The sequence below is a fragment of the Passer montanus genome, unplaced genomic scaffold (genome assembly GCF_014805655.1).
Source record: "Passer montanus isolate IOZ18808 unplaced genomic scaffold, ASM1480565v1 scaffold60, whole genome shotgun sequence".
NCBI lineage: Eukaryota > Metazoa > Chordata > Aves > Passeriformes > Passeridae > Passer > Passer montanus.
This window is the reverse complement of record NW_024371038.1, coordinates 1,762,908-1,907,086: the sequence shown is the minus strand read 5'-3', so window position 1 is coordinate 1,907,086 and position 144,179 is coordinate 1,762,908. Positions and strand designations below refer to the sequence as shown.

General features: G+C 39.0%; 2 protein-coding genes and 1 long non-coding RNA gene across 3 annotated transcripts; 1 reads left to right on the top strand and 2 right to left on the bottom strand.

Moving 5' to 3' along the window:
- Positions 1 to 45,619: 45,619 nt before the first annotated feature.
- Positions 45,620 to 117,502, bottom strand: HS2ST1 (heparan sulfate 2-O-sulfotransferase 1). The gene is made up of 7 exons (XM_039727157.1): positions 117,217 to 117,502; positions 62,427 to 62,665; positions 56,255 to 56,340; positions 52,641 to 52,779; positions 49,084 to 49,181; positions 47,869 to 48,026; positions 45,620 to 46,424 (listed from the first exon to the last, which is right to left on the bottom strand). Exons 1-7 carry the CDS (start codon positions 117,338 to 117,340, stop codon positions 46,198 to 46,200), a joined length of 1,071 nt encoding a protein of 356 aa, XP_039583091.1. The 5' UTR covers positions 117,341 to 117,502; the 3' UTR covers positions 45,620 to 46,197.
- Positions 117,503 to 117,801: 299 nt separating this feature from the next.
- SELENOF (selenoprotein F) lies at positions 117,802 to 142,812 on the top strand. The gene is made up of 5 exons (XM_039727042.1): positions 117,802 to 118,089; positions 121,356 to 121,523; positions 132,337 to 132,400; positions 140,076 to 140,125; positions 141,811 to 142,812. Exons 1-5 carry the CDS (start codon positions 118,021 to 118,023, stop codon positions 141,940 to 141,942), a joined length of 483 nt encoding a protein of 160 aa, XP_039582976.1. The 5' UTR covers positions 117,802 to 118,020; the 3' UTR covers positions 141,943 to 142,812.
- Positions 132,567 to 136,794, bottom strand: LOC120510812. The gene is made up of 2 exons (XR_005629596.1): positions 135,072 to 136,794; positions 132,567 to 133,441 (listed from the first exon to the last, which is right to left on the bottom strand). It is a non-coding gene; the product is annotated as an uncharacterized LOC120510812 (long non-coding RNA).
- Positions 142,813 to 144,179: the final 1,367 nt, after the last annotated feature.

The following is a 144,179-nucleotide window of genomic DNA, read 5'->3' as shown; positions in this document are numbered from 1 at the left end:
CACTTTCACAGGGATCTGCAGCAGGGACATAAGAGCAGAGCAGTGTTCCTTTAGGGGGATGCTGATGAAATTCCCTCCAAGACACTCCACATGTTTAGGACATATTGATTTCCAAGGCAAATTTAATAAAAAGGAACGTAAGGATATAAAAGAAGGACACTGTTGAGAAGGTTTGGGTGGGGGAAGTTTGACTGGTTATTTGTAGAGTTTTGTCACAATTCTGAAAATTCATGTTGGCTTGCTGAGAAGCCAAAGAGTCACATTGGGGAAAAAATCCAATTGGTTCTGGGCTGAAGGTATAGGAAAGAGATGGCTGAGGAAGGCCTACAGTTTACCAAATATTAATCCTCCACAAAAGAAAAATGTTAGTTACCATATAATTAAGGTAGAAAGTATCCTTGGGTTGAAAAAATCCTAAACCAATAATGTAGATTAGTCATAAAGTACAAATACTGGAAAAATTGAATATTTCAGTCCACTTCATCAGTTACTCAGAATCCCTGGCAAACTGACTCAGTAAGAGCAATTTAAGGTGGGAAAGTACATAAAGGAGAGGGGTGGAGCATTGGGCTGGGGCAATTTTAGGAAACCTGTTCTACAGAATCACATCTGCCACTTTATTTCCTGTGAAAGTCTGAGACCTGACAACATCACAGTGCAAAATTTCTTGGTTATATCTTTTAAAACCTTGCAGATCAGGAAGATATTAGTAGAACAATGAAAAACTTGGCATCTAAATAACTCTATAAAGTATTTCCAAAACCAAACAGATATTTTCCACTCTTCCACAAAACTCAATATAATGTAACTTATTACACATTTTAATGCAGAAAGTCTGACATAACTTGTCTCCATTTCAATAAAGCTGTAAATTTGGGGGTTGTATATATGACATGCAATTCTGATGAAATAAAGAAGGGGGAATAGCACAGCTGGGCTGGAGTCACACAAATTAGACAAAAGAGAGATTTCTCAGGCCTCTTTAAAAAGCTTCCATCACAAAGTGAACCTAAAACATTGCTTTTATGTTACTGAGCCCACAATCCCAGAACATGACAAGCTTGTTTAGGGTGGGAGATGTTGAAGCAGGGTGCCCACTTGGCCTAGTTTAGTGTTTTACAGATTGTAACCACCATATTTCTGCAAAAACAGAAGCAATATGAGCTCTCTCAGCAGTACGCTAGGGTCTAAACTGACAACAGAAAAGGAAAATGTTTCTTTTAGCTCTAAAAATTAGTGCAAAAAGCATAAGTGAGCTACATGTGAGCTGTGTCACTAATACCTCAGTCTTCAGTGAAATGATCCCAGACTGGTTCACCTCTGATCTTGGAGGGCGTCAGTTTTCAGAAGACCAACAAGTCAGCAGATGCTCATCCTTTCTGCAATGCCTCATTAGAAACCAGATCTTTGTTTCATGGTGCATAAAGGCTGTGAAACTTATGAAGCTCAGAAATCTCAAGGACTACAAAATAAACCCACTCCTGTGCAGTGCTAATACAGGAAATTCCAGTATGAGGGAATGCAGCCTCTGTCCAACATACCACAACTAGCAGAAGAATGTGGCTTCCCAGGAAAAAACCTTTTAACTGGTTCCTACTGGGCTTATGCATAAGTTGACTTTGTGTTACAGTAACAAGTCCATTGGTGCATTCAGCCATGGACGTATTCCAGCTGGCCTTGCTGTGAGAGCAGCAGAGCTATGGACAGCCTGCTACATGTCCCACGTGGGTCTGTGAGACCGGGCCCACGGGACACATCAAAAGGGTGATTTGCTTTCCCTGAGCTCAGGGGAGGCAGGCAGTACTGTGAAAGTCTCTCCCTTTGTGTGAAATTAGAACTACCCTGAGGCTACCACCTTCTCTCCCTCCTTGTGAAGTCAGTAAAAACCATCAACACCTAACATATTAATTTAACTAAGTAGAAAATACAAATTGAAGCATATCCTGTATCATGAGAAATGGTCTTCAGGGTCTTCTGCAGTTGGCAAGACTAGCAGTTAGCACACATGATATTGTCTGTACCTGTGCAATAGCAACCTGACTACTGAGACCTACGACCCAAACCATGGACACCATACATGGCCTTCAGAGATAACTGTTCTGGAAATGTTGAGGGGGAAAAAGAGAAAAGATGAGAATTGGACTCTGAACCTGGCATAGTTCCAATAATGACAGCTTAGAGCCTGCCACTCTCATCTTTCCTCTGATAAACAGGTGCAAGAGAATGCAAAAGATGCAAACATAGATCTGAGAGTCCCTCTGAAGTGGTCCAAGCACAGTGGCACCATGCCCAGGGGCACTGCAGGGTTGCTGGCAGAGTGTGAATTGGGGTGCAGGTCCCAGAGTCTGACTTTTCCTTCCCTTCCCCTCCACTTCTACCTGCCTCTGCGGCACAGGGCAGGGACAGCATGGATGCACCTGGTGCTTTGAATTTGTTACTCACAACAGTTCCTTACAATGATGCACCAACTCAGCTGTAGTAAATCTAGTCTTTTAGGTTTAATCATATTATACATGTTAGCCAGATATCACAAAAGCAAAATCCCCTCCTTTTTTATACAAGGGCTCTCTCCATCACCCAAGTGAAAGCTAACAACCTGAGAGCAACCGTTACCAACACATGAAAGCTTCGTTGTTCCAGCTAGATGAAAGGCACCAAACCTGAGACAAATATTTTGTCAGTCCTCATGGGGAATCTTGTAAAGCCATCTCCCATCCTGTAACCGCTCTGTGGTTAAATAGCAGCTTCAGTTCTCTGATGTTGCAATCCAGCACCTTTCACAGGCATTAAATTCCCTCTAAATTAATTCTAAGGGAAAAAAAAAAGCTTTCTACTCAGAGTTATTTCTATTGCCCAGTGATTTTATATGAATCTGATAACTAGTTTCCTGCTACAGGGGTTACATCTGGAATACTTAATGCCAATTTGGAAATTTTTTAGACAAAACAAAAATACATCTAAAACATAACACACACAGTTTAGCTAAGTGTAGAACATTAATGCAAGGCATGATTGTAAAAACAGCAAATAAATTGGAGGAGGGGAGCAGATTCAATGGATATCTCTCAGGGTTAGCACATGCTGTAACTGGTCATTCAGACATATCTGGTTCTGAAAGTACATTCTTTTTAGCATAAAAATCCCAGAGTTCAACAATTAAAAAAAAAGTTAGAAAGAAGGATAGAGTGCAGCCAAAGGATAGCCTTTAACAACCGTTTCAAAATGAAATCTAAATATGCTTACATAATAGATAAATGTTGGCTTCCAGGGAAGCTTTACAACACTTTAATTCCATCCTGGACTGGGATAGATGGAATTGTTTTGAATTTCCATAAGTGTCCAGAGCTCTCTGCTAAGCACACAAGCTGATATTTTGATTCATATAATAGAAGCTATTTTTGCCTGAAGTAACTCACTGGGCTCTCTCTGGCAACTTTCTGTTTTTCCTTTTGAGCTGCAGTACAATTTTATTAATAGGACTATACAATAATTAGTCTTCTCATATTTTCATCAGCTGCTGATAATTCAGCTGCCCTATTTTTTGCTACATGGATTCCAGGATCTACACTTTAAAAAACAATCAGAAGTTTCTTCCCCCCATTACTTAAAACTCAGCAAACATAGGGGTTTGCATATTGGTCACAAGGTTCCCTTTGATGCTGCTCCTGCATAGCAAGTTCTTTGGAAGGTTTTTTTATCCTTCATAGCCAAACCAGCAGTGGCCAGTCCATGTCTATGGCTCATCACACACACTGCATGCACACGTGCAGAATACCTGTAGAACAGACAAATTAAGGCTCAACTATCCCTAACCTAAGGTATTGCAGTGAGACCTGGAGAGTTGTCTGAATGGTGCAATGACCTAGGAAAGAGCAGGCAATTATATTGCCAGGAACAGATGAGGAAAATGCAACCCTGAATCTGAAATTATCAGACCTAGCTGATAGGTCTGAGGAGGAGGAGTCTGAGGTTTGCAGACTCCTGAGAGGAGTAGGCAGGTACCTGATCCTGAGACACATTAGGCATCCCTCCATCTGTATTTTGTCCTCATTTTTGAGTTAAAAAAATTTCTGTAAATGGCTAAATCAATCAATGGTTGTTAACAAGAAACAATATATCAAGAAATGCCTCTTGGCTCTGTACCTTCAGCCTGGTACAGGCAGCCCGTTTCTCACTGCTGGTCCCACTGTTGGTTCCAGCCCTCATGCAGCAGCTGGCAGCACCCCATCCTCCTGCACAGAGCCTGGAGATCTGGAAACAAAGTGGCACCGGTTCCTCAGCAGGGAGGCCTGCTCAGCCACTGCTTCCATGGGCAGCACCAGCAGCTTAACACACAAATACCTCTGGAGGAAAGTACAGATGCAGAGTCCTCAGGCTGGTGGGTGCAGCCTGCAGTGACCATGGGCACTGGTGATGACAACCTTTTTACGCACACAGACTTGCAGTATTAATTTGCGAGCAATAGACAGAAGCAGGGCTGTCAGCCAAGAAGTAATATTTTGTAGAGCTGATGCCATATGTCATATATTAAAAGTCTTACATCAGCAAAACACATGGTTTAATGCTAAATCCAAGGGTGTCCCAGTGAAGCCAGTTGCACCTCTCATGGTCTTCGAGAGAGCAATCCAAACAGTTGCACAAATAGGGTTTAATTATTCTACTATAACTTTCCTTTTATGTTAGCATTCTTTATCAGGCTTCAAGTTGAAGGAAATTACATGAAAAAGCAAAAGAAAATTAAAGTAGGATTCATAGAAAAGCAAGTAGATACTTTGATTTTAAAGGCACTTAAAACTGGGGAGGAACTTGAAGGCCAAAGAAAATGTCCCATATCGCTAAACAATTTTTGTAAGTTGTCATTGAGTATGATGCTTTTAAGCAAGTCTTTCACTAAAGCTGTCCTCTGTCACTGAACCCAAAACCCTGTACAATATTTTTATCTAGTGTAGCTTTCCATGGCTAGTGTATTTCAAGACAGGGGGAGATCTTATCAAAACAGGAGAGATTAGAAACAGCAAGCAAACATGCTCAGCAAACAGATATGAATCTGGAGAGACACCCTCTCCTGACAAAAGCATGTCCTACAGATATGGGTTAAAATCGGTTAAAATGGCTATTTAAAAAAGTTGAAAAACCAATTGGCTTCTGCAGAGTGAAAGGTGATTCCACACTCTAACTGCTCGTTGGGCAGAGGCATATGCAAACCCTTTAGTACAGCTGCCCAAGCAGTAGCCCAGGAAGAGTAGCTTTCACAACCTGGCAGCTGGATGTGGAGATAATCATGTGGATATGGGCCCTGACTTCTCTGCTAGAACAGATAATAGAACAAAAAAAAAGAGGAAGATGCTAAGGAGATACTTGATTTCTTTGGGTCATAGTGACTTGCAGTTTGTTATCACACTTACGTTGAACATCAACGAAATTTTGGGGGTTTTATGAATTTTTAGGGAAAATTGATAACATCAGCAGTCACATATCTCCCATTACCAGTCTCTTGGTTCCTAACACAGCTAATAATTCAGACCTGATGGGCTCCTTTTGATCACTTTGGGCCAAGGTGTGGGGTAACAGAAAATGATTGCAAAAGATGGCAGCTGAGAAGAGGCTTGCCTGGCCATGGCAGTAACCTTTTGTAGAGCTGCAAACCCGCTCCACAGATAGTGTGTCACCCTCGGAATTCCCACCGGTGACTACTTTGGTCAGATGGCTTGTTCCCTGGATGCAGGAACCTGCTCACATCAGCCCTTGCATTCTCTCCAGTGCCAGGAAGAGGTTCCCCCACCTTTGAAAGACTGAAGTGGATACCTCATTAGGCCTTGATTATCCTCAAGCAATTGCTTAGATTTCTGCCCTATTACTGATCTGCCTTTTTTAGCAGGGGTCGTGGAATGGGCAGTGGCTGTCTTGTCTTCGTTATAATGCATGATTTGAAACTTTTCAATTAAGCTTCAGATCAGGCCACAGTACTGAGACCACTTTAACGAGGGTGAGTAATGACCTTGTGGTGCACGTGATTTCTGGCACACCATCAGTTTTAATTCTTCTTGATCTTACTGTAACCCTTTGATACTTTGGATCAAGGGTTCTCTTGAAATGCTTTAAGCACATCGTAGGACTTTCAGGGACTGTTCTGACATGGTTTCTATCCTACTTGTCTCAACATAGCCAGACTGTCACCTGTAAGTTTTCCATATAAATTCAAATTGTCAAAGATTAAAAGGGAGCTGAAAATCTGGCCTGTGTGCAGAACCGGGGAAATCTGGTGTGGGTCCCTAGAGTGAGCGAATCTGAGGAGGATTCTGCTACGAGAGCAAGGTAACCCCTTTGATGTGCCATGCCCAAGTACAGCAGTGCTATGATTAGAACAGAAAGCTACTTTACACTGGGGTAGTGAATTTAATAAGAACTACTGAGAGAGAGACTTCCAGAAATTTAGACTTCCCAGTTAAAACCTATCTTTATGTTACCTATAGGTCAAACTAAAAATCTGTGGTTTTAAACACAGCACAAACCCTCATCCAGTTACACCAGTGACAGAAATCACATTGGCATCAGTAGGATAAATGTCTCGCCTTTGAATTAAGGACAATTTGGACCCAGATCCAAATCCAAGCCTTGTAGCTGGAATCAAATTCCAAAACCAGTATGTGCGTGGACAAAGCAGATAAACCTTGGTATTTTCTAGGTCCTTTCCCAAGTCTTGAAGTCTCGTGAACCTGGATTTCCTTCTCTTGTGAGAAGGAACAGCATCTAAATATAAAATTAAACCTGGAAAGAGTTTCTAGAAGACCCTTAACTTCTCCTAGGTTTGTAGGCTCCCCACAGCTGACACAAGACTTCCATGAGCATGAGGCAATGAAATAGATACAGGTTGGGTCATAAAAACCCATAAAATACTTCTCATTCAAACTAACATAAAACTCATATATTTCTTTTAGATATGAATATTTCACAATGTCTGGATGCACAAATCCTCAAAACAGTCCTTTTCTCCACAGGAGCAACTGGTTCCTATTAACAGCACAAGACCAAACACCAGATGCCCTGAGGGGCCAGACCCAGCATCTGTGAGGGACTGAAGCAGCTGCAAGCCTCAGCCCCAAACCATGGGCAGTACCAAGCTACTTACCTATTGAGGAGGCAGTGAGAATGGGACTGCAGCCTATGCCTTGCACAGGCATGTGGGAACCTGCACTGCTTGGCCATAGCCCTGCTCTCTCCTATCAAGGTACCCAGCGAGGGACAATGCTTGTTGGACTTGCCAGAGGGGTGAATTTTTAGGTAGCTCTTGTCATCTGAAGTCTTCTCTTCAGACATCCCAAAAGCTCCTTTCCTGCCTGACAGCACATCAGGGCTGTCACCCCTGAGCAGGATGATTTAAGCATGGCTGCTGACAGTCTCACAGGCTGCCTACCAACAGAGCAAGGCAATGAGACATTCCCCTCCTGCTACAGTTTAGACAATTTCACCTTTAAAAGCAATGGACTGAGCTACTTAAAACCAAAATTTCCCTGTACCTTTTTTTTAAAAAACCCTTTAAGCTCTTCTTACATGCAGTATGGAGAGTGTGGGCGTGGGGGTTGGTATCTGTAAGGTGTAAGGGTAGTAGAGAAATCCATGTGTTTTATTGCAGTTGGATGATACTAACAGGGAAGTGGAAAAGCTTTCAAACTTGCTATCAGTTACTTGATATATGCAGGAGTTGATTTTTATTGATATGCCTCTAGTCACCAACAGAAATGGTTTGTCTTTTGTTACACCTTTTATAGGAGGCCTTTTTCACTGCATTTGCCTGGTGGCTTCTGCAAAGCTGGTAACATTGAGCAAAACTTATTTCCCAAACCAAGCCTATTGGATAGAATACATTTTTTTTTCCTAGGATGTAGCAAGCAGAAAACACTCTCATCTGACACTTTCTGAGCTGATCAGCAGTACCATAAGCATCCTACAAGAGCAGGCATTGAAGAGAGGTGAGGGAATCCAATGGATTTCACTCCAGACAAAATTATCATTGCTATGTCAGGATTGACTTCTTTGTTAGCCTAACAGGGTCACACCTATTAGCATGAAAAAAGGCATTGGTCATTTAACACAACCCTCTTTACTGTGCACTGGAAACACACATTCCAGCTCCCGTGACTCTTAACAAAGCTGCAAAGAGCAAATCACAGCAGTGTGCTGTATCCCCATCTCAGGTCCTCTAGGCAGCAATTATAGAAAACGTTTCTGTTATCGCCACATTTCAAAGTCAGAGTATGGCCATGCTGATGTGTGGCTCTAAACCCAGTGGAGCTTGATCTGTTAAATGCATAAAGGACTCTGTGTGTCAAAGGAGTCTGGTCTAATCAGGGGAAGAAACCACAAACTTAAAAATTCGAAACCAAGATTTCTTCGGCTATTTGACCAGCAATTCAGAGCACATCCATACATTTTAAATTTCACACTCTAATAGGAATACATAGCAATACTCCTTTCAGAGGTGTTGCATTGATTAATAAGCTTGTCACCGAGGATGGAAATTGCTACATAAGTGTTAAGCACTGTTAACTAATGAAAGACAATTCCATACATTCTGGTGGAATCTAGAGAACTTCAGCAAAAATTATTAGTTTCATTTGCATTTGTACTCTGTCTGACAACAGTGATCAAGCTGGTGAAAGTTATTTCAAATGTTTATGCTCCATGACTGCGGAAAAAATTAGAGAGAAAATTCTGGCTCATAAGGCAGAATCGTGCCTGCTGAAAAATCTTTAATTTCTGAAATATATAAAGAGCACAAACAACTATTTCTCTCATCAAATATGCACATACCTCAGTGATATTCAGCTTAATAACTGTGCAAAGAAGGAGCAGTATCAATGAATTTAAAGTACAGAACAACATTCGGCAGGGAAACTGCTAATGCCTTCCATTTCAGTCACATGTCCTCATTAAGGGCTCAGGCTTCCTGGCAAACTAGAGAACATCTGTTTTAGCAACTTCTAGCTCTGTTCTCCTGTGATTCACCTCCAATGCCACATGACCAATGTGAAATACTATGGACCACCTGAGACTTTACTGGGCACTGCTTTTGGATTTGCAGAAATCAAACTATGCTTTTCCTCAAATAAACCAATTAGATGAATCTCTGTATCTCTAAACTACATAATCCTTTCTGTGAACATTTCCTGTGATGGAGTTTGGGATTAGAAACTTCATCTTTAACTTTAATTTCTATGCCTTTGTCATAAACCCGTGGTTTCTCTTGATCAGATTTGTAAACAAAAAAACAAAAGCAGCTGAGCAAGACTGGCAGCTTCTGCCTCCAGGACTTCCAGAGAAGAAGCCTGCTGAGTTTGTGAGCTAGCAGATGGTAGGCTACAAGAATCTCAAGAACACAGGATACTTCTCTGACACTGGCTTACTCTGTGGTGAAGCAAATCATTATACCTGCAGATCTTTCCCCTTTTTGTTTTTCTGTGTCTTAACTGATGTTGGTACTGCATCTCCCAGGACAATGGGGTTCAAATGGCCCCATGTGCTGTTAGAGTGTGGTTTTCTCTCTGTTTCCTTCATTCTAGCCAACCATTTAGATATGGAGAGAGATTTATCTCTCTTTTCATTATAGTTCTATGGAAAGAAAAAGGGGAAAAAAACATTCAACAGGCATAACTTCCTGACTTATTTGTACATGCCCATTTTGTCAAGGGATGTGCTGTGCATCTACTGTGAATTGCTGAAAATGTATGGTAGATATGAAACATGATGTTCTTGTGCTTACCAGCCCTTTGCCTTTAAAAGATCTGTAGCCTAAACAGGCTTTAACAACTCTCCCAGCTCAGTTGTAATCAAGATACCATCTACTTAAATAAGCATTTGTACTCCCAGTGATTTTAGGAGATGAAATACTGATCTTATTACCATAGTAAATACCCTTGAGGCAATGTACAGGCCAAGAGAATATTGCTTTCTGCTGGTACAGTACCCATTTTCAGGAGAACTCTAGGACTATTTCTAGTCATGTGGTAATAATAGAAGATTTGCTTAGACTATATTTGCCAGAAAGTCCTATTTGCAGAAGTGGCTTTTAAATCTTTGACACTGTGCATGGGAAACAGCTTGTCAGCTATGAAAATATTCCTACCAGCTCCTGTATATCTGCCTTACCACTGGGAAAAAGAGATTTTTCAGGTGGCATAGCCCAATAGCAAGCAGAGAAACTTTTCAGCTGATAGGGTGAGTGGCAGAGTAGCATTACCTGGATAGGCAAAGGTGGTTTTTGCCTGCCAGCAGCAGTGCAGCCTGCGGTGCCCTTTGAGGACAGTCCCCTTTCCTTGCACAGCTCTGTGTCTGGGCAGGCAGCAGGAGCCAGAGGACAGGGAGTGATGGCGTGTGGGAGGCCTCCAGCTCAAGCACACTCCATTTCTTTATCACTGAACCGTCATCTGGTCAATAGGAAAAGTTGATAAAACTGTTACCTTCGGGGCTCTGTTCTCCTTGGGAATAATGAAAAGGTGAAGCTGGTTAAGGTCAGTGCACAGGAGGCCCTATTGAAGGTGGGAGCAGGTTGGCCATGAATTACTGAGCATCATCTGGCATCACAGATAAGCAGAATGGGTAAGAGACTAGGCAGGCTCTACAATAAGGGATGGATTTAATTAACAATTGCACAGAGGGAGCAGACCGTAGCATTCTGGCACGAGGACATCCTACATCTGACAGTTGCTTAAAGAGACAGGGAGCACCCTATTATAAAAAATATATTACTCCTCCATGTATTTTAAAAATTACATGAGAAACAATAACATATTGTATTACCCCTTCTCTCCAGAGCTGCCTGATTACACCAGCACTGAGCACTGCAGGCTCTCTGCAGATATTCTGCACTGGGGCCTATTTAAAAACATCAGTCCAAACTTGGTTGCAAAAGTACAACACTGCTGAAGTCAGGGGGTTGTGCAGATGTAACTAAAGGCAGATGTTGATCCATATTAACTAAACTATTAAATACATCAATCTTACCCAACCATCTGACACCTTGTCCTACTTTCCAATATTTTGTTTCCCCAAAGTTTATTTAAATTCAGCCAGCTGACAATTTGCAAGCTTCTGGGCAACCCTTTTTTTTATAATTTCTTGCTTTCCACCCCACCTTCCCCTCCCCTTTCTCTCTCTCTCTCCTCCCCCAAGCCCCTTCTCCTTTAAAGTTATTACTTTAATGTTAAGTGAATCTTCTAATTATTTTGAAAGATCAACGTGCTCATCATAGCTGTTCCTCTCTTCAGTCAGTAAAAAACAACAACAGCAAAACACCCAAGGAAAGAAGCTGAAACAAACCAGAGTTCAATTCTTATTTCTATTCACATAAGTGTTAGCAAAAACATTAATTAATACACAAGCTCCTTAACTTATGGGTCTGCATTCAAAAAAAGCAGACAACAGACTTTGATGGTCCCAGCTTCAGTCCTAGTGGGTGTTTAACCACATCCCACAGCTGAGTGCAGCTTCAGTGGATGGACTTTCCCCCCAGGGAGCCAAGCACAGGATACACCATTGCCAAAATGGACATATATGGACAAGAGAAAAGTACATCCCTGAACACATCTGCATGAGTAAATCACCTATTTTCTTTATTCACCTGAATAAAGCACCACCTAGTCACTGGAAACAATAAATTCAGGTGGCAGGGTTGGGCAAGGGGGAGAGTTGTTTACTAACCAAACTATAGGAAAAAAGGTTCAGAGATTTCTGAGCTTCCCTGCTAGTAATGCATCTGATTTCCTATGTTACACCAGCTTTGAGATCATACAATATTACTTTGGACTTTTTCACCAATGACAAGCAAGACCCACCACTGTATCCTTGGCCTTTTGTAAAAATATCTATTTACTAGAGCCCATCCTGTAGAAGTAGACAGATTTTTTTGAATCATACTTAAAAATCAGTGCTACAATTTAAACTCTTAAAAAAAAAAGGCCATAGAAAAGGTGTGACTTGAATGCATAAGAATTTTTTGAATGAATAGAGCCCTTAATATTTAGTTTTGCCTAATGAAGTAAGGCATGAATGTAAAAGGATTAGTATTCCCGTAACATTCAATTCACACACAAAGTGTAATTCATGGAACCTGGCTTTAATTTTTTACATATAAATAATTAATGCTGCATTTAAAGTATGTTAAAATGTTTTATTTCTTAATCAGCTAATTTGACCGAGAAACAAAGATGCCTTTATTTTAATTTTCCTTGACTAGAGTTACTGTAGTAAAAGGTCCCCTCTAGCTTTTGGCTTTTGACTCTCAAGTTTGCTGCTGCCAATTAGTTTTCTAAAGTCACTATTTTGCAAAATGTTTCTCACTTTTTAAAAAATGTAATTGAATGTCTGTACATCACAGAGTTTCTTGTGTGCAGACACAGGGTGTTAAACATTCTTTGGGTTGACTTGGGTCAGCTTTAAAAAAATCTCAGACACTGAAACTTGAGAAGCAGTCGTGTGCTAGTGTTTTCTCCACATCCTGTTAAGTATTAAGTGGTTATTTAAAATAGAGTTGTTATACTCAGCAACTGACTTAAAGTGCTTGATATAGTTTACAAGACGATTAATTAAATGAGAGCATAGCATGTGATGCACATGTATTTCCATAATCATTCACATTGGCCTATAGTTGCCCTTTAATTTTCATACTAATTAAAGTAACACATTGAACTGCAAATTGTAAATGGCTGCATTTCTCAGTAGATGTTAACACTGATGTAAGCTGAATGGCAAATAAAAAACCTCAAGATTTAAGCAGAGTGATTTTTGACTCTGATCTGTTCAAGTTTCCCTACTCATTCTATTATTGGACCAAGTCCACATTTTAACAAGACTGCATTTTTCCTGTGTTTTCAGCACCATATTTTTCTGAGGTACAATGTGTGTATTTTTTTTTTTTTACATTGTAGTATCTAGATAGTTGGTTTCCATCTGATACAATAGAGCAGTTATGCAGGGTTTGCTGTTACAGATTAGTTTTTTTAAGTGATGGTGGGGCTAAGGTTTGTAATCTGATGGGCAGAAAGAAAACAAACTTATTTCACCAGTAGTTTTACTTCTTACTTACATCTGAGCCATTATCCTTCTTGGTTGTTGCTCAAATCTTGACACGGCTGACTTGGAACTTGAAATGCAAACTGGAGGGCTGCACTTTCAGGTTGCATCAAGGAAGGGGGAAGTTACTCCCTAGAACATTTACTGGGACTTGGAAAAGAGAAAAAACAGATAGGAACAATTATCCCATGGCTCACACAGCTGCTGGCACTTTGACTTGACACATGCTCTGATGGGGACCACTGCATCCACCTCAAGCAGTCTCTAGCATGTAATGGACATATGGTAATTGCTATTGAATGAGAAGTAACCTTGGACTATAGGCATCCTTTAAAAGAAATCCTTGACAAAAAAACGCCTCTATCAGGGCCAACAGCTCAAAAATTAACAACTAATCACTGCTTTCAATGTGTCCTCCATCTAATTGCTTCCATGATGAGGGAGGGTTTTTTTTTTTCTTTCAGAAATGAGCATTATAAAAGATTTCTTTTTAATTTAAAATGAAAAATTCCTCCACTCCCAGGTGGCCTATCCAAGAGAAATAATAATAAGCACTCGATTGCTCAGAGAGCATCAGCTCTCACACATATTACAAGGCTGAGCGTTCATGCTCCCTTCCACCCCACCCTGCTCCCTTCCCACAGTGTGTCCTATCTCCAGATCCTAACTTGGCTTGGCCCAAGATGTTATTTGTTAAAATTAATTTTCAATCAGGCTGGAGTCAGTGTACTTGGCAAGGAGGAGAGGAAGCAAGACTGCAAGGGAGGGAACAGCTTCAGGAGGCAAAGAGGGGAGCTGTAGCCCAAGCAGGGTTTTGGGGAGCAGAACAGGCCACAGCAGCACTGCAGCAGGACACAGAACTGAGCCAATTTTGCCCCCAGTTTTGTCACTGCCACCTTGAGCATTATGCTGTCCCCAAGTCCCTTGTTGAAGGCCATACAAAGGTTTCTCTTACACCTGCCCCCTGGGCTGCAGCCAGGCAGGGCTGAGCTCCTGCTCCTGCCTTGCTGGGGGCACCCAACATGACTGTTCCCATGACATGCTTTGTTTCAGCAAAAATTCTTCTGAACTTGAGCTCTGGGCAATGCTGAACAGCCATGCATTGCAAAATGAATGGAGTCACGCAGAGGGAAGACTGATAGACTGTGGTAATAATGCAAGACCTTTTTTTCCCTTCATAAACCAAATTTCCCATACATTTCTGGAAGATTAATTTAGATTTAGGGAGGTTTCAACTGAGATACTGAAAAAAAGACTTTAAATGCAAGGTTGGTTTCTACCTGACCTTAACTACTACATCAGCTACCACTGCTCCAGTACATTTATATATAAAATGGTCTGGCACTTCAGCTTAATTACTTAAGGACTCTACAAAAGAAAGCCTTTAAAATGTTTTAATTGCAAATTTAGTCTTTCTGAGTACACAGCAGTGGTATCATCCATTGAATAATTAACCACATATTTAAAGAAAAAAATAAAATAACTCTCAGCTACATGGATACAGTCCTGCTTGTCTTAAGTAGATGATGCATGTAAATATGTGCATATATAGAATGAAGTAGTAATTTGAGTTTGCTGTATTTTGTTTTTCCTTTGAGACCAGTGTAAATGTAACATTAGATTTATTTTCAAGTTTATCCTCAAACTCTATTGTAACAAGGAAGGGATTGTAGAGTGGGGGGAAAATCCAAAAAGAAAAAGCTTGTGAAGCTTTCTTACTCCTGTGGCACAAAAGGACTGCTGTGTTTCCACGCGGAGGGTCAGTTGACTCTTTCACTTGGACACAAATCTCCTTTTCCCCTCTCTCAATCCATTAACCTTCATTTGCACTCACATACTAAATACAGCATGGACTTCTCCTCTGTTGCAGCCTGCAGATAGCCTCTGATGGGACCCTGCTGGTGAGGTGCAAGTGGGTGGTGCCAGCTGCTGGCAGGGCAGTTTGTTGTGCTGGCCCTGCAGTCCCAGTGGGACCACAGAGCAACACACAATAAAAGCAGAGCTGAGCAGAGCTGCTTCAGCTCAGCAGCACGCTGGCCATCCAGCAAGGGTGCTTACGTAAAAGCCAAGGGCCTGGGAAGTCTTTCATCTTCCCAGAATCAAGCCCTTTTTTACACACACTCATGACAGCTGGTTATGATGAACGAATTAAAACTAATTTAAAAGTTACTCTCGGGCACAATTGTCAGGCTTTCATTCAGGAAACTCTCTAAACAAGCACTTAAGTTTAAGCAGGTGCCTAAATCCCACTGAACACAGTAGGATTTATACACCTGTTTTAGTGCTTTCCTGGGCAGGGACGGCCCTCAGCAAGCAGTTTGTTCATCCCACGAGTCCCAAAGTCCAGGTGTCTTATTCTTATCCAGGTTTAATTGCCAGTGCCCAGGCAGCATTGGGCTAACACCACTCCTAACCGGATTTTTATTTTAGTGCACATCCTGCTGTACTACAAACCTGCCACAGCCCCACAGGCAGCTCTCCTGCTAATGAGCCGCAGCAGAGAAATCTGAGCATGAGAGCCATCTAAGAAGGTTCATAGACACAAACTGCCACTATGGATGGCAACGCTGTTCTTTCAAGCCATGAATAGTGCATTGAACCATTCCTTGAAGTTGCAGCTGGGGCTTTTCTTGCTTTTTTATTCTTCTGAAGACCATCATTGCAATCAGCAGAGATAGCACTGGGAGTGCCAGAAGTCCTCTCTTACCAGAGAAGCAGAGTGGGGTGAGGGTGCACATTCATGGTAATCTCCTTTTTACAATATACAGATGAGCCTGCTCAGTAGCAAAATTAGCATGCTGGGAACAGCTCTTCTCACCCTAGAGTAGCAAACTGCAGAGCTGGTGGGAGGAGAAGGGAAAGGAAAACAGGAGTCTGGCAATATGACAAGTACTGTGAAGTATTTTTTTTTGAGCATTAACACTGACCTAGGCAAGAGACAAAGTTGAAAAGTAGCAAGCATTTTCAGTGAAAACCCCACGTTTCCTAAACTTTGAGTCATTCTTGTTACTTAATTGAGAAAAAACCCCTGAGTTTTCATTTCTCTTTCTCTGTCTCCATGCTGGCAAGAGGAGGATGGGAAAGGAAACAGAGAAAGAAAGGGTCACCACTAAGCTTTCTAAGGTCTTTCCTTTTGATACTGTAACTTGTTTTGGTTATTTTTTCATTACTTATTTTCACTGAAGTAGAAGGTCTCCAGGAAAGCATTTGCTTCGGTTAAAATCAAAATTAAATCTGACCTATCACTGAGGGAAAAACCAACTGAATCTAAAGAAGACAAACTCTGTATCAGTGCTCACATATTAAAGGGGGCATGTGCGAGTCAAATTGCACTGACAGACCAGCATAGGTCAGATCTGTGGGAAAAAAAAAAGAAAGAAAGAAAAAGGATTTTTAACAATCTTTCAGCCCTCTCTTTATTAGACCTTAATTAAATCAATGGGTCAAAGCAACAGAGGGAAAAAATGGTTCAGCTAAGGGACACTAATCAACCCCTTTCAGTGGACTGAAAAATATCTTAAGCAAGAAGTAAGCTTTAAATCAACATCTGCCTCATGTAACACATAGACATTACTGCTTAAGAAAAAAAGTATTTGTAGGACCTCTTCTTGAAAATAAAAAACATATATAAAAGAAAATATTGCTCAAAACCACTAGGTAGATCAGTGAGCATGCCTGAATGAGGACAACCAGGTGAATCCTTTGGGGTTTGGTTGAACAGCATCCTTCCACATGTTGTGAATTTTGGGGAATGCGGAGCTGAACTGAGCAGCAGCTCCTGAGTAGTGGGTTGGTGCTCTTGCAATCAGACAATGAGATGGCTGTGTTGACTGTCAGACCTCTGAGTAGCAACTGGCTCATTTAACTTGATTAATACCAAGTATGGACTTGCCCTTTTTTCATGCCCACAGATTTTGGCTAGAAACCTGAACACTGTCTAAGACCCCTAGACTCACATGCATGACAGAAGGGACAAATTCAGTCACATCAATGCAACCTCAGCAGCATTAGGAAAACAAAAGGGCTTCATCCCGGTTACTGAGAGTGGCACTTGAGCCACCATAGCCAACACGACTGACAGAGTGAATGCTGGCAATGCTCAGCAATAGTCTGGTCCCAAACTAGCATGTAACACACCTGCAAGAGCTGTACTGCAAACAGACAATGCAGAGAACACACCAAAAGAAAATGGCTGAGCATTCTGCCTTGAAGACATAAATGATTACTTTTGAGGATATTCAGCACAAAACCACATTTCCTGATCTTTGCAGAATATGTAGTGTGCTTGCACTGCAGGAGCCAAGCCAAGTGGTGAGACTGAGCCAGCCTGCAGGATGGCTGTATCCCTCTGTCCCAGCACAAGCCCAGGGGAAGGAAATGTGATTCAGAGCGGGAGGTTTTTCCCCTACTCACTCCTGGCTGGGGAAGCTGAATTCCCACGTGCCTGGGTTGTGGCTGGGGATGAGGAACATCTCCCTGATTCTCATCCCTCTGCTAGGTTTTGTGCAGATTGAATCACCTTGAATACATTTCTTGTCTGGATTCAGGAAGATTTTGCCATCTTGATCTATGCTGCATTAAGAGATAATCCTATATGCTAAAGATGAAGTAGTAGTTTTAACTAAAGTATAGCAAACAGTAATGAACAAAATCTGATTTGCAATACTTACCTCTTAAATAGCATATAATACTTGAAATTAGCTTAAAATTGCAGATCTGCTAGTTCAGATTTCATTGGTCATAGCTGAGTAGATAACATTACTAAGGGAATCACTTTTTACCTGAAGAGTGTTTGGAGCCACACTCCCTGTACCATTTAGCCAAGGACAGTGGTGATCTCTCCAAACATGACTGGCTCTGTGCAGTTTTCATGACAGGCTGCATCCAAGAACTACCACCAAATTGCTATATAATACCTTGCTTATTATAGTAATTATTTGTCTCTACTGCTTAAACCACTGTTGCATGAGAAAGTTAGTATTTCCAAGACTCTGGGTGGAATACCTTTCCCAGAAAACATGCTCTCAACAGGAAACCCAAACACAGTGCTAGAGAGTTATCTTAAGCAGATTTAAATAATTAAATCCAAAATTCTCAAACCACTTGCTGTTTCAAATTTATTTCTTTAATAACATGCTTGTTTCAGCAACACACTGGATTAGGGTTTCATTTATTTAAAATTTAAGGTCTGTCCCACTCTGAGTGTTATTTTAAGTATTTAGGGGAATTTTGTGCTTGTGAAAACGAAGAGATTGTTGCATTATAAATTCATTTCCTCTGTTATTGCACAGGCCATGCACAGTGCAGCTGTGAAAGCGCTGTAAGAGCCCCGGCAATGTCCTCAAGCTCAAAGTAGATGGCCGAGCCTTTGTTTTTGCACAAAGAGGAGCTGGTCCTCTCTTATGTCATCAGCTACAGGTACTTCCTAAACAGCACTGCTGACTCTAGGCAGCCGTGCAAACGAAGAGAAGGTGTCCAATGACAGCGATGACTGTCCATGTTCCCCGTGGGCCAGCTGCCAAGAGCCATTTTTGTGCGGGACTTGCAAGAGAGGTTGAGCCCAGTGCCCACAGCCCTGCACCAATCAGTGCAAGCAGCTCCTGTAGCAGGTGTTGCCTCCTAAGGAAGGGCTCGGTGGTGGTTGCTGTCCACACCAGCAATTTTACAAACAAGCAAGTTTCTTATGTGTTCTCCATCACCTCCAGGCATTCATATTCTTTTTAAGTACAGGAACATTAATTAGATTTTGACCACAGACCCCAGATTTGACTTACGCTGACAGGGTTTCCATTAGTGTAATCTGTAGGGGAATTCACTGTTTCAACATCTGTGTGCCTAAGGCCTATCTCACATTTACTGCCGCTGCCTGAAAAGCCTCCCTTGTACGGCTGTGTGCTTCCTCATGCTCCCAATTTCACAGAAGTCATTTCAGCACCAAACGGTAATTAGCAAAGGGATGGGCCTCGGCTGACATGAATGCAATTTATTGTTTTCCACAAGGCCCTGAACAGAGCAAACAAAGAACGCAGTCTTGCTGTCTGGCATTTTATGAACTTGTATTGTGTGATGTACCTTACTGAAGGGAGATCTCCCACTAAAAGCAGCGGCAAGGAACCAGTAACATGCGTGCTTTTGAAGAATATTAATTTTGGTTCAATTAGGCAAGTTTTGCAGGACCTCAGCCTCTAAAATAGGACAGCCACTTTTATAATTATCTTCTGTATTAACTTTATCACCACCCGACTTTTTACATAAATGCAACCTTTCATCTTTAAAATGCCAACACTTCTTCAATTTTGGCAACCGTACAGCATTGCTAATTATTTGCTCATTATGTGTGGTTAACTGATGAATCATTAATAAATGAATGAATGGCTAATATATTTTTATGGTAATTGGAGATATAACTGATTGCAGACTTCCTTTGCTTCTCAGAACTGCCCTGAATGAGCAGTAGCTGCCTAATTGTTTACAGATGATATTTATGCCACTGACAAGCTCTTCCTACAGCCCTGGTGTCTGAGGGGAGCCCTCCCTGTGCCCCACGGTGGGCATGGGGGTGATGCTCTCCCTCCCCCACACATTTCGGACAGGTTTCCCTGCAGCACCCACAATGGCTGGGAGCAGGGCTACTGACAGCATCCCAGTTACTGCTGGCATTCCCCAGTAACACCAGCCCTGACATGGAAATGGCACCTTTCTGCAAGCATTCTCCTGCAGTCTGCGTGTCTGCAGTGAGTGCCACAGATAGGAAAGGGAAATAAGGCTCCAGTGACATTTTGTTTAACTCCATACTGTGCATTACAGTAAATGGCTTACACAACCTCTTGCTGCCAGTGCACAGTTAATGAATTCAGAGATAATTGCAGGGTTGATTTCTTTCTTTCTGCTTTTTTTTTTTTAATAACCTATCTTTCCATAAATCATTCTATAGGGTGCACAGTTCCAAAACACATAATTTAAATCTGCTTGACAATTTAAATCAAAAACAAAAGAAGTAAGATGTCCAAACAAGGCTCCTTTAGCTATGCACACGCATCCTGAAGATCAAGTTAAAAATGCAAAGGAGATTACCAATTCTTAATTATAATTATTTAACCAGGTGGGTAGTTTCTCTAATGAACATTTCTATGAAAACAGAATAACTAATGATGGTCTTAAAGAAGTCTTTGTCTTCCCATGTACTAATGATCACATTTATAAATATGCAGGAAGGCCCCCATGTACATTGCTAATGATAAGTAATTAAGCACCAGGCGTCAAAAGCTATAGAAAAGGGTCAGGGTAATGCAAGAGAAAATTAAAAATGCAATAAAATAAGTTGTGGAGCAAAATTAAATTTCTGGCTTCTGCAGACCTGGCTATAAAGAATTTTTTTCCCTTTTAGTATAAACCATTGCTGCTGTGGGGTATCCAAACAAAATCTTCTAAGCACTTTCATTAGATTTTACTTGCCTCTGTACTCGTACTCACATTAAAACCAAGTGAACCACCAGCCATTTAAAACAGACACTATATTCAGTAAAGCTACGGTTTCTCTCAGTGTTTATGAGAAACCACTGTGGCTGAGATTATGACTATCACCAGCCTCCTCAGAAGCACTTCAGAACTTCTGATGAAAGAAAACAGGGATGTGTTAAACTTGAAACCTGGTTTTGTGATTATATTTTTAATGTGGAGGTCAACTGATGGAAGGCCTGCAATCCATTCCCTGTCAGGATCTTCACCAAGACAACTCAGACCCACGAGCCACAGAGGGCTGGCTCGAGCCCACACCTTCAGTTCAGCTGTGGAACCCACATCATAGACCACTGCAAAGCATTAAAGGCAGTTTCCAAATTAAATGCAATGGGTTGTCTTTGGTAGGAAAGACATGTTTTTCTCTCTAAATGAGAAGTTGTTAAATTAGTTAACATTGACACTCTTTTCTGGAGGCTCAGCACAGGGCTGCAGGAGCCTGGAGGTCCCTATGCTCCTGCTGGTTGCCACAGTGCTCCTCACTGGCCTCCCACACCACGGACCCACGCCATGGCTAATGCCCCTGCACCAAAATCCCATTTTCTGCTGCTGCAGTTCAGAGTTCAGTAAGACAACAGCCTGGGTCTGAAGGGAATAATATACGATTATTATTACTTCTCATGGAAAGCTGAATTAAACTTGTTTGTAAAATCATGGTGAAGAAACAGTAAAAAGTAGAGAGAGGGAGTGACAGAGTAGGGGGACACAAGCAAGTGCCATCCCTCTACCAAGCACCTCACAAAATGGTGTTTCAGCAGCTGATGGAGCCCTGCCATGCTGCAGGGCCATGGCCTGCCTCAGGGCAGCAAATACACAAGATTTCTTGGCCTGATCTCAAGTTGTACCAACAGGTTAGATTAAAGCACACACAGTTGTAGTATTTAGAGATTATGGACATTGTGGCACTAATTGAAAATAATGCTGTGGCATTTTTTTCAGGTGAAACCAGTGACTCTCCCACATTTCTAGCCTTTCAGGACTTTTTGAAAACTATCTTAACATTTACTTCCAAACTGACCTTTCATTGCCTCACGCTGGGTATTTCCACCCCCACCTTTAGCTCGGCCACATCCCTGGCTCTGACACGAAGCCCCAGGAGCACGAGCCCCGCCGGGCCAGGCGACGCCCGCTGACAAGGCAGTGCGGTTTCCACTTTATGGGCCGTGCAGCCAGCCTGCCTGCTCGAGCTGTTTCATTTTGTCTGCAGCCGAAACTCAAATATCCTGGAGTAAAGCTGTGACGGTGAGACACTGCGGTGCTAGCGAGCACACTTGGCCCTGACAGTGGAGTGCGTGCTGCTGAGTGGCTGCGGGCAGCCAAGCCCCGCCTGGGGCCCGAATTCACCCTCCTGGGGTCACTTTTCCTGCAAAATACCTAAGGGGACAACTCTGAAAGAGACAGTCTCAGGGAGTTCATGTCTGCCACCTTTTCCCTGGGGTTGGTGAGCCCATGCCTGGGGCCACACTCACTCTCCAGAAGCTGTGTGGCTCCAGATGGCTCCACATGCCTGGGACAGCCCACGAGGGACAGCACCACCGCAGGGCTGCTGCCATGGCCAGGGTCTGGGGGACAGGGGATGAGTGTCTGTGCTGCTGCTTGCAACCACTAAAATACAAGAGGGGTAGGAAAAGCAGGTATTGGGTTACAGTTATCTTCAATTAAAAAACTGTTTATCTTTGAAAATACGTATCTGTTACTGACAAGCTCTGAAAACCACCACTCCAAGTCTGTCAGTAAAACCAAATGTTAAATGGAAAATATTTGCCAGGATTTAAAATTAGACCTACACATTACTTACAGATGTTTCAATGAAAAACACTTGAAACTCAACCACACAGAGTAATAAACCCCACAATGGTCTATTTTTTTTATGCTCCAAGTTAATTTTTATTATATAAGTAGCCATACGAAGAAGCCATTGCATACTGCTTAAATTAAATGTGGAGGAATGAAATCAGCAGTATCCCTTTACAGCATATGGTCCAGCAAATCAAATTATAAAGCTTTCCACATCTCATTAACTGCAATGAGTAGAGTGAGATTTCTAATAAGTCACTTCTTTTTCATGTGAGAGGTGAGCAGTGACTTATTGTAACTATTCTCACAGGATGACCCTTGTGCTGAAATTAAGAACTAATCTAAAATGGGAAAGGTCATTTGGTCAAGTCTGATCATAACATTTCCTCGTTATTGTTTTAGTTGGCATTGAAGCACATGCTTTCCCAGTGCATCAGCTGAAAAATGCCTTTGATAATTTCACTGACAGCGAGTAACCCACACACTGCCATTTAATGAGTTTGGGCTGGATTAGCTGACAATAAAGAATACAGTATAAATGCTTTTATAGAATGAGTTTTTCAGCAGGAAAATTTCATGCAGGCGTATTTAACTAATTTATTTGCATTTACCACTGAGATGTCAGTCCAAGTACCACTCTGGTGAAAACTTCTGGTCCCCAGTTAGACAGCAGCCTCACCAATCTTTTGGAAGGAACCTGCTCCATGCCCCCTGCTCACGGGCCACCTGTAGCCACAGCTTCAGTTGCAGCGGGCATGCCAAGGAGAGAACTGCATTCAAAGGCTCACTTCCTCCTCTGCACAGAAAATCAAATCAACATACAATTGTTCATCATGTGGCTTTGCTTTATGTGGATTCCTGATTTAGTGGCAGATCTGATTCAGGAACTGAGGCATTCCTGGCTCCCTGTCCCGGGCTCAAATCTCTAACCTGAATCCAATCTCCCTTCCGCCATCAGCCTGAAATTGTTTGCTAGAGGATATATTGACCATAAAAATACAGTACAGTGCACAATGAGAGAAACATCTCAAGACAGTGGAAAAGAGAAAGCTCAGCCAGGCCAGCTGAAACACTTGGGAGGAAAATCAACAGGCTGTTTTTAGCAATTACAAAGTTGTTGGCTGATCTGATCTAGCTGGGCAGGAAATTCCATAGTTTTTGGAAACCATTGACAAAAATGTTCTGGCAGTTCTATTCTCCATTTTGTACTTACAGAAGAGTTAATGCACTGTGCCCAAGAAGTTCAGAATGCAAAGCAAAATGGGAGAAAGCTTTTCAACTGAATATGGAGACACACTGTCTTCCACAGTAGCAGAAAAATCGTGTGATTTACTTGAAATATCCTGATGTACCATTGTAATGACTGGGTAGTAGTAAGAATGTGATCATTCCTGCCAGGACATTTCACTTGGTTATTAACCTCATGGAAAAATCTGGAGGACTGTAAACCAATCCTCAAAGGATGTATTTCTTATTTGCTCTAAAAACACTGCCTTACTTTTGTGCAGCCACTACGGAGAAGTCTGAAACCTAGCTACTGTTTAGATTAATTTAATTTCCCCTTAATGTTCATTAAATACTAAGTTGTTAGTTTAGGGCACCTCAAGATGAGTTGTTAGAGCTAATTTTTGGGAAAAGTAGTGTTTGAGTGCAAAATGCAGCATGCAGGGGATGTTCATGTCATTTCCTTTGGGCTATTTTAAGCATTTTAGCAATTAATCAGTCCAGAAGATCTGATGTCCTCTGGCTCATGAGTGACGACCAGCAGGCACCTGCAGCCATCCCAAGTCCCAGGAAGAGGGGGACAAGGTCTCTGAGCACCTCCAGCAGATGGCAGCCAGCCATGGGCTTGCCTGAGGGTGTGCTAGGCCTGGGATCAGCAGCAGTGAGGAGGAGACCAGGAGAGGGAGGATGGGCACCATGAGGCTGTCTGCCCCACTGCCCCGCAGCCACACTGTGAGGCACCAGCTCCACTGTCAGCTGTGCTTTCCATGTCCCCTCTGCAACAGACAGGCCTGCTGTCACTCTGCTTCCTAAAACATTCTCTGGGTTGGACAGTATTTTTTTTCGATTGCATATGAAAATTCAGAGGGTGGAGAAACTTTAAAACAAGTTGGAACAGTGACACTCAGACTGCAGAATGCTTGAAATAACAATTTTCTTTGGCAAACATGGAGAACACTCACATCTCACTAGAATTAACTTTTGACCTCCAGACCTCAGAGAGCCGGAGTTTCAAAAAATGCAGCTTTGCACAATGTGCACTGAATTACTACAGTTCTCATGTGCATACAATCGGGTAATTATGTATGCAAAAGTTTAAATTAAGGCCAGAACAGATAATGTAGTTTAAAATACTCTGAATTTAAAAAGTGGGTGCTGTTTTGTTGCAGTGAGTTAACCTGAATGCAACAAAGGATTTACCAAAGAAAAGCTCTGGCTCTTCTTTTGTGCAATGATTACAGTGCCCAAAGTACAGTCCTCGATACCCCCAGTAATACACCACTGCCTTTAGTATCCACTAAGGATGAAGATCCACTGCAGAAGGAGGATAGTGCATTTTGGGACAGTTGCAGGGCCTTCAGAGGAAAAAAGATCTCATTTAAGAGGGCATTTGCAACTCTCCACTGGATTAATCTGATGCTCTTGATAGTGCCTAGTTACTACATTTATCTAACCACATATTGACATTCTGGTTATATGGGAAAATACCTGGGAAAAGCCAAAGTGATGATACACTTAAGCACAGCACCCTGCAGCTGTTCTGGAGGGATTAATTTTCAAAATATGGGGCGAGCCCTTAGAAACTTGTAATTCCTCCTTTGAGAACTTGGACAGGCTGGTCTGCATGAAGGTTCAGGGTGTATGGCACAGACATGAGGTCACCCTCCCAGGCTCATTAGACCCACAAATAAGCAAAGCTATCACTTTTCAAACCAAATGGGGGCAATTGCTATCAGCATTTCCATGCATGTTTTACTTTAAATAGTTGCTACTTGCTCATCCTTCTCTTAGCTGAAAATTACCTATATACCTAAATGCATACACTTGTTATGTGCCTGTATATATTTATTTTAAAATAGCTTATGCATATATAACACAGAGACACAAAAGTTCTGTGATGCTTGCTCCTGGAGGGGTAATAACACAGAAATATTTAAGATGATTCCACAGTGGACGGCTCAGCAGATGTCTCCAGCATGGTGCAAGACATTAATGTCTGCTGACTCATCATAGCAGTTAATTCGTGCCTGGCTCATGTTCCCGTCATCTCAGCAGCAATTTAGTACTTGGTGAATTTTCTCTCATCAGGAGTAAATGTTATCACAGACTTGTGATTATGTGCTATTTGAAACTGGTAGAGCTAAAACCATGTGTGATAATAAAAGGTAATTGTTTACCTTTGAAGTTGATACCTATGGCCTTCGCGGCACTCTGCAGGAAATGGGGTCAGTCCACGACTGCTCGGGCAGTCAGGCTGCGTCTGACACCCCTCTCCAGGGCGTGAAAATGAGGTGGGTGCACATGCAGGAGTTAAAACAAGTAGTGGCAATTTTATAGACTTGTTTTCCCCTACTGAGTGAAGCTAAACACACTGAAGAATTCAGTAAGGGAAAAGTTCTCCCTCTATTTAATGTGATGACATTGCTGGCTAGAGTGGAGTACTCGAATTTTCTTCCAGTGGAAGGACAAGCAATGCAACACGAGCTATGTACCCATGAGCACACCTGAGCACAGGCCCAGGTGTCACAGACACAATGGAAGGCAGGGGAGCCTGTCAGCGTGGGGGTGCCCAGTGGCTCGAGGCCAGCAGCACAGCCACCTGCACGGGACTGGCCACACTCTGCAAGCAGCGCCTGAACACCTGATGCCACCACGTCCTGGGACATGGCACAGCCATCACCTCCATGTCTGGGACTTGATGCATGTCAGCTGATGGAGAACCTGCAGAAGACAGCATTTTGGGTGCTTCAGAGGCAATTTTTCCTTCAGCAGCCAGAAGCTGGGTGCAATTTCATGCCATCCTTAGGAAGTAGATCTTTAAGTGCCCAAACCTGGTTCTACAGTTACTGGCCTGGCTGCAGGCAGACACAAACTGCATTTACCATGAACTCCCTGATCTAAGAAAGAGAGCAAGGTGTAAATCAGGAGTACCAGTTGAAGTGATTTAGTCTTTGTAACATATACTATTTACATACTGTTAGCTTTCACAACTCATTTTCAGTGGATTATAACTACTCCTAACAGAAATGGCCAGAGAGATGAAGAGGTCTCAATATTTTTGCCTGCTTTTCCTTTTTCCATCTTATCCTCCCAAACAATCCACATTGGAATTCATAAATAAAGACATATGCACATTTGGAGCATGTTCAGATCAATTATCCCACAATTTTTTTTGGAGCTGGGAAGAAGGTATATTGCCTAAATGGTAATGCCTATGGATCTTTAATATTAATGTGATGCTCAAGAGATAATTACTTCTCATGAACCGGAATGAGTCTGGCCAAAAAGGTTGAGCACATCCAAAATTCAGCTGATTTGAGTGCAGCTAATTCTGGCTGAGGTTTTTTTCCCCCCCTTCTGGACACACTGCCAGATGTAATAGAAATAAACCCCATTGAAACTGGCTGAGGATACGTATCATATTCTGATTGGTAACAGATTTGCAGATTATTGGACAGGGGAGGAGAATTTACTAAAATACAAAAGTCACTTAAAATACCATAATGGTTCAAGTATAGCCCCTCCAAAAAAGTAAGACTCTTTCTCAAGAGGAATCCTCACATGGAAACATAGCTTCTGCCCTGGCACAGGGTCCCAGAAGGAAGAGAAAGGAAACTACTTACTGCAACCCTGCCCATGGAAAATGCACAAAAACTCTGGTGCCAATATGATGGAAATGGACTTCTGGAAAAAGAAAAGATTACGTTTGGATTGAACTACAACCTACGAGTGTCAGACCTGTGGCAGGATGCTTAGTGGGTAACGTGTAGAGAATGGCAAGATTCAAAGCCTGAGTAAATACAAGCTGCCTCCATCACTTTACAGAGGGAAAAGCATCTCTGTCTCTTGTACAGGAAGGGTATGAGAGCCCTTGCTTACCTGCCCTCAAAGCAACACTGAGCCAGCTGACACAAGCACAAGTTAATTCCTGCAGCCTGCAGAACTGCTCCTCTGCATGGGACAGCTTTCCAGAAAGCTGCCCAAAACAGGGCTGGTGAATAAGGAAAGCAGCTCCTGGGCAGCCCAGCTCTGCCCTGGCTCATCCGTCCTGCTGCGGATGAGTCATATACAGAGCCGGAAAGGAAATAAATGCAAACACATGGCAGTCAAAATGGCTTTCACAGAAAAGAAAACACTGGGCTGGAGCTGCTGTGGGTGTGCAGCAGGGAGCTGGCCCTTGTGGGATGGGCACCTCTCGGTGTGCAGCTTCCTGCAGCCGTCTGCCATGGCACAGGCAGCTACCTACATTTCCTGACTTGCTAAAGCTGTTCGCCAAGGTCAGGTTAAATATATAATTTCTTCATAACTGAGTTTTAAATGTTTAATTTACATGGTTCTGTTTGACATAAAAAGCCAGGAAGAGGGAAAAAGAGGCAGCAGAGCAAAGGAAAAAGTCAGCAACCCTGGATACAGCAGGAGTGGAGGGACGTAAGGGGAAAAATCTATCTAGAAAGAATACATCTGTCTACTTCTAGTATTAAATGCAAACATACACTTGAACATATAGGTTACACATTCAAATCTGGAAATACCATGTATTTATCCTGTGCCACATTTCACTTCCTCATACAAGGACTGTTTAATGGATTTTAATTGAACTATCATGTCCTTGCCTCTCCATAGCACCTCCTTGCAAAGGCAGGTGACAGATGAACTGTGGTGCAGCAGATCGCTCCTGCAGGAACCCTCTTTGCTTTGCTTTGGAAGAAGGATTTTAGCTGTGCTTTTTTTTATGGCTGGTACTTCTCCTCAAGAAGTACCCCTGCAGCTGCTCTTGCTGAGCTTTCTGCTCTAACAGGAGTGCAAAAGAATCTATAGAACACCCCCATCATTTTTATTTTGGTGGTCTGACAGCATTTTCTGAATAAATTAAAGGCAAAAGACAACTATATTTTTAAGAAAAGGTCCCAAAATTTGATAATTTTTTAATTACTTAGGCAAGCTTTGTCTACTCGTGTACCCAGAATGATGTGACTTTTTACAAATCATGTGTCAGTACTGCAGCTTCCGAAAAAGTTTAAGCACAGTCAACATAATGATTTTTACTGGTCCCCACTACCAAGACAGTCTGGACCTCACTGTGTGTTCTTGGGCCTTATTCCTTTTACCATCTGGAAGACCTTTCCATAAACAAAGAAGATGCCCTGTTTTAACAACACAATGCATCTCCAAAATCAGAGAAAACACTCATGATTAAAGATGCTCACAGATAAGGGCCATAACTTTTTAAATGCCTGAGTGACAAAATAATTCAACCCATTAATGTTACTACTACAAAACTGAGAGTATTTCAGTAGCTCTCACCAGAACTACTTTTCATGTATATCATGGATCTCGGGATCTCATTTTATGATGAATACCCACATACATGCCAGGTGTAAAGGCGTAAGAGAACAGCCAGGCATGTTTTGTTAGCATGAGGCAAGATGCTCCACTCAGCTTTTGCATAACTATCCAGCCATGATTTTAAGTATTCAATTCTACTTGTATGACTTCTTAAAATTCCCTGCAATATAATTATACTGATGGGAATGCAGAAAGATAATTGCTTTTAGAGAAAAGTTTCTCTTTTGTTTCATATTCATCTGGCTTCCATAAATAGAACAGGAGACCTTGAACAGCAGCAATATGCATTCATGTGTCTCTAGCTATTTATTTACAAAGCTAGACCTTGACAAATCTAATTTGTTCAATAAAATTATAAAGTATGCACAATAATTCATTTAGACAAAAAGGCTTGAAAAGGAATGTCACTGGGAGCATGTCTCATCACTGGAAGTGATCAGCTGATTCCTGAAGAATTGGCAGGTGCTCTCCTTTTGGAAAGCAGCAGCAAGGTAGTACTTAGGAGAGGAAAAAAGTGAACTAGAAATCAGAGTAGTTCTTTATTCGGACAATAATTATACAAATTAGATCCATGAAAGCCAGAGAATGACTGTGCCTTGAACCCCATCTGTGTGCATAGAACAATGTAGAAATTAATAATTAAATCTATTACATATGCTCAAAACTCAGCACAAAAGATACTTCACTAGCTCAAACAATTCTGCATTTTCATTTGAATAAAGCTTTCGCACATTTTTTCTCATTATATATATGTATTATATTTTAAATTTAACAGCTTATTTTGTTGCCTTTATGCCTTAAATTAATAAGGCTACACTTTAATGCACTAATGTTGAATAGCATTAGCATGCTTTACAGTCATTACTTGGGGATGCAAAAAAAATCCCAAGTTTCCCAGTGGTGAAATCAATTTGCCCATAACTTCCTGTCTCTCATAACCTCTGCTAGCATAGCTTGAAACTTTGTGCTGCTTTTCGTACCAGAAGACTTGTTTATATGTTCTGGCTGCGGCTGGGGCAGGATCTGAAGGTAACACTATTCCGTTAAGTTTGCACAAACAGTTCAGGAACAGACTGAAATCTTTTCAGCCAGTTAAAGCAATTAGCAGCCAGATACACCGACCTAATGCTATTTCCTTTGTAAGAAATAATTTAGCCTCAGAAACACAGATGGCTCAGTGAGTTTTGACCCAGAATTATTTTCCTTTGGACGGGCGGGGGGACGCAGACACATGGGGGGCCAGTGGGGGCGCAGAGCAGGCGGCGGCTGGAGGACCAGCCGACTTCACCCCTTCCCAGCTGGAAAGAAGGACTGGCTGCATCTGAATGCTGAGGGTGGAGGGAAGAGGATATGGGGGAGAGAAACCACTGAGAGACTTCAGATGAAAAAATTACTGAGAGTTCCTCCAAAGTCCTCTTCCTAGATGGAGGCTGACTCCAGGCCCTCACAGCCTACAGCCCACGCAGGCCCTCCGACGGCTGCCAAGTCAAATAACACTAATTGCATTACAGATTGCAAGCAGAATTCGCTGTTCTTTTCAACTAAACCCAAGACTTTCCATTTCCACTTTGTTTGGGGAATTTAAGTGGTGTGCATATTCCTACTGCCAGCCAGGATATGGGGTTAGGAAAGGGGTGGCAATCGCTCACTCAGAGACCAAAAGCAGATCTGTAAACTTGAGAAACCAGAGAGTAAATGAAGGAGCAGGCTAGAGACTGACAGCTGTGGGAACAGGAGCCTTGGTGGCGGCTGGCTGCCCTCACACACCCTGGGCAGTGCAGCCCCACGGGGGTGGCTGGACCCTGGTCCAGTGTGGGGAGTGCAGACACTGCTGTGCCTCGCCACAGGGGCCCAAAACCTGCTCTCCAACAAGGGCACCCACACCATGCTCCCTGTGCCACTGCCATGGGAGGCACCAGTGGGGTCATCCTGCAGGGGCACTGAGCCACAGCTTAGCCCTCAATCATGCCCCAGAAACAGCAATGTGGGACAAGCAGTGCTGGGGCTGCTCCCTGAGCCCCAGTGGGGAGACAGCCCATCTCAGGGGGACAACCACAGCTAGTGGTGCTTCCCGTATCAGTACACAGGGGAATGACTTTCAGCATCACAGCATAAAATCCTCCCACTTCTCCATAACTTCTGGAGTAAATTTAAAAATATTTAAAAACTTCTGTAGGAAAACAAGATGCCCATATTTAACTTAAAAACCTTAATCATCCTATTATTTCCTCAGAAATCGTAATACAGAAATGCATGCATGAGTCCTGTCTCTTTTTGCTTAGTTGCACATTGCATTCAAAATCCCTAACACTATTCAGAATTAAAATACCTTGCAATTATTAGGATGGCTCCCATTGTCTGGCAGCCTCCAAGGAGAGATGAACTCCAATTTTTGGCGCGAGCAGAAATTCTGACAAACCCTCCCATCAGTCACTGGACATGGGAAGACTCCAGACGTCTTGAAAACCTCCTCTGAATTGCTCACTCCACTCCATCAGCTGCAATGCAATACACATTTCACACTGCAGCATCCTCCTCAGTGGCATTTCAGCTCAACAGAGATGTTAGACTGTCATGCTTATTTAAGCAGAAGGGTTATCACTGTTCTTTCACACAATACTATATAGCTCAAAGGTGCCATAAGAAGCCCCAGATATATGCCAAAAAGGTTTGTGAAAATAAACAACGTAAATTTGCTCCTTTAAGTATCATCATGACAAATTTACCGGGAGGCCGGAGAGATAAAATGCAGCACTTTAAATACCCAAGCTAATCAATAGAGAGAGCCAAGCACGCAATCCATTTTCTGAGAAGGGCAACCTTTTAAGGTTAATTCTTCATTCATATAAATACAATGCCGGGGTCATTATTTAACTTGAAGCAGCCCTTCATTAAACTATAATATTGGGCTCAATTTAGCACTAAAATGAGCCACCCCAAGCAGCCGCCTTCCTGCAAACGCGGGCCGAGCGCGGGAAGGCCGCCTGAGGGCCGCGCTGCGGCGGCGGGCTGCGGCGGGAGGCATGGCCGCTCCTCGGGCGCCATCTCGCGGCGGACAGCGTTAGGCTTAGGGCCTTAGGGTGAGGGCTAGAGTTAGATCAGGGCTAGGGTTAGGCTTAGGCCCTTAGGTTTAGGGCTAGAGTAAGGATCAGTGTTAGGGTTAACGTTAGGCCCTCAGGGTCTAAACGTTTTTTAACGTCTCCAGGGATGGTGATTCTACCGCTTCAGAGCCTCACCAAGATTGAATTCAGCAGCTACTAGTTTATCTGTCCTCAGATTGACCTCAGAACATCATCTGGTTAAAGACTAGGCTTTTACACGATAAAAGTGATAAAAAGCACAAATGGTCTTTGTGATTACCAGCAATGTCACCTCCTAAGGCGGGCGGGGGCAGCGAGCGGCCTGCACACAGAGCGGCCGCTTTGCACAGCCGTGAGCTGCGCGGCAGCTGAGCACGGACACTGCTCCCGCTGCTGCCCGGCCTCGGCCGGCCGCCCTAAGCCCCTGTTTGCAGAGGGGGTCTGAGCATGGAGGCCAGGGCCACATCCCGCTCAGACACAACCCTCCAGGGCTCTCTGGCAGCACAGGACTTCAGTCATTTGTTGGCTAGATCATTCCATATGTTAGTGCCAACAAAAAAAATTTCCTGTCACAACTTGAGGAAGCTGCTGGATCTTTCCATGCCTCATTCTCCCCCTTTATAAACCAGAGCTAAATACTTCTTTTAATTATATAGTAGTATGGTAAAAATCCAGTGCTGTTTCCACCTCTGAATACCTCCTTTTGTAACACATTATCTAATTTCTGTCCCCTAATTAACTCAACTGCTACTCCATCACCCTTCGAATATTGCTTGAAGAAGGAAACAAAGCCTCTGTGACTAAACAAGTAAGCTTTTCTCTCACTTTTCTCTCAAACATTGTCCACTGTGATCTAAGTGACACCAGGGAGCACTGGTATCATCACCAGCTGCTGAGGTGCAGCACCAAACAGAGACAGATAAAACCATCCTGAATTCCTGGGACAGACGCTGCTTTGGCAGCCACTGGCCTGCCACACAGTCTGTGTTCATGCACAGTCAACTTCACAAGAAGGAAAAGGATTAGCAGCACTTCTGGTCAAAGCAAAGGAGATAGCACGAGTTCAAAATGACTTTCCCGTGACCACACAGGAAATCTGCAGTGAGATGGAGGGTATGACCGGAGACTTGTGACCACGGCTCACGCTGGGCACGGCAAGGGGCCACCCCTTCAGCAGTGGTGGAAAGGCACATGCACATGCTTCTGAGATATGGATACACAGTGAGCTTAATGCCTTTCCTTGGCATAACCCATCTGCAATGTGCTGCAACTGGCCTAAGAGGTGAATTTAAAGTGAACTCTAAGCACTTCAATTGGATTTCTTTGCTTTGGACTTAATTTCTCCTAAGGAGAGCATTACTTAAATCTAGTTAACTGAATTTTAAAAAGAAAATAAATTCTTATGCCCATTAGGAAAAAAAAAAACCAACACAAACATTAAACAGGTCTTCTGCCTTTTGTGAGTGTCATCTGCAACACACAGCTATGGAGGGTGTGTCCCCTGTGTGTACTGAGCACTGGTGGCAGCCAGCAGCAGTTCCAGGCCGGAACTGATTTCACTGGTTTCCCAAAGGTCAGTGCATTAGCACAGATCTCTGCCTAAGACAACAGAGGGCAAGCACAGGAGACACACATCTTCAACAAGAAGGCCAAAGGTGGCACCAGAACCATGGGATTCTGCTGGGTTGGCAGGGTGGGGATTGCTCAGAAGTGAGGGTAATGGCAGCATGTTCCTGGTGACCACCACAGATATCATGTGCCCTGGGCACAAAGATTCTTCCATCCCCATAAAAAATGGAAAAAACTTATTTTGAAGGGCAGGGGGAGGGGAGCAGAGAGATGTAGAAACAAATGGGTTCAAACAAAGTTTTATGAGGAGAACTGGAGTGCACTCAGCCTGTAAAACAGCCCATGGTAGTGTCAGGCCACCACTGGGCAAAGGTACTTCATGATGGTGTATAATCAGGTTTTATGAGAGGGATACCACTGTCAACAGGTGATTGAATAGCTTTTTGCATGATGGACCTTGCCAGGGATCAGCAGGGGGAAGGACAGAGATGGCCATTTACCGTGACATGCTTCTTCCACACAAGCCAAACTAATTGCACACGTCAAAAGGAAAAGGCAATGCATGGCTTTCATCCACTCCTGATAACGATCAGATAGGGCTCTTCCTGTCTTCTCCAGCAGCCCTTCCTCCAGCATAGCATGCAGAGGAGGAACAAAATACAGCTTTGAAGGTCAGGTAATGGCCTAATTAAAGCAGAATTCCAACTCCAACGCTGTGGCCCTGCCCTTTTAAAGCACAGCAGCGGGTCAGGCTGTCAGTTGTGGTTTAGTGCACTGGTGCTGTTAGCACACCCCTAGTAATATGCTCTTTGGCTTAACGTGGGTCATTTGACAAGAAGGTTTCTAAATAATTGCAGCAAGTGCAAAGACACGTGTTAATTTTAAAGCAGTTATTGCCCTGTGAAGGGTGCCTACCCCCAGCTCTGCTGGAGATGGGGAGAGTTCTCAGAGGCTGTGAGAGCACGTCTCCCCTTAAAACCCAAAGTACAGAGTGGGTAGTCAGGGATGGGGAGGTCGCTACAGATGGCCTTTGCAGCAATAGTCGGGCAGAGTTTAAATCTACTACTTGCCTAGAGTTCCAAAAAAGTGTGCAGTGGTCCAGTATGGAAAGCTCTAGGAGCTCTGCTCTCTAAAACAGATATGATGTTCTACCCCCCAATTTGCACAGGCATGTATTTATGGCCCACTGGTATTTCTTTGGAGTGTAGGGGGCAGTAATATTCCTTTTGACAGCATCACTGCATGGCAAGGGCACAGGTGCTCTTGGGCTTGTTTTCAGTTAGACACAGGTGTGAATGTATAGAAAAAAGTGAAAAGGTTTTTTTTGCATGATCTCAATCCAATATCCTCATGCTTTCATTTTGTATGACTAGTCCTTACTAGGGCAGGGAAAGATGCTTGCTTTCTTTTTCAAAATGCAGTAAATTACCCTCTTTTTACCTGTTAAACATTAATGGGGTTTGGGCAAGAGGGATTTCAGTCTGGGAAAACAAGAATGCACAAGTTCTATATAATATGCTGCTTTTTGTGTCTCCCCAATTCCTTCCACCAGCTGCATAATTCACCACAAGGCTAGCTCAAGACAGGGCTCTGAACCACCACTGTTCCCAACAGCTACAGCTGTCCAAAAGGATCCCATCACCTTCTCTGATCTTTTTTCTCCTTGTTTTTTAAAATGGTTAATATAGCAGGCAAACAAAGAAGGTAATTGTGATATTTCTTCAAACCTTCAGAAGCAAGAATCAGGCCTGGGGTGAGAAAAGCAGGTGCAATTGCTGCTCTGTAATCCACTAATGCTACCAGCACAGACAGCTTTTCCTGTTCTGACTCTTTTCCAAATCAGTCAAACAAGTTATTTGCAAATTTCAGAACATAGCTGTATGTTGCTTTATTTCCCACTTCAGGGCCTAGGATTAATTCTGGAGTCCCAAATAACAATATCTTGCTTCCTGATACGGCCAACAACAGCAAGTTCGAGGGATTCATAACTCATGAGCAGTGCTGCAAATACAGAGCTCCCCTGACACCTACACCTGTTTTTTGACCCTTCATGGTGCCTGAAACATGACAGGCAAGTACAAAAATTAAATTCCGTATTAAGACATAAATTATTACTTTATTATATTAAAATGCTAGAGGTTAGTACGCATTAATTAGGAACATTAGTCATGCCAAGGTAGAAAGTTATATGGGAAGGAGATTAAGGAAAAGACATAGGAGCAGCCAGCGCAGGGCTCAGGAGGTCTGAATTCCTGGCTCCTCCACAATGTTCTTGCCTAGCTGTAGGCAATTCACATATATCAGCACCAGTGCTATATTTGCAGACACCACACTCTTGGCTTAGGAGTGCAGTGAAAAACCCAATCTTGCTGTTATCTCAGCACACATCAGTATCAAAACAGCCCAGCAGGCAGTATCAAAACAACCCACCAGGTCTAGGCCTCATTCCTCCAAACTGTTCCAGGCTGCTGTACCTGACAGCTGGCAGCAAGTTCTCACTGCCAGCAGAGAGGGGGATCCAGCGAGCCATTCCCTCCCGGGCACAGGGCAGCCCTGCCGAGGCACCAGCCCCCTGTGCTGCAGCTGGGCAAGGCAGCAGTGGCCATCAGAAGATGCAGCTTCCCAAGACAGGTAAACCCCATCAGAGTTTCAGTGCCTTACTTCTGACACAAGACAACAGTACCAGATTTTCTAACCAAAGCCTTGTAAAGGATAAGGGGGCTTTATTCAATACTATCCAGTAATAAACAGATATTCTGGCAGCCACACGGCAATACCTCTGACCAACACAGGGTTCCTTTGGATCTGCAGCAGTAGTGCCAATAGAAACATTCTGTGCAGTAATACTAACACAGCTTTTTATCTAATTGATCTACAAAGAACAAGCATCTATATTGCCCCAAAATAGGTAAAGAAAGCGCTTACCTGATGGAGAGACTTTCCTCTGCTGGACAGGTGATGATGACAACAGGTGCCCAGAGATGAGTGGGAAGATGAGACGTGCCAGCTGCAGCAATTCACCTCTGGCACCTGTGTTTGTCTACTTGCTTTTGCACATGCAGGAAGAAACATCTGTCTCTGATGAGTAACTGTGGGGAAGTTACTTAAACTTCTCAGTTATGCTCTGTGTCATCTAAAAGACTGGAAAATCATAATTCCTAAAACCTGACACCAATATCCTACAACTAATCTTTCTCCTGCCTTTCAACAGATGAGTCTTCAGCCAGCAGTCAGTTTTCTACCATCTCTTGGATATTCCTCACGGGAATTAGAGACACCAACAAATGCTAATAAATCTCATTATTTGATGCATTTATTGAGAGTTGATGCATCAGTAGATGAAGCCTAGAAACCAATCTGCAGAACACTAAGGAACTAAAACGAAAAACCCTCCTCATCTGAAAGGACATTCAGAGAGTGGAATCCTATAAATTTTGAAGTGATGTGGGTAAGGATTTGTACCAGCTTTAGGCAGGGTGAAAATTTGGCTTTGTTTTTAATTTACATTGCTTAAACTTTGTTTCTCAAAAATACTTTAAAATTCTATTGATGGCCTGTTTTTTGTGATGACAACATCACATGAAAACCAGCTATTTATTCCTTGAGGGTTCCCCCTGCCCCCACCTGATTTGGGAAGAACAGCAGTATGGGGTTTTTTGATTTATAGGAAAGAGGAAACCACCCTGGGCAAAAAGTCCACAGTCAGCAGAAGCAGCACTCTGTCTTCAAAGACTGAGACACAAGGCTCCCAAATGATTAATGTTTCTAACTCACATTTTTCTTGCAGATGTGATTACAGAAGAGAACATGAAGAGGAAATGATTTTTAAAAAAATGTTAGAAATGTATATATGTGTTTTCATAACAAGGCATGAAACAAGAAACCAATTTTCTGGCTGGTTTTAAAAGAATAAAGTTAACAATTACAAACTCAGATGCCAGAGTGTTGCAATGTTATTACCTTGTCAAAAAACTAGTTATTATGCTTTCCTAGAAAGTTACAATACTTGCTGGACCTGAAAGAAAACAAACCATGAACAATTTATTACACAACTACATATTAACATAAATAGCTAAAGTCAGGTTCCACAGTTGAAAAATTGACAAATACTGTCAAATATCACATTTAGTTTTCATTGCTTTTAGTTATGGAGACTTAAGTTATCAAGAAATTTCAGAACATTCAGCGTGGCTGTGGAACCCAGGTCCCCATTTCCTAGTCTTCTGCAGTACCTTTGGAACTAGACAGGAAGACTTCCAGTCTCCAATCATTATTTGAATTTGGATAAACAAAATGAGATTGGCATGGGAGAGAGTCTATTTTGGATTTTAAACACATCTTTTTCAGGCATATGATAAAGGACAAAGAAAGAGTTTAAATTACCACACACAAACCAGACATGAAATGATGCAATTAATTTGAACGATCATCTATGATAAACCATGATGACATCAGGGTTTCTCCCTCCTCTCTCAGTCACAAGGTACACAATTGCCGTGGAAAACACTGTTGTGAGTGCTGAGCAAGCTTTAGCATCAGGACCTTTAATTGCAGAAATCTCTTTTAAACTTGTTTCCTAGGTACTTGAACTGAGTACAGCCCCAACTGTACTCAGATGCTGAGAGACACAAAGAGGCTGGGTTTTGAAAGCACATTCACACATCTGCCTGTGCCTCTGACTACTTACAAGGTTTTCAACCTTGTTTTCAAAAGCTGCCTTTGGCCTTGTAATTCACTCTTAATTTTTCTTGAACATTCTCGGTTGGGTGAGTTGGGGAGGAGGCAGTATAGAACCAAAGATAGACATAAGTTTACTGCAAAGCTTTGCTCAATAAAACCTGTTGATTGCAGCCTGATTTTCATCTTGTCAGTCACTTTTCCTGCACAAAGTTTTAAAAAAAGAAAAAAATACCCCCCCAGGTGAAGTATCCTTGCCAGATACATGGGGTAGATGTATCCAAGCTGTCCTAGCGCTGTCAGCAGCACACACGAGCTAATGCAGCACAACACACAAGGACAGGGACCTCCATTGCCACCAGGGTCTCAAAGGTGACCCTGAGTAAACACCAAGTTTGATAAACTCCATGCTGGAGTGTGATCTCATGTCCCACAACAATACCTGCAAGATAAGACTTGTCCTTTTAAAGGCTTGTGAAGGAACAAAAACTAGCACACTATCTCATAGAGCCAGCTGAGAAAAGGGAGAGACTGAACACAGATGTCATACACTCGTACATATTTTTCCACACGCTTGGGGGACAAAAGAATAAAAGGACACTGACAAAGAATGTTTGCTGGTGTGGGGAAGGCACTGACAGGTTCCTGTTTTGCTCTGTTTTAAGGGGAAAACTCCCTGTTTGCCTTACAAAAAAAACCCCTCAAAAACCTTGCTGAAAACTTTTGTGGAAAACATTTACAGCCATTTTTGCTGACAGTAAAACTCATGTTTCCAAACGTCTCTCTGAAGTAGCCTTTAATATTAACAGATGTCTTGTTGGAATCTGCCTGAGCCAGTGAACTCATTCTGAATGGACACAAAAAAAACGTGCAGCATTTTTTGCTCCACATAATCTGAACGTTAAGTTGCTTTCTCCCAGACTTTATGGATTTTATTTCTATCATGCAATTATTATTTTATCTTCAAGAAGTAAAGACCTCAGATGCAGAGCACATGAGCCTACCAGACAATGTAACTTACTTTTCCAGATCTATAGCTTTGCTGTAAGTAGTACTGGAGCAGTGTGGGAAGGAGGTACACGGTCTGGGCTATAAATAGGAGACATTTCGTTTGGTGGTGTACAGGCCTTGCTTATAATAGCAGCAGCATCGATGGCTGCAGCTCTAAGTTCATTAATTCAGTCAGGAGAAGGCACTGAAGATCCAAAGCAGATAATTAGGCCAGAGACAGCCATCATAGCTGTTAATTTAAGCAATTACTGCAATATATAGTGGTTTATATTTCTGCCTGTACTTTCCTCTGTTCTTTACAGACTGTCTTCACAGATATAAACACACTCCTCCTTCCACATCGACTGCTTTGCACGATGTTTGCCCGTATTTACACCCATTGTTACTCACTGCTGTGAGGCAGTCTTGACAAAGCCAGACTGTAACTGCACAAGTCTCTAGCATTCCTTCTCCTCTTGCCAATTCTCCAAGTCATACAACATTTTTAAAGTTATTAAATTCTAAATAAAGGAGATTAAGGATTCCAAATTCTATTCTGTGCTAAAAACAGCAATCAATAATTGTCAAGACTGTAATAGTGCCTTTAGGCCCTCTAGGCCATTATTCTCTAAACTAGCTTTTCTCTTTTTTTGGTAAAGAGACAGATTATAATATTTTCCAGTAACTGCTGCATCAATCTCAGAGTTCTGGTAGAGTCAGAGCATTCAAATATCATACCAAATTAGGTATGTTTCTCTTTTAAAACAGAACAAGGTTTTTCATTATTAATACTGAAACTGTTTGAAATAACACATACATGTATACAGCACAGTAGTGAATCATTTCTTAAAACACCAGAGGAATGCAATACCTGTATACTTGAACTATAACCACAATTCCCATGAATCACCATTTTAACCTATTTTGTTCCCAGATTTTAATTTTTTTTCAATAGAAAGATTATTCTCTGTGCAATTATTTTGACAGTCATATTTATTACAAAAGGTTAATGTCTGTGTGTAGCGAATGCGAGAATGGATTCAGGATCAGCCTTGTAAGTGTGCAGAAAAGGGGCAGAGAATGTTTATCACAGTATTTTCCATTTTTATGAGGATGCAGTTGGTTATTATGACAAGGTTAAAGGTCTCAAAGCCTTCATTTTTAGGCCACAGGTGTTCTTTGTAGAGGTTTTTTTTAATAAAGAAAATTATTAGTCCTTTAAATTAGCTCTTATTGAAAGTTACCACATCTGTGTTATGTGGTAATGAAGCTGGGGGAGGAGGTCATAGCAGGGGACTTGTGCTTGAAGAAAACATCTGGGTATTGCTTTGACATTCACTAGCAACTTTTTTTGTTTTATTAAAAAAAGGAAATGATACTGAAATCAACTGCAAGATGCAAACAATAAATAAAATGAAAATACAGGATCTGGAAAAAAAATGGTTGGAACAAAAACCACCTTTCCTTTCCATTGCTCCGCTCCCATGAATTCCAACTGCTGAGATTAATTACATGGGCAAATGGCAGCATCGGTTAAAAAATGGTTCAACCAATACCTACCACATACACTAGTCATTCTGTCTTTCAGAGGAGGAGCTACTGTCATTTTAAATAAAGCTTTTTGTTGTATTGCAACTTATTTTGGCTGTCATTGTATTTATTACATCATTTCAGAGCAGGTACAGACCTTAGGAAGTCCTCTATATAGGCATTTTTCCTCCATTTCCCCCAGCTGATAAAAGCAGAGAGACTTTGTTTCCTGTGTACAATTACACCTATCACTTCCATTCACAGGAGCAAGGAAAAGTCTATTTTCAACAAAAGGGGGGTTTAAAAGCCATCAAAATCCTCAAGTGGAAGTTCCTGAGTAATTCCATGATGGTTCTTAATTGTCAAGGCTGATAACTACATATTTAGGAACTCCTGCATTAAGAAGCTTGGCAGGGCCAGATGATGCTCCTCCATAGCACAAACAGCCAGGGATTTTTATAGGGCAGTGGTTTCAGTATGCCTCAGAAATCCTAGACAGCAGCATACCCACGCTCACTGTATTTTCTTGTTACAAGTCCTTGCTTACAAATGCAAATGACATTTCTAGTCTACTCAAGTTCTTACACCACTATCAGCACTGCAGTAACTGAGGCTGTTCCCATACCACAACAATTGGTTGGTCATTTGTTTCTTCAGGCATGGAAGCACAAAGGTATAAATCCTCTATTCTAATTCGTTTTCTGTTCTTACCAATCTTGGGTTTAATATCAAGAACTTTTCATTGACACCTTCAAGCACAATGTATACCCCCTACAAACTTAAAACATATCTGGTCACAAAGCCCATGCAAGTTCTAAGTGCCTCTAAATATATTTGGTTATAGCTGTATGAAATTATTACAGACGAGCTACACTCCAGCTTGTCTCTCCCCTCCAAAATCACAAATAGCTGCCAACAAAGTTCACAATACTGTATAACAACATGCTCCAAAAAAAAAGCATTCAATGTGAATGTGACATGCAAATATTAAGACAGGACACCAGACTTCTTTTCTTTCCCCTTCCCAATGGGTGTTTTATTTTATAGCATTTGCATTAGGTAATCAACTGAAACACTTAACAGAAAGCTGGCAGCACAGTGAGGAAAAATGGAGATTATTTCTCAAACAGCTGTGACAAAATTGTTTCAAGTTGTATTGCACAAATGAATCAATTTACGGAGGGTGAGTGGGAGCAAGCATCTTCAACATGGATTGTGAGGAAAAAAGGCACTATTTAGCTCTGTGTGTGTTTAAAAATAAAAAGGTCATGAAGCACAATCCATGTTTTTCAAAATTACATTCAGTACTGCTTTAGAAATGCTCACAAACCTGTCTCTTTTGCAGAAGCTACGGAAAGCTGCTGATGTAAGTATCAGACAGTACAAGAGTACGAACATTTATAATTATGCTCCAGAAAAGTCTCAGGAAGAGATGCTCTTTCTATAAATACTGCTGCAAAGGTTACACAGTTGCATAGGCTTACAGTAGAGGAAGCATCCATCCAACTAAGCAGCCTTAAACTTTAAGTTTAATCTCTAGTAGTCATAAAATATGCTCTAATTTTGAAGAGCTGGATTGGCAGTGCACTTGAATCAGGCTTTTCCATTGACTGTTTAAGCAGCAAGGTCAGACAGTATCATCCACACACCTTTTTGTCACATACACCTTTAAGTATACAGATACACATTAAGCCAGGTAAGCTTAATGGAAAATTTTAACAGAAGTTTAAAAGAAAATAACTGAATTTTTCCCAATATAAGATAGAATTACTCTGAGATCATCAATAAGCAAAACTTTATTCCAGTAATGTAAAAATAGTTAGGTATCTTCAGAAAAACTAAATACCCAGAAAAGGCATTTCAAATGATGAGGATGGGCTGGTTCTCCATCTCCTACATTGTATAGCTAGAAATTTTAATGTGTGTTTGAAAATGAAGCCATGATCAATATACCAATAAAAGAGACTGCTAGAAAATCCACCCAGAACAAGCAGGAATGTGCACAGAGGACATTCAGCATCCTAGCTTTGGGTCTGCCATATAGATGCACTAACAAAATAAAAGTGAAATTCTTGTTGTGTGCCTGCAGAATTATTAAGGGAAGGAGCTAAGAGCACTGTTGCTCTCTTGCCAGTACTGCCCAGAGTATCACAAGTGCCCCAGGCAAGCTGTGGGCACAGGCTGTGCAGTCACCTGCACAGCAGGACCTTGCACCTTGGGCTGACATCAAGAGTTTCAACAGGGCTCAAGTTTTGCACAAAATCTGGGTGGTACTTTTGTACAGAAAGTACAGAACAGTGTCACAAAATCTACTCTCAACTACATGTAGATATATGAGCATCTTAGCACCTTTCAAATGAACTTAGCCCTGCAAAAAGCCAATCTCACTCCTCTCAAGAGAGTACAGTGACTCCAGTTAAAAGATCTGTGTTCAGGAGGCTGCATCATAGTTTACTGATCATACAGCCTGCAAAAACAAAGATTCACATATTGCTGCTTTCCTCTATGAGTCATCAAGGGAAAATACATGAGATAAATCATATTTATATACCGTAAAATATTTTTAATGGCAACAACTTGGATTGTTTCTGTTTCCAAGCAGAAGACAAGTAGAACAGATTATTAAAAATCCATAAAGCTCCTTTTCCTAAACTGTCTTTTAGGAAATCCAATTTGATAGTTCTAAATTCAGATTACTCTAAGTTCACAGTTGTTCTTAATGGTTACACTAGATATAAAACTAGACAGTCTTAGTTCCTTCTGTGTTCTAGAGATGATCACATTTTCTGAGTACATCTGAAATGAGTACCGCTCCAATTGTTGTTAGCATTTCTAAAAAATATTCCTAAAACTCTTGTTTGTCTCAACTTTCACATTTCACAGCAAAGAACAGGAAATTATATCTGATTAAATAAAATGTTTTATCTTACATGAACTATGAAAAATATATTGCTCTTTTAAAAGTAAAAAAAATTGCATTTTCTATTGGTTTTGTTATTGGAGACTCATCATTAAGAAATTCTAAATCCTGGAAGGAAAAAATAAGAAACATAACTTTCAAAACTGCTTACAGAATTGAAGAAGTTTCTGTAGACCCTACTGAAATCAGTAGAAGTTTTGTCTATTGTTTTCTTGTCAATAGAGAAGCATTTGTCTACATACCTACTTAGATGAATATTTTGCATTTTCATTTAGCAAGCTCTTCAGCTCTCTTAGAGGTGCTCTGCTAAAAATTCTGAAGGAGATTCAAGAAGATAAATTAATCTGAATTAGAACAACATAGTAAAAAAATCTAACATAAAACTATCACTGAGCGGAAGTCTTTCCTAGGACTATAAATATTTATTTTACTTTGTTAAAAAGTGTCTGCTTTTCAATGAAAACTTTTAGATCTCCATTAACTACTTTCTGAGTATGACTCCTCAGTTCCTTTCATTAGCTAGGAAACATGTCTTCATGTGTGACCTAACACATCCTATATCCAAACATGTTGGCATTATTATTGATGTCAACAGACAAGAACAAGAACAGGAAGTCTTATGCATGGTTCATGCTATATAAATGGTAACTTATGAGAAGGAACTTCCCTGATTATTTGGGAAGAACAAAGAGAGATCTATTTTTAAAATCAGAAGGGAAAAATCTAAGAAAACAAAGAAACTTCAAGATGTACTTGATAGTCTCTCGTTATCCTCTCTGTAATTGGGCTGTTGCTTTTGGCTGCAGACATCCAGTTCACAGATCATTTTCCATTTCCTTTGTTTTCATTACAAGAACAAGCTGGTTAAAGAAACTCCACTTGGTAATTTTAAACTAAACCTTCAGCATCATACCTTAAGAATTTAAACCTTTCCCACCATTCCTTTGTCTCCTCAGCCTTTCCAATCAAATGCTGTGAAAAGCACTTTTAAGAAAAGGCAGGTGGAAGTTGTGTAAATACTCGTATCTTTAAGAAAATTCAATAGGAAAAATTCTTGCAGTGCTCCACGGCCATTTGCTATAATGCAGTGGCCCCAAACATCAGTTCTCAAATTTCAATTTACTTCATTTGCCAGGTGTTTCACATTGTTAATAATTGCAACTCACAAATTTACAACAGTCACGTAAGGCAGTTACATAAATACAATTATGTCAATCAAGTTCACTGCACCTTTCCCAACCAGACTGCATATGACAATTTTCTTCTTGTTCTCTTACCCTAAAAGGATGAAGACTACTTTTCTGTAAAGAGAATCCCTGGAAAACATTCTGGTATTGAAGTCAGAGAGGTCACTGAAGTGCTTTCAGCAATGTCCAACAGTTAACTCAACCAGGAAGTAGATGTGATGTTTTTCACGTCACACATAACAGAACCGGTGCAAAAAACCCCACTTTAAACTAATTACTTTAAACCTTTTGGTCCAAATACATAAAATAAGCAGTATTTACAGCATTTTACTCCTTTTGTAAATGCAATGCTTTAAAACACGTTATAAAGCACCTCAGTAAAAATATTCTACAGATAAAAGTATTGAAGTAGTAGGAAAACCCTAGCCATACCACAGCTCACTAGTAGAGTCATAATGTGGATTCACCAATACCTCAGTTTACAATTATTACAAAGAATCCATGGAGAAACTTACTGAATTTACAATTTTTATACCACTGTGTAAGGATCAACTAGAACTGCAGACAATACCAAATTTCTTTGTAGTTTTCCCAACCTCAGTCAGTGGTAGTGGTGATCAAAAAAAAAACCCCAAAAATAAAAACCCCACTGCTCTGATTAAAGAATTCAAACTTTTTACAATATTAATGTGAAAATGACATTTTAACACTAATGAGTAGTTATAATTTTTTAATAAAACCACATATATAAATATGGGCAATTCCAGCAGCAGCAGCATTTCTCAGCAGAACATGATTAACCATCCCAATTAATATCATGTGACATGATTCACTAAAACAAAGCACAGATGTCAACCAGTTATTAGGACTACTCATACAACCAAAATTTCCATGTTGAAAGCTGGGGAAAAATTATTTCCTCTTCACAGAAGTACAAATGAAAATAAATTGCTCTGAAAATTAAAAAGAGCATCAACAGAAGTGGTTTTTTGATTGTTTATATTTTTAAATAGAACTGCCGTGTATTAATTGCTCCAAATTACAGTGTAGATTTCTTCAGGTTAAGGATATTGACTCCCACGGAAAATATTATTTAGATAAAAGAAATGAAGCCTTTGCTTCTGGATAACCAACACAGCTATATCCAAAGCCCTGGAGGTGATCCACAACCCACTTTTCTCGTATAAAGAAATGTCTTGGAGGTCTACAAGCAATCTAGTTTCCATGGTTGAGGACTAAGATGATGATGTGGCCAAAGATTTAGGTCCATAAATCTAACAGTATAGCATTCTTAGTTTGATTTAGGGTAAATCTTTTCATAGAAAAAGTTTTGAGCCAGAATATACAATTCTCCATCTTTTTCCCGAACTGCATGTGCTCTGACAAACTGAAATTGCTCCAGTGCAAATTCATAGAACTCATTCTCCATTTTCCAGATTTCAGACTGCTGTAGCTTGGCAATAGTTTCTTTTGTGGGAAGTTTTTTCTCAGTTGTTTTCCTAAGATGCGACTTCTTTCCTAAATGCAAAATGAAAGCAATAACTTCACTTTCAAGTTCACATGCTCAAAAAATGTTTACAGTCCTTTGTTATTTACAGTTTTTATGCTCTCAGTGTGTTGATAAACTGCATTAGAATAACCAGGCTTTAATCCAAAATTTATTAACACAACATGCAGAGTTGGAAAACTGCAGCCTCTCTCACTAAATGTTTATGAATTTTGCATCCATTCTTTTAATTCTTCCTGTTTGCTCTAATAAACCCAGGGAATGAACATTCATTTAAGGAATAAGATTACTCCATATAATCTACCTGGCGCAAAACTGGTCTTTCAAAATGAATTATTTAGATGTTGATCTGCTATCAAATGTTAAGAATTTTAGAAACTGCAGAGACTTCTTTCATAAAATCATAGAAGCATTTATGTTGGAAAGGACATTTAAGGTCATCGAGTCCAAACACAAACCTAACACTGCCAAGTCCCAGTCAGCCATATCCCCGAGTGCCACACCTAAGTGTCTTTTAAATACCTCCACCACTTCTACACATCTTTTAAATACCTCCAGGGAAGCTTATATTCAACTCAGACTACCAAAAACCTCCCTGTTCTGGTCTAGCTCTCTGTAGCTCTCCATAAAAGAGAAAAAAAAATCTTGTTTTTGCATAATTTCAATTGTCTATTTCTAATCATCTACTAATAGCATTTAGACCATTAGTCTCCCATCTAAATAGGATACTATAGTCTTATCATAAATATGCATAAGCCACATCCCTGTTGCAGAATTTCTGGGACAAAGGTGACCAAAATGATGACCAGATTTTCCCTAAGGAGTGCTGTTGCTTTGTAATTAACTTGTTAATACTACATATCGAGGCTCTGCTATTTGCAGTTAGAAGCCCTGCTAAGATAGATCTTTTCTTCATAAATTGCATGGCCAGCTCCTAGAAACTGAGCTACTTCTTGTAGCTAGGAGCCCAGGAAGATAAACATCTACTTGGGACTCTGCATCCCTCAGGCTTTATTGCTCAGCCAACCAGGCTGCATTGAGCACAGTTAATTCCAGCAGGGCTCCTGAGGAAATGGAAATCTGCCACATCAGCCACTTTAAAAAACTGAAGCCACTTAAAACCTTAAAAAAATATTCTGTTACAAACATATCACAATGTTACATGCATTATACCTACACACCTACCTTTATCCCAGCCTTAAATATTTATAATTTGTGTAAGGCAGAAGGATACTTGGACTAGCATCACCCCCAAGAGAGAGAAAGAGAAAGAGAAAAAGAGAGAGAGAGAGAACTGAGAATCTTCAAAAATGAGTTTGTTTCTTCTATAGGAGCATCATTCAGCTGAGAGGCAAACCTGGCAGAGACTCAAAACTATGCAACTAGATCTAAAGAATTCACACAAAAAAGGCAGTAAGTGGATGAAAAATCCATGGAAATCAACTATTTTAATACCTGTCCGGTACAGTTCTGTGGCACCCCTGAAGAACCGGGGCAAAGCTGCCTCCAATAACATGATAAAGTCTTCAAGCTCTTCAGTAACTCCCACTAGGAAGTATTCATTAATCAGATTGTATTTGGCTTGTTCCAAAGCCCATCTGCTTCCCACATTCCTAAAATGACAGAGAACAATTATATCAAGTTCTGATGTCAGCCAACAATCCTTAGTCCCTAGATGGAGATTACTTCACAACAGGACATTTGTATAGGAAAGGCAAGACTTATTCCAAGTTATAACCATTCCTAACTTCATTTCCCTTTCCAGTTCCTCTCATTTGTGTTCTTACCTAAAAATGTGACTCCTCTACTTATGAAGTAGTCTAAACAAAAACACCCAGTGTGTATGTATATGATTAATGCCTCTATTCAAGCAATTTTTCAAGGATTTACATTGTCTCAATATTAATACTCTGTCTCTACTTTCACATTAGATACCAGAAACCTGGCAAGAACATACCTTCCCTTTTGCACCTTCTTTCTTTCTGTGCTTCTCCACATGGCCAGAGAGTAGACAGGTCTGAACAACAGGCACTGAAACAGGAGCTCCCAAGTGGCCATTTACTTTGCTTGTGTTTGAATGAACAAAACCTTTGACGAATAACTGCCCTTGCCATCACTCAGAATCTTTCAAAAACTCTACGTGTCTGGTTTTTTTTGTTCTTCTGCTAAAGTTTTTTAAAGTCTTTGCCATTATTATAAAATATTTTGCATTGACATATGGATACTATTTGCTTTTGTTTCTGTTTCTGCTAAGTAGCATTGACTACTGGATATCTAGTAAGCATTTAAAAAGATAAATTTATCCTGATCTCAATTATTGTGTACTCCCCAAGAACTTTAGGAGGTTGAACTAAAATATCTCCATTCCCAAAGAAGGATACAACATAAGAGAAAAATTGCAAGACTCTAAATCTGCAGAAATTATTTTTCAAATTAAAAACATGTTTTCCCTCACAGCACAGCTGATACAGTATTGTAACATACTGCTAGTTTAAAGAACTGCAAAACTGTTTCAGTAAATCCATCTTCAACAGAAAACACTCAAGTATCCACTGCTTCACTCTGTTCAGTCCTTCACACTTTTATCAACTGGACTACATATTGAAATTTGTTAAAGTTTAGATTTCAGCACTAATGTACTTGACGAACAAGCTACATTTATCTCCCTACCAGCATTCTGAGCTGTGGCCACAGAAGAATGGAATTTGAAGCCAAAGTTTCTCTGGAGCACAGTCGGAACCTCCAGCTGCCACACATTCATCAAAGGTCTGGAACAAAGACAAAATTGAGCTGAGCTTTAAAATCTCATATATGTAGCTAACATCTCCAACTGGTTAGTTGCTAAATATAGTGGGGACAGAAAAACACGTATATGATGTTCTAGAAAAAAATGCCAAGCCTTGTTTTCACAGTGTTATTAGGACAATCTACTGTCTCAGCTAAATAGTACTTGGACAGTCCTTTATGGTTATAACTAATGAACAATTGATCTTACCTGATACATTGATATACCTTTGATATAACTTCAGCAAAGGCTATTTATCAAAACTAGCAAAAATAATCAATAAGTGTTTGTATAATTATTTTCCCCTATAAAAGAAGTCACTAAAGATACAGCATCACATGCTATAAGAAATTGTGTGATTCTGCAACAGCTGTATCTTTTTAACAGAGAACATTGTACATTTTGTGTTTTAGATTCAACAACCTTCTATTACTATTACCTTTGAATAATGACAAATAACTGCCATTTCAGAGGCTAATTTTGTTTTGGCAATCAGAAGAACTGAAAAGCAGTTGTTCACAGCACAAAATAATATTCCATACAATATTGCTCTCTGTGTGGATACACTGGTGTAGTAACAGAGTTCCTGCAGTAACACAGTAACAATAAGAACTCCATTAGCACAGCAGGGAATTTGTAAATGCCTTACTGTGTCACCATAAAGGAAGTGTATATGCTATTTCTAATCAAGATATAAGGCATGTATCTAAGATATATTAAAAAAAATAGATCCCACAACTTTTTAGATTGCTTCTTCAGTATACTTACAAGTTTCTGTTCAAAGCAACTAAGTAAAAACACATCTGTGTAATTATTTGGGGTTAAGAACAAAGACAACATAATTTGCTTTTATTTTGAGGTGAAGTTTATGAGATAATCTGAAAAAATTATTGATACTATGCCAAAGCAAGGGGTAAACTGTGGTGCCTTGGTTCACATTGAACTCTGAGTTTAGAATAGCTTGTACATGTCACACATCATAGATAAACATGCAGCTTAAGGAGGAAAACAAGACATTGGTATGCTTTCCTTAGCATAGTTCTCTAGGGAAATTCTGCACTGATCTATTGTTAAATGCACCTCCTAAATTATGAATGTTTATACTAAAAATGAACTGGCATCTGTACAAAGGAAGATTTCTTTGCTTATACCTGCAGGTTATTTTACAGTTAATAAGCAAGAGGAAGCATGCTGTTTTCTAAGTAAGCTGAAACAGGACAGACTTCCTTCCACACTTCCTCTTATGCACCCACCTTGGCTGCTCCATCCAGAGATTTTATTATAGGACACCCTTGCCTCTACAGACCCTGCATTTCTGTATCCCTGTGCTTCCAGTCATTTGGAGCCACCCTTGGCTCCAAATGACTGGAAGCACAGGGATACAGAAAACATCCTAGTTTAGAATTCTTCTATATAAATGCCGTAGTATGGACTAGGAGGGGACAGAAGTATAAAACACATAGAGATTCCTTTCTACTAACAAAGGAACAACTGAGTTTCACTAGAGGTAATTTCTCATCTTCCCTACTTTTCAGCTGAAGAGATTTTCATTAATCTACTGTAACATACTAAAATAAAGACACTTCAATTGGCTCAATCCATTTTTGAGCTTACTGAATTTTGTAACTAATGAATGCAAAACTTACATCATCTATACATGGACAATTCCCCAGGGACACTTTGGAAAAATAGTACTACCTGATTTACATGAAAGAAGCCAGAAGCTTGATACAGTAAATCAATTTCACTTGAAACGAACTTGAAATGCTTACAGAACATGTCAAATCTGTACAACAACAATTAAGTCTCTCAGACCTAAAGGAAGTGGTATTGTAGTGACAGAATGTAAAAAAGCACCTTCAATAGAAAAACATCAAATTAATAATGCAATGCATTGCAAGCATTCTAAACAGAAATGCATATGACCTTTTTCCCAGCAAATCAAAGCTTACAGTGCAGTCTAACAAGCAGCAACACTAACGATTTTTGGCATGTTTCCCAGTGACTACCTAACCATGTTGTTTGGATTATAATTCAAAATTAAAATAAACACTGTTAAATGTTTAAATTTCTTTTTTTAGTAAGTTTTATGTCCTAGAAACAGCTCAGACTTAGCAGCATGCTCAGCTTTCCAAGTCACTGATCTCCAGCAGGAAAGAGAAAGACAGGCTACAAAAGATGAGGTCCTATCTCTCTTTTTTAAAACACCTTTATGATCTCATATCACATCACCTGTTCATCTGTTTAGCCACTTCCATAAAGAATTTTCAAGATCAATTTCAATATATTCTTGAAGCTTTCCTCTTCCTATGCTGCTGTGCTTCAGCATACCTGGACAAACTGAAATGCAGTAACTGAAGATGGCGCTAAAGCCTAAATAACGGAGGACCAGTTAGTTTCCAACTGGAAAGAAAGAGGAATGGTTTGCCCCGAATATTTAAAAAGCACTATTTGGATGGGGACAGCACACAAAATGATTACTCATGATTATTAGTTGTTATGGTGTTTATAGACTGAGCTGTATATTTTGTGTGACTTTTGCTTGTTTTTTCAATGTCTCTTGGTTCCCACACAGCACTACACTAAACTGTCAACATTACAGAAAAATAGCATCAGTTTAAGAAAATATCATCACTGAAACCGTATAAAGTGTTTGACTCTCTAAAATAAAAAAATTCATTACATTTTGTAGGGTTCCACACTGTTCAAGCTACAGTTTTGTAAACCATACTCATATAATTTTATGCCCTGCTTTTCTTCCCAATATAAGAAAAATCCAAATCAACATGCCTGGAAGGTCACACTGCAAACCATGACAGTGGATGTATAGATTCTTTCTGGAACAAATCCATTATGGAGCCTGAATGAGGCTGCCATCCTGAAACTGTATTAGTAGTCAATGTTTGAATGTGCTAACCTGAACTTGTCTACAGCCACCTAAGACACGAGGAGGAAGTACAGAAATTTATGGGTCATACTACACAGTTTCCAAAAAGACATTGCAATGTTTACATTTAAAAAAAACAGAATAAACTGGGTTGCTAATTATATGAAAATAATCAACAAGGCCAAAGCATCAGCAGTTCTACATCTTTTGCTGAAAAAATGTCATCAGTCTTCAACCAGAAAAGATGTAACCTCTTACATAGGAGGATAAGCCTAATCTGATAATTATAATTCTGGATACCTAGTAACAGCTTTTAAAAAAAATTACTTAAGTTTTTAACAAATTGCAACATACAGTGAATTTATAAGGGTACAGACAACCTACTAATGTCATGCTCTGCTCCAGTATGGACAGGAAATGGAGAACATAACTTACAAAGTCATCACTATCACCAAAGGCTGATAAAATAAGGACTTGGCTTTTATCAGGGCATTTTAAAAATGGTTTTCACATTGATTTTAGAAAGTTCAGCACATATTATTAGGTGTACTTTACCTTTTTATCCCCCTGCTTTCGCCTCCGGAGCCCTGGTCTGTAATCATCTCCAAAGCGCAGAAAGTAATAATAAGAAACTAGGCGTTCTATAGGGTCTCTTATGACATTTATGTAAATTGGTTTCTTTTTAACACCAAATCTAAAGTAAAAGAGGAAAAAACATCTTTCAAAGGACAAATCAAAGCTTCTCATCTAATACGTAAAAGCCTGTCTTTGTTGCTACAACTGAAATCCATACACACAATACACGATACTGAGAGGAAGCTTCATGATCACCTCTTTTCATCCTCATATCCAGTGCATTACATGGATGTGAAAGTAAGCTCAATTTCAGTCTGCCTAAGATTATGATTTTATGGGTTTATTATTAAAGAAACAAACAAAACAGACATGTTGTCACACAAATGGATACTAAAAATGTTTACACAACCATCCTGACTCTAGAAATGCCTTAACTAGTTTAGCAGCCACATACATGTTTATAGTAAGTACAAGGAAGTTTGATATTGAGTTCCTGCCCTTGTGAACTGGGCTTTGCAATGCTGTGAGTGGTTTTCCTGGCAGGTCTCCAGTAGTCAGAGACATTAACAGCAGGAAGACAGAGCTCAGAGCCCATCCATTGCCTGGGTTGATGCATACAGCTATGCTTATTAAATATAAGTCTAAGATAGTATCTGTAATCATATTAACTTTTCTATATAAAGATATTAATTTTTTCCACAGACATTTACCCTAAGCAAATTTTGATGCACTCCAGTACAAACAGAAGACTGACGACACAGGAGAAAAATTTGAACCACCAAACTGTTTTGTGCAAATGCTACCTTCCAGTGATCTATGTTCAAGTCAGCTTTTACAATACATTTCTCAGTTTTATTTTCTTTTCCATTTGAGACATGCTGCGGCAATTAATTATGGTATCCAAATACTAAAGAGTTTATATCACAACGGAAATTACAAGTGTGTCAAGTGCCCTGAAGTAAAGCTAGAAGCTGGAAAAAAAAGTTCTCTTCTGTTCCTATGCAAACTGGGAAAGCATTCTCTATCAAAAGAGGGCCATTCATGCCTCCTAGCTTGGCTAAAACAGAGCACTCATAGTTTTAAGATGCAGTACCGTGATTTTTAAAGGGGTACATTTTACTACCAGATACTGTGCATATGAGGAATGTTAAGCTGAAAAGCTGAAGAACAGAAATGTAGCAAAAGTAGCAGAAAGGAGGAAGTTAGGAAAAAAAAAATTAAGAGGCATTGCTTTTGCCAAAAACAAGCACTACAGACAGAGAAATTGTTAAAGACTACAGAAAGAGCAATTGATTTCTCCAGTGCTGCCAGTAGAGTACCAATGATTCAGACTGGAGCACTCTAAGGCAGAATTGCTGACATCTGTCTGCATGCCAGCTCTGACTTCCCAGGGTCTGCAGAGTAGAGAGGGTGTGAATATTTCAATCATTCTGATGCAAAGTCCAGGCTTTGAACTTCACCCTCTTTAAGCTCCGCTGCAGTGCATGAGACATGCATGTCCCTTTCCACAGACTGCTGCAAATGCTGGGGAAGCTGTAACAAACCATTTCCACACAGCAGCAGACTCAGCCAATGAACAGCACACTTCTGTGGGTTAAATGCAGATGTCCAAGTCCTTAGAAATGCTTGTGCTGGATTGTACAATCCCCTGCATTTGCACACAAGCTTGAAGAACTAGCCTCAGTTACAGTAACATAAACCTACCAGTAACATAAGTTATTACTGTAACTTTATTAATAATGACAATGAATTGGCAGTTGCATTGTGAAAGAACTTTTTTTCCCAACTATTTACCAGAGAAAATACAGAATAAGCGGATAAGAAATTTTACAGACAAAAAGAAAAGGGAAAAAATTTAAACTGTTATTAGCAAAATTTCTACATGGATGGATTACAATAACCTGTCCTCAATACTGTCAGTTATCAGTAAAATCCAGTATTTTAATTTTCAGCATATTTTAAGAGGTACTTCTGATATTTGACAGTGGACCTAAGTTGATGTCCACGTATAAGGAAGCACTGACTTCTGAAATATTTTACATGCCTTAACTACAAGAATGTTCATTACAAGAACATACCTCACAGCCTTAAAGGTGTGGGCCTTGCCAAGCACAACCAGCGTATTCAAGATATTATTTTAATAATGAAAACCCAAAGTATGAGAAAGCAAGCTGTTGTGGGGAAAAAAAAAATCACTCAGGTGAAAGGATAACAAACAACAAAGACAAGGATAACACAGTCCCGGAGGGAAGATGCAGATGAAAGAAATCTGTGAAATTGCTTAGATGCTTTCTAGATGTAAAATATTTTAGTTTTAAGAGTTCCAGTATCTGAAAATGTTTTCAGCTTTATGAACTAATGTATAAAATAACATTCAGCTTTGCTGCACCAGTAAGCTGTTACTCAGTTCAAGTGTTTATTAATGTTGAAGCATTTTAATTTTTAAAAGGCAGGAAGGAAACTAATGAATTTTTACATTTTTTATTTGATCTACTGATTTGTAACTTTTTTTGCCTCTTACTTTTTGTAAACTTGGTGCCACTGGTCATTTTCAGCTACTACTGTGGCTTTTAGCATTTTCTGAAAATGTACTATATCGGGAATCTGCACAGGTCTCACTTCCCCCATCTCATCCTTTGTAATAAAAACTCCAAATTAAAAATCAGTGTACATGACAAAATGAGTAATTAAAAGGAATGACTAAACAAAAGGAATTATTACATACAAAAAAGAATTTAAATAAATACTTTAATGCACAGAAACATAGAAACACTGAGTGACCATCAGCAAGAGATAAAAGTAGTTGTTACTATCGTTTGTGCAGTCAAATGTAATGAAATCTGAAAATTCCACATTCATTTTAAATCATTTTCCACATGCTCCAAGTGCAAGATGAAGCACTACCTAGTAAGCATCTTAAGCAAAACTGACTTGTCAGTTCAAGGGGAGGTTTGAAGACTGAGCTACTGAGGATCACAGGTTTAGATCCAGAAGCAAAAATAAGACAAGAAAAGAAACATATGAAAGTGGGAATAAAGATATGACCCTGAACCTTTCAAGTCAGTGGGACGTTTTTTAAGCTATTTAATTTAATTTTAGAAGTAGCAGCATTTAACTTCACAATAATTACTTCAATGTTTTTGCTAGCAAATCAAACTATTACAGATCAGAAAACTTGCTTCAAAAGATAACTTTTCATATTTTGATAAAGGGTAAAGGGATACTAAGGTAGAGAAGAATTACATAACTTATAAAGAGTAACACCACCTGCATCTTATGAAGCATTTTTGAGAACCGGTATGTTAAGCTTCCCCAAATGGGAAGCCAATCCCAAACCAGAAATGCCAGTGTTTCAGAGAAAAGCCATGATTTTCAGCAAAACAAGCCTGGAATTTACACAAGGAATACTAATCCCAGTATATAAACGTTTTCTTTTTTAAATGAGACTGGGCTACATTTCATCATGCAAGAAAACCAGAGCACTCGGTGCCGATCAGCCCAAATTCCGGCGCTCGGGCCGGCTCCCCCGCGGCAGCTCCGGCCGCGAGCGCGGGAGGGCGCGGGCAGCCCGGCCCAGCCCGGGCACAACGTACTTGGCAAAGTCCAGGTACGAGACGTGGCCGTGGTAGAATCCCGGCTTCATCTCCTTCCACGAAGTCACGTTCTTCACAAACCGCACCTGTGAGAGTGGGCAACAAAAAGGGTTTCTGTACGGCTCATTACATTTACCCATACATGGTATTTTCTGGCTTTTAATCTTATAATGCATTTGATTAAAAAGTCTATTTTGAGTATTATAAAAAAATAGGCTTTCCTGCAGCATATAGGTGACTGATTTTATGTCATCAGAATTTAATGATCAGAAACTAACAAAAGCAGAAGACAGCAATCAGAAGGACAGTCCAAGGAAACCTATCACAAAAACATCAGCAAAACAAACATTTATATATTTGTCAGACCATTTTATTTGTAATTGGAAAGGAATGCAGAATTCTTTCAGTAGAAATGCAAGCACCTATTTTATAGAATGGTCTGATCTATATTCAGTCCCTCAAATAAAAGTGTATCAGATTTACAGCATGTTCTTAGAACCATTTTATTGGGACATAAGAAACAAATCTGATGGTTCGTTTGCTCCTCCATCCCAAAATGCAATGCATAAGTAATCCAGAAATGTTATAAATGCATGCAATGTAAATCAGATCTATAGTTTGCTATTTTGAATAGTCATCTTAAGCCCAACATTTCAGTGCAACTTTCATGCTAAAGCATGAAGTAGCCCTTGAATGAGGGCTGATAGAGCACTTATTGGCAAACTTCACAAAAATAGCAATAGCTTTACATTTCAAAGAACAAAATAAGACACATGCCCCAAACCAGAGAGTGGGATCAAATTAAGTGGGACATGCAAATCCTGATCGAGCTTGGCTTTACTAGATGAACAGAATATTTTAACATCAAAGCATGTAACTGAAAGTTGTTCCAAAACTAGTGAATTGGATAATAAAGAGAGGATGATAAATTTGTACTGCCTGAGCTGTCTGACAAAGATATGCCATTTCTGAGGCTGTGAATTAAAAGATAGTGTTCTCTGCACATCTGCAATATCTTTTCTGTTCAACAGACAAACAGATAACCACAAAGATTCTAAGGTGAGACAAGAGAGACAAAAAAGGAAAGTTTGAGAGCTCAAGAGAACACACTAACTACCATTCTGTAAGGTCAATTTGATTTAGAGTGTCCTGAACCATAATATTTACTATTTATTATAACCTACCAGTTGAAGATTCTAAGAGGTGAGACTGGCCTCCTGCTGTTTCTTCAATTGTGCAACTCATGGTCTATGATTTAAGAGGTTGGTAACCTTATTTATTTAAACACTGGCTCTTGGACTCTCAGATAACAGAAATTTATACTACTTTTTAATAATATTAATTTTTTTAGTGTACAAGTTTCACAGTCTGTGGCATTACAAAATTTAAAGTATGTATTGCACATTAAAATGATGGCAAATCTAGCTGAAAAGCACTGCACAATGTTACACAATGGTGTTTCATAAACTGCATTGTCTTCCTGTCTGGTTTTGTCCACAGCACAAACTGATAATATGGGACTCTGAATCCAGTTGAACTACCTCTGCCTTTACAGCTACTGAAATAAACCACAATTCCATTCACTGTATCTTTCCAAGAGTAATGACAAGATATTTTCAGTTGAGAGCATCAGCAATAAATACTTCTTTACCTGGCAAAGATATTTCCTAAATATAAAATATCAATTTTCCTTCCTTCACCCACAAACCCCAAAATGTCATGGTTGGTTGATACAACTCTGCAAGTAAACCAGTTATGCAATTGAGGATGTGCAGTGCAGCCCATATATTAAAGTGTACATTTATGTTTCCATGAATGAGCTTTTGGAAATCTTGTATCATCTAGATTTCAGTTTCTAATAGACTTGTACTAAACATAAGATAATGTTAAGTACAAAATCCCAAGTTTTTTGTTTTAGATCCCCATGCCAGCCATCTGGCATCAAACTGTGGATGTTTCAGTAACAGCTACAAAAATCCTTTATTGCCTTTGTCTCACAGTATTATTGTCTGCTATGGAAATAATTTTTATGAACATAGGATGGATAGTCTAACCTCGAACACCAGCCAAGCTAAGAGAAGGCTAGGAGGGTTTTATAACCTGTGACATTTACATCTGTCTTAAGATGGACCTGCAACATGCTGAGCCCCTGAGAACTACAGTTTTTAACACCTATAACTAGCCTGCAGGCAAGAGATTTTTTTTTTCTCCCACAATTTGCAGCATTCCAAAAGCCAGAATTGTTCCAGGTCACAGACAGCCTAATGAGTCTGGATTCACACATTTTAGGTCAGAGATGAATATTGCTCACTGCTTCATACTGTTAAATATGATCAATTTTACTTTTCTTTTCAGGGCTTAGCAGATACTGTAGCTTTCAAGAGACAGAGCAAGCTTCTCCACCTGAGCCCAACTGAATAAAATTTGAGGTGACTTTAAAAGTTCAGATAGACGTGAATGGAATTCCTGTAAAGTTGTTTCAGGGTGCTTTTATATAATCAGCTACAAAGTTGCTTCACAGCCTTCAGTAAATGGGAAATCAGCTGAGGTTCACTGAATTAAAAAGCTCGATCAAAGGTACTCCAGGGGCATAAGATGTCCTGAAAGGTAAGTTAAACACATTCCGTTTCTAGGACAGCAGGAATTTAAAACAAGTCCCAGTGAGCCAAAAGAAGGAAAAACCAAACCAGCACACCTGGTCTGAGAAAAAGCCATGTGTGCAAACCAAAGTGATGCTGTAGGTTCTGATCTCTGTCCATTAACTGCAGCCATCAGTGCCCCTTCTCTACAGCCTGACTGCACACTCAGACACACTCAGTCACACTCACACAATGTACACAGCCACATGCATACACACACACACGTTTGCACATGTGTGCAAGAGCATGTGTGTGATTGTGGTGTGTGCATGTGACTGGGCTTGTGTCTCAGTGTGAGTGTCTGAGTGTGCAAGAGTGTGTGTATGTGCTAGTGTGCAAGAGTGTGTCTGAGTGTGCGTGAGCATGTCTGACCTAGCTCTGAATCAGAGGGTCTGGAATGCTGGAAACAGGCAAGCAGCACACCTTTGGCTGCATGCCATCAACAACCACAAGCAAGCTCAAGGCAAGGACAGCTGACAATCAGTTTTGTGAGATGGTGACAAGATTGAGTTCACCAGTTCAGCCACAGTACAGCCAGGATACCTGCCTTGCACTAATAGTTCTTTCTCAGAAGGAAAAGTACAATCAGTACACATGCAGCACTTGTACTCAGTAGACCATCTAACCCCAAAAGAAAAATTCTTAAATATTCACAGGCACATGACAGTACTTCTAGCAGAGTTGCTGCAAGCTTTTCACGTGTTCCACTTCTGACAGCCACTGAAACCTGCATTAGCAGAGGAAATAAGTACCACTAAAGCCACTACGACTGCAGTCCTCTGAGAGACCAACTGTTTTAGAATGCACTTCGAAGCAAGATAATATATTTTCATGCTGCTCTTTTGAGAAAAATTGAGAGAGAAACTGAAGGAGAAAAAACCAAGGAACAGAAACCAGCAAGCTGAGGAACTGAAACACTGGATAATTGTAGCATTCATAACAGTATAGAGAATGTTCTCATACACACTTTTAAAATAATATATCAAGAACACATGCTGTAATGCAGAACAGTAATTTAATTTTAAGTGTTTTCAGTGACAACTTCATCATGTAACAACAGCAATAAAGTTTGTGTGACTGGCATGCCCTCCTGATAGCTGTAATACAGGCATTCTTATATGGACAAAGTGTCACTGCTGAAACATGCAATCAGCAAGTAAAACTCAACCAACTACTCTGAATTAAGAAAAGCACACAGGTCAGAAATGCAAACGTGAGCAACATGGCACGTAGTTTGCTGCAAAGAAAAGGCCCAGCCTGGAGAAAGGGGGGCAGCTCCCAGAATCCTGCTGCCAGAGATGCTGCAAAAGAAAGGAGGACTGCTGGGTGGGACAAGTTACACCTGAAGCTAAAGTGGGTGTTAGGAACTGTTATCGGATTATCTCAGATCAGATACAGACTATATTTGGAGTGGATTTTAAATATCATATTTTTCATACTGCATTCAAGAAGTAAAGGTTTCACATATGGGCTGAGAACTTAGAATCTGTTACAGAATTTCAGTAGTTTGGAAAAAGTACAGCAGAAAAACTGCACAAAAGAACACTCACTAATTTACAAATTTCTACCAGGCCTGAAACAATCTTCACCTTACCTAGGCAGATTTGCTTTAACAAACAGTATCACTAACAGAACAATTTTGTCTCTATGATATTTTTATGTATTTTACTACTGGCACATATACACCTAATTCACCCAAATGAGCTATATTGGTGAAGGTGGCATATGAAAATGTCATGCTAATCCAAGCCCATGCAGAGTAAACATCATTAGCTACCACTCAGCACCCCTGCCATCTCCTGAATGCACTATGACTTAAAATGGCAAGGTGTTATCTCCATGTATTGAAGATGAATAATTATTTCTGCATCTTTGAACAACTATGCAATATATGAAGTTCTTAATTGTCAGCATCTCCCAGTTAATGGCCACCAAAAACAGTTATGAAGTGCCCAATTAAACTAAATCATTTACCACCTTGGACAAGAGCATAGTATCAAATGGAGGTAGGACTGACAGTGTTGTGTACATGCTCAGCATAGACAGATTTTCATTTTTCAACAGAATATTATTGGAGGGAAGATAAAGTTTTTTTATAAAACTAAGCCAGCAAAGAACAAATTTTATTTGAATTAAGTTCAAACAGAAGTAGAAATTTAAGGTAGCCTGTGTTTAATTTATACCTATTCAATGACTAGCTCTCCTATCCTCTAGGACAGACCTCCATTTCAAGAGATACCTTGACAGAAACAGAATTTGGTGGGAAGTGCAGTACTAGGTATAGCTGACTTGAGTATCATTTTTAATTAATAATTAATAGGCTTATTAAATCTTCTGAAAAATCACACTGCTTTAGTGCACAGGTCTTTAGTACTTGTTCTATGCAGTGGACAGGAGTATAGTGATGACTACCACACTACAAACAGAGTAATTATGTATGACACTACCACCTCCATATGTAGGAAACAATTTTACAATTTTAGGAGGAAATACTCCACAGTAACAAAACGCCATTATCACAACACAGATTGCAGTATCACCCAAGTCCATTATTTCCTCTGCATGGAGATCCCTACCTCAATCTTTCTCACACATACAGAAGAGGAAGGGAAGGGCCTTTAGCATCTGCTTCTCCTGCCCCAGTCCAGCTGTGCTGAGCTGCTTCAGCCTGCAGACATGCACTCAGAGGAGCTGGAAGGCTCAGTGCTGACATGCTGCAATGCAGAGCAGCTCCTGCCTCTGCTGCATATCAACCTAAGTGATCAGCATACAACCGGCAGTAGAGACTTTGGAAACATTTGTTTTACAGGCAGGGATGATGACAGTGACGTTTCAGATCTCTAACCTGCATTCTCTGCAAGTGCACTCATGACAGCCAAGGAAATATTAATGAAAGTAAACCAATAAAGCTACTTCTTCACTCCAGACTAATAAAAACACGGCACTGAACCCTCATCATCTTTTTAAAATACAGTAACCATGATCATTTCTAGTCTGGTACTGCAGTGATTTTAGTGAGCATTTTAATGGATGTGAAGTGACCCATCCTTTGCAGAGCAAGCTATTTACAAGCACTTTTCTGTATGTTTTTTATCACCTGTGAGACCTGACCAGTCCCAGTACCAAAGACACAAGTCTAGCCCTGACAGCATGGCACAGTGCCTGCACTACTCAGAGAGCAAATTGCCTAAGACTGCATTCACTGCAGATGGAGATGACAGGCAAGTTGCATTACACAGCCAAAATAGTTATAACAACAAAGGTCATTTCTACCCCAGTTATGCCCCTTTTCAGCTTTGTTTTTGTTCAATAAACAGACACTTACCACCTCCAGTAGCCAAGCAAAAATCTCAATCTAATAAGAAATAATATTAATTCTCTACAAAAAAAATATGAAAGCATTAGATTTCATTCATATTGGAATACGTGATGAAAAAGTTAAATACATCAGATCACCCAAGTTTACAATAGCAAATGTTTTTTCCTGTGCTCTTCCCTGGTTTCATAAAGACACCCCAAATTCGGCAGCTTACCTGATCTTGCAGGGACATAACAGGGTTATTTTTGGTTGTATTGATATGTAGAACATGGTACTTGTTCTTTGCACAGAGGTCATAGGCAATATTCGTGAAGGATGTGCTGGCAGTCTTGGGTACTCTGTTGTAAATAATCACCACATCATCTTCCTCATCCAGTGTCACATCTTGTCGGGGACCATCGACTGTATGACGTTGCTCTATTTCTCTGACTTCATGCCTTGCAATAGCCCTTTCTGTTAAAGAAGAAAAATATAAAATTTCAATGGAAGTCTCACTAACTCTGAAGTTCAAACCTTAGAACACAATCTGGTGAAAAGCAGAACTCCTGAACAATAAAGGAAACACTAGCTGTACTATGCATTTCTGACATATCTGAACAAAACTTCATCAATAAAAATGAAGGAAAGACAGTCCAACACAGAACACAAAGCCTAGAAAACAGTATGCTTAGGGAACACAGACCATACTCTGTGACTCACACTGATGTCACTGTCTTCGGAGTCATCATTTCTAAAGGAAAGTCTATAACGCACTGTGAAAATGGTGACATCCCTGAAATATCACACATAATTTCTACAATACCCCTAGTTAAAAATTATAATGGAAGAAGATTTTATTAATTTGAAGTTTGACAAGAATAGAAGCAAGAGGCACTTACAAAACAGGTAACAGACTCAGGTTTTTTTCTGTTCCAGATAAGTATATACTTTAGTACAATTTGCAATACAGATATCAAAGCACTTTGTCTCATTCATGTATGGTGATACTGCCTTTAATAATGTATTCAAAGAAATCTGAATTTATCAACAGTGTAAGCTGAAGTTGATATCACAAGAGTAACCTGTAATTCTCTGTATTATGTTCTTTTACAGGGTATAGCTCTTTATGGATGATATACTTTTAACAGCAGCAGCAGCTCTTGACCTTTACTTCCCTTGATTCTTTAGCCCAGCCTCCTCTATTGTCTTTCACCAAATCTCTTTAATTATAACATAAAATCATTTCTAAAGCAGAATCATCAAGCTGTGAATAGCCTACCCTGTAATTCCACGTAAATTGTCTTAAACCACAAAGTTCCATCTGTCTGAAATGCTTCAAAGCTTAAACTCACTCACTCTCTCATATGCTCATATCTCACACCCCATAACTAAGTTACATCAGTAGGAGAATGTTTGTAGGAAATGCTTATTGAGTGTATCTCAATTTTCCACATGACATCTGTTGCTCCCCACTACATCAGTCACAGTTTTTGCTCCTTCTTTTCTCATTTGCTACCTCTCCCATCAATGCTGGCAAACGTCCTATTTTGGAAGGAGATGAGGCAACAGACTCAGGTTTCATCTCTCTGAAGATGGCTACAGAAGCATGGGGCTGGCGACTCTCCCTTCCTGCCAGTAACAGATTAGAGGAAGCATTCGGTAGGGAACACAGTTAACCATGTGGCTGCCCAAGGCTACACGGATAGTGAATACCACCTAGAGAAGCTGAAATGAAACAAATTAGATTGGTATTTTCTACACCAGAGTAGTAGATCTAAGGTAGATTTAATCATAGCTGCACAGAACGCCAGGGCTGATGACGCTTATGTGTGAGAGAAACATTTGTGAGAAAGAGACATGATTTGCAAGAGGATTGATGAGAAGCATTCTCTAATGAGGTATTTTAAACCTTGATGATTCAAGAATTAGTGTGATAAGGGCACTTTAAAGACCATGCAAAAGGTATAAAAGCTGCATGATTGGATGCAATTAGCAGAAAGGCTATTGCATACAACCACCTCCAGCTTCCCATTGCAAGGGGGAAAGCAAGAACTCAGGTAAGGAGCAGAACCTTCACAAGCCTGATGTATACAGACAGTCCTATTATGAAAAAAAAGAAAAGGGAGGCTTTAAATTTCAAACTAAAACAAAAACTGGTCTTTAAGATGAAGCACTGAAATCACCTTTTTGAAATAATTGCAATAATTAAAAAATAAAATCTGAAATGAAGTGAAGGATATAAACTGCTGAAGTGTGAGAGGAAGCGCCTGGAAGTGTCTGACCTGGTCAGCCATCCTGAGGATCTATTTCATTCCAGTTTATGAGTAATACAGAAATGAAAATTGCCAATTTCATAAAAGTGCACATTTTTTCCCAATCACAAACAGTTGGCAGTTTTTCCTATGAAAAACTCTTCAGTAAGCTCTTCTGCTGCTTACTGAAAAGTCAGTTTAACTCTTAAAATGATGCATATAATTTTTTTTTATAAGGTTAGTTAATTTATTATTTGGAGAGAGGAAGAAGTCCAGTAATGGTAACACACAACTGAGAATAGTCTTTGGGATAGCTATGTAATCACAAGTTAGAGAATTTGAGGAGTTAATGTGCATTTGATTAACTACTTCATTTGTTCTTCTATAAAATTTAAATAATCTTGAAAGTAGAAGCCCTGTGATGGCTGAAAAATGAACAATACTTATATGTGTTTAGAAATATGGTAGAAAATGCAATGCTTTAAAGACATTTTACATGTGGAAGTCAGGGAGGTGCATTTACTAAATATATTGTATTTACCAAAACATCTCCTTAGATGACAGCCCTGTAAATACAACTTTGATTACAAGAACCTGTCTACATAAGGTTGGACTGGTCTCACTGAAAACAATTTTAAAAAATTCTAAAAATCAGGATGGGTGATTTCTTTCCTCTCAGAGATTCAGTGGACAAAATGTCCTACAGTCTCATTGCTTTCACTGCATTCTATTTAAACTTTGTGTTGTAGGAAAAACACTTCTGCAAAATTATTAAGAGCCAAATACTTAAACAGGGTTAAGATCATACACTCTAAATTTCACATTACATAATTAGACCCATTTTAAAAGATATGTGGCATTTAAGTAAGTGATACATTTGAGTACAAGACAGGTTTTCATAAAACTATAATACAGGATAATTTTAAGGCATAAAATATTCTGTCTCACACTTTATTACTGCTTGTTGAATTTCCCCATAATACACAATATAATTGCTATACCCTTGAGATAAACTCTGTTCTGTCATCTGCAGCTGTCCTGCACGCAAACTTCCATCAACTGCAAGGACAGTTTGCACATAGGCACTACCAATATGATCAGTGTAATAACAGTTGCTGAACTGATTATTTACCAGCAGATGAATTACTTCCAGAAAATCCTTAGTTGGCTGAAGTAGCTGCTTTGTAAACAGTAGAACAAGTTTGTTTTCTCACCCATTTGTCTACATGTTCTTCTAAACCAGCCTCCATCCTATTTCTGTAACTCAGCCTCTTGGCATGACTTACACTTCTTGAGCCATCCTCTTGTAGCAATAAACCACAAAATATCATGGCTAGCAACAAATTGGTTTGCCAGTCACATGCTACCAGAAAATAACATATAATGGGCAAGTTATATCTTCTCCTTCAGCAGAAGAACTAATAGCAACATTTCATCCCTATGCCATCACTTCAACGTCACTGCCCTTTCAAGACAAAGCAGTTTCTCAACAAGCTCAAAAGTTACTAACAAGAAACACTTGGAGAGAACTGGACAGGCCAAGGATCCCAACTAATAAAATCACTTGTGAAAATGCAGTAGACCCATAAATACTTCTAAAAATGTTTGAAAACCCAGCTGAACCATATTTACATAACTACAGAAACAAATCACCTGAATGAACAATATTTAAATAATTATAGAAACAAATTACTAGGATCATAAGCAGTTATTAGTCTACATTCCTTGCACATTCAAACAGATAAATGTCTTAGGTAAAACAAGCTTATTAGCATTTACTTCAAATCCAAGAATTAACTGCATAACTGCATACAAAATCTTCCCAAAGAAAATAGTGTGTCATGGATTCTAACAACTTAAAGATTAACAAAACCAAACATTTCAAATTCCTCACATTTTTCACAGAAGCATAAGAACCTCCTGGGATTTCTGAACAAAGAAATCTATCAAAATCAGAAATTTTTCCTCACCCTCTAACTTAGCACTTACCACTCTTCATGGAAGACACCTTTAGAGCCTTGCTGGCTGTCAAAATCAAGCTCAAGTAACTGGAAGAATAATTGAGAGCATCCAACTCTACTTTCCCAAACTATGTTCTTTGTCCTCTACATCTATTTTCCTTCTGGATGTATCTACAGATATTATTTAGGCTCTCTCTTCAATCTGTCTTATGTGCCTGCCATGCTTCATTGTGAAAGTGCCCACCCAGATAAGGAAAGACTCAGTTTAAAATAAATTTTAGCTCAGCAGCCTTCAAGTGTTGCCCAACAAAAGAAACAGATACGGATTCAAACTTCAGTCACACTGGCTTGAAGAGAAGGAACTGGACAGCTAGCCTTGATAGCACTGCTCCTGAGCAAACTGTTGCTGCACACTTACACTACTGGACACCACATTAACCCAATAAGCAGGCTTGGAGCTGGGAGCAACAGGGAAGCCAGCTGACTTGGTGTCTCAGCCTTCTCTCCACGGTGCTCCCAGGCCAATTAGGCAAGCAGCTGGTAGCCTGAGGCATGGAGCAGCTCTCAAGCTGTCTCCCTGCCCAAAAGCTTCCTTAAATGCAGGATTGGCCTAAATACTGAACCCGAGCAGGACTGCAAACCTACTCACGATGGACTCCATTCTCCTCTGATGAAGAGGGAAAACTGAATAACAGTTTAAAACTGAATCATAAATCTGTAGCAAAGCTGATGTTCGGAATAATTTTCAACACCCACCATACACACACAGCCTTCACCCATCACTGAAATGTGGTCTCCTCTGGGAGCTGCTTAGCAGCACACAACATACAAACCACAGTGCAGCTGTATGTAGATAGCAATACTTCAGGGATGGAGAGCAGAAGAGAAAGAATCAACGGTACTATGACAGTTTATGGCCATGGAGAACTTGTGTCACTATACCAAATGAAATCTGAAGGAAAAATATAGATTGAATTAATAAAAAGTGCCTAAAGGTTAAATTTGTGCAAGGCATCAGTATTAACACAGCAACTTTTTCAAAGACTTTTATAAATAAAACTAGAGCAGAATAGAGTTGTTAAGTCCTACTAAGAGCAGAACCACCATGGGTTCTCTAGAAACTTCATGAATTAAAGACCAACATGTATTTGGGGGCAAAAAAAAAATAGAAGATAGAAACAAAACTGCAATTTAATGTAATTTTTTTCAGTCACACAGCAAGAACACTGGTACCAAGCAGCAGCCCACCACCCTCAGACAGAGGGTAGATGGTCCTATTGCATTCCCAGCCCCTCACACCCACTACCACCAATCACTTCACAGCTTCAGAAATGTTGGCTAACAACAATACCACTCAGGGAATGACACTTGTGGGATGCACTGCTACTGCCTTATGCAGTAGCCATAACTCATTCTATTTAAAAGAGTCACTTGGACCTTTTGCTTTCCTCTTTTCCTAGATATTTGTGTAGTTCAGAACAACTTTCATAATTAAAAACATCTTAACCCTTAAGGTATTTTTTTAATTTGCATTTTAGACAAAAAATACTGTTGGTCTCATTTGCAAGTCTAGCTGTCTTAATCAGCCTACGAAATACCTGCTAAAACCTTGAATTTAGCATTTACCCTTAAAAAGTCTTCAAATTCAGGACAGTCTTATCACATATGTGCTCTGAACTCAGTTCTGACCTATAGGAAGTAAAGATCACATGCAAAGCACAAACCAGGATGGAAACAGAGTACAATGCTTAAAATAATACCAGAAAAGTAATTTAAAGGTTTTTCAGTCAGGTCAAAACCCCATGTTTTCGTCCTCTTCTAAGAATTCAGCTGCTTTAGCAGCAAGAAATTCTATTGCCTAATTTCAGAAATTTAACCCACTCTAAACTATTGGGGTTTATTACAAAGTGCCTTTTATACCTGTTTCTTTTCCAATAATGCATGAAAAGAAATAGGTATAAAAGGCACTTTGTAATAAACCCCAATAGTTTAGTGACCAAACAGAAGTCACTAATATTGCCAAAACATTTTCTTTTGTAGTAGTTAATGCACTTTCAGAACAGAAGGAAAAGACTATTCTGCACTTCAGAACTGTCCAGACAGAACAGATTTGTTTTCAAACTCCGAACTTTAAACTCCAACAAATGCTCAATGGAACTTGTTGAAAGAAAAAATAGCCCTTCTCAGAAATCCCAACACAGGCATGAGAGCGTTAACTGAAATCTGATGCAGCAGCTGCCTGAAAATTAGTAGTAGCAATTCTGAAAAGCCTGCTACAGTTCCATTGGCATTTGATATCTGTCACTTTATTTCAAGACAGCATTTTTGCCAGGACTTTATTTTGAACATTTAAGTAGAAGCATACTGATTAGTGAATAAGACTGTTAAGACTTTGATTTTAAACTAAATGACAAAAGGTTTACCTTTGCAATGAAATCACTAACCTACATGTACATCCAACCTGCTTTCAACATCAGAGCCTGCGTTTCTTATTTTTCTGCAATTTTTCTTAAGGAAGAGAGATTAGGGTCTGACCAAGTACTTGCTCTCTTTATTTTATTTTTTTCTTAAGACTATAGTTAGCATACAGCCTTATATATTTTTCTTCCAGCATTTCACTGCACAAAATATCTTAATTGAAGACTATGTTGTAGCTCTTCTTGGGTTTAAGGCCAGGCATACAGTGCACGTACTATTTAGTCAACCTGTCTTGTAGTAACATGTAGGACAGGTAAGGGCCTGCATCTCAAATTGTCCCAGGAAGGGGAAAACTAGACAAAATCCCATGGGAAGTTAGATATCAGACGAAATGCATATGTAAATCAAAGTTTAGGTACCCCAACAAGCATGGTTATTCTCAGAAACAACATGGCTTATAGCAAATACTTTGGCAAAATAGCATCCAATAAAACAGAAAAAAAACAGAAGACTTAATTCCACCAAATATAGAATTTCCAAAAGTCTGTAAATGCTTTAAAACAGAAGGTGCATACTTAAAACACATCTTCAGCTCTAACTACAGCATCACTGCCATGATTTCTGAATACTGCACATAATGCTTCCTATAAAGTGAGGTAAAGATATACGGAAGCAAAATGTTTAGGCACCATGATGTAGTATATTTAAAAATAAGCATATGTCAAGCAGCTCCATAAGCTTTCCAACTTCAGATTTAACTGTTTTGCATGACCCAAGTGTTGACTTCAAGTTGACGAATTAGCATGAGAACAAACACAACAGTCACCATTTGTTTTCGTTTCCTCCCAGCCACTTGCAATTTCTTGTTTCTTTGGGACAAGTAAACAGATAGCTGTAAAGACAATGATGTAATCACACAAGGAAAAGGTTTGAGACTTTTCAGAATGCCAAAACTGTCAGTAAACTCTTACAAAACACTGTGACTATGGTAAGAGCAAAGAAAAATAAGTTTCAAACCAGGGATTTGTTCTCTAAATAATAAAACATCAGCTGAGTATATAACAGTAGAGTTTGTTGTTACTTACAGTGCCTTAATACCTTAATGCAAGTCTCCAGTGTTAGCAAGAGAAGTTAATGGAACTGTTTTCTACACACATACACAGGCACTCCACTATACAAATATGCATGTCACTCCTTCAAGAAAAATCCAATTCAAATAGTGAAAAAAAGCAGGATCAATATAGAGTGTCTGACTCTATTTAGTAAGGCAGCCTGGAGACTGGTGCTTATCTATATATATTTGTTCTTTATGTTATGACATGACCTTTCTGCAGCCATATAATCACTTACTTTTTAAAAAGGATATTGACTAGCCAAAAAGCAAAAACAATCACTAAACTATCTGCTAAAATCATTGAAAGGCCTATACAATGCTGTATTCTAGTAAGTTGCATCAGGTTTAATAAAACTAATTGCTAAGACATACTGTTATTTGCAACATATTGCACTTATACCCCTGCTTGTCTTCACACATCTTGGCTAAACTAACCTAATCTGGAAAACAAGCTATTGCCATCTGGTCTAACAGCCAAAAAAAGGAAGACAGCAAACAGCACTGCCTTCTGATCAGAACGGCAGCTGACGTGGTTAAGGTAGAAGAGCTAAACATTTTACTAGGAATCTTAGGAAGTCAGAGTGCCAAGAATAACCCTACAAGAACTCTGTGTAGCACCAGCAGATAGAGCGTGATATTTGCTGAATTGACACTGGCTATGTATAGATAAAGCATTTACAGTGATAAACATGATTTCTAACCTTAATGTTGTTATAGGAGTTTGTGTAAAACAGAAGTTTTGAAAGAAGTTTTTTAAAAACAGAAATGAGCCTGCGTGCTGCATGAGCACCATGGTTGTTAAGTCATTACAGAATTAATTTTAATTACATTTTAAAAATGCTGATTAGATAAGCTCTTGATTATATTTGTTGTTTTCTTTATGGAAACCATTTATCTTGGTCTTAGCTTAATGTAAGAACTTCAATTTAATTCTATACCCTGGTTGCTTTGTACATAAATCAAAAGTAAGTTTTATTTTTCCCTCAAAAATGTGAATTGTTAATCAAGATATTTGCTATTCATGTAGCTAAAATATCACCATAGATTAAAAATACTGCTTTATCTTTTTTTCTAGTCTAAGGTTTGCAGCCCAAAGACCTCGTCTGCAAGATCAAAAAGATAAGCATGAATAAAGATAAGCTCTAACAACACACAGACCACTTAAAAGTTACATTTCAGGAACATCAAAGCCATTTTAAGTAAATGAAAGTACAAAAGTCCCCTTATTTTTAATTAAATGCTAGAATTACAACAAACACAAAATTAAAACTTCTTCATTATCTCTGGAAAACTCTTTTTGCTGGATCCTTCACCTCTTTACACTTAAGTCCAAGCTATTCTCAGGCAGAACTAGGAATAAAAATACAGGCAGTATCAACGTGGTTTCTTTATGAATAAAATAATCACTGCTTAAAGGGGAGCCCTTCCCCTTTGACTGTCAGAGGATCCAAAGGAGCAGAGGCCCTGTGCACCCAAGGAGTCCAGAGAGGGGCCATGACAAACTCCTCTCAACACACACCCTCCCTGGCCCTACTGAGTTTGAAACCATGCATTATAGAACATTTGGGACACAACCAGCAGCTAATGCAAACCTTCCAGAATCATCTTCTCCATGCTAAGAAACAGTGGCAATTACATTTCAAATACTTGCATATCAACATCACAACTAAAAATCTCTTTGCAGCAGACACTGATTGGCACAATCAAAATTATATCTTGACCTCATTTCATGTCAGTGTGATATAGAGCTCCTTGTGCTTGGTAAAAACAGAAACAGTCCAGACTAGTGATGTGTACAGTAAGGTGGTTTTGTACAAAAAACTTCCCTCTGGCAGGACAGCCAGCTGGCTCATTGAAAGCTTCTTGGTGTTAATCCTGATTTAGATTGGATTAAGCTTTTTAATTAAAAGGAATTATTTTCCTACATGCATGAGAAATATTCTGATCTTCTCACAGATCTTTTTTTGAACAAGATGGACTATTTGATGAAAATGTGTCCAGAACAAAAGGACAAACAATTCCTTCAACTGCATCTCAGGTAACTGTTACAAAAAGCTAAAAACAATTCTAGCCCAGCACAATTCTAGCTCAGCACTTTGATCCCACATCAGTGAGGGCTACAACAGATTTGTATTCCTCAGTCTCTACCAATGCTTCCTAACCACAATACAGCACAATTATGCATTATCAAAAGACATACCATCACTGAACTTACTAAAATCAGAACTGCCAAATGTTATGCTGAGTAAGGCAATGCCACTGAAATAAAAGACAAAAAGAATTCTGAGTAAGTCCAGAGAAAAAGAGGAATCAAGATTCTCTTTCAGCATTTCAAAATCATTAAAATACTCATTTTATGAAGAGAAAGTGTGTTTAGCTTTACACACTGCTTTGTTAGCAGTCAGAATTGCATAGTATGCAGTTGATTGGTCTTGAGAAAAAAATCAAACCACCCCAAACCAAATACTAGGAACACCCACATATTTGGCCAGATTATCTTTTGCAGACATTAAGACTTTCAGTGGTCAGATTTTATTTTATACAAGCAAAGTAATCTGCTTCCAACAATAGTCAATAGGCTAAAATCTAGCATTAACCCATTTCTAATAAGGCTGAAACCTGCAGAGCTCTATAAGGCAATAATCCTTTTGCTGCCATTGAGAGTGGAAGTGTTTTGAACTGTCAATACCGAGGCACTGATGATATTTTAATTTGATTTTAAAGAAACATTACACAGTCAGCACAGCTATGAATAGCAATGTGAAAACTCTATTTTAAAGAAAAGGTTTGTGGAAACTTCACAGTATGAAGTTCACCCATGTGACAATAGTGCTCAGAAGACATCATATTATGGTAGGAACAATTCATGCTCAAGTTTGGGCAGAAAAGACGGAGGGAAGGTCAAGAGGCAATAGCCCTCTATAGTATGACGTGGTGCAAAGGAAGCTCCACAATGAGTGAACACTGAAAATGTGCATACTCTCATCCTTCAAATCCTCAGTTACTGTTCTATATCTACTTCATCATTTTTATCTTCTGTTCCAATTCTGTTCCAAACAGTTTATCTTTAAGGCAGAAACACTATGGCTGTAAGTTGTAAACACTAACCTCCCTTGTGCGTATTAAAATAATTTCTGAAGTCTTATTACTGCTTCATTCCTAGATTAAAGTAACTTCTCTTAGTTTCCCAACAGCCACCTCAAAATATTTTCACGCCTCTTCTGACACCTAGTTCATACCAATTTATCTTCTCAGCAAGGCAAGGATATCTTGGGCTGACATCAATATGCAGGGTTAAAATTGACTCAGGGTAAAAATTCTCACTACATTTCATACATCACACTATCAATAAGAAAATAGGTCACTTTTCATCAAAGCAAAATTCTGTATCTATATTGTTGTAGATCAGGACTTCACATCTCTGTACACTACTGGCCTATGACCAACTGAGAAGAGAACTCTTAAGCAAGGTACACGGTGAACCACAGTACGTAAGTACAGTGATTTTTTCAGCAGAACTATGTAAAAATTAGAAGAGTTTATTCTGTCCAAGTGGCCTCCCTCCCAAATGTGAACATATTATCCCAATGGTAATTTCGTTAAAGTAGCAGCCATTTATTCCAGAGGCTGAGGAAAAGGCCCCTCTCTATAGTAAATGCCACAAGACTGCAACTACAACAGATAGTAGAAATTCCACTTGACTTCACATGTGGTACTTAAAAAGTATCTGGAACTTCATTAATTTTGTATGCCCCATGAACTATTTTAACCTGTTCTTCTCTGAAGTACAATTTCTGTAATATATTGACTTCTAAAAGCTGTATTTACAATTACTTACTTACAGAGTAAGTTTTGTTTCAAAATACATTTCCTGTTGAACAAAAAAGCACAGAGCCGCCACAGCTCTGTTCTGCTTTTTTCCATCCGCTCAGAACGGTGAAGAGGTGGTTTAGGTACGTTGAACAAAAAAGCACAGAGCCGCCACAGCTCTGTTCTGCTTTTGTGCCTTCCAGCTGCTCAGAACGGTGAAAAGAGGTGGTTTAGGTATTGTAAGGTTTTGTTTTTAAATCATGCCTCTCAACACCTTGGAAGCAGAGGAGTTTCTCCTTGCTGCTCCCCGAGGGGGGAAGCTGACTGTGCACCAGAGCCGGCAGATCTGCTGCCAGCAGCGGGAGGCTGCCGCGCTGCGCCGGTAACCGACGCAAGTTCAGAGCGCGCTCTGGGAGTCAGACTGGCTGGCTCTGCACATCTGCTGTGGATGGAAGAGCTTGAGAACAACCCCTGCTTTCAGCCCAGATACAAACTCATCCAGTACAATCATCAAAAAAGCAGTTGAAGCCAATAGCTGTCATTTTCCAAAATGACAGAGACGCACTCATGACTACAAGCGTGACTGGTTCCAGCTTCTGAACTTGAGATGGAATACCCCCAGCTCCTCTGTGAAGGGTCACCCTGTGCAAAGCACACAGCCACAGCAGGCAAACCATAGGAAATCAGCTTACCCATTGAATTGATAACAACTGAGCTGCAAAAACCCACAGAAATTCACATTCACGCCACTAAAACAACTACAGCAAACTGCCTTGGTGAAAGGAAATTCACCATGGACATGAAACACATTTTCGGGAAGTCAGAGCTCTTGATAATAATTATTTAGGCTATTACAAAGCTAAACCTCACTAGGCTGAGCACCATTCTGCCTCTCAGAAGAGCTTCCAGCCCAGTTTGGAAGTCACAGACAGCATCCTGGCTCACTTAACACACAATACAGCTGTCCTTAGATTAGTCCTAAACTGAAAAATATTTACATTATTCATCATATTAATTTCATTATTCAGATTATCATTACATGTGAAAAAACGAAACTCTCAGGCAGTACAGCTATTTTAAGGTAACTTGACTGCAAAGTTTATAAAGAAAAGCAACAATAAATTTACCATTTATCACAGAATAATTTGGATTGGAAGGGGCCTTGAAAGATCATCTAGTCCAACTCCCTTGCAATGATTTACAGTCAGTTGTGCAAAAATCACAACTGATGTGATGAAAATCATGAATAACACAGGTAAGGTTTTTTTATTTGCCGTCTCCTTTTCTCACCACACTGGAACACGTGGGTCCCATTACCAAGTCCTTCCTCCCAGCTGAGAAGGTGGAAATCTTCACTGTAAAACAGCTGACACACATCTTTCAAGAGCTAGAGTTTCAACAGTTTTTAAACCACCTTAGCTCTCAGAATTAAAATTATATCTGTTACAATAAATGCTCCCTAATGTAGTACATCACTAGCTGAGAAACACAATGCAGAGATCAAAGAGGGTTGTAACTAAAAAACATTTCAGCAATTTTCCTGTTTCTGTTGCCTACCTGAATCTAAGGATGTATTTTATTTTCTTATTTTACCATAGTAGTACAACTATGCAAACCTTTCTTTTAAAAAATGCTGTCACTAGAAAGATGAGGCACTATCTTTGCTAATTAGTGGAAATTTTTGCATCAAGAAAGCTGTCTTTAAAATGAGTTCTGTGCCTTTAAAATTATATGAAGTACAAATTTACGAAAATAATTAGTATGTACAACAATCACTTGAAAGCCTATCTCCTGCTATAGGACATTTCCATTGGGCAGCAATCTGGACTGCATTATAAGACACTATTATACATGAACAGATGGAAATCATAAACTGATATTTAGCTACAGATTTCCTGTCAGAAACTTATATAAAAAGAAAAGAAGGAAATATGCTTAACATTTTCCACTAGCCAACATCAAATCACTGAAAAAACCAGAGGCATCCATGTAATGTCTATGAAACAGCAACCTATTTTAATCCATATCTTTCCATGTTCCTTACATATCAGATAATCTTATTTATGCCTATGTTTTTATCTTTAGGCACACAATATAGGATCAAAACCAATAAACTACCCAGGAAAGAACATACACACATTTCAGTTACAGTTAAAAATTAAGACTTCTCAGGTTTGAATTCTTACTTTTGGCTGAAAACCAATAGAAGCCATTCAAGCACTACAGAGCTTCACAGGTTTGTCAGAACTGATTATTGTATCACAGGCCAAAAACTTTCCCATTATAAAATGTAATAAACTGTCTTGACTAGAATAGCAAACACATTGTTTATATAATTCAGATATGAAAGAAACTCCAGTTGCAAAGATTAATGTATATAACACCAAATTAGTATGAAAATAAACTGCTCCTTCATTTAAGGGCAAAGTAATATCAGCTGTTGCAATCAATGTGACTATTTTGAAATACAGTATTGTTTTGGATTACCCTTAATCAAAACCTTCTGCTTCACTGCCAGGACTTAAAAAGAAAAGTAAATATTAATGCTATTAAAACACAATACAGAGATCATCAGTTGCTGAACATGCCATCCAAGAGGAATGGGAAGTATGTGAGATAAGGTACAGCTGTCATCTGGGTCATGGGAGCTGTATTTTACAACTGATAAAATTGATAACTTCAGCCACTTGTAAATTAAAAAATCTCCAAAATACTATTTTATAAAACACCAGAACACATTAGGTACCACATTAATGTTTCCTTCTGCATATAAGTCAATAGTAGCGTAAATTTAGTCTGCACGTAGACTGAATAGAATATTTTCTTCATAGATTTACCAAGGAATATTGTAATATTATTTTTCTACAAATTCAGCTTCTTTAATTTCATTTTCTTTCTGCACAAACACAATACAAGCAAAGGAACATACAGACTTCCTTCTGTTTCAATAGTCTTAGAGACAAACCAACCTTCAAGATCAGCAATGACCTCCAAAAGGATTTGAATATTGGAGGGCCTTGCTATTAATTACTCCAGGCTAACAATTAGGTTTTCAAGCACAACCAAGACAACCTACTTAATTCCCCATTTCATGTGGTGAAGTCATGAGGTCAAACTGCATTAAATGTGGGGAGGAAGGAAATTAATTGGAAAGAAAAAATAATGCATAAGTTGGCTATCAATTAGAGTATGTTGTGTTATTCCACACTCCACTAAAGAGACGACACTAAACTCAATTTCTTATTTGTATATAAATTCCCATACAGTTGCATAGAAGTTCAAAAAGTCTGTGTTACTATTTACTGAGAGCTGGGAATAGTCTACACAAAGTAAACCTGGCAGCTCACAGCTATCTCAAACTTACCCTTGGGAAGGGCACCAGAATTCTGCAATATTTGTCTGGACACAGCTAATAAGCCTAGTCATTCATAATTAACAATGTTCTCCTTTTATTTTACATTATGCAGCTGAGTAAGAACTTGTCTGTTTACCCAAACTGGAGAGAAGGAGACTGAAGGTTTACTGAATACCACCATTAAGAGTTATAGCAAGTGAAGTTAAAATAAAAATAGCTATTTAAAAAACACTAAAAAAGGTGGGAAACCACCTCAAGGAGTAGAAAAATATACTCCTGTATACTACAATGGAAGAACACCAGACACTCTTGATGGTTAACCAGATGCACTGGAAGTAAAGAAGTAGTGCTACTTCCAAAGAAACAAACAAACAAATCCAGCAGTTTCAAAAGCTTTTAAAAGTTTTTTTTAGGTAGCTTTTAATAGACTTCAATAGGAACACTCTGAGGCCAGAAAGCCTGAGGATCCCATCTTCCAACCATTAGGCTTATGCAATCTACTGCCTCAGCCTTTATTCTATGGCTGCTTTATCAAAGAATAAACACAAATAATTGTTTATAGAGCCGCAGGAATTTGAGGAGAATGGACATGTGGTTTTCCCTATTGGAAGAATAGTCTTCATTTATCTTTTTATATGTAAGGCAGTTGAGATAACGTCAGGTCTTGTCCTAATGGATTTTGTTTTAGTATCTTCCAGCTCAGAGGTAATATAACATGACATTCAAAAGGCTTGTGAACAGGCTGAGAACACTGGGGACATCACTTCAGCTTCCCTAAAACTCCCTCCAAGCACAAACTTCTGGTCTACAGAACATACCTATTATTATAAAATTACTCAAGGTATTTCTTTGTCCATTTATTAGAGACTGAATAGGAACCAAGAATACAGAGCTGCTGGCCTACCCAGAGAAGGTTTACTAGGATGCAGCAATACATCCAAGTGAGGAACAAGAGGCTCTTCCAATACACTTGGTATTTGTGCTGGCAGCCACAAATAACAGTAAACAAGTTTTTTGATTGCAGACCTGTGAACTAAAGGGGAAGAATACAGCATCCAATTCCTTTCTTCTCAAAGTTCTGCCACTGGAAAAACAAAGCACTACTTTTAGGAGAAAAAGGACCTAGTACTCAATTGTAGTACACCTAAAACAAATCCCAAACAAAAAAAACCCACCCAAAGTAACTCCCTGCCACCAACACCAAAAATTGCTGATCAGTACATGATTATGCCAAGTACTCCATAATGAAGTTCACAGTTATGAGTTTCCAGCTATGACAGCCCTACTTGTGTTCTGTTCACAGCTATCAGTGTCTCCTCAAACACACCTTGTCACCTCTCACTGGTGTCATTTTAAGCACCAAGCCTGCAGCTGTTCAGTTTCCAGTGTCAAATCTCCCCAGTACTTCCTAAATCCTCTGAAGCTCCTACTTCTCTGTCTTAAACATACCCAAATGTTAAGATGACCACAGACAAGTTGCTGTTGCCTAGTTTCCATTAACAATGACAAATACAGTAACAGGATCTATTATTCTGATCTGAGAAAATCCACATTTATCAATGAATGCAGAAACAGTCTCCAGATTAAGCCAATGGCAGTTGAAAGACAGTTCTCCCAGGACAATCACACCTATAGAAAATAAACAATTTTTTTTTTTTTAATTTCAGTTAAGAATTTTGTTCTAGTCTGCATTTCACAAATTCTAACCCTTAGCCAAAATTTGCTACCTCAACTTAGTTGAAGTTTATTCTGCTTTAAAACCCAGCAGGAAAATTAAATCCCTTCAAGCCATCCCCTATCCCCTGCCTCCTTCTGATAGTGGAGAAAGCCCTGGGAGAGATTATAAGAAGCAATCACAATTTACTGAAAAATCGCAATAACCACAACAATATTAACCAAAGTGTACAAAATAGTGTTTTACCCCCAAAGGGGGATTCACCACAGAACAACCAAAAAGACAGCACCTGTTCTGAAGGCAGCACCCAGTGTGGTTTCCCAAAGGCAAGATGGTGACTGGCCCTGTGCTGGGCCTGCGGTACATGGGAAAACAAAGGCTTGATCCCCCAGCCCCAAACCAGCAGGAAAACAGGGACAAGGCAGAACCTGGTGGGACCTGACAGGCTCTGAACAAGTCAGCTGAGGCCTCTCCCAGGCCTGACTCTGTGGAGCAGGACTGGAACATTCGGTGTTCCGGCTGCGGCGCCAGCAGCTGCAGCTCGGGCTCACGCAGCTCTGCTGGGCTCCGTGCCGCCTCTCCCTCTCCTCTTGCTGAGAGCCATATCTTTGTCTCGCCAGCGCTGCCTTTCAGCACAAAACCTGCAGCTCAGAGAGCCAGGAGAAGGAGGCAGCAGTTGTGGAGAAGGGCTTGTCCGCCAGGCTGACCCAATGGCGGCACAGCCCACCCTCAAGCCCAACCTTTCCGCTTCCAGCTGCCTCCTGCAGACACCACACCCGCGGTGTACTGAATTAAACAGCGCCAGAAACTCCAGCCCTTTTCTCTATAACCACTATAATGTTTCACAAGGCATTTACCTTGGGAAACCATATACACTTCCTGAAAAAACTTCACTTTCACCCTGAAGAAGCTGTGGACAATGACAAACAGAAATCACTTGGAAGTATTTCTTCTTAAGCTCTCTCATATATGTCAAAGTCTAGATAATCACTACGCTGTGGCAAATGAAACTATTTGGGTTTGTTTCACTTGCATTTGTTTTCTGCTCCATGCTGTATTTTTAGAGATTTGTCTCTCAATTCAAGTTAGTCATATGCATTTTTATACCTATATTTTGCTGCAGAAAGAAAAAAAGGAGAATAAAAAATTATTTTATAGAAGAAAACATTGATATAGCAACAGGCAGATGACTAATATACAGACTAGGCATTTGAAAAGCTTCTACTTCAATCATCATTTCCCTATTCAACTATTCTGTAAAATGAAACCAACCCTTGACAAAAAATACAAAAATGTCAAATTAAAAGGTTTTTTCAAGTTCCAGATATGTAATAATCTGCTGCTTGTACTGGTGGTCTATAATTATGCAACACAGATATAGCATACTAATGCAAATGAAACTTACACTAAGGGATCAATTTCTCCATCCTTGAAGTGCAGAGATCCAGAAGAATATGTAATGGCACCAAAATCAGAACTTTGAGTGGCAAAAAATTTTGTCAGTAAAAAAAATTAAATATGCTCCTGTATATTTGAAAGAACATGTTCAAGACACTAGAATTCTGACTTCAAAGTGAAAATAATCACTCCTGATTCCAGAAAGGTGAGTGCTAACTTTTGGGCAATCAATTAATAAAACCAAGAAATACAAGACACTCTTGGAATATGAAGAGAAAAAACCTAACCAAAATACACAAAAATTAACCCATCATAAAAAAACCCCACCAACAAACATAGCCAATACAGGTTGCCTGTGACTGACATTTTCTTTTTAATTAAGAGCAGCACAAATTATTTTCTTATGCCTCCTTCCAGATTTTTTTATACAAAATACCATTACAAGGAACAGAAGCAGCAAACAAATGAGGTCTGGTATTACCTTGTCTAAAAATAACTATTTCTACCTCTATATATATTTCTCTGTTTCTCTTCAGCTTTAAGCTGACTAGGTTTCTAGTCAATGTTTCAACAGCAGAGAGAGGAAACAAAACAAAACAAACAAAAAAACCTGCTTCCTTTAGGATGCAAGTCAAAAATCTTCAATGATCTTTATAAGCACCTGTTACTTTTTGGCTCCAAAGAAAAAGTGGTACCAAACCAGGAGTAAAGAATTATGACTCCATGAACAGCTAAAAATGGAAAGTGATCCTCTAAATTAAAAAGGTTGAGAAAGATTAGGGAAAGTTCAGATAAGATTTATGTCTAGAGAGCTAGCAATAGGAATGAGTTATAAGACATCAATCTATAAATCTACATTATAAAAGAACATTTAATATAGAACTTGTGCTAGGGATAGTTAACATCAGTTTCCACCATGACAGCAGCTTGTAGTTTAAACTAGTTGTTAAATTTGTGTTAGACGTGCACACAGTAAAAATTAAATTTAAGGCCTGCCCTTTTCCAAATGTTAAGAACAAGTACTTGATTAACATTATGTAAATGCATTCCTATTTTGATCATGACCAAGCAGAAAATGTTCATTAGGATGCAAACACAATATGCTAAGAAACTGTCAGTCCACCTCTTTTGCAAATTATTCATTAGGAGTCAAGAACTACATTAACACAGATTTCTATGACAATAAATACACATAGATGTGAAGCTCAAAGCAGGATGAAATGATGGGAACACTCACATTTTGAGTGGTTTTAAATGTGTAACTTTAATACACTGCTACATAAAGTTTCATGACTAGTGATGGTCTGATTTATATTTTGTGAAACAGCATATTTGATAAGATAGAACTTTTTGGCTGTTCCCCACTAACAATATTAACGTAGTCAAAAGTTTGTAAAACATTCCGATAAAAACTCCTGCATATTTACATTTTTACACAATAAACAGTAAAAGTACTACTGCTAGAGTTTAGTCCAGTGTTTACTCTGCAGTGGAAACAGAAATCAAAAGTAGCGAATGTGTTTATAAAGATTAAATAGACAATATGCTTTTTCATAGCTTTAAATGAACATCAAAAGAAGAGAATGCCAGTTGCAGAACAGGTATTTCAAAGTAACAGAAAAATAAGTAAAGGTTCTTATTTGATGTTGGTTCTTGTAAAAATCTTCATAAGATGTGATCAGAGAAGCCATTTACCACATCAAAGGAATCTACATGAATACTTTTTAAAGAAGCTCCATGAGGATGGCACTAAGTTTTCTTGTTTGGCCAACATAAAGCAGAGGCTCCTTCCTCCAGCTACCCTCCCAGATTCCACAACTAGGGGAATAATCAGAGGGAATGTACTTGGTTAGAACTTTACTCTCTACAAAACAAATCTGAGTTTCTGATAGCTCAAAGGGCTTGATTAGCCTTTCACCATCTTCATAGCCTTCCTTTGGCCTCTTTCTAACAAGATCTTTCTTATATTGTTACACCCAACTGTGCTAAAAACATCTTTCCGAGCCTACAGTGATTCTTTTTTCCCCTTTTGGAGTACCACAAAGGGCTGGAATGTTGCAACAGGGCTGTTTTAAACACTGTGGAATCTGGTCTTGTTTCTTCTCTTTCACTTCTGTGAATTACACCACACTTTAATTACCAAACTGAGAAATTAGTGCAACTATTTACTAAATGTATATTGTTCTCAAAGCCTGAATTCCTAGCAAGGAGAGTGTTTGTACTGTTGAACAGAGACTTTTTCACAGAACTAGTAAGAAAGAGTAACATTGCTGACCAAGAAAGTGTCATTGCATTTACCTATAGCTTTTGGAATCTAAGCTGGACCACTCCTAAAAGGAAGTATTTTCTGTATGAAAGATTTTTTAAAGTAAAGAAAAAAAAAAGGAAATATTTCTGAAAAGTCTCCAACTACTATACACTGGTCCTTAATGTAATGTGAGCACCTAGATTTAGTGGTGGTTTCATGAACGAATCTTTGAAGTTTCTGGGATGACCACAATGACCACATCTACCATGAGACCTGCCTGCCTCTAGAATTTATGGATTTAAACTCCAAAACTCCCTAGAGACTGGAAAATTAATTTTTCCATTTTATACACAAGGAAGCATAGAACAAAGAAGCCATTTGCCCATGCATGCACACACGTAGCCCCCAGCCAGAATTTAAAGCCAGACTGCATAAATCCTTGGCTCAGACCTCAGTTGTAGTATCAGTATCACAGCTCTATCTTGTGTCCTGTGACTGACACAAAAGAGCAGCTGATATTTCAAAAAGGGTGTCCTGAAATCTTATTCAAGTTTGTTTCTCAGAAGAATGACTTCAGCTGCACACCAGAACATACACTACTTCACCAGAATGTTTTGTCAAATAGCTAGATAGGATTTATTTTGCTGCAGCATCATCTTATGCCATACTCTGCTACTAATGCAGTTGCCTAATATGCCTTAAATTACCTGTTTGGGCACTTGACACTGAGGTAGCTGTGTTAGGTTTGAATCTTGCATACTGCAGAGGGTCAAGACAGCATTGAATTATCTACTCAGTGTAGATAATTCTATTACATTATTGCATTAAGTATAATACCTTATCAAAATCTGTTTAGTCACCATTGTCCTTCAAGAATGACAACAGACATACAACTATCAAGAAAATAAAAATCAGCCATTAAAAGTTTATCTTTCCCTACTCATTTCTCTGGTGTGTATCAAATTATATATTTGGGGGTAGAAAACCAGGTGAGCAAGCATCCACTCCCTGCAGTATCAGGTCTGACAAGAAATGACACTTTCCAAACTAATTACAGTTTAAGAGAATTGTGTTTAGTTAAACTTTACTGTTGTAATTCAGCCCCTTGAGAAAAAAAGGATAGCTGGTTTTCAGAGTATACTGGGACCAAGCTGCCAGTACCTGTATAAAGACACAGAAAGATTGTTGCATATCTGTTCATGAAGGGTACTCCACCAAGCACAAATTTAATTCAACAGAATTTTAAATTGTAATTATCACACTTACCTAGATATCTTGCAGTACAGTTTGCCCTGAGAGTAAGGCCCAAGATATCAGTGATGCTGTCCTATGCTGCAATTAGACATTATCCATTTATCTCAATTACGTGAGAATTCATCCTCGTATTTTAATTCCACCAACATGGTTTCCCATGTGGAAAAATGGAGTAGCAGACTACCTCAAATACACAGTTGTGACTGTACATATACCAAATTCATGAACTTTGATGTATTTTTCTGAGGGCCCCTTGAGATGTGCAAGCTCTGCAAGGTCTGGCACCACGTGATGTTTATTGCTCTTCATCAGTCGTGATTTAATAATGTAAGTGAAAGAAGCTCTGGCAGATCCTTTCAAGATGTGTTTCCCCTCCCCTCCAATACAAATACTAATTATGTAATGATTTTGTATGTACTTTTAATTAGGAAGTATATGACTGTAAGAGATGAACATTCCCTTTAACAGTAAATTTATTTTGCTTTTTAAAAGAAGAAGCTTTATTTCCCTGAAAGAAGTCCTTGTCAGGTGAAAATCATGCCAAAATTCCAAAGGAAAATATCAACAGTCTTAGCCTCAAAAACAGATGCAGTGCTAAGAAAGACCCTGGCTATATTTCTCAGCCTGTTTTACGACAGCAACTAGTTTTGAAGAGGTAGGTTTTCGGGCCTTTATAAGCACCCATTTTGGTAGGCTTAAGCTCATTATAGCTTGGGTTTTCCACTTTGATACTCGATGTTAAAACTGATTTAAAAAACACTGCAATCACTTTGTGCTTTTGGACATGAAAACAATTCTTTGCATCTTGTAGTTTCAATGCATGATAATATGATCTGTTCTATCACATACATATATATTGTGATTTTTCTTCTTGGGGGCATTGAATAAAATCACATTTTAAACATTAGATACCTGTTTTAAAAATACATTCACATACCATTGTACATTCCCCCTTCACAGAATTAAGAACTGAATTAAGAGTTTTAATAAAAAATTTAAAACATGCTGAATACTAACCACACTTTATCATCAATCAGTAGGTTTCTCCTGCTGACTAGAATAAGAAACCATCAATCTGTAATCTCATGTATCCAATGAATTATAGAATACTAACTAATCAGAGTCTCATAAAATGAAATCATAGAAGTTTAGGTTCTGGAACTACGTGGTCTCTCTCAAACTATGTATTTCATCACTCAAGATATTCCAGGGTCTAGTGATAGGAAGATAACCCCCTCCTGTTCCCAGCTTCCACATCCATTACAGTGCCTTAGCAGCTGTGTAACCCTTCAGCTTTCTCAAACAATTACTGCTCTAAGAATGTGATAATCTAAATCACTGTTTTGAAACTACAGGACCCAAAAGTAGATTTTTATTCTAATACTTCATATTTAGAGGAATGTACCAGTTTATGACCAGTTTCCCCATTTTCAGGTTTTTCTACAATCCTGATAGGAAACATTTACAAGTAGGAATCGACAGTCCCACTGCAGACCAAATCAATGAGATGAAGGACTACAATTTATCTGCCTGAGAATCACCTTCTATACCTGGCATTCTGCACATAATTACTCAATTGTTGTTTAAAACAAATACAGCATTACTGGAATGAATGCCATTAATCAGCAGGCAGCCTCTGCCTATACAAATCAGCCCCACTCGACTTCTAAGTAGTATAGACAAATTATTTACATTAATTTTTTATTAAGAATTTAATGGTATTATAATGCACTATACCAACAAATCAGCTCTAATATAGTTCGAAATACCACTATAAACTCTACTGAACTTCTCTGGCAGCAAAAAGAAGCTGAGTTGGTAATGTCAATGTAAAAACCAGGCCTTAGTTCACCACTATTCTCATGAGAAAATATTGTTATGACTAGTTTACTGTACATTTTCAAATAACAGAAAATACCCCAAGGAAAACAGCGTTTTAGTGCAGCCCTATTGATGCACTGAAAACCCTGTCAATGTACTCTGAAATTTCATTGAAGCTCATAGTAAAACAAAAGGTCTATCATCTCATCTCATTTTGTGCAAGAGCCACCGAATTTAACTTTATAATCCAAAACTCTATTACGAATTTAAGTGTTACTTCACAGCAAATACAATCTGAATATTTTTATTCATATCTTCTTCCCTCACATCAATACCAAAACCCCATATTTCCATTTATATTTGATAATAAATTTTCAAAACTTTTTTCCACTTTTTCTAGGCAAAACAATTGTGAATGTGTCAGCAGGAAAAGATGACATTTTAGTCACAGAAAACAATGAGAAAAAGCTGCAATAGCAGTCAGAAGTAAGAGGCCACTCATCTATTTGCAGCAACTAGCCAGAGTATCTCTTTCATGGATATGTTCAAATCTAATTACTCTGCAGTGGCCAAGCAGTTCCTTACCAGGGATTTCCTGCTCACCATTGAAGTAGAATGATATTTATAGCCATAAACTGGAGTTACTTCTTTGTCCCCTGGTTTCTATTATATTTTAGGGGTTTTTTTCCCCAGAAAAATGATTTATTTCAATAGTTGATCTGTCTTCCACATTGTTTCTTACCAATAGATGCATCAGAAATGTTTCTGTGTTACAAGATGGGATGGGGAACTTTTTTCAATATACTTTCTCTGGAGGCTGAAGGAATCAGTTCATATGATTTTAAAAACAATAGTCAGTAATGTGACATGTAAAGAAAATGCAGAGAAATAATGATAAAAATGTGGCAAGCTTCAGCCAAGGGAAGGTAAAGGTCAGGGACATTCCCATTATCAACATTTAAAAGTGAAGATTAAACCAAAAGCACCATCCTACAAATGCAGACACTATTTGCATGAGGCTATTTTCACAATTTCTGTATCTTCATTCTTGTAACCAAATGCTGAGGGCCATTCTTTGCTATCAATACCCTATGAAAACTGAGTAGCATTTGACTGCAAGCACAGAGGAAAACATGAGTTAAGTAAAGCACACATTAAAACATCTTCAGGACAGCTAGGGCCAGTAATATATAACATTTACATTTTACCAGTAAAATACTTTTACCATCCAGATGAACATACAGCACTCAGCAGCATCCTTTTACAGGTCAATGGGTTTTCTATAGAGCCAGTGTGGAGAAATATTTCTGAAGTACCTCCTCAAATACGCTTGTCTAAATCTGTATGTCCAACTGCACAAGTAAGCTGTCAGGCCATAAATAAAGCAGACTATTTGGCAAGCTATTTATTTATGTCCTCAGACACTGTTTGTACTGTTGCATTTCCTTTTGAAGTGCTACAGCTGTAAAGGTATTTCAGGCTATCTAGGTAAGGATGTAGGACTCAAAGTATCAACAGTTAAATTGGCTGTTTTCTTCTTCCACTGGCAGTCACAGTATTCATACACCTTATGAAATTTTGAAGGCTAAGCAAAGACTGACACCTGGTTTGAGATTCTTGGCAGTGGGGTGAGGAAAATGTGTGTGGCGGTGAAAGCAAGTGTGTGTAAAGAATCCATGAACGTAATTTTAAGTAATGCAAGCAGCATCAGATACAATCCCTATGCTCTTCTACTTTTATTGCTGTTAAACTTAAGGCTTTTTTATTAGTAAGTGCAGAACTTCAAATATTTTCAGAGGCTTAAAAACAGTATGATTCTAATGATATGTAACTGGAAGAGATTACCAGCTGCAAGATGCAAAATAAAACTAAGGAAATTTTGTTCAAGCTAGAAAAATACAAGATGGAAGAGATCTTCCAGAACCTCCTCAAGCAAGGAGGCTAAAAAAGTTATGAATCCACAGAGACAGTTCAGGTCCAGGTATCAAGACTTAGATACAGTAAGATTCAGGCTCTCATGAATTAAGTAGGCTGCTAGTGTGCCCAGATATATTTCAATATATGCTTCATAAAGTCAGTCTTCGTGTACATGAAATGGCAGATAATCAAATATGAAGCAATTCCAAAAGAAAACTTGTAAATAATGCAAAATACAGAGCATGTTAGTCTAGCAAGCCCAATTACAACCAGTTTCACTTGAAAATGCTGATTTGGGCAAAATGTCAGGCATAAAGTATGTAAAGAAAAAGTGTGCTATAGCAATCAAGTCTAAAGATGACAAAGATGGATGCCTGCAGTTTTGTTCAAATCCTTAAAGAAAAGCTGCAATGGCTTGGCCAGCTGGAGACAAATATATTTTCCTGGCTACCCAGGCTATCCAAAGAACAAGCAGTACATCTCTCTCTGCTCAGACCGCAGTGCACCTTCCCAGCTGAAGGCCTTAGGCCTCCAAGTAAGCAGCCCAACTAATTCCCAAAACCACTGAACCTTTTCCCCAAAACCATCACTGTCCTTAGTGAAGCTGAAGTGCATGCCAGCCAACTTTCCAGCCCCCTATCTTCTTCAGATATTAGGAAGAGAAAGAATGTTCATCCAACAGCTGGACAGGAAAGCTTTAGTAGAGCATCTCTACTGACGTCCCACAGAACATTCACCATGGAGGATGCAGCTGTGATAATGCAGCAAAATGTATGAATCCATTCCACAGATGAGGAAACAGGGCCTAAGGAATAACCCACACCTAACAGTGAAGTGAAAACATTGTAGCTCAATTAAGGCTTTTTTCTGAGTCCTGAACTTCAATCTTAGAGCTTTCATGAGGTCTTGAATCCAGTGACTAACAACGTGACCATTTCAAAGGACGGTTAGAAATAAACATCAATCCCTGGTACTTTTCTATCCCCTCTACCTACCACTCTTCACTCGAACTCCTATACCACATACACCTTCTACCATGCCCTCCTTAGTTCAATTCTACGGGGTGGTGAAGGGGAAGGTGGTGAAGAGACAACACATCTGATCTTACAGAACATACATGCTTAAAATACTTTCAGGATATATATTTTTATCTTCTTCCTGCTACCTCTTCTGTAAGATAAACTATGTTATCTCCTGTTCCAATGTCCAGAAGCAATACTTCAGGAGCCAGCTTCTATGTCCAAGTATCTATTTTCAGAGAAATAAAGGAGTGAAAAAGAAAAAAAGAACAACCACCAATATGCAGATAATTATGCAATATCCACATTCTCCACTGCTCTTTCAGTCCTATACCTCTGAGTACCAGTTTTGGTACATGGTCAGACAAGTCTGATTCACTTTACCTCTTGTATCCCACAAAGATTATACAGATTTGGAAGGAGCACCAGGGGAAGGAGTAATGGGGTCTGTCTAAGTCAGCATTGCTGCCAGAAATAATGAATGTCAAAGAACATCCCTAAGACATCTAGAACATTGAGGAATGAATAAGTAATAGGTCTGGATTTTAGCCTGCTTTTCAGAAAAGTAGCATTCTTCTCAAATCCTCCTCTCCCTCACTAACATTAAATATAAATTACTGGATACTTGGAAACAGAATATAGCAAAGTTAAGACATCTTAACAAAACTAATTAAAAACAAGTGAAACCAAACAAAACACAACAACTGCCCCCACGCTCAAAAAAAAAAAATCAAACAAAAAGCCTAAGCCATGATATAAAACAAAATTCTTGTTCATTTCAGTGTAATATGACTCAACATTCAGGAAAAAACCTTAACAAAAACTGAAAACCATTTCATTACATAAGTGAGAAACATTTTAATGGAAATGTAAGCAAATTTCATTTCTGTATTTCAAGATTTTTGTAGCATTACTTCCTAAAATTAGAAAAACTAAACCAGTAACATATAGTTAAAGGAATTCTGCAAGCTACACCTATAGAAAAAAAAGCTTTGTTCAGTTTTCCAGAAAGGGAGGAGAGCCCAGAGACAACACATTCACCACTATGCCCCAGGAGTTGAATTCTCAGACCTCTGTATCTAAGAGAGATAAATATCTAATCCTGTACTAGCTGACTACTAATGGCTCAGTTTCCAAGTCAGCAAGATAATTAAGCAAGTGAGTAATTTCACTCACTTGTACAAGACTAGTCACATTTCAAATTTTTTGTTACTGGAAATATTAAAATTCTGGGGTTTCTTTTTCACTTTTTTCAGGGGTACGACTTTTGTTAAATCTTGTATGATGGGGAGGTTCACATATCCTGTGCATCAAATAATGCTAGTAACAACACCAAAAAATGTGTTAAGACCTTTTTAGGAATAAACTGTGTAAAAGTTAAAGAATTTGCTTGCAAAATTAGTCTAATTTTGTCCACCACTAACAAAGCAGACACTGATGTTTGATGTGTTTGCTCAAAACAAACAAAACCACCAATTTCTTGTAATAAATATTGATTATGTAAAGAGCAAAATTCACAAATAGAACACTCAGAAGAGCTATGCCTTTGCCTCTTAAACATGTCAGTCAGCACCTGCTGACTCACTGAAGAGAAAACTAGACTTGAAAAATAATGTAACTTAACTCTTTTCTAATGAAGAAAATAATCAGATTATATCTGCCTAACCTAATTTGCAGCCAGTTATTTCTATAGAAATTGAACTGGGTTGTTTTCCTTGGGTCCTAAACTCATATTTACCTAAAATCTCTACAGTTCTTGACTGCTGACCGCTATCAGCTGTTACTCACTTCTTCTCCTCTGGAAAAATCATGTTTAAGGTTTACAAACAGCCTGAAGGGAAGTCAGGTGAGTTAGGTCTTATTAGCCTTTATCAGATTATTAAACCAGGAGCCTAAAACACATGAGGAAGCATGTACATAATGATTTTCTGTCAAAGCAAAACAGCAAGGGTAGCAACCCGCATCTGAGCAGCAGCAGCTTCTTTAAGCCAGCTAGGTCCAGAGAGGGACTCCTGCCCCAAGCCTTCTCCATTAGCTACATAAGCACCCAAAGACTTGCGTTTTACAGTTCAAGAAGACCTGGCTAGGAGTCTCAGACTGATAAAAAAGATTAAGGGCATAAAGAGAAGCAAAGTGTGTCCTTGCTTAAGGAAGACTGCATCTTTTCAGCACTCATCCACCCCTTCTGAGCATGCAGTCTTATGTATTTAGCCACTGCCTTTCTCAGGGCAGAGCTTGCATTCCCCACTTTACTAATCAGAGCTGTAAAGCTACGACTGTCTTGTGATTTACTCCATATTCAGACTTTGTAGTCTGCTTTTAATGGTAGAGCTTCTCAGTGACACCTACTGACATATACCAAGCCCTAGAATCTTACCCTGTGTGAAAACTGAAAATTTAAAATAGCAATACAGTTCAAAGTAAAGAGCATCTGGTTAATTTATAAGGCACTTGTGATACCTACATATCTATTACTTCCTCTCCTCCGCCTCCACATGATTACACCTCATTGAAATAGCAAAAACACTTTCATGACAGGGTTCTAGCTCTTTTGGCTAGTTGCCCACAAAAGAACATCTATCCCTCTTACAGTAACTGCAGCTAGAATATATGCCCTATCCTATACAAACATGCTGCAAAATTCTAAATACACTCAAGTGTGTAGGAATCAGTATTATAGCCAGTAATACTCCATATTTCTTAACTGAGCTATGTCATGCACAACTAAGAAAATTACACTGAGATTTAAGCTACACTTAGATAATCTACCTGACAAGTACCTTCTTGCATACTACTACTCACAAGATTTAAGCTATTTTCTTGTGTTTATTCTGTATTAAATTAGGAAATAGTTTTTTCACCACACACCAAAAGTAACTTTCAGATCTCTAACTCCTTTTGTCACCTTTTCTGCCCAAAGCTTTCATACATCACTTGGTACTGTAAAGGAATGTTAATAATGCTGAATTATCCAACTAACAGCAATGGAAAAAAAGCTTTACACTAAGGATTTTTTCCATATTCTTCTGGTTACTCTCAAGTGGAGTACCCTCCTACAGCTGGCAGTGCTCCCCACCTGGAGTGCCATGTTCAGCTCTGGGATGCCCAGCACAGGAAGGGCATCAATCTGTTGGAGCAAATCCAGAGGAGGCCACCAAAATGACTAGAGGGATGGAGCACCTCTGCTGTGAGGAAAGGCTGAGAATGGGGATTGTTCAGCCTGGAGAAGAAAAAGCTTCAGGGTGACCTAACTGTGGCCATCTAGCACCTGAAGGGGGCCTTCAGGAAAGATGGACAGAGACTTTTCACAAGGACATGCAGTGACAGGACAAAAGAGAATGGCTTCAAACTGAGATTAAGTTTAGATATTAGGAAGAAATTCTTTCCTCTGAGGGCAGTGAGGCACTAGTAAAGGTTGCCCAGGGAAGAGGAGATGCTCCATCCCTGAAAATGTTCAAGGCCAGGTTGGATGGGATTCTGAGCAACATGGTCTAGTGGAAGGTGTCCCTGCCCATGGCAGGAGGACTGGAATTGGATGATCTTTGATGTCCCTTCCAATGCAAACCATTCTGTGATTCTATAATAATATCTAGGATAACAGAGATTCTAGACACTTAAACTATCACAAACAGATCTAATGTCCATGGAAATACCTGCACAATCTGAAAAAGTCATTATGGAAATGTGTCCTAAACTGAATTAAACATAAAAATATTTCTTACAACTTCTGAAGTCAAAAAGCCACCCAAAACTAACTGAACACATCAGAGTAAGCAAGAAACTCTGTTTCATATTCACCCAAACTCCCATTTACTAAATTGCATCAAGGGAGAAAATATAATCAGAGTGAATTGATTATGCAATTATGATATGATTATGCCTCATTTTCCCTCTTGGTACAATTTGGTAAATGTATGTTTATGCAAATGTTAAGCAATATTCTGCAGGTAATGCAAGTTACACTTATATTTTAGTGGGAGTATCACCAAAAAACAAGAGTCACGAGTGTACGTTAATGCCTTAGTACAGCAATTATTTCAAATATACATGACTGTGAGAGTGGAGACACTGTACAGATTATTACTATGACATCTTAAAAATAAAAATAAGCACAAACTTACTGTGTATGGTACATATTTTATTAGCCAAAAATTTAATAACAAAGGAAGACCACAGAAGTGGACATGAGATGATGAGCTGGGTTGGATTTTTAGTAGTAACAAAATACAAAATTTGTTTTGTTAATAAGTTGGTCTGGTGTAGTTGCAGACTTAAATGTCTCTTTTCCTCATCTCTTTGCTTCTAAAGCATAGATTTGTAAAGTCTAAACTAGAAATTAAAAACATATATGACATCAAGTCAGACACCATAGAATAGCATGAAATCTGAAAAGCACACTTCATATTTTCAATTTCTGCTCTGAAAGGAAGGGGAAATAATCTGGCAGAGAATTTTCAGGATAACTATTTTGCAATATCCTCCTTTCCAAATACTATTAATAGGAATCTCTTCTTTGCTCACAAGTACTTATTTCCCCTAATTAAAACCACATTCTAGACTAGTCAAGGAAGGGTTAAGCATTCCTCAGACGAATTGTGTTCACCTTCACCCCTTTCTCCTGTTTCTTCTTGGACAGTCCTTACAACACCAGAGCTATGAATCCTTGTTTTTTATGAAGGGGATTCTATGTCACAGCACAATGTGTTCCTAAGTGGTCCTAACATTACACGTAGAGCAGTTAGTTTCAATGGTTTAACTAATACCACAGAATCACAGAGAGGTTTGGGTTGGAAGGCACCTTAATAATTATTTAGGTACTAACCCCTGGCCATGGACAGGGACAGCTTCCATTAGGCCACGCCACTCAAAGCTCCATCCAGTGTGGTTTCAAAGCATTAGCACTTTGGAGTTTTTGTCCACAAAGTTGAAAGCTTCATTCAGTGTTCTCCACCAGGACATAAACTCACATGGCCTAAGGCTATGGCCAAGTTAGTGCATTATTTAAATGGTGACCACCACTAGAAAACAACTCACAAAGCATAAAGTTGATCTCTGATTGATCCAGACCATTGTTAGAAACCTCACAATTTATCACTACATTAAATATTTCATTATTCAAGCTTAGCTACAGGAAGCCCCAGGCTAACCTTGCCAAGATCAAATTGCTATTTAAAATCAGCATAGACAATATAACTATTCTAAGACATTTCAAAGTATCTGTCCCATTCAGACTTCCAAATTCCAAAATAGAACTGGCAAACTTGTACCGATTATACCAGCCAATAATGAAACGGTTCACCCACATCTGTGTAAAGGATTCTTTTTAGCAAAAAGCCAAAGATTACAACATTTATTTTTCCAGCCAGCTTAAATCAATGTGCAGCATTCACTATATAAGTCTGTGTATTAGTAATTTATTTTTCAACGGTTCACCTAATCTTGACTTGCTTTAAAACTAATGAATCAGATTATCACCAGATTTCTGGTCACAACTGAAGCTTGATGGAATTTACTGAAAGAATTCTTATAAAGTTCCACACCACAAAAAAAAAACCAAACTTCTGTTCCTAGTACTAATGTACCAAGCACCACGACCGCACTGTACAATGTGGTGGTTGGCAGAACTACATCAATACCAGCAACCTGATGTGTGAATGTCAGTTATAAATAAGACACTAAATTGCAACCACTTAGATAACCAACAAATATGTTTGCTTTATGAAACTACAGAAGAGAAAGCTTTTGTATTCTATTTATCTTTCAGTTTTTATAATGTAGAATACAGGTCTGGAATTGCGATATCCTGCATTTTTAAACCTCTAATGAACAAAAACATAGCTTGAATTTAAATTGTTTTGTCCAGACTTCACTAATGCTGATTAGAAAGATATAGATTCTAAATTGTAAAGCAATTCCTCGTGTTAAATAACACCCTGAATGAGGATGTGGAAGGTTTAAGAGCTGTTCTCACTCACATTCTCCCCCAGGAGAAAATACCTTTTTGGAATGTCTGAAAGCATTGGTAATTGAACACTGGAGTTGTCAAACAGCTGGATTTCCATAATTATAAATACCCAACCACCCCCAACCATTCCTTACCCCCCTAAAAAAAAGGCCCGACAAAAACCATAGAAGGGTATGGAAGTCTTAGAAGTACAAAGAGCGCTGGGATACATTTAATAAATACATACCATACAATCAGATGTGCTGGTGTAGTGGTTTGCAGAGAAACACCTCAGAAAAGGGAAAATGCTGCACACACAGAACCCCAGGCAAAGAAGGTTCAACAGAACACAGCAACTCAGGCCTATCTATGCTTTCAGTACTTAAATCCAATGCTAACAGTGTTGTCAATGCCAATAACTTCTTTCTTAGCAACCCCTCTCACTTACGACTTAGCCTGGGTAAGAGGATTTGTCTCTTACTAATCAATGTTTTACCATTTAACGGAGATCTTTAAATTCTATGTTTAAAGATTACTTTCAATGGATGTTTATCAATTATGCATTGTCTGCTAAAACGAAAGATAAGATACTCTCAAAAGACTTTTGATCTGCAAAATAGAGCACGGGAAACCAGTCATGAAAAGTCCATTTTGAAATCTTGCAAAACTGAAAACAAAGAACAGAAAAAATTATGCTCTTTTATACAAGAATCTGCAGAATTGTGACGGATGATGGAGTCTGCACAATCTAAAATCCTGCATTGCTCAGAAAACTACAACTTTGCTGTGATGTGGTCTTATATACTTTACAGGAATTGAGGAATTTCACCTGGACTTGGAGGTAAAGAAAAATTCAAGTGAAAGATCATATTTTCCAGTGTACAGCTTCTGAAAATGGTATTTAAGAATTCTGCTTTGGTGACATTTATGTTCAGCCTGTGATACATTTGTAGCACTTAAGGAACCAGAGGAAAAATGTTTCATTTGGGTGGCACTTTTTCCAAGAGTGCCATCTACAAATTCGATTTCCAAACCTGATGCATGAGCCAAGGCTTCAATGACAGAAGTTAACATATATTTGGTTGTTTCAAGTAATAATAATTAAAAAAATTAGCCACAAATCCATTTGTCAGGAAATACAGCTCCATTTTTATGTCCCCAAAAGCAATGTCACTTAAAAAGCCAACTTAAAACTTCTATGGCAATCCTCACCTATCATGCATTATATGAAGAGGGATGCCCTCATTGCTAACACAAAGCACTAGATTCAAGAACAGGGTTAAGTGACACCGTCCACATCTTTCAAGTTGTGGAAAGCAAAAGAAAATCTGCTGCTAGGCTTTGCTAGTATTTTAATGATTTTCTTGGGTTTTTTTTCATCAATACAGCTTTATTTATGAATTCATATTGTATTTGGAAATTCCTGACCAGTGAAATCTAGTCAGACACTTTACATGCCCATGTCCTGACTGTGAAGTCCTTCGTAACCTCCATCCTGAATCCCCTCAAACAAGCAGTCAGTGGTGGAACTGCCTGGATGTGTCCGAGTGCCCCATGCAAAGCCTGATGATCATGTACAGTGCTGTTCCTTCTGCTGGGACTCTGCTTCTGCTCCAGCCTGAAGCTCATGTCCAGCTTGAGGAGTGTCAGTGCAATGGCTCCATGAGCTGGTGCAAAGTCCCTTTACCATCTGTGCCACACAGATTGGAAGGTCAGGCCCAAGAGGCAGAGAATCAGTTAAACCAAGACAGCAAAATCTGGGAATATGAATCAGAGCTCTTTTATGAGGGAGAGGCACTGGATTTCTGAACACTTAGCTTCCATCCACTGTGCTAACATTGACTGCCAACCACCACCAGCTCAGCTCTCACATGGATTTATAACAGCACATTTGGAAAGGCTAAGTCGTATCACCAGGGGATTAAATTTTCTTGAATTAGTATTCCAGAAATATGATGATCAAACTCCATTACTGGCACTGAGATACATTAATATAGAGAAGCCAGAGCAGAAAAAAGGAACAGTTCTATTATTATACAGGCTGTCCCTGTAGAAAAGGTTTGAACTATTCAAATCAAAGTAATGGCAACGAGTTACAGTAATGGGTTTATAGAAAGTTCAATTACATTTTTAAGAGTTTTCATGAATTAAAAGCGTTACTTTTTAATTGGGGGGGGTAGGGGTCTATGTGGTATCCTATAGCATCATTATCCTCCCTTTTTAAGTAATAGGGCTTTTATCTAGTTTTGAATTATAAAACAGGCAATCTAAACATATTTTGATTAAATTGGAAACTAGCCAAAAATGACTGGAAATATTTGCTTCAATAGTGTAAAATAAAGCTTCTCTGCTGGGTAGCCTGGAGGAAAGAAAATGACTTGCAGACAGATTTGCTTAATCCACATTTTATTTATCTCTATGTCTGGATACTCAAAATAGGGTAAATAGTAACTAATCTCACAAAATTTCTGTTCAGTTATCAATCCAAAATCCAAACAAAATGGGAGTTAAGCACAATAAATACAGCAGTGCAACCCCGTGTTTATACAGAACTCACCATAGTTACGATATTGGTTCATTCACTTTCAGTATTTTTACTATATGTGATCAAGATTCAGTTTTCCTATTTTGCGACATAAGCAATTAGCATCAGAGAGAAGAAAAATTAAATTTCCACCTGACATGACCAAAATATAGTGGCACTAGAGTGAAAAGTTGAACAGCCAAATTTTTCCAGTAATCAACATCAGAGAGTCTTTGCACAGAAAGAGGCCGGTTGTGAGTATTCATACAAACAATTCTGATCAGCAAAAGCCAGAGGTCAAAGCCCTCATCATCCCTCACCCACAACATTAAAGACAGAAATCCTCACTTTTTCCATTTAAAATTCCTCTTTGCCAAGGTTGCATTACTTCTTAGTTTGCTATTCCCATCTGCAACATGTCAGACATCTCAATTAGATATCACAAAAACACTCTACTCCCATCAGTGTGTTTTGTAGGCAGAAGCTGGGAACAAGTGACACTCTTAAGTTCCAAGTGGATACAAACATAAATAGCACCTCCCTGCAGATCTATATGTGGATCCCAAAGCATCGCAGGAGTCAGGTTCCCAGACTCTGAACTTTCACTGTGCATGACTGCTGTCTTTATGAAAAGAACTCTTTGGCTCAGCTACAGTTGTCATGGAGACAGCAACTTTGATTTTTAGATCTTTTGTATATGTGATATTTCAGCCATATGTTGCATGCATTTAAGTTCTCTACCTATTCCTACTCTTTAAAACTGTAAGAAGTAAGAGAAACTGAATGATTTCAACATTAAAGTAAAATGCAAGCTATGTACTTCTCATTGTGGAGAAACATGCTTGCAATCCAGAATAACCACAAATTTAACCACATACTTGGTTGATGTTTTTCCTCCAGCTCAAACAGTTCAATTGATGACAAGATTTCACCTGAAAAATTAAGGCTCTGTTCTTCTGATAAAGCCATGATTGGCTTAATCTTGTTCATTAACACAGCAAACTGCTTGTTGTGCATTAGTCCTGCATTAACAATAGCTGAGAGAGGTTCCAATTCCAATCACACCAGGGGTACTGCTGGGCAGACATCAGACTCTCCAATATCCCAGCTGCTTTGCCTGTGTCTCTCTGAACTCAGAGCAGCATGGTCCTCCACCACGCCTTAGGAGGCACAGGAAATGCAGTCAGCCTCACAGAGTGCTGGTTGCTACAGGAAACATCAGACACACACGCTCTGGTAAAAAACACCCTCGATACCCAGTGACAAAGGATTGAGCTATGGTCTGGGTGCCAGAAAAACAAAGAACCCAAAGATCACAAAATACTGCTTAACTTTAACAAAACAGTTACATACATAAAGCAGTGCAACTGCTCTCACATTTGGCATTAAAACTGTGATTGTCGTGTTTCCATACTTTCAATTTCATAAAAAATTAAAGAAGTATAAGCTGCTCTACTTCTTCATTCAACAAATCTACAGAGGCAACCAGAGGGACAAAGCATAACCACTTTTATCTCTCAGGGTCCTCAATACAGAGTCACAACTTCAGTCCAAGCAAAGAGCACTCCAACAGTATTTCTTCATAAAATAGAGAGCACTTTATAACAAGCTGACAATTATTTTCTAAGCTGCATTCAAGCTCTTGACTTTCAAGCTAGGAACACAGACACCCCACCAATAATTCTAAAAGTTTACATCTGAAGCAACAAAAGACAGCAATTTGCTTTGCCATGGAACAATTCTTAAAATTCAAAAGAGCTCACTTCTCAAATATAAATACAAATATTAGTGTAAAGCAGCTGCTACAATACACAACTTGTTTTCAATGTAGAGATACTACCACAAGGGTTTCCAATCTCTAATGTGAGACAATACCAGCTATGGAACAAACATACAAGCTACAAACAACTCCATCTCCAGCTTAAGCACATCACAAAAAGAAAGCAAAACACTGAGGCAGGAAAGCAACTTGCTCTCCTCTCAAGAAGGAATTACATTTCAAATACTGAATGTAGTCAAACATCAGAAGTATGACTGGTCAATTATAAAATCTAAAAAGCCGCAGCACTTTCTCAAGATAAAATAAGGGAAACAGTTTTCCTTCTGGCAATATGAAGAAAAAAATCAAAACCTGAGAGACAAAAGTGTGAGCTGCTTTCTCTTCCACTGTGCAACTGCAAAGAAACATGTTATCTTAATATGTTATTTATTCCACCAGGACACTAAGAATGTAATCCATCACTCATCCTAAAACGTGTTCTCTCACGTTTCATACCGTTGTAACACTGGGAATTATACAGTGTTTCAAACAAATACATTCACACACATTTACACACACTCCAAATGCTACTTAGACCTTTAAAATTAAGATGTTTTTTTCCTGATTTGCCTTCTATAAAGAAATCCTTCTGAATCCCTGAGTATCATGTGGACAAACCTGAAAACAACTCAAAAACAAAAGCAGCACAGTTGAACAAATACGGCTCCACACCAATTAAACTACAGCTTGGACTGGAACTATAAATTCCACATTAAATATATTCACTGTATTTGATAGATGGTAGATGCTAGATTTTCCTACCAGTAAAATAAATCATTGAAAACTGCAAGTAACAACTCTTCAAAGAGTTTGGGGGTTTTAGCTATACTATTATCTCCACACTATAAAAGCTCTGTATCTTGATTACAAATTAAGTTGCTACTATCGAGCAAATAAACTGAAGGCAAATATTTGTTGGCATTTTAGTTTGGAGGATAATATGATAAATTCCCTGCTTTCAATTTCATATAATGCTGCTGTTATCAGAGTTCTATCTTCTACTCGATTTCAGTAAAAACTGGGAAATGTCAGAACATGGCACCTTGCTAACACAAGCAGCCACTTCAGCCATGTCTGCAGCTGCAGAAGCAATCACAAACAGCATCCACTGATGGGTATGGGGGGCAAAACAGAGGAGAAACAATGATGTGCATGGCAGGGAGGATCCTGCTGCTGAAACATTCCATACTATTTTTGTCCATATTTTAAAGTGGTTGGTGGGAAACTATAAGGGTGCAGAAGTGCCATAAAAATGATTCAAGAATCAGAGGTACCTTACAATGAGAGGCTTAGGGAATTCAATGTGTTTAGTTTTTCAGAGAGGTTGAGAACCAAGATGATTGGAGGATATAAGTACCTTTACAGGGGAAAAATACTGCAGGGTGGTGAGGAGAGAACACAGAAAACACTGCAAGATCCAGTAGCTTTAACATGAGACCAACCATATCCAGATTTTAAGAAACTGAGGTTTTATTTCAAAATACTGAAAGGTTCCAAATTAACAAGGAAAATGCTCCCTTTCTTGATGACATTTTCAAAGCAAGACTACATGCCTTCCTAGAAGAAATGGATTAACAAAACTTTTCCTAAATCTGACTTGAAATTTAAGTGACTAATGAGAAACAAAAGTCTTTATATGCCTTTAGAAGAGGTAAAAGCTATAAATCTACACAATGCTGAAGAGCTGTCAGGCATACCCTGAAAAGGATGAATGGGGACATTAAAGGACATGTGGTATTTTAAGGGAAGTGTCCTGGAGCACACATTACCTAAAGGGCTGCACTGGTTCAGACCAAGGTTCTAATACCGTGTTTCTGACAAAGGCCAACAGACATCTGGAGAAGCCAAAAACAGGTCGAGCACAAGGGTATATGCTCCTGATGTACTTAACATCACCCACCTACTGGCAACTTAGTAGATTAATGAATTTTCAGATGAATGATTTTTTCTACCCCTAGTTCTTCTAAGCATTTCAATGATCATTTCATGCTGTGGCATTGTGTTCTACAATTCACCAGTTTGTTTCAGCATTTTTGAGGCTAGCGAGCAATAGTTAATTTTTGATTGTTTCCTACTGCTTGTATAATAGGGATTCCTTGCTCATTTTATCCAGTTACAGGCTCCTACCATTCCTTTCCTGAGATGTTTTCCCAAGTCTGGTGACCCTTGATCTACTTTATCATTCCCCATATAGGGAGATGCTTCATTTCTTTAATTATTCTCAGCAGTCACAAATATTTTCCAAGTCTGCTATAACCTTTTCCATGATGAAGGGCAAGAAAGGCCAACACAGCAGAACTGCTGCATACAATAGAAAACAAAATATTCTCATGTGGTTCATAATTTGTTTTTAACATGCATTTTTGACCATTGTTGAGAATTAACAGCAGTTTCCATAGACATAACTTCTGTAACCCCAAGAACTCCTGCCTCAGTGAGGACAGCCAATTCAGAATTTAACATATGTAAACTTGGGATTGTTTTTCTCTTAATATATTTAGATATGACAAGTTTCACCTGCCAGACACTTGGTATTTTGAAATTCTTCCCCTGCAAACCTCATTATCATCACACAAAGCACAGTAATCTCTAAACAAACAAGAAAGTACATATCACAAGTTCAAACTATGAATTAATGTTCAGTAAAATATATGAGTAACAATTCAAATCACAGTCTTCAAAAGATTCAGATTTTTTCTTAGCTAATTAACAACCTAGAAAAACTTTAAAAAAACATTACAAATCTCATCCAGCTACCATTCAGCCCTCTCTCTAAAGCATTAGAATGAGCAGAAATCACATGTAAATGAGAAGATACCTGCAGAGGTCACACTATGTGGTTATTTTTCAAAAGCCCACACAGCCCCAGCATGCAATGACTTAAACTCTGCTATTCAAAATACATTAAAACTGTTCCCAAACAACAGCACTTTTTTTGGTTGGTTTTTTAAAGAGACTTCTTCAGAATTTAAGTTTAAACATGCATATACGCTTGAATAAAATGCAAAATCATTCCCTGGGTACCACTGTATCCAGTGTGACTGTATTAGAAACTTAAGGAATCTAATGGCAGAAGGATACTCCAGACAGTTTCACAATTAATAACTTTCTACTCCTCACAAGACACCATATCCCCCAGATTTAAATCAACCCTACCATGTAGCTTTATTGAAGACTGGTCAAGCAACAGGGGTTTTTTACAGCTGAAACTATAGCTAGAATAACTTTTACTATGAGATGTTAAAATTTTGAGACCAGGCAGTGTCAGTCAGTGGGGCAGCAACACTGTCCTCCTCAGTGAAAGTACTGTGAAACCATAGAATAACAATTTCTTTGGGGATGAACACAGCAACAGCACAAAGGCAATGGGAAATGGGAGAAATATCAAATTCACTGTCCAGTTCCTATCTCATTTCAGTAAAGCTGTGCCTAACTTGACTTTATAATTTGTATGCAACAATACATCTGTTTAGTGGTTTATGTTCTCCTGATAACACCACTTTCTGCAAGAATTTATGATACACAAGAGTGCCTCATCCTGAACTCATTTTGTTCCCAGCCATTTGTGAAATTATTAACCAACTGGTTTTTGTGTGCATTGGATAAGAACAACCATTTTGCACATTTAAAGTTTTCAGAACTTCAAGCAGAGTTTTTCATAATGGCTTTTCTGTTTGTTTGTTTGATTAGAGGCCCATTTTCCTAGCATAAATTTCACTACAGTGGAATTTAAAAACATGGTTCATGCAGACACGACTACAATTATATTATTTGTTGATTTAATGTTCAATTTATATTGTGTAGTTTCCAAAACAGAAAAATTTGTTCAGAGACTGTAAATTTAACAGGCTCTAAATTACTTGGACCTCGTGAGTTCCTATTCTTCCCTAAAGCCAAGCTTGCACAGACTCTTGGCATCTTTCAGTTGTCTATCCTCACCCTGCAGGTTGTTATGTCTAAAAATACAGTAATTGTATTACTGCATATACAGTGCTGTGTTTGAGTGCCCAGGCCAAATTAGCTTAAGATGGTATTTGTAACTGGAACTCATTTCCTCTGAGGGATTCAAACACACTGCCATGTTCTGAAGCAACGGGTTTATGACAGCAGAGTTAAAAGGACAAGCGAGACTGGAAAGCATCAAAAATTCCACACTGTTATTCTGACCTTCTGTACTTCCTTTGTTTTCAGAACCAGACTTCGAAAAAAATCACCCTAAGCCTTTTGTATGTTTTCTTATGAAATTTTTCACCTGTTTCTTCAGAGAGGGAAAAGTTCTCTCATTAATTTTAAGTCCTGACTTTATTAAACTTACAATGTTTTTAGAGTAGCAATAAGGCTTTGCAACAACCCCAACATGGTTATCATGGGGAATAATTAATACACAGCAGCTTTTAATTTCATCATCTAGCAAAAGGAGCAGGAGAGAAGGAGAAATTGTCTCTTGTTCTGAGGTAAGTTTCTTATATTTATCATAATTAAGAAACCTAAAGTTGCACTAACAAGAATTGTATTCATTAGTTGGCATGTGATAAGTGAAACACCAGACCAAAAGAAATCACAAAAATTTGTATTCATTCATACAGGATTATTCAGTATCTCTCCTCTCCCATCACTTTATTCTGTAGCAAGCTGGCAGTATGCTTCCATGAATCATGCCTACAAAGGTCTGCTATCCATTCACACAGGTGTCAGTGAAGTACTTCACTTGCAGTATCTCATAAGGGGTTTTTAGTGAAGTCCCTCCCTGGATGATCCACAAATTCCAGTAACAGAAATACTGCGGCAAGATTTCCACTTACACATAAGGCCATATATTGGCATTAGAAAAGGAACACTGTTAAAATATGATCAATTTCAGTTCTATGGTATCAGATCAATACAGCAAGTCTTCAACGAAGAAATAAAACTCCTTGAAAGACTACATTTCATATTTGCACGGGGGGGATAAAAAAATGTGGGAAAAAAAATCAATATACGAGAGGTTGTTTTCAAGAATGTTATGAAATGTTATCATCTTACAAGCAATTTTACATGCCTTTTCTGTTACCAGCAACATATACTGTATGCTGTTCTCCTAAGCTGATTTTATTTTACTAACTGCTGAGTAAGTGGCATTCAAGTTGCTCACAGGAAAAAGCCATGGAAGTGTCAAAAGGAGGTTAAATTCCTGAAATAGCCAGTGGGCTCCTAAGACTGTCAGACTACTGCTTATTGGAGGAGTAGAATAATAAACATAACATATTTGTCCATATACACATTAAACATTGGAAAGTCTTTAATAGCATGACTTTATTATGAGCTACTGTACAGAAATTATACAGTCTCCAAAGCAGTCATCAGTCTTCTCAACATTCACTCTCCTCTGAAATGTTAGTTTAATAACCTTACTTCAAATTAATATAAAAAGTACCTAACTCTATAAAGGTTTCATTTCAGTGCGTACTGAACAAAATTAATTAAATAATTAACAATCCATATGGACTAATAACTAAAAATATATCATTAAATCATTTAAGCCCAACTATAAAGATTCTCTCAGCACAAGGATGGCTACAGGTCTTCAAGGGATCAAATTTCTCCTTATTTAACGTGAAGTGGAACAAATGATACAGAAGATGTGTAAATCTCTATTTGTAGTCACTTCAGGACGACACACATGATGAACACTCATGCTTAAACCAACATCACAAATGCAGCACTTCAGAAACCTAAGTGAGCTGTGGATCAGGAGCTGGTCAGAAACAGGCTTAGAGAAGCCAAGCCCATGCCCCCAGAGCGGCTGCAGTGCCTGAGTAACCACCCTCATCACACCTAATTCATGAAGCTTTAACAGGGTGAGGCAGACAAAGCAGGTCTCTGTCAGGTGGCACAAGGATACCAACAGCTTATTCTCCATGGCAACATTTATCAAATTTTGTGAAGTATTACCAAGTTTAAACTCAAATATAAATACAAACTTGTATATGTACAAAAAGCCACTGTTTGTAATGTCACATACCTTCAATGCATTTGTGAAGGACAGGGATCAAACACATAGACTGTATTGTTTCTGTATCAGGATGGTTCTTTTGGGTATTTTAAAAACACAAAGACTTTGTCATTTCTACACATACACACAAGCTGATCAGCTACATCCTTGTGACTGCACAGACAGGAGAGTAGAGGCAGAAGAGCTACTGAAGGCTTCCCTGCTTGATGGCCTGTAGTGACCCACAGCATCAGCAGTAACCTCCTGCCATCACATCATCACTTGTCTTGCCATGAATCACCCCAAGGCCTGCAGCCCCAACCTTCCCCCTGCTTCACCTACAGACTATTTAAAATGTGGGAAAAATACTCTGCCCAACAGACTCTGTTTTATTTGATTGTTACTCCATGTTAAAGGCTGCCCTTTACAGTCTGTAAAAGTTGTCCTGTTCAGCCAGTGGTTCACAAATCAACCTGTAAAATGGCAAAAAGTTCAATTGTTCTTCATTCTAGCATCGTAGCCAAGGCTCACAAAGCATAAAAAGGAACATTTTCACAAAACACACAAACAAGGAAAGTCATGTGCTCTTTGTTGATCCAGCGGTTGTCAGACCACTCAAGGCAAGAAATCTTACATTTTCATAGAAAATTTCACTTCAGCAGTTGGCACTAGCAAATGTTCTTCTTGGATGTCCATGTTAAAAAACCCAGAAACAACGCACCCCCCCCATCTGAAAATAACTCCAAAAACAAACACCTAACCCAACAGTCATTACTACACCAACACAAAGTTTAGCCCTTTATCAACTAATCATAAAAGACAGTGTCACTGCATAGTTTTATTCCAACTATTAGAAAATAAAACCCCAGTCACAAGACTGCCACTAGAATCTGCAATATGTGCATTTACCACACACAGTTCTCAAGTACAAGACATTTACACTGACATTTTCTGGTCACAACAATCCTTTTATTTAAAAAAAAACCAAAAAACCAAAGTATTCTAAATTCACCTGAAATAAGCCTGCAGACCAAACAAGCCTATCTGAAAATCAAATTCAGAATACTAAGAATCCTGTTAATGCTTTAACTACTACCCCATACAAAATGTGAGTCTGATTCTAGTTTGGAAACACAACTGCTTCATGTAACAAGCACTCTGTGATGAGTACTGGAGGTTACAGGGGCAGAATGCTTAGTGAGTACTGAAGTGCAATTTAGGATCATTGTTTTAGATCACGCTATTTTTTATTAAAAAAAAAAATCAAAGCCTAACCAACCTTTATAAGATCACTACTGCTGTCAAGGAGCAGCATACAATAAAATAAGAGCACTAAGATATGCAATGATTGTAGTAAGTTTAGTCACAGTTTGGAAAAGAGCAAACTTACTTGTTTTCTAAATAAATTTTTAGAGAAAAACAGCTACACTCACCAAGAATGCTTTTGACAACTAATTGATATGCTCTTTGACATTTGCTAACAACTCTTGGATGACAGATCCCCTAAAAACTTTGCATTTGGTAATCATTTAAGCACCACATTTTTCAAGGAATGTTGCAATACTTTTAGATAACTTGGACCAATTCCATCAAGGCCAGAAAAATGATCCAACTCAGTTCCTGGGTATCTGAGAAGATGTTCATATACGTTTCTTTTGCATAGTAATTATCTCTAGAGTGCCGTATCATGTTTATGTTTACATGCAAATACTTAATATATATTAAGTAAAAGAGGAACAATCACTTTATTTCATATTCCTGCTGCTATATGAACACTTGACAGATTTTGTTGCTTAAGTGTCATGTTGTCAGACATTCAGCAGGTTCTCATATTTAAAAAGCACACTATTTGTTATTTTTATTTCCACATTGTTTTCAGATATATAATGAGAAGAAGCAAGTTTCCTAGATTCATTCTTGAAAACTACAATTTCAATCTCACTTCACATTTAAAACATTTTCTCATCATTTCCATCAAAACAAGTATCTTGTATGAGTATTTTATAGCACCAATTTAAGAAATTTATTACTTATAATTACTTATTGCAAAACAATATGTGTTTTCAAGTGCAACCTTGACACAAGCTTCCATCCCAAAAGTGGGCATATATTTAAAACCTCCACAAAATCACCACTACTGGTCCTTAGTCACTCAGTTTCCAAGGGCTTTTTATTATGGATTTAAACAAGGAAAAAACCCCTGTTTTGATTTCAGTATCTTCAATCTTCCTTCACACACTTTTTCTTTAAACTTGATATGTGAATAATTCATAATCTATTACTCTTTCTTAATTCTCCTATTAAGACTGCCTTGCCATCTGCACTATGCAATCACACTTAAGTAGGCACATAAAAAATCAGTGGAAACAATGCTTTGGGTTGTTCCAGCAACCACAGAGGTTTAGAAAGATGCCCCACAAGCATGTCAGCGAGACCATATTTTTCAGGTTATGGTTTGGAAAGCACAGACAGGAAAACCAGAAGAGGATACATTTAAATGCTTTGCTGTTTGATTTATAATTTCTTTGTGCTAAACCAACAACTCAGTTTTATGCTGGTTTTTCATATCAGAAAGGAAAGAAGGGTTTAATGGCATTGTAGAAGGTAAATGACAAGGCAATAGGAATCAGAAGCAAGTACATTGTTGGAGTGTTAAACTAGTGAAGCCAGCCTTGAAGGAAAGCATATTCCCCTATACTGACTGGCTTTTTGTTGGGATCAGAAAGATTGTGGGCAGCTCACAAATGTAAAAGTTGCACTGATCCTTACTTACGGCAGGAAGTCTTCAAACAGCAAATACACATCTACTCTTGAAATACTATATTTTGAAGTGAAATGGAGTTCAAAAACATATTCAGTCCAATCCCACTATACATAGTTTGAAGTCATCAAATTGGACATCAAGATCTATCACTTCATCATAAAACAGCAAACTATTTATTAGGTACTTATCTTCAAAAGCTTGCCTTGTTAGCAGGATCAACAGACTTAATACAAAATAGCTACTCTGACTAAAAATCTATTAAAACAGTCTAAATTATTCTCAGATAAGGCTAAGGGTCTTTTGTTTGGTTTAAATTTTTAAAAAAGGGGAAGGGGAAAAGAGGGGCAAACTCTAAGGCATTCAATATTCCCAAAGGCACAAATTCGATTACAGGAAAGCATTTTAGTACTATGGTCATCTCAGTTCATAGGATAATGTATCAAGAATATTGTTATATTGTAGGTATTTTGCCAGGAAAATATATCTCCACAATTTTTCAGAGTACACACTGCTGAAGGTTTACTGACAAATGCGATGCTGAAAAACCTTGGCTCTGAAGTTCTCACTGGGAGCGCAGCTGAAATAAGATTTTACCATGAAACACTTCACTCAGCACCAGCATACAAAAAATCTGACATTATGGCTTTGTTTCAAAAAATTCAGATCCTCATACAAGCTAATTTGTGTGCCATGTACAAAATCTTCAGAACATCTTCAGAAAGTGATCAAGCGCTTGTGCTCAAGAGTGTTTTGGTCAGGACACAGGGTCAAGGGTTTTTGTGCTTCAGCTTGGGAATAAAACCCTGGGAGATATTAGTTTTACTGCAAACAATGTAAGGATATGGCTGGACTCAGCTTTTGTAAATATTAATCCACTTTTCTTGAAAGAATAAAAACTTTTAAATTATATAGTCCAAAAAAAGTCTTCTCCCCAGTTGACATCTGTCACTCAAATGCTGAAGGAGCCAAAATCTTAGTGCTTTGTTTCATAAGAAAGGCAATTTTTTGTCTATTTTATGTGTCAGAATAAGAGTCTATCATTTTCACATCCTATCCTTTGGCTTTTATTCTAAATTCCTAAATCCTTCTTAGAATTAGTGAAATCCTTTGCTTAGAATGAATGATCAATATCAACTCTAATATAATCAATTGTTGATTAAGATTTTGTATATTAAAATTAATTGCAAATTCCATGTTTTGCAAAAAATGACTTTTCATTCCTCCCAAGTCCTGGACAGAATTAATGCAAAGAAATGGAAATATTTCAATGAAAATACAGATTGCTATTCATGCAATCGTCCTGAATATGTTCAGCAACAATATATCCAGAAAAAAAGATAATAGAAATATTGAAAGAGGAAAGATACACAGGGAAAAGATTCAAGGGGAAAAAATAATTAACTGGATTTCCCCCTTCATTTTGCAGAAAGTGAGATGCATAAGCATAATGTCTGCCCAATTGCTTGTCTTTCTGCACCTTTTTCAAAGTGACATGAAATGCTACTGCCTTTCAATCTGCTGTGCAAGAAAGATCAGTTCTACATTACAACATCAGAAAATATAGACAATGAGGGTGAGGAATATATACATAGATCATATTTATACTTCATAGGATTATATGTATGATAAATGTGTACACTTCATACTCTCTCTCACTTATGTATTTTTATATATATTAGAAAAAAAGAAGAAGAAAATAAGATCATCTGAGAGAAAAGCCACTACAGAAGTAAATGAAGGATATATGCGTTTTAATTTAAGGAACCTAAGAACCCATCCCCACACTCTTTACAGCTTTACAGCAATTATGCACAAGGTTTGCATAAACACTTCAAAATCATCAAAAGCTGTTTTATCAAAACAGCACTTAAGTTTTACATATGTTTCAACACAAATCAGTATTCAGAATTAAACAGCAAACTGATGAAAAAAAAGGATGTCAGCTGTCATTTTAAACTCTAACCAGATAGAGAAAGTGGACATGAAGAAGGAAGACAAAGACTGGGCCAAAGTGATAGAAAGGTTCTTTCCAAATACTTCTTGTAAATTAATTATCTTATTTATGCTTTCAATGTCCTGGTGAAAGACTTAATGCACTCATGATGCATTTTACCAGTACCAGAAAACTTGAATAATTATTACAGCAGTAATGTTATTGAAACCATCATAACACAAGGATATTGCAAAGTAAGGACAGCAATAATATGCTGAATACTAGAGACAGTAAAAAGACATGTGGACGCAGTTGGGTTCTCTGCAGACACATCTGCAAACACTACCTGTATGGTAAAAGTATGCTCTGAATTTACAGCCATAAAAAGTTTATCTACAGCCATGAAATAATCCCTTGGTAACAAGCAGACAATCAAGATGAAGCCAGTCCTTGACACTCACAGGCACATCCTGCAGTAACACTGATGTCCTGGTTGTCAGCATATTCCCAACACAGAGCCACACAAATCTGTGCCACAGCAAAGCTTCCATGAGTATTGACACTTGGTATCTTTAGGGAAGTGCCTGGGCATACCAACTATGAGCAGCATTTGAAGTTATTTTGATAAAGGCAGTTAGTGATAGCAATGCCAAATGGAGGGACTTGAGTTCTCCAGAACACAAAAGGTCAAGTGGCAAGGAGCTGGGGGGTGAGTAAAGAACCAGCTGGGCCACTTCCAGCAAGGAAAGAGGTTTGCCTCTCTCTCCTAAGAGGGTGAAGACTTCTCTGAACGCCACTATTCTCGAGATGCTGGGCTTTGAACACAACAACTTCACAGAGCCAGAGGTTTTCAGGGGAGTGGCCAATTCCAGCACAATGGATGGGCTTGAGGACCACATGAAGCTGAGGGTTTGAAAAAGATACTGCCTACTTCCCAGATTGCAGCTAAGTCTGTACACGTTTATAAAAGGCTGCAACCAGCTGGCCAAATTTCAGATACTTCTCTCAACACCAGAGTCCTTTCACTCAGTCTTTTATCTTTTATTTCCAATTGAAAAAATAATGCAAATACACGTACTAGTTCAGCTATTTTTCTACAGCATGGAACTCTCATTATGCTTGCCAGGCTAGTATTTCAGATACATAAACAGATTTCAAGCAAAGCTCTTACCACTATTTTAATACTGCTTTGACAAGGTTTAAATACATTTTAGATAAGTGACAAAAACTACAGATTGCACAGAGTTACACAAAAAGACTGTCTTTCGATCCATTGAAGTGATAATACATGGAGGATTCCATATGCAAAAGCCATCTATTTCCTAAGGAGAAGCAAGAACTTGAGAGAAGGAGCTCATTATTAGAGGACAAGACCAGTCTGGCCAGTGAGTGACTCATGGTTGCCAGTCAGTAGATATGGAAATTACTTCTTCATGAACTGCTCAAATGCCCCGAACTTCAACACCCAGGGGCAATACAAAGCCATGCAAATACAAAAAAATCCAGGTTCAAATATGTCAGTCTTCTGAAATACGGAAGAAAAACAATTTCTACAATTTCTGTCACTTCATGTTGTCATCTTATTGTAAAGGTTTCGTACCTTCTTGGAGATAACTCAGGGGCAGCTCCTCTCAGCACTGACTTTTTCTTCTTCTCAGCACAACCAACAAACTCCCTCTCACCTCTCGACCAACCAACCTGCTCTTTTATAATACCCCTCTTAATTGGATCCAGCTGTGGCCTATTAAGGGCAGGCTTGTTCTTCATGCTTGATAATTAGCACAGCTGTAACTCTTTAGGGGTGAGATTACTTTCACCACTATCTCTGGTCTCCTACCTTCTATCTATCCACAACTTCACACGTATATAAAACCACAGAATGGCTTGGGTTGGAAGGGACTTCAAATATCATTCAGTTCCAACATCCCTCCATGGGCAGAGGCACCTTTCACTAGAGCACGTTGCTTAGGGAGGTGTCAATCCTGTCCTTAAACACTCCAAGGGATGGGGCATCCTTAACTTCCCCTGGCAACCACAATAAACTGGAAAGCAATGGTTTCATCTGTTGTATTAAACCCAAGGTCTACAAGTTTACAAGGTCTCCTTTACAAGCAGTATATATATACACACTAGCCTCCAGTGAGAGCTAAGGAAAAGAAAAAGACATAGGAACTTCCAATCACACACACTAGCCTCCAGTGAGAGCTAAGGAAAAGACATAGGACCTTCCAATCATTGGATTTCAAAGGTATATTGCAGACATGAAAATTTTACTTACTTTTGCCAAGATCAGAAGTAGAAAATAGACAAGAAAAACAAAGTGAGCACTGGCATGCCATTATGCCATAATGCTGTTGTTTTAGTTGCTTTAGCACAGAGTAAATAAAGGCATCAAATGTAGGTTTTTTCTAATTTCCAGTAGTGTTACCACTTTTCCTTTTAGAATGCCAAGCACAGTAGACAAACCTGACAGGTATGTCATTATTAAAATAATCCAATCTATCTCCACAAGTAAAAAAACAATGATATGAAAGAACAGCATGCAGAACTCCTTTGAACACTTTCTCCTGAAGTTGCCAGCCTTGAACTCAGAGCTATCCTTACCAATTTTTAAAATTGCATTAATTCACAATGAAGAAGAACACAGTACCCACATTCCTTTGACAGTCCCACAAACCTTTTCTGTCCTAAAGAGGTGACTGCAAACATGTCTCTTTGCCAGGATTTCCATGGAGAATGGTATTGTAGGTCTATGTGCTCTTCGACTTAAATTTGTGCCTCACTAAGTAACAAAGATATGTACTGGCCCAAATTTGGCCTTTTTCAATGGAGAACCCAGCAAGACTGAGTGCCTTACCTGGTGATTACTTCATCCACTGCCCATGGCTGGAGGTACTTTATCTTTTTTCTCAAGTCCACTTAATCTCTCACAACTGCCCTCAAAATATCTCTAACAAAAATATCCCTCTGCCAGATCACCAGTTTTCCAAGTTATTTCACTAAAAGCACAATGCCTGCAAAGTAGATTCAACAGTATTATAGTTTCTCACACGCAGCCTTTCAGAAGGGGAAAGATATTTTAGAAAGTTGTGCCTCTTATTTCCACTGTTAGAACCAGCTGCTGGGGTACCAGCAAAAGGGGGTGAGATCAAGTCACAGATCCCATCAGCAAGTCTGAGCTGCCTTGATGTGTGCTTGGGAATGTGCACAGTTCTGCACTAGTCAAAGTTCACACATTACCAATTTCACAGAACATAGAATGCCAACAGCTGCAACATTTATTCCCCAAAAAGCTACAAAAAAATATAAAACCCACAAACAACAACATAAATAAAAAGCAGAACAAAATTTATACAATTGCTCAGTAACACAGTTTTCAGTGGGAAGTGCAATTGTAGTATGGAAGTAGTTTAAAATTTATTCTGAAAGCATCTGGGACAACCGGAGGCATGGTAAAAGGGAACAGTAAGAAGGAACCAAGTGAAAAAGTGTGATAAAACCAGCAAGACAAAGTGGAAGAAACTTCCACTGGATGGGAATAGACTAAGGGAGCAGCATTACAATTGTTTCAGAAAACCCAGTATACAATAAAACATCTTCTGAAGGAATGCCTTGGGCTATTCAGCAGCAAATAATAACTACTGCGTAACAGGGCCATATTTAAAAAAAAAATTTAGAAAATTATTTGCATAGCTGTGTGTGGCCAGACCTGCCAACAATCACAAACTCCTCTTTATAATGTTCTGTGTCCCTCTTTATAAATGCTCAATTACAAAGCTAACAATATGCTAAGGGACCATGCGTGCTATACTAGAACTGACAACTTAATACGTTTTCTGAGGGATTTTCTAACAACATGCAACAGGCAGGCCTACCAACAGGAGATTTTTTATTTCTAAATAAAGGAAACATGAAATGCCTATCATTTCATCATCCAAAGTCTTTTATGTCCATAAAGCATAAGACTTAATCATTGGGAAGTTAAATCCTTTAGCATCAAGGGAACAGTGGTTTATTAGGCACAGAGTACTTAGAAAGATACCACCCCAGTAAGAGTCACATATGCTAGGGAACTACCTTAATTTTTTTTGTTAATCTGGCAATCAATCATCAATTAAATTTTCTTTCCTGGGCTAATGAAAAGAGCCTTAGCCTTTCAAATTATTTAAGTATTTTTACACCAAAAAAAAAAAAAAAGGAAAATGTAAAATATTAAGGATTTCTTTTAAATGACAGATTTCTATACTCTGAATTCAAAGTGCTGAATTAACAGATATGAGCCATTATTTTGTTTATCACTTAACAGAGGAAACACTCCCACATTACAGCTATGAAGTTTTTCAACATGATCTGAAGCAGGTTCAATCCTTGCATTCCCTATTATGGTATATTCTGTTTCTCAGACAAAGCCTTTTTCCAATGCAATATGGAAACATCACTAAAGCAGCATTATTGTTTCATTTCCCCCCGCCCCCCCCACCAAAGAGCAATCCTTCTCCATCTCCTATCCTCACTTCAATCCTCAAAGACGACACTGTCTTCTCCCACTTCCCTGGCCAAACCTGAAGTGCTTCTGGTGCTTGGTGCTGTAAAACACTATTATTTAAACAGAAGAACTAGAACACACAATAACTTCCCTCTTCCTTCTCCCCACAAATAGATGACAAAATCTTGGGGAGGGAAGAGAAGATAGGGATGAATCCCTATCTTCCCTAATTATCCAGCTGGATAATTTTTTTGATCCAACTCACCACAAATACTAATGACAATGCAGGAGATGGCATGGTGCACATGGAACATGTAAAATGCTAGGTCAATTTATACCAAAGAGAGAGCTGCACTCAGTAAAAAAAAAAACCCAAAAGGGGCAGCCAGACATTATTTCTGTTCTTCTGTTCCAGGAACAACAGTGAAACCTCAACACGCAGTGCAGTATTTCATATGCAATATTCTCTATTAGGGCTGTGCATTCCTAGAGCTAATGGGCAAATACCTACACCAGGCTTAAATAGAAATGTTGAAGTTCTCACTGGCAGTTAGGGACAGCTTAGTCTGGAGAGCATGCTCATTTAGCATGTAAACCTGAAAATAATATGAAAGATTAATAGCTGTAAGTAGAAATCTCACATATTTCCAATTGTTCACACTCTGCTTGTGATCTCACCACTACAAACTACTTGTACAGAGCTGCAAAGAAGTTAATATTTTTATTTACCTTTTTTAATTAGGAAGTTATTTTTCATATGAAAAAGCCCACAGGTTTATAAATACCCTTTTAAAGGATCATAGCAATTTTGTCACAAAAAGCAGCAGCAGCATTTGTGATGGTCATTTGCTTATATGTCCTCTACTTCTCAAATAAGTCTGCCAGAGTGACCAAGTTTACTCATGTAAAGTCTTACAGACAAAAAAGAAGTTCCCATTCTTTTTGCATCCAGAAACACACTCCAATTTCACTTTACAGGCAAGATATTCCAAGTTATTAAACTGACATTAAGGCCCCCAGCTGTTCACTACAGAATTTGGAGTTGCTCATATGTGAAGGATTTTGATAAAGCCCTTTCTGTTGAAAGTACAGTTGAACATTTCCAGAACTGCTGGTAAGACTGCACAATTATTCTGCTATCAAATCTGAAGTAATTTTTGGTTTTCCTAGCCAATGCTTAGCTCTTCCTTAACAAGAACTTTCCACGATGACAGTTTATCAGATGATGTATCAATGGAAACACATGGCACAGCTCAGAACCCAGTCCCCAAACACGGTGTAACAAGACTTCTGACATAGAGCACCCACTGAAACACACCTGAAAGACCAAAAGAGCTACTTTGTCCTTACCCTCAAATCATAATGTCAATCCACACACACTCACATCATTCTTTTAGGGGGCAGGGAGGAAAACTTGCCTTCAAGTCCATTAGGCCAATTAATTACTTTGTTCTGGAGAAAACCATTTTCCATAATGCAGCTCAGTGGAATTCTAACCAATCATGATGGTAAAAAAAAAGCCACAATGAAATCTTAATATTTGCTAGTCATAAAATACATACCAAACATGTGATAAGGGAGACATTCAGACAGCTAGAAGCTTTTTAAAACAAGAGCTCTCACACTAAAAACTGGAATCTGAGTTCAAAGCTGCTGCAAAAAGTCCTTTTCCCCTTCCTTCCACGGGTTTTGGAGAGCCACTAGTAAGCTGTACACAAAGCAAATCTTCCATCTTACTTTCAAGAAACTTCGCAATAGTTTTCCCTTCTCCTCGAGAAATAAAATCACAGAGGATAGTAATTAGATTCTTGTCCCAAAGCAGTTTGGGTGTTTTAATCCTCTAAATATGTAAGTTAAACATATCCATTCCGTATATATTCGGGAGGGAGAAGTTTTACCCGCAAAATTCTTGATTGTCACACACATTATGTTACTCCTTAAATGCCAGGAGGTAGATTTCCCTAAAGTAACACACACTGTCAGCAACAGAAGCATTGAAGCCATGGCTATGAACCACTTTAAAGCAGGTGTATACAAAGTACCAATGAACCTTCAGCACAATGGCAACACTTCCAATTTCACTCAGTTTCTTCTTCAAATCTTTGTTCACAGTTATTGAGACCCTGCAAAAAATGCCTCGATTATAACTGGTAAGAACTTTCAGTTGAAAAGTATGCAGAGTAAGGGGCGCCCTCAACTCAAGCAGTCAACCACTTCCATTTCCAGGGTCCTAATCACTAATATGCAGTTCAGAGAGTGGAGTGGAAAAGAAATGCTGTGAAGTAAAATCCCAATGGCATTCATACAGCTCAACATTAAGTTATGTGGACTCTGTTAAAAACTCATTGTTAAACTTCCCGTGTCAGTCAAATCCACTTCTACTGTTAACACCAGAAGGAACAAAATGTGCACTTTTCTCCCTACAAATTTAAATTTACACTATTAACTATTGTTAATAATGTAAATATTTCAGTATAGTCAAATAATAGAAGAAAGCAAAAATCCACAATGTTTGCAAACCAGTTCCTTATCTTGTACACACCAGAAGTCTCAGTGCACTGATTTCACAACTCCTAGGCACCACAAACCAGGTTGAGAATGGTGTTTTTTCACATCCAGGAGACCCTTAATTAAGCAATGTAAAATCTTTACAAGTTCTGCAGCCTCATGGATAACAAAGTAGTAAGATGTTACCCGCTAGGCAGATATTACTCTAAAAAGCTCCTTTTAAGGCAGGAAAAGTACAAGAAATTTCACACAAGAGATTTCTAGTTCACTGCTATTCATTGAAGTTACAGCTCAGTGACAGTGTAGGAAATCACTAACTACACTCAGTGCACGGAGAAAACAACATCCCACATTAAATGAGAGGTAAACGAATTACCCATCTGTCATTAAGAGCAGCATCTTCAGCTTTCTTTTCTTTACACCGTGCTTTCCATTACAGTGCCGAGCGTTAATAAAACGTCTGAATTAGAAATCGGATGTGAAGACCATGGTAATTCGCTGCAGCAGCAGCAGCAGCCGCCTCAGCCTGGGCACACGGCTGCTGCTCCGCTCCCTCGCCAGGTGCCGGAGGAGCCCGGGCAGGCCGGCCGCCCTGCCAGGGCCGTGAGCAGCGCGTCCGACAGAGCCCCTGCGGACACACAGACACGCTGCGCTCCCAGCGCTGACCTCCCGCAGCCCCTGAGCTGGCACAACAAACAAACGCGCTCCGCGGCCAGAGCAGCGCGGACAGCCCCTCCTGCGGGGCGGCCGGGTCCCGCGGCGCGGGGGCACGGCAGAGCCCGCAGGGAGCGCGGCGCCGCCGCCCCCCGCCCGGCCGCGCCCGCCGCCGCTCACCCAGCTTGCCGCGGGACTCCTCCAGCTTCTGGATCTGGTTCTCCAGGAACAGCACGGCCACCCCGAAGACCAGCACCGCCAGCAGCTGCAACTTGGGCGGCAGCATAATCCTGAGCAGCCCCATGAGCAGCAGCAGCAGCGCCGCCCGCCCGGGATCACGACATAACGCGGGGCCCGGCCCGCGGGGGCCGGCGGGAGCCGCGGGGACGGCGCGGGCGAGGAGGGACGGAGGGAGCCCCGCCCCGCGCCCCCGCCATTGGGCGGTGCTGCCGCGGCCCCGCCCCTCGCGCGGAACGATTGGCCCGGCGCGGGAATCGCTCCGCCTCCCCCGCCGCGCTGAGCCGCCGGAGCGGGGCCATGTCCCGCCTACATGCGTCCCTTCCTGATTGGAGGCGCTGCCTGAAGTCCCGCCCAACCTCCTTGGGCTCAGGCACCGCTACCCGTGAGGAAGGCGCAATGCTATTGGTCGGGCCGGCTGTCAGTCACCGGGCTGGGGGCCGATGTGCCGGTTGGCAGTTCCCGAGCAAGGGGAATGGGCTTTATTCGGGGTTGTTTCCGCAATGCCGGAACAGCGTTGGGGAACAGGAGTTCCTCCAGCCCCGCTGCGAAGCACTGCACTGAACAGACTAGAATGTCTTTGCTCTAGAATTCCAGTAGATATTCTGGGTTAGCAGTTTCTGCTTGCACTGCCGGGGCTGGGAGCAAGTCTCTGCTCTCCCGCATCAGGCGGTGTGTCGGTCACCCGCCACGGTGAGGTCCTTCCGCGGCCCCCGGCGGCGCCGGCAGGGGCGCTCCGGCACCAAGATGGCGGTGGCGGCCGAGCTGGGCGCGCTGGGGCGGCGCTGGCTCTGCTGGCTCCTGGGGCTGCAGGCGGTGAGAGCCGGACCGGCGCCTTCGCGCCCGGGGCTGAGCGCGGCTGCACTTCCTGAGAGAGGGAGCGGGTGTGAGGGCGGGGAAGGCGGCGTAAGACGTGTCCCGGGGCGGGAGGCGCGGGCGTCTCCTCCCGCTCCTGCGGCCGTGGCCGCCTCGTTTGCTTTCCATGTCGGAGATTGGTCTCTACTTCTGCCTTCTTTCCTAAACAGTTTATATTGCTGCTGCCTTTTTTTTTCTTTTTTTTTTTTTGCGCGGCTGCACTTCCTGAGAGAGGGAGCGGGTGTGAGGGCGGGGAAGGCGGCGTAAGACGTGTCCCGGGGCGGGAGGCGCGGGCGTCTCCTCCCGCTCCTGCGGCCGTGGCCGCCTCGTTTGCTTTCCATGTCGGAGATTGGTCTCTACTTCTGCCTTCTTTCCTAAAGAGTTTATATTGCTGCTGCCTTTTTTTTTTTTTTTTTTTTTTTTTTAGTAGAGTAAATTATCTTGTGTGAAAGCAAAGCAGTGTAGCGTGTATTTGGAGCCAGAGCTGTTAAGGAGAAAACACTGATGAAATGAGGCCCATCACTTACTAAGTGTCTGAAGTTGTCTTGTTCTGATGAGAATTTGCTTTCTGGAGTCTGAGAGGTTTTTTTCCAGTCCCAATCAGAGACATTTATTGTGATTAGTGGTTCATTGTTTCAGGAAAACGTGATAGTTAAGGTACTAAAAATTGAGTGAAAATATTCGGGATAGAGACTTTCTTATCTATATTTTTTCCTTTATCTCTCTGTACTTTTATTCTCAAGGTGTTTTGAGCTTGCTCTGTAACCAAAACCGCCTGAGTGAGGAATTATCATGCAGTGGAGCCTTTGCTGGCTTTCATACACTGTTAGTGTTGGTTGGTTCCTTCTCACACACACACAACCCAAAATAAATCCCCAGAAGAGCACTGGCCTTGCACTCCTACTTTTATTCTCAAGGTGTTTTGAGCTTGCTCTGTAACCAAAACCGCCTGAGTGAGGAATTATCATGCAGTGGAGCCTTTGCTGGCTTTCATACACTGTTAGTGTGTTGGTTGGTTCCTTCTCACACACACAACCCAAAATAAATCCCCAGGAGAGCACTGGCCTTGCACTCCCGGATGGTTCAGGGATCTGTGGCCAGGGTGTCAGGAGAGTGAAAAGATGACAGTGGAGCATCCGAGGGGTGGATGGCAAGCAGCAAGGTGCAAGAACATGGTTTTAGTTACTACCATCATTGAATCATTGATTTAATAAATGAGCCCCAATTAAAATGTAGCTTTAGCAGAGTTTGGGATGCTCCTTGGGGGCTTTTTATACCATTGTGTCATTGTTGTATTTCCTATTGCCAGTATTCCTCAGAGAAGATAAATACTTGAAAAGGGTAAATACTAAATACTTTGAGAACTAAATACCTTAGTAAATATCCTTAAAAGGATAAAAAAGGCTGAATTATTCCAGGAGAACAGGGTTCCAGTTTTGCTTGCCTCAGTGCCCTGTAGGAAGAAGAAAAATAGATTTCTGCCTGATAAAATAGTGATTTCACAGCAGCTTTTTTGTGTACTATACTTCTCTGTTCATGCTCTAACTCTTACTTTTTAGCAGATACAGAGAAATAGAACAATGAGGCACCTAATGTATTTTCTCCCAATCCTCAGTCCATGATGTTTTCTGTCACAAAAGTGACATGTCTTTCCTTCAGCTGCAGGTTGGCCACTTCAGCAGAGGAAATGGGTTTTGTCTCTGCCTGACTTGGGTGTGCTGCATGGGTTAGGTGGCATGTGAATGTGAGGAGAGGTTTTGCTGAATGACAAACTGAGTTTTTCTTGTGTAGTTCTCTGGCCCAGCACAGCTCTTCTGAGTCCTGGCCTGGTTCCATCCACTCGAGTTTGCTGGTGCTGTCACTCAGCTCTGAGCACAGTGCTGAGAGCTTGGGCTGTAGGAGGTTTTGCCTGGGGTTTTTTACCCAGACTGAAAAGCAGCTGGGGAAGCCACCTTCTATCTCTCCTTTCTTCATTTCCTCTCTCACTTTTTCCCCTCCAAAGCAGGCAGCTGGAAGGGAAGGTTTTAGCCAAGGTGTGAGATATCCATGTGTAGAAAAGTGGGAATGTGAATTTGCTCCAAGAAAGACACTGAGAGGCTGAGCCCAGAGAAGGTCAGTGGAGCTGGGGAAAGGTCTGGAGCACAGGTTCTGTGAGGAGCAGCTGAGGAAGCTCATTCAGGAGAAAAGGAGGCTCAGGGGAGCTCATCAGTCTCTACAACTGCCTGAAAGGAGAGCAGAGCTAGGTGGGGGTCAGCCTTTTCTGCCAAGGAGCAAGTGATGGGACAAGAGGAAATGGCTTCAGCTTGCACAAGGGGAGGTTTAGATAGGATATTAGGAATAATTTCTTCACTGAAAAGGTGGTCAGGAATGGGCTGCCCAGGGAAGTGGTGGAATCACCATCCCTGGGAGTGTTCAAAAGGCACAGGGATGTGGCACTTGGGACAAGGTTTGGGGCTGATCACTGCAGTGCTGAGTTAATGATTGGACTCAGTGATGATCTCAGAGGACTTTTCCAACCTTAGTGATTCTATGAGAACAAAACCCAAATATCAGTTAAGTGTTGTGATTGGTTGCATTATTTTGCTGCCCATAAAAAGCAGAGCTGGTGTTTTACATAGAAGCCATGTAATTGAATGGCCTGTTGTAAAGTGTTGCTGATAAATCAGAATTGCAGGGTTTTATCTGCACTTCCAATTAATAGTATGTGCAATTTTCCTGTAACATCAATGCAAACATGAAATTAAAATCCTACCTGTATGTCTTGTTGAGCTCTTTGGTTAATTTCATCACTTTCTGGTTGTTTTTCCTGAGCTTAGCTGTTGCATTACTTTCCATGAGTGTTTTCAGTGATCCAAAACTTTCTGGAACTCTCTTTCAAGAGGAGGCTTTGGAAGGCTGTAACCATGTGCATTTCAGCTGATTCATTACCCTTGGGTTTCCTTCTTAACTTGAATTTAGCAATAGGAAAGCAGTAGAGCTATCAGAAGTGTATATAAATTAATTTTGGCAGGTCTGATACCTTGAAATGTACATGTGACGAGTGTCTGGAATTCCCTGGTAGGTTAAGACCCTCCTCAGCAGGGTGATGTTTTGAACCCTTGGGCTGACCATTTAGGCATTACTGTAAACCAGTCACAAGAGACTAACTTGTTCTTTCTAATCATTACAGCATTTAAAGCCATCTTTTAAAAAATTAATACTAAGTGTAACATTGTATTGACTTTCAGGTGAGTGTTTATGGAGCACAGTTGTCATCAGAAGCTTGCAGAGAGCTGGGATTCTCCAGTAACTTGCTGTGCAGTTCTTGCAACCTTCTTGGGCAGTTCAATCTGAATCAGCTGGATCCCTTCTGCAGGGAGTGCTGCCAAGAAGAAGCTCAGCTGGAAACCAGGAAGGTGAGTTTTACACCAAATCCCTTGTGGAATAATTTAACATGTCATGTTTGTGAAACTTTTCATTTTAAAAAAATGCATGAGAATCTGGGTTATCATCTCAAGAGGAAAATGCAGCAGTTATTCCTAGCCCAATGTACATCTCCAGGGTCTAGGTTTGCAGAGTTGCCACACTGCTGTGAAATAATGTCCCTGTACCAACAGGGGAGTCTTTGGTTCTTTGGCAGCCCTTCTCTGGTGTTGTGTGGCCATATTTGGGAACTATTTCCAGCTTCTTTCAAAAGGAAGATCCATGGGATTGGAAGAGGGCAGAAGAGGAGGATAAGGAGAGTGGTGCTTGATGACAGCTCCTTGGTCACTGGCCTGTAGCACACTGGCCAGGAGAGCTGAGTTCAGTCCTGGGCAGCCAGAGGTGCTGCAGCCTCCAGGGCAGCTCCTGGAGTGGCAAACCTGGTGGAAGCAGGACTGCCCTGTTCCATCCTGCAGCAGGGAGACTGCTGGCATCTCTCTAAGAGCTCACACTGTGCTTTGAGCTGTTTAAGGCAAAACATTTCCTTTATCTGCAGTAAATAAATATCTGTGTTCCTTAAGGTATGTTATCAATGAAGAATTTTTAGAGTTCTTGAAAAGAATGCATGTTTTCTAATATGTGTCAATTTAAGTGTTCCAGAATGTAGCAAAGACAAATTAATCATCAAGAAAGTAGAGGTTTCAAGGATGAGAGGTGCTGAAATTATTTTTAATGGCTAGGAGATAGTGAAATAACTGGCATAATGAAATTAATGAGGAAATCTAGCAGGTTTTTCCTGTCAATTAAATTCAGCCTAATATTTAAAAAAGAAAGTCTGCCTTTAATTTTTAATAAAACCACTGATTACAGTGTTAGGTACAATATATTAAGTATCAAGTAGCATATGTTTGAGATTGGCAGAGAATTCATATTTTAATTAGTAGCTTCCTAATATTGACAGACTTTAAGTTGTAAATTTTATGTATTAACAAAGTAATATTTCAATACAATCCTTATGGGACTTGATACCTAAGGCTTTTTCTTTGCTAGATACCTGAACCTTATAAAGGAAAGCTTGTCTTTGAGGAAAGCTCCAGTTCTTTTACATGTGTATACAGATATATATAAGTATGTACATATCTGTACATATGCAAACACAAAACCTGAGGTTTCAGAATAAAGTCTAATGAAATGTACTAACAGGAGTGGCAGAATAGAAAGGGGTCCAGCATGCTCAGTACCAGTTGTGCTGGCAGCAGCAGCAAGGATTTGTGTCCTCGTGTACAGAGGATGCTTTAATTTGCTCAGGTAATATTCTTGGAGTTTTGCCTCTGTGCATAACATGTAGCACAAAAACTTATGGAGCAGGACAATTTCTTTTGTCATTTGATGGGAAAATAAGCTAGAGGAACTATGTTACATTTCTGTCAATGTAACTTCTGAAAAAATGTCTTAACGATTTGTCACTAACATACTTAAGGATGTAAGTTAGTTTGTACTGTGAACATTGTATTAATAAAATTCAGATCAAATAACAGAAATTAAATTAATGGAGAGTCTTCCTAATTTCCTGAATCAGACCTAGATTTCATTGTGTGGATAATTACACTTTCTGTGTGAGGATAAGCAAATGCCATTTTGCTGTCAGGACTTCACATTGTAAATGTTATTAGTCTGAAACTTTTTTAGTCATGATCAATGAAGTAAAATAAGTAGCACAGAGCTGGACAGGGTCTCAAGGGTGTTTGACAGATTCCTTCATAGTGGAGCAGATTTCCTTTTATATTCACAGAAAGCAAGAAATTGTATCTTGTAAGTTGTTTTTTTAATCTATTTGTGTTTTACCCACTTGGGGTTGGGCTTTGTAGTAAATGTGAACAATGTAGATTTTGATTATTACTTTATCTTTCCTTATTTCTGTGATATTTCTGAAGAAATGTAATACAAATGATATTTGAGATTTGGAGCTAATATGGTAAGCATCAGCTTGAAATATGGGAGTGATTATGATAGCATTTTCTTTACAGTTTCATACCTGAGTTTGAATGCAGGCTTTCCATTGTATGAATGGAAATATTGGATTGTTCTAACATTATGATTTCTTATAGCATCATTTCTAATTTTCTTATTTCTTTATTTCTTATGAATGCTCTTTCAGAAAGTGGAGTTTTTTTATACTGGTACTACTGCTTAGAAATGTATATTTCACATTTGGTGATTGGAGGTTTTACCTTTTTTTTAAGCTCATACTCAGTAACTTCTCTTGAAGACTAGCCAGTGGAAAATTAGTGTTTGGAGACTGTTAATATTATCTTAACAGATTGTATTCAGAATTGTCACATTTTGAATTGACTCATGTTTTAACATAGTGCTGTTTGTAACAGATGTCTGTAATTGAGCTTGAGATTTTACTATTACATAAAAGTTAACAATATAATTTTTAGTAATTCTTGCTAAACAAGAATTTTCATGCTAGGTATGCAGACTATGAAAACTGAATGCTGCCTTTTGCTATAGTTTTTCCTTTTCCCAGTTTTTTTTTCTCCTGTTACCACATTAGAAATCTTCTTTCTAATGAAAATTTGAGAGCAAAGAGTGAATGAACATTGAAAGTTCTTAAAGGCTTCTTTTTCCTACCCTCTTGCTCGTAGAATTTTTCATCTTACTCTGAAAACCTGCATGTCAGTGTAAGATGTTTGGCTTTGTGACTGGCAGCCTGGCGTGAGCATGAGCTCCGGAGCAGGGCTGCTCTGGGTTTTGCTGAAGCTGTGACTCTGTGCTGGAACCTCCCCCAGGCAGGACTCGCCCTCCTCTGAGCCACCATCCCAGTGTGTGACACAGCTCCTTGCCAGAGCCACTGCTGCCTCCCAGGAGGGACACAGCCCCTTGCTTGTCTGTGCTACAAACAGGCTTGGCAGCTACTGGAGTTCCTGGACATGCTTCAGGATTTTAACTTTATTGTCTTTGCAGTCATGTGGCAAATACTAGAAATAGGGAAAGCAAGAGTTGGGCACAAGTCATGCAATAAACTAAGTTCTAAATGAGAGTTTAAAATTAAAGGTAATAGCACATCTATCTGAGAATTTTTACATAATTGCTGCTTTTCACAAATGGTCTGTGAAATATCCTCAGGCCTAAAAATATTTCATGCTGCATAGTATCAGTGCAACCTCACATGAGATGTTTTCAGATTTGAACTGTTTCATAGCCTTGAAAGAAGTGTATTTATTAATCCTGCTCTTGTTATTGGTCCAGTAGTTTGTGAATTGACATTGTGGAAAATAGCTGTGAGATATTCTTGTTACACAAAATTTGTCTTGCTCTGAACTTCTGCTGACACCTGTCCAGTGAAATATTTTAATTACTTCATAATTGGACTGTGGGTAAAATGAAAATTGTTTTGGTTATTTTCTCCTCCTCTAGAGATTTTTTATGCAGTCTGACACTAATTCAGAAGCCAGCTTAAACAGTATTGCTTTAGACAGCTGCAAGTTTTAAGCCTCAGTCTGTCAGATGCAGAGTACTGCTGGTGTGTAAAACAGAGAAGGATGAAATGGAGGTGAAACTAACTGTGCGTGAAATTGTAGTAGCAGGAGAGATTGTCCATATTTTGCAGTAGCTGAAAATAGCTGCACTCCATCTGCAGCTTCACATGGGCTGTGTGATCATTTCAGACATAGCTGTGAGCATATTCCATTAATTGTATATTATAATCTTAGATTTATCTCAGCAATGTAAGCGTGTCAAAATCCAAATTGATTTTAAAAATCAAGTCTGTGATAAATTTTGCAATACATTAAATTTTATAGTTGCACTGTGCAGCATTGCTACAACCCATAAAAGTTATCAATATATCTAAATGGAGCTTTGAAAAATATATTTTGCTCACTAATATGTGTTGAACTTCAGCATTTTAAATTTCTGCTGTGAGGTATTTGTCATATTGTAATGTTAAAGTGTTTGGTGATTTAGAAAACATAACACCAGTTGTCATGACTATGTGTTTCTTCTCTTAAAAAAAACCAAAAAAAACAAATTGAAAGTTTTCTTAAAACTCCACCCTTTTACATGTGTATTATTCTTAAATGTGCTCTCATGAATTATAAGGAGAAATAAGGTGACATTCTTGCTCAGACTTACTTTTTAAAACTGAAAAGGTAGTTTATAAAACTCACAATAATTGCTGGAAGTAGAATAACTTGAAGTGCTTCTAATGCTTCTGGTAACTCCTGTGTGACCCAATTTACATTCATTTTTCAGGTTTATTTTTTTTCTTTTCATTACACTAATTAGAGTGCTACACTCAAATTGCTGTTGACTGCTTTCTTGTTCTGCCAGAGGCTCTTAACATGAATAGGTCCACTCTCTTTGGAACTTCTGGTTTTTAACTCAGTGGTTAAAAACAGAGAGCTGCTTAGAATTCATTGACATCTCAAAGAGATGTAAAGTCTGAGTCATATCAATACTTACAGAAATTAATTTGAATTTTAGTTTACTTCTTCTAGCTGTTTCTCAAACCCCACATCTTTTTCTGTCTTTTGGTGTGTACTGTAAAGTCTCTTCGATACTTTGTAAAAAATCAAATTGTGTTTTTACCTAACTGTAAACTGTAAGTTCCTTATTTCTAACATGTTACACAAAAATGGTCCAAATTCATTGGTTTTCTAGCAAATGTGACTTCAACAATAGTGTGATCCAATGACAGCATATTTCATTTAACATTCACGTAAATAATCAGAACTTTGTAATTAAGACTTATATGTCATATGATCTCCTTTCAAAGTTTGCTTTTAACTAAGTGTCCCATATAGTTCATACAGGAATGATTTTATGGGCTATATTGATGTGGAACTTAGGGGACCTGAGATGATACTGTTCTCTCTAATTGAGAAAGTCTTTACCAGTACTGTTGCTTCAAAATATTATTCACAACCATTCCTTGTATTAAAAGTGCTGCAATGGATGTCCTTTTCAAGAACTTTACTGTGTACACTCTTTCCCTTCCCTCTGTACATGATGTTATTGGCAATGAAAATTAATGTTGACAAGAAGTAGTCCTAGATAAGGAAGGTGCAGCTAACTAGTCAGTGCCTAAGACAGAAATTTACTGCCTTTTGTTTGGTTCAGATTCACCAAGTGCTCATCTCTGTCAGATAAACTAAGATAAAATACATTATCTGTCTGTAATAGGGTAAGCCTTACCCATTGAAGGGCTCTATCTGATCTTATCAGTGAAAAAAATGCTTAGAGAAACTATAAATGTGAATTTGCTAAATGTGAGTTTCAGTTGTTGATGTGCATCTGTGCTGGTCAATGGAATAGCTTTAGCTAATTAAGGCTGACCTTCATCTAAATAAAGCACTGGCATTTGACTCTACATTTGTTGAAGAAACTTCAAAAAAGTGAAAGTTAATGAAATGTGCAAGGTCAAATAAATATCTCATGAGATCTGTTCTCACTGTTTTCTTTGCAACTCTAAGATGCTTTGTTTTTTAACAAAAGCACAGACTGGAGAATAAAAGAGGTGTGCAGGGATTCTCCTTCTAGAGGTAAGTAGGTGCTTAGATAGAATCAGACGGTGTAGTCCAGAATTGAAACCTGACCTGTTAACTTTCTGTCTGTGCTCTTCTGCTTGCATAATTCTGACTAGGTCCAAGTGAGAGCCTGTACATAGGAGCCCTTTCTCTGCCACCCTTCTCCATTCCACTCAAACTGGGTATTCACACCACCTGATCCAAGTGACTACTCCAGAGGTCTAAAGTTGGTGGTTGCTCAGCTTCTCCATTTTCTCCCTCTCTCACCCTTGTGCCAGATCTCTTGCTCACATGAACTTACACCAGACGTTGCAGAGACCAAAGCTAATAAAAACAGGCTGCCAGGAGCAGAAGCTGGTTTGGAGCTTTTCAGTGTTTACTGGATTTAAACAGCATAAATGTTTATAGAATCCTTCAATGAGGGTATCATTTGACGCCAGAGGTAGTGGTGGTTTGCACATTTCCTTTATGCTGAAGAGTGTAATAGTAATGCACAGCTATATTTTGTATGTACAGAATAAAAAGTCTCCTTTGAATCTCCTACTCAAAGTGACCTCAAAGTTCTGAGGATCTCCAAGAATGCAGATTAGACAATCTTCCTTGGTAAATTCCTCGGTGCTTAAACACCATCATTGTGATTTTTTTTTTTTCACCCTTACAATCAGTCAGAATTTCCTTCCCCACAAATAAATGAGAGCTTAGATTCTGCTCAGCTTTGTTCAGAGCAGTTTGCCTGTAATACATATCACTAATCACGGGAGTAGCAGTGATTCACATAACTGGTTTTTGACTGTTAGACTCTGTTTCCACACTCTTGTTTAGAGTTAGGCATCTCCCTTCACAGGATAATGAGCTGTCAGTGGTAGAAGTTGCTTTGTTGCTAAATTTACTGATGACATCTGTTCAGAATGATGTGTGTGTGTAGCAATGACTTTCTTGGCTTGCTGTATTGTAGAGCAGTAATTCATGATGTTCCTGTAAGTGAGGCTTTCTGACTGCTCCCTGTTAACCCACAGATTCTTACTCATGTTCTGCCTCCAGGAAAAGCAAAGACAAGAGCGATTTTGAAAACCTCGAGCTGTCCATATAAGTGCCTTCTCTCCCATAGAAAGTATTTTATAGTTTGTATCACAGTGTGAATTCTTTGGAAGGTTTCTAGTTTAGAAGACTAAACTAGAAGTTTTCTAGTGGAAGTCACAAATGAACTGCTAGTTAGAAGAGTTTAGGAAAAAAGCAAAAGAAACTTTCAACAAAATCTCTTTTTGTTGTAAATTTCTCAGAACAAATATTAATTAACCTGTTTTTCTTTCTGTGTGTGTGGATGGAACATAGTAAAAATTAAGTTGTATGCTTTCATAAGAGATAATTTACCCTATTTTTCAACAGTACCATTTTGCATATACTAAGGAACTTTGGCCATTAAGAATAATAACATCCATATTTTTCCTGAAGGTTTTTGAAATCAATAGGAGATGAGGAGCTGTCTTCTGCAGATCTGCTTATATCATGATATGAAATCAGAATTGCAGTAAAATTTCATAAAAACAGTGCTTACATTGGAAAAAGAGTTGTTGCTAAATATTTAGTGGAAGATAATCTTGTACCTGAGGCAAGTGAAAATTCTAGAGGTTTAGCTGTAGTTGTAAGTTTGCTTTTCTGCTTATTCTCTGAACCTAACTATATTTTTGAAACTGTTTGATATTAGGAGAGGACAGCATGCACATATTGGAGAGAATCTGGGTACCATGAAGTAGCTATTGCCCCTTTTGTGGCTCTGCCTTAACAGCCTATTTAATTCCATGTTTTAAGATATGCTGTCAGCTGATTACAATTACAGACAGCTGTACAGATCCAGCCTGAATGACACTTTGTAACCTGTGTCAGGCAGGGTCACCTGGAATTAATAATTAGAAAAAAGCAGTGGGCAAAAGATACATGTCATAGAGGTAAAATTAGGTATAACTTGTTGTATTTTATTTAACTTTTTTGTCACCTTTGATCTAACAGAATTTTATTACAATCAAGGAGTAATCTCTGTTCAATACCACTTTTTGCAGTTCAGTTTGGTCTGAATTCCTATTTGGTTGTAAACATTAATGGTTATGTAGCAGGAATGTCACTTTTCTTCTGGAGTCTTCACCATGAGTAACTGTGATAACAATACCATATCAATGTATAAATGAAGCACTGCTGGAATTGTGTCTTGCAGAAATTGCTTCAATTCACTTCCTAATAGCAGGTGAAATGTTTTCTTTCATATAAGTTAAAGTTCCTTCGTTTTACAATGCATATTTTTAACTAACACAATCCTTAAGCAAAAAGGTGTTATTCTGATATAATTAGCACTCTCCTTCATAATGAAAGCAGACGTGACCAATAATGTGATTTGGCTCTTTTCATTTGTGAAGAGTCGTCCTGATTGCAACAGTATGGACTGTTACAAGACTTTCAGATGCTTTCCAAAAGCCTTTGAAATAAACTGAACTCAAGTTGATGCTTTGGAAAAGATGAGAGAGAAGTTCAGATATTGTCACAGTAGCTTTAGAAAATACGCTGTTAGAATGTTATAAAAAAAGCTAAGTTCTTTTTATAGATGCAGACATGAATCAGCACTTGTTTTGGATGTTAACATGGACACCAGTAATAGTTTAGAATGTCTTTATTTCACTGCTTCTAGTACTAAACTCACTTTCATGAGCACTAAAACAAGTGAAGCATTACTTTAAAATGAACTAACTCATGAGTTAAGCATTGTGTAATGAACTGACTCGAGATGTTTGTGTGCCTCCATGTGATACATGTCATTCTTACTAATACTTGAACACAGTGACTGCCTTCACAAGGAAATTTGGAGAACATCTGCTCTGGACACAATGAGATGGTAGATATTAACAACTAGGTTTTTGTGGTGGGCTAAGTGATGCAAATAAACCTGGGTTTTTTGCAAAAGACACCTTTGTTTAGAGTTATAAATGAAGCCAGTTGATTCTTCTTTTTTTCTGGTCTAGCCATCGAGAAAGCAGCTGTTATTCCCAGCATGAATCTAAACCTTTTTGTCTGAGAACATTTGGGTTTCAATTATGGCAGAATTACAAGCTCAATTTAGACATCAATTATGGAGCTGTCTTCTGTGTTAAATTTCTATAAGATATTGGTCAGGAGTTACAAGCTGGGAATAGTGAGGTATTACAAATTGTCTTACATGTTTTAGATTTCTACAGTGATTTTGTTCCATAAAAATTTGTGTTTGGAAGGAAAAAGACCAAGAATAATTTGCAGTAATAAGAATTCAAAAATGTTTATTTTACTGTTGTCCTAAATTTGAGTGTACTTAGCTTGTGATAGACTTACATAAAATAGTTAATTAACTAGAAGAAAGCTATTTATTCCTTTGTCTACTTCTTTATACTGACTTGATAGGAAAATGCAGATAGCTATTAGTATCAGAGAAATTAGAACAAATGTTCAGTGGATTAATGAATATGCAAAGGAATATCTAAATCTAGGATTGCTGATAGATCTGTTGAATTTTTTTTATAAAAGAGACAAGGTAAGTGAAGTTTATGAACCCTGTGCCATGTTTCCTCCATCTTCATAATTACTTAATGTTTTAATTCCAGAGAAATTTTAATCATGCAAGCTAGTCTTATCACTGCCTTTTTTAATTAAAACCTTGGTTTGGTAGTGAAAAAGCTTTTAAAAAGTCTACTATTTATGATCTCTTGAGTATTGTTTCATAATATTTCTGGGTTTTAACAGTCAAATCTTAGGTTTTTATCTTAAATACAATGTTTAGTTGAAAATGTATCTGTAGCTAGGCAAATTTCTGAGATGCTGTTCTGAACAGATAATGCAGTGTAGCATTCTCTTTTCAGGTTCCCATGGAAGTAATGATTATTGATTAGTTCATGCCAAGAGAGAAGTTGTAATTTCCCTGAAAATGATTAGAGTATTTGTTATGTTCTAATTCATAGTATTTAAGCAAATGCTGAGTTGGCCCTGAATCAGAATTTGACTACTCAGAAATGAACATGTATTTTTGGCTGTCTATAATGCCTCCATGCAATAGGTGACGGAATGTTAATAAAATTGTCTTGGAGATTTCTGTTGTATCATGTGTGGTTTGCTTTTTCAGACGGGTTCACGAAGGTTAGTTTTAATTACTTGTGTTCACAGTTCATATTTTGAGTGAAACATGAATTTATGTAATTTCAGTAAGGTTATATTTTCATTCAGACTTGCACATTTGTTATGAAAACTCTGTCTAAAAGAACATGCAAGCAGAGGTTTTAATTGTCTTTGAAAGGTAATGAATTAAATTCAAAATTGTTAAACTCATTCTGTCTGCTAATCTATAACAGTGGGGTTTAAGGCTTAGAAGAATGTGATTTGGTATACAGTATTATGTATCTATAGTATATATACTATGTGTAATATTAAAATGCCTTACTTTGGAGTATGAAGTTCTATTTTAGTAGCTGGAAAATATGTTGTCAATTTATTTAAGATTCACTGAACTATAGAATCATTTACATGTTGCAAAAAGAATCACAAGATAGTCGAAAAATACAACAGTATACAAGATAATTAGGTGAACAGTTTTTATAGATACTATATAAAATTTGACTTATATTTTAAGGAGACTGAATCTGAATATCTTGCATAGCTGACAGAAGTGATTGACATCTAAGTGCAAGTATCAAAGTTAGCTCAGCCTGTACATATTACTTCACCTAAGGCCTGTTAATGTGATCTGTCCTCTTTCTGTAAACACAATGAACTAAAATCAACCAGTAGCCCAAATGGGAAATTTAAAATTAGTGCCTTATCTTTATTACAAGTATTTGACTGTCCAAGTTAGGTTTAAAGTGGAAACTAAAATTTCATTTAATGAGATTTTGTTAGTATCTTTGGGAAGGAAGGAATAGTTTTCCTATTACTAACCCATAATTCCTGTTGTAACATGTCTAGTTGCATTTTTTAATGAAACTTTGCTTACACCAACAGTATATCTCAAATGATTGTTTTTTATGTTTTTACATTTTCAGTATAATGAATGAAAATTATCATGTATCATGAGTGAATGGTCAGTTGTTGCATAATCAGAGACAGGTCTGGAACTGGGATTCTGTCTAGGACCTTACTTGTAATTAGCATCAACAGAGTAACATACTGTCTCCTCAGAGAAAAATAGTTCAACAGATAACACACTATAAATAAACTAATAATTTTGATTACTTTTGTCATTAAGAGCTTCTGTTTATTATTACAGCTTTATCCAGGAGCTGTCCTAGAAGTATGTGGATGAAAATTGGGAAGGTTCCCTCAAGTCCAGGGTAAGTAAAGCCACTAGTATTCCTTCAAATATGAAATACTGTCACAGCTGAATGACAAAAGGTACTTTTAAGTACATTACTAGTCATAAATTCAGTATATTATTGGTTGCATTGACCTGAAACTCATAGAACCGGTCTCCAGTAATTGATAGATGAAAGTATATTGTGCACTTATGGAACGATTTTATTTTCACAGATCCTGCCATATAATTGTTTTATCAGTGGATAATGACAGTCAACTAACAGGAATGGAATACAGTAGAGGAAAAGGAAAATCAGTACCATCAGTGTCTGATGGGAGGAAGCTGCAGGAAAAAAGTCTGTGAGAAATTTCAAATTGGACTTTTCTTACAAAGTAGGGAAGAGCTTAGATGATAGCAGTGCTATGGTTTATTGTGGGTTTTTTTCATGTAATGAGGACCCTAATACCATACTCCCTAATGCAGTACTTTGGACATAGTCAGACATAAGTGCTAATCTAGGTTTAGAATTTAAAATTGCACAAACAGTATGTCTCCATCTACTCTGGGAAGTATTAATACCTCCCTGTTTGAAGCCTGGCTGACAAAGTGTGAAAAAAAGGTTTTAAAACAGGTTACAATTTACATAAGTTGTACTGCATTATATCTTTTCCTGCCACCTCTGCCCACACAGTTGAGTTGAATGACAAGGCCAGAGCAAAGCTCTTTTCTCTTTTCCACTGTATAAAATGTCCAAATGAGAATTCTTTAAATGACTTGTCATACTTGAGGGGCGTGAGGCGATAACTTCGTTAGCACAGGAGTCCGGATTACCTCCATGACCATTCCAATTTAGCAAACTAAAAACATCCTCTACTGCTGTTGCCCATGCACTCAGCTGCTTTATGGTTCTGGATTTGTAACATGAAAGTGCTCATTTGAGCCATAGGTTTGAAGGAAAAGGTTAACCTGTTAGCCTGACTCCAGCCTGCACGGTGTCCTCAGTTACCTTCACGTGTGGGTCCTTGAAGGGGACCTTCAATTCCTGCTGTGTGCACACTTTGAAACATGTTCCAAAGACCTGGAATGGTGCGAAAGGAAAAACTTGAAAATTGTAACTAGTTGTTTCTCCCTTTCAGTTATTGGTTATCTAAACCTCCTCAAATATTTACACTCCATTTATCATATAGGTTACTTTTTAAAGTGGCTGGATACATTTCATTGGTTTTTTAAAAGGATCTCTGTTTTGACCACCAGTTTTGATTGGTACAGTAAGAATTAAAAAAGGACTGAGTAGTGCACTTTAAATTTCTTTTTTGTGTTTTCATCACCAATTTTGGCAGCTACTCAATTTAAACTTAACCAAATTTACAGCTAGGGTATGAGAAGAGGTTGGAAGATGGGATATGTATTAAAAGCATACTTCTAAATTTTAAAAGCACTAGAATATATTCTTTCAGCTGGTATTTGTCTTCACACTAGTATTAATCTCAGCATACCCAGATTTTCTCCTTTATTTTAACTTCTAACAGAAACAGTATTTAATGTCTCCATCTTAAGACATTTACATTCAAGAAGTGTTTTTATTTCAGCTTTTCACTTGGACATTTGCTATGGAAGTTAGGTTGCCTTAAGGTCATACTGCTGCTTTTGAAGCATTGTCTTTGTAGGCTTCATTCAGCTGTGTAGCCTGACACTGACAGTGTCTCATCACAAATAACTGCATCCTTTCCCATAGCTTCTGTGAGGGTTTTGTTAGAGTTTGTTTAGATGAGTTTGGTTTTTCTCCCCAGAATACACACAAAATGGCATTGTTAATCACCAGAATTTGTACCTATTAGAATTACATGGATTAGTGTATGTTACTACTGTATTCTGAGATTAATAACTGTGAAGTCTTGACCTCTAACTACCTGTGTAAATTGTTTTGTCACTTGGCTTAGTCCCACAGACTTGATGTGTCTCGGGCTACATCTGGATTATGTTTGGTTAAGGGATAACCAGTGTTGTTTTGTTGGGGTTTTTTTGTTGTGGTTGAATTTTTTATTACAAGATTCACATATTAAAATAGTTAAGGATTGAAATAAGTTGAATTAATAAAGGTTTGTAAAAGTTACACAGTTGGAAGAAGCTGTGGGTTGCTCAGTCTTTCTCTGTCAAAGTTTCTTTTAAAATTACTGGTTATATAATCTTTAGCTAAAAACAGTTGCTCAGTCCACCTGTGTGCCTGAAATGTGAGAATCATTACATATGGAATATATTTGTGTATACTAGGAAGGCAAAGGAGTGAGAAGTGATGATAAAAATCTAGTCCTCAGCAAGAGGATGGAAAAGTCTGGTCTTCAGCAAGTTATCTCAGCTTGAACTGGATGTTATTGTTTGTAGTGTCACACCAAACTACTAAATTTGGTGTTTGTGAATGTGGACAAGGATGTCTGCTAGGTTTTCCAGATACAGTCTGTGATAAGTCTGATAACAGACCACATTTCTGTATGCCTCCTTTAAATTCAGTACTGAAATATTCTTACTGATAAGTTTCCCTTAAAAATAAAGTGCTTTATTATAAATGCTGTACTGTGATATTAATTCCTATATTACATATATTTTGAAATTGTTCTGTATAAAACTCTTCTTAAATATTTCTCATTTAAAAGCACTTCATCAAAGTAGAATTAAAAATCTAAGTGACAAATTCATAGATGAAGCAATACCTTAATATACCAGGTAACACAACGACAGTTTTTGGCAGACATCCGTAAAACTGAGGCTCTGGAACAGAATAATGAATTAGTTGGGTCAGTGATTAATCTTGTGTATTTGTTTTAAGTTGACTTTTCAGTGGCAGCTGTGTTCTGTTCACCATGAGATAGGAGATGGGTGTTTAGACTCCTACATTCTCTCCAGTTTGTTTTAAAAACTGAATCAGACTGGTTTTTTTCATTGAACATTCCTTTCATATTTCTCTCCATTCTTTCTTTTTTTCAATAAACTAATTCTCGCCTCTCCTTGTGAGTTAAGAAATGGGTGTGCTCACAGCAAATCTGTTCTAGAAAAAAGGTCCTTAGTCCTTGCACTCATGCTGTGTGCAGCTACATTAAATCCTCTGACTTGAGAGACAATCAGCACTATTATATCACCCAACTTCTACAAGTGGTAAGGGAATTCTTTTAGCTACTAAAATGTAATTTCTTATGGGATTGTATTGTTTGAGGCAAGATCACTCATTTCCTGATTATTTTAATCTGCAATTCTTAAGTGCTGACAAAAGAAAGTTAGAAAATTATACAAACCTTGCACAGATAAAATCATTACTAAAACTCTTGCTAAGAAATTTGGATATTGAAGTGGGAGACATGCATTGCTTTATCGTAATCTTTTGCAAATAGTTGACACACAAAGTAAAACAATACTTCCCTTCAGATTTAGAAATGTCTCTTGCCCAACTGCTTATACAGAGTACTCTGTCTTTGGGATTTTTTGAAGTTTCTTCTTTAGGCTTGACTGGAGCACTGTCTTGGGTTCATTTCTGAAGCATGTGGTGCTTTTTATAAAACCTTGGACATCTGCATTGTAACTTGATTAAGAGACTACAAATAGTAGTTTTTGATGTGCCATATGAATTCTTAAATTTAAATTTTTGTCTCAAACTGAGGTGCCCAAAAGGTACCGAGTCATTAAAATGTAAATAACTGTTTGTTGTGTGCTCTAGTTCAGTCTTTTTACTCAACTTTCACGGTTTGAAGCAGACTCATACCATCTTCAAAACTGCAGAGCATGTATTTGTCCCCAAAACTAATGTCTGAGGGAAGACAGTTTTGGGGACATGTGCTTTTGTCTTGCCCAGTGTGATTTACATATTCACATTTCTAGCAAATATTGCCAATGGTTTTAGCAATGCTTTACTACTGGTGTCATTATTAAATGTTGGAATTTCCTGTCTTCATAAAATGGCCCTACTTACTCTACCTTTTGTTTTGGTTTCTTTTATTTTCATGGATTTAACACTTGATATTTGGCAATGCTTCAGTAAAATGTTTTTTAATTCAAGTTAATTTCAGGTACAAAATTGTCATGTCTGTATAATCAAGTTCTTTGTGCCTTTTTTATGTAAAATTTTGCAACATTATGCACTAACTTGTGTCTCCAGTAAAATTTCTTACTTTCAAATGGCTTGTGTCTAATAATTCACAGCCAAGCAAGCAGACTACCCTTTAGCTTATCTGAAGTAACATTACACTTGCTTTCTGTTTATTCAAGTTAACTCAGAACAACTGTTTGTTCTTCTTGGGGAGATATTTCGTGTCCATTTTGGGTCAGGAAGTTCTTTTATGCTGTGTCTTGTTGCACCTCAGAGAATAGTGCAGGTCTGGGCATATACACAGACTTGCCCTTTTGGCCTCAGTGATTCTTAGATTCCTACAGTCTCCACTTAGGGATCTGCTCCAACAAACTAGTTTTCACAGACTTTCTTATGACACCTCTATGTTTGGTATCGAAACAAATGGACATTATAACAATAGCAGTGAGTTCTCCAGTCTATTGTGTTCGTAGGTAAAGGCTGCTTTTAGGGCTTTGAAAGCACTGCTCAGTGGGGGCCAGGCTTTAAAATGCTGATACTCACTTGATCCTTCTCTGACCCTGTAGTTGTAGCTGATTGATTGTGGGGCAGTCCTGTCTGCTCTTCAGATCACCTCAGGAGTGCCTTCCAACAGAAGTGCTGTGGTACTGCTCATCACTTACTGGAGCACCAGGTGAAGTGGTTTTGCAAAGCTGTCTGGAGAACAGCTCTGACTTCTGGTCTGGGGTTTAATTCACCCAAACACGGTGTCATGGCACCGAGCTCAGGGTTCATCTTACAGACGTCATGGTGGAAAATGCCTCTCCTGCTCATCCACAGAGAGGTTAGAGAAAGGTTTGTTTCTCTGGGTGTGTGATTTCTAAAGCTGCTACAGAGAGAAGAAAATGGGGAGATAGCTTGAATAGGATTTAGTATTAAACACCAAACTACTAAATAATGGTGTATAGATGATGTGCAAGTACTAATCAGAGATACAACCATAAGAAGCAATGTTGATGTCAGGGTATAGAGGGGAAACTGTGGGAGCAATGCAAAGGTGGAGCATATGCACCACATCCCATGATAAGCAAGCAGTGATATGTCCCTAAATGTGCACTGTAGCTGCATCTGACTTCCTAACCTCATCATTTCAAAGGTTACTAATTCAACTCAAGGACTGATTTTGGGGAAAGAAAAAAAAGGGCATTTGATAGAATAAGCAGTGATATGTCCCTAAATGTGCACTGTAGCTGCATCTGACTTCCTAACCTCACCATTTCAAAGGTTACTAAAGAAAAAAAAAAGGCATTTGATAGAATAATCTGTGGTTTTTATGCACGTCAGTATTCGAGTTTCTCATTTTAGTTTCTGAAATTCAGAATATACAAATTAAGTTATTTGTACATTGAGTGTTTTTCTTTGTTGCATTGCAAATTCAAGTGAGTGATGCAGAAAGTCACTATGATCAGCATTAGAAATAAATATGCTATAACAGAAACTAATTTTGTTCCAACTGTCTAAAATTTCAGGAAAAGCATTCTGTAGTGCTTCAGCTGTCAGAAGACTTAGACATTTGACATTGATACAAGTGTGTAATAGCTACTTTTTATGTGGCAGAATGTAATGCTGCCTATAGAATACTTTCTTCTTCCACCTAATGCTGTTTCTACTGTATGTGAGCTTGTTCAGTCCAACCAGTGAACAGCCTCTCATGTCCAAATAAGCTTTCATCTATCACTCAAGTAACAAATCCTCACACCTGTTACAAGCTTGAAGTGCTGTAACCTGAGGTCCCTCCCAAAGGCAATTTTTTATTACAATCAAGTTACAGAGTTCAGATTTGCTTCAGAAACTTTATCCATTTTACTATGCTCTCTTACCATTTTGCAATTAGTTACCCACTGTACTGACTGCTTCTTACAACCTTCTTTTCATAAAAAGCCCTAGGGACTGATTTCAGCTTTAGATTTAAGTTGAAGAAAAATGTGGAAAATTCCTCCAGAAACACTTCAACAGTCTGTGGACTTAACAAATAATGAGAAATATCTTTGCTTGCTTTTTTGCACATTACTTGTGATGGCAACCAAGACAACATGTCACACTGGCATGGGAAACACTGAAGTTGAAAATACATCTTTGAGTTTAAATCAGAATCGAACTGCAGTATGTGAGCAAGTACTGGTTATTTTGTGCTATTGGAAATTGTTATACACAGCTTACAATGGCATCAGTGCATAGTCTGTAGAAGGAATAAAGACAATTTGAATGAGACAACTCATTTTCTTCAGGGGCCTGGTACATCTGGCAGCTCCATGGGCCGTTGGTATTTTTTTAACTTGTTTATATTGTGTAGTAGTTGGTGCAGCAAGCAGTGTATGTGTTTTTTATCTGTACTGGGAGCTCAGTGAAAGAGGGAAAAAAGTAAGTGCCAGTCTGGATAACCATGCTGAGAGAGTGTTAAGGTAGCTGTCTGCAGTAATGTAAAGATAAAGTACAAAGATGCCAGGGGATATCTCTGCAATTACTGAGGAAAGCACTACACTTTGTCAAGCAGTATGAAACATTAGTCCTGAGGTTGCACTCATCTCCATGCACCAGCTGGATGCACTGCAATTTGTGAGAGATTCATTGTTGTCTAACCTTGAAAAAGCAGCTTTAACATGCAGCTGGCACCCTTGTAGGAGTCAGTCTGTACTGACAGGGTTCATCCTTGGGGAAATGCTACTGACATACTACAGGAGCATCCTGAATCCACTTAATGTCAATATAGATACTAAATTTAGCTTTTAGCATGTGAAAAGGAAGAATGAGAACTGTTATTTTCTAAATAAATTTTAAATATTTCTAGAATTCAGACATTCATTAAGGTGAAGTGCTAGGAAGTAGGGGATTATGCTCACACTTTGTCCTGAAATAGTTCATACTGTCTTTTCAGAGTTAAGGTTAATGCAAGGCCTGGGTTGTTCTGTAGGGGTGTGCTGCTGTGAACACCTGCTGACAGGTGCTGCAGCTGAGGGGTGCAGCAGCCCTCCTCAGGCCTCTCCATGGAGCCTTGACACTTGACACCGACTGCCTTCAGGAGTGTCAGGAGAAGAGGAAATCCGAGCTTCTCTTCCTGTTTTCTACCTTGGTTTTCTTGCTGGTTTTCAATACATAATCTCAGAGTCTCTGCAAGACAAGACTGACCGTCTGGTTCACCAGAATAACACCTCTCCCACAGCCTGCTGCGTGCCTGGCCCCGCAGAGCTGCAGTGGGAGTGCTGATGAGATGGGAGTCACACTCCCTCCCTCCCAGAGCTGATCCTCAGCCAGATTCTGGTCGCTCCTACGCTTTCCTCACATGTGCTGTGCAGCAGCAGATGGGCCAGTCTGCTGAAGGCTGTCAGTTGTGCCTGCAGATAACCTGCCTTACACAGTTGCACTAGTGTTCAAGGAAATTCCAAGCAGACAGAATTCCTGTTTGGATTACTAGCAAAAATAGGTGTTCCTTTGGCATAGTAAGTTTAGTATTATTAATTTTGTGAAGGTACTAAGATTTTAACCTTAAAATATCTTTTAAAGCATAATTTAAAAAAAATTGGGGAATACTAATTTGACATAAATCTACTTTACGCAAGTAGAGAAGAATTTCATTTTCTTTCTTTTCTCCAAACTGTAGCTTTTGTCAGGAGTGATAAGCCAAAACTCTTCAGGGGACTGCAAATCAAGGTAAGTAGTAGCCTAACTTTTTTTGTTTGCAATGTTAAGAAGAACTGTGTTTGGTGGAGACAGTTCTGTGGATTGTTCCCTATTTGCTGATCAAGTAATCCTTTAGTAGAGGACATATATTTGCATTGCCAGTGTGAATCTTTTACAAGTTCCTGCTAGTAATGTTGATTTATTTACTGCTCAGTAACTGTTGGTACTAATTCTTTGGTGGTGGTGAGGTTCTGGTTTATTTTATTGTTGTTTGGTTGGTTTTAATCCAAGAAAAATTATTATTATTATTATTATTATTATTATTATAGCAGATAGGAAAAGAATCTGAGGAATGTTTATATTCTGTTGTTAGTTTATAGATATCTTGGATTTACTGAAGCTATTCTGTCATAGTTTCTCCTGTTTTATTCTCCCCTAGTTTTCTTAGGGAGCTGCTATTTCCATACATTCAGTGATTCTTGGATTTTTCTTCTCCCTCTCAGAATTCCCTTGCTGTGTTCTACTGTGCTGTTTTTTCTCTATATACTTAAGACATCCAGCTTTATAAAAAGGCATATACTGAATGGTGTTTCTTATGACTTGCATATATGCAAAGTTGCATAAACTGCACTGCCTTAAGCTCCAACAATTCTCTTGTTTCAGGATCTAATCTAAGACTTCACCTTCCTCCTAAAATCCTGTGTGAACTTCAAGTGTATCTTCAAAGATACCCATCTTGATTCTCACATCTTGTGCCTGCCATCTCTGTTGCCCAAATGGCACCATCTGGAATCACTTCATAGCTATGCATGGCTGCAGTAAATTATTTGTCTTCTCAGCAGCAGATTCTATGTAAAACAGATTTCCTCTTCTGTCTCACACATTCATGTCTCTGTGTCCTCCAGTTTCTTTCAAAAGCTTTCTCTCCTTCTGGATGTCTGTTTCTTTTTTTTTTTTAACTCTGTAGATTTATTGGACATCAAAGCAATCTAGGCTACAACTGGTATCAAGTATTACCAGGAAAAAAAAGTGCAAATGAATCTGTTTATTTCACAGGACTTTTGGAAAACTTGATAGAGGTGCCACTAGCTTTATTAAGTAAAACCAACTAGGTTAGCTCAGCTGAGCAAAGTGAAATACTCCTGGGGAAATCTTTCCATAAACTTCAATGGTCAGAGCTTTCTGATACTGTTAAAAGCTTTTATTTGCTTATTACCTCATTTGGAACTTAGTGAGTTTGAGAAGTGCTGAAAATTATGTTACCAGCAAAGCATTGTAGGCACAGATACAACACAGCAAGAAAGAATGTGATAACATTAGAAATTGATAGTAGAACTTCGACCTGTTAGTGACCCAGAATTTCTCAAATGGTAAAAAGGCTGTTGATCATATAAGAAAAATAATTCATCATCAAAAATCTAGCTTTGGTAACTTAAAACAGTTGGAGTAAAAAAACCCTCCTTCAAAGCCAGGCCAATGGCCATGCCCCTCTGCACAGCCATTAACTGCTGTGGGGCACCAAGGAGAATGAGGAGGGGTTTCTGACACCCACCTCCACCCCCCTTCATTTGAGTTGTTCCTCCACTTTCCTCTCTCTGACATTAAATGCAAGTCAGAAGCCTGAACTGATTTAAATCACTTGAGAGCAAGGGCAGTGTTAGTATGGAGAATGCATTTGCCAGCCAAGGTAACTGACTTTTCTTCTTTCCCCCCAGTATGTGCGTGGTTCTGACCCTGTACTGAAGCTGCTGGACGACAGTGGGAACATTGCAGAAGAACTGAGCATCCTCAAGTGGAATACAGATAGTGTGGAAGAATTTCTAAGTGAAAAATTAGAACGTCTATAAATCATTGCTTTCTGTCCTCTTTCCTTTTCATATTTTGTCATGGTAATCTTCCCAGATGAAGTGCACTACAATTGAAGAAACATTCCAGCATATGTGTTAGTTTTAAAATATCTGTTGTGCTGTACTACATCTTGTAATTAGAAGGGAAGCTTCAGCACACATATCTGACAAGTTGACAAACAATAGCTTGTCTTAACATTATTATTTCAGCTCTTAATGCATTTATCATTAAGAATGCTTTGTTTCAAAGTTAATTATGCAAATCTCAGTTTGTTATAATCAGGTCTGTTTTTACAAAGGCTCTTAAAACTGAAGAATTTCAAATAATAGAAATGATTACCATGCTTTTTGTCTGCTGCTCTTTCTTAAGGAAGTTAGAACCAAATGCAATCTGTCTCCCAAAGAAACTTGGCTACTAATGCCCTTTTTTATTTGTATTTGAACTGTCCTTTTGTAGAAGCTTTGTTTACAGTGAGTACCTAATTCACAGGTTTGAAAGCTGATGGAGGAACTCATGCTCTGATACTGCAAAACATTTATTAAGTACACTTTAGTGAAGACTACATAGAAAACCTCTGAGGTGTATGAAGTCAGATGTCATGTGTGCTTTACATCAAGTGTTTTGCTTCAGAAAACATGAGCTATAACTCTTGAAAAAGCTTTCCTTCCAACTTTCAGAAGTTTATTGGAAGTTTGTTTATGAAATTAATTTAGAAACTGTTCTTTTAAAATGTATATTTTTCTTTCTCAGTTGAAATTTATGTGAACAGGGAATACAGACAGTATGTATGGTAATGAGTCAAATCCATTAAGACTTGTTGGGTTTTTTCCACTTAAGAGTCAATAAATATGGTAATCAAGAATAATGTATTTTTTTAAAAGTCTAATTAGTAAATGAGTGTTTGTTGTAATTACTTTATGGTCACCAGATTTGGGTTGGATGGGTGTTATGCTATGACCTGAAGTGGTGCACAGTTTTTGTGTTCATATATAATTTATATCTCAAAAAAATTCTCAGTAATTTACAGACTTTATTCCCAGCTTTTGAGAAGAAATCATCAGATTCATAGCAGAACAGTAAACCTGGGACTGAGACCACACTGAACTATCAGAAGTAATGCCCTAACGTTATTATTCAGGCATAGCATTTGGAGTTTTTATTCCCAAAATGTTCTTATAAACTCATAGAGATTGTGTGCAGCTGACTCCTATTCTTGTGAATATGCTCCTGATCTTCCAGGTGACTCAGTGTGAGACAGCTGCAATAGTGGTCACCACTGTCTGGGAGAAGCACGATCTGCACGTAACAAGCACAAATCTTTGCAGCTTGTGCTGATTTATCAGAGTCAAACATGGATTTCTTTCGTGGGACACATGATGTGTTAATCAGCAGATGAGCTACAACCAAAACACGTGGCATGACAACCCTGTAACCTGGTAGTAAAAATATGCTGCCATCCACTGGTCTTTTAATATACTGACTATATCCAGGACTTGCCATTCTTGTGTTTGCCAACAGTTTCTGTACTGATGACTTACCACATTGTTTTAGCAGAATATTTTTAACCTGGTTCTTCTCTCCAGCTTTAGGTTCTCTTTACCATTCCTCAGTGAGATTGTTTGCTTCATTTGATATCTATCAAATACTTCTCTTTGCTTTCCTTATTTCTTTCTGCCTCCTCCTTAACATGACAGCCAGTGGTTTTCTGACCTTCAGCCTCCCTTTTATTTCCATGTCTTCCTACTGCCCACCCAGTACTTCACAGATTTTGTCTTCCTACACCAGATCCCTCCTGGCTGCTCTTACTTGTCTTTTAGAGAAGCAAGGAACTCATTCTTGTACCAGGAGATGACCTTCCCAGAGTGGAGAAGGATGACAGGCCAAAGAATTTCTCCTCCAGCATAACAGTTTTACAACAGAGTCCCATTGCTGTTTCTGCAGCTTTTGACCTTTTCCAGTACTGGTTCTCAAGTATTTCTATTAAGGACACTGGAAATAAGCCTTTCTCCCAATTTCCTCCTAGGTTCCTGATTCCTATTCCACATACTAATCTGGCCTTGGATTCATATTCCCATAGTTTGAAAGCATGCACAAGGTACATTCCTCTAATTCCCTATAGACAGGGGCATGGTCAGAGTTCTCCCTGATTCTGTTACTGGGCTGCTGAGCCCTGATCCTACTCAGTCTGCAGCTTTTAGCAAAAGCTAATTACCTACACTTCCTGACCTGTTGGCTG

What these genes read in the sequence shown, in the direction of transcription:
- HS2ST1 (XM_039727157.1), bottom strand. Translation starts at nt 117,340, where the DNA reads ATGGGGCTGCTCAGGATTATGCTGCCGCCCAAGTTGCAGCTGCTGGCG. An exon ending in GAAAGCAGGGGGATAAAAAG is followed by an intron (nt 49,182 to 52,640) that starts GTAAAGTACACC and finishes TCTTTGTTCCAG; the next exon opens with ACCTTTGATGAATGTGTGGC. An exon ending in GGCCACAGCTCAGAATGCTG is followed by an intron (nt 48,027 to 49,083) that starts GTAGGGAGATAA and finishes CTGTCATTTTAG; the next exon opens with GAATGTGGGAAGCAGATGGG.